Genomic DNA, 144,179 nt, shown 5'->3' with positions numbered 1-144,179 from the left:
TGACTGTTTAAACAATTTTCCACTGTTCCATAAAGCCATCTGTTAAGGATGATACACTTCTAAAGGCCGTGCGATGACATCAGACTCAATATGTCTTCTCTGTACCTCCTCAGATTGGGCATGACCATGGGGGCCAGGCTGTGGGTGTAGCCACTGAGACAGCTGGGGAGAGAGAGGAGGAAAAGCAAGCCAGCACCAGCCAAACACCCTGCACTCCTGCTGGGGAAGATGGGGGAGACAGAGGAGGAAAAGGACCAGGCAGGGAAGCTGTTTGAGAATTTCATCCAGGCCTCTACCTGTAAGGGCACCCTGCAGTCCTTCAACCTCCTGTGCAGGCTGCTGGATCTAGACCCTCAGGACCATGAGACGTTCTACTGTAGTCTGAAGACCAGGCTCACCTCCTGGAGGGCCAAGGCCCTCTGGACCAAACTGGACAAGAGAACCTGCCACAAGGAGTACAAGAAGGGCCAGGCTTGTGTGGGCACCAAAGTAAGCTAACAGCCACTCACCATGACATTCTAAGAACACTTGCTTTGTATCATACAGAGGTGTTGAATATACCGTTGGTATTATTGACACACTGTAGACAGAGCTCTGTTTCATGGAAGTCTTTGGAGACAAAAGAGACAAAGAACTCCAAGACCATCAGCGTGAAAATTGTCTTGACATTGCACAGTGCACACCCTACAGTAGTTTGAAATAAGATCCCAATATATTCATGTGGAAGTAATATTTATGAATGTTATGCATTTCACTTCTCTTTGTGTGGCTGTGAGTTGTATGACTGGTCTGACCCATTGGCTTATGATTAATCTGGATTCAAGTCACAATAGTGAGGTGTGACTGATTCTCTGCATTTTTCCCAGCTGTAATCGGTTTTAGACAATCGGCAGTTTGTCCTTCCTTAGTAGAGAAGTGCTCTGTCATAGGGAGGGTAGTGACTTAGGCAACGTCATGGTCATCACTGTAAACTGTACCTGTCAGGACACATTAAACCAGCTACTATCCTTTACTGCAGCTGGCGCATATAAACAGCTGAGAAAGTGTGTTCTTCTGATCAGACAGAACTCTAAGTTTATCTCAGCACACACACACGCACACACGGACACACGGACACGTACACGCACACACACACGTACACGCACACACACACACGTACACGCACACACACGGACACACACACACGTACACGCACACACACACGTACACGCACACACACACACGTACACGCACACACACACACGTACACGCACACACACACGTACACGCACACACACACACACACACACACACGCACACACGGACACACACACACGTACACGCACACACACACGTACACGCACACACACACACACACACACACACACACACACACACACACACACACACACACACACACACACACACACACACACACACACGCCCACAATCAAACAAACGCAGACACTTAAGGCGTCTGCATGCTTCATTTCGGTTGGTGCCAGTTTGAACTCACCTAGGCGAACCGAACAAGCATGCTCACATAGTCCCTTGAAAAACTAGAAAAAAAGTGGCAAACGTACTGTTTGTACATTTTGAGACCCCATAGCCAGTATATACTTCCTCAAAATAGTCAGAATTTATCTAAAATAACTCAACAAATCTGTCATTAATTTTGACGTTTTTGCAGAGGATAAATTAGTTGGGCAATTTTACATCTAAGATGTTTGGTTGCAGACGCAGTATTTCTCTAAAAGTGCCCGAACAGCGAAAAAACCCTCCAAAACAAACAAAAAAACACCACAAAATGTCATCATAATATATTCACAAACTCTTCCGAACTGTTTCGGCTGGGAAGCATGCCAACGCCTTTACTGTAACTCACTCCCTCCCTCACTTCCGCACTATCCTCATTCCTCCTCATCCACAGCTCTACAGAGTCTTGCCTCTTACAGCACCCTCAATCAGTCACCAGAATGCTTTCATAACACATCCACAGACAGCATCACTCAGCAAGTGTGATTATTTTCCTTGGTTCTACTGAGAGGGCAGTGTTCTTTATTGGGCCCTCCTAAAAGGTTGGAACCATGCCCAGATTGTTATTAAAGTGTGTTTTAAGTTATCCAAAATAAGACAGGTTTTACAAGTTCTCTCTGATACCAGCTATAAACCAGGTTGGAACACCATATACCCCCTTGATCTGAGAGTATGCCATGATTAGGTGCTATACCAGTTCTATTGAACCTTTCATTAAAGTGTCTGATTGTCTTTAGTCCCGTGCCAAAGAGTTTCAGCTAGGTTTCCTCAGTCTGACAAGCCACAGGACAGCGTAGAATGGTCTTATTTTTCAAAGTAATAAAACAGATGTACAGTACAGTCTCTTGGTTCTGGGTAATTAACCATACTGTTGGTACAGTAGGAGAGACTCACGTAAGTATTTGATTTACGCTGGCTGTGTGGATGGAAACAGGAACGACCTTGTAACAAAATTGAGGCTAGAATTCAACTTACCCTCACTTCTTACGTTTCAAGTCTGTTTACAGAATAGGAGATTTAAGGAGTAAAATAATTGACGTACATTTCCCACAGATAGTGGTACAGCATATGGCTCTCCTGTTGTGATTAATTGCAGCCCACCTGCCACAACTTGATAAATTACTTTACTTTACTTTCTTCACAAGGAGTGGATGGCGTAAGCGATGCGTTAGGGTTTGGTGGTGGTTCACAGGGAATAATAATGTTTTAACATTCCTCACCCAGCCTCCAAATGCCTGCTGGAGCTACAATCTGTATAGGATATGAAGTCATCCCCAGTTTGTTACTGCATACAGCTGGCTATAATGCTAATGACACACACGTACTGTTGGTTTCTTATATATACGTTTTTAATGAGGAACACAATGAAGGCCTGTATTTATTTTTTTTAAATACGAAGCAGATACACTGAACAGAATTATCAGAGAACATATGTTACTGTGCTTAGTCTCTTTCACTGATTATGCTGTTAAATGTATGCGCTTTAGGCCTATTGAAGTGGCTTCTTGAGCCCGAGATCTGACAAGCTTATTTTATTAGTATCAGAGTTGCTTTGTGCTCGTGTCATCTGAGAGGTCTGGAGAAGTGAGCTGAAGTGGGAAGAGGCCCAGTGAGAGAGACGGTTAGTTTTCCAGGGCGGTGCCGCTGTCCAGTGCCAGATTCTATGGAAACTATTTGAACCGGCTATGTCCTGAAGGTGAGCTCCTGACCTGCACTTCAGCGCCAGTATACCTCAGCAAAATACAGACACTGTTTTCTATTAAGGGACTGATTTGTCTGTTCTCTGCATTTTTAAGCATTATAATTATCAGGCAATCAAACTCCACATTATGACACATACTATCATTGCAATAATAGCCTAGTTAAATCATATGGCAAGTAGCATGATCATTTGTAGTCTCAGTTGTGCAAACACAAAGCTCCTTGAGCTCGGTAATATGTTTGGAATGGTTTTGCATTCATGAAATGCCTTCAATCATAAGTGCTACATTTAATTTCCTTTTTCTTATGTGAACTGTTATGCCTGTATAATGTTGGCACATACCTCATGTATGAAGCACATGGAAACGTTTTCATTGTATTATTGTTTATTACCTTGTTATTCAGTTCCCCAGTCTCCTGCCCTTTAGACTAAACTACAGTGAAGACATGAACTCTTTACTTCACAACCCACTGAATGCGGGTTAGAATTAAAGACAGAACAACTGTTTTTTAAGGATTATTTCCCCCCTCATTGTAGAGGAGCTTTCCTTTATAACAGGTTGTCTTTGTCATGCTCGTAAATCTCACCCTAGATGGCCCATCATTGAACAGTGTGTCATCAACATTTCCATGCTTGGCATCCTCCCTTGACAATTGTGACATCTTGACAGATGGACCTATTTTCCCTTAATTATATGGTTTGATACTGTGGAAAATTGTGCTTCCACTGAGCAAATAATTCACTGTATGGAACCTTCTACGGTATGATTTGAAAGTTCAGAGACACACTGTGCCCTCCTTGCCTGTTTCTCAGGCCTATTTCATGCCCAGACAGGAGTATTTATCCTTTTCTCCTGTTCTAATTTCCATGAAGTCCCAGATGGCTGTTTGCGACGGTTGCCAGTTCATGTTGTGGCTCTCCCGGTGGTCTCTCTCAGTTGATTGAGTACCTTAAGTCTGACGTTTTGTCCTAAAACAGCGTGAGCCACCACCGTACGCTGGGCCAAGCTAGTGAGGCATCACATCATGTCTGCAGGTGCACAGGCTCCGCTCGCTCACTCACACACACAGTCAGTTTGTTTTACTCCGGTGAAGCCAGAATAAGCATGTGTGTTAAGGAGCTCCACTCAGCCCAGTGTTGGGGGGTGTTCCTGTCAATCTAACCTGGCTGGCCTGTTGAAGTGGCTGGACAGCATGTACACACTAGAGACCACCAGTCAGCTAATGTCTTAGAATACTATACTCCTTAAAGAGATGAGCTGTAGAGTTTAACGAGTCATTTGTACTCATTAAAAAACAGTGCAGTTATGGAGGATAATGTTTTGTTCAGCAGTATCCTATAGTCTTGAGCTCTATAGATTGATCAGGATTCCAGGAGACAATAATTTCCAACTGCCTGACATTGTGTCCACTTTCCATTTTGATAAGCATGTTTGAGTTGGCCTCCAGTGTACATTCTGCATGAAGTGAGTATGATAAACTGTGTACGTGACCAATAAACTTTGATTTGATTTTGATTTGATTGCCAGCTAATAGGGCTCCAGGTGCAGTAATGTAATGAACGGGAGAGAAGTGAAAGGTGAGGCGGGGGGCGGGGTCTTCCACTCCTGGTGAGGGTGAGCGGGTGAGGTCACAGGTGGGGTACAGACAGGAAGTAGCTGTGATCTGACTCACTGGCCCTCAGGAAGCCCTCCCATCTGCGATAACACAGCCCTGCATAGAAACAGGAAAAACAAACCGCTCATCTCTCATAGCACCATAGAGACAGACTAAAACAAAAGTAATGCTTTGATAGTGATTATCTAGTTCATATCAGGTTTGATAATACCCCACATTGTGGGATGTGTGGTTAGGCACATCTGAATAAACTGAGCTGATGTTGTTCTGTGTTTGTGAATAAGGCATTGTTCCACATGTTTTTTTCTTTTTCCTCTGTGGCGGTGGTGCTTAACACACCTGGCACGTCTCAGTGACTGTCTGATTCGTCTGACATTGGTTAAAGAGCCCATTCACTTTAATCACTCCTCGTGATGAAAAGAACTGGGCCAGGCCTGTTCAGACACAGCCACGTGCAGCCACCTGGGTTTGGCTAGTATACCTGATGAGTATTGAATACCTCATACTCTTACCCCTGCTAATGTTATGTTCTCCTTTGCCTTCTGATGACACCCTGCAGCAGACTCACACACGCAGAATGAGAAAACAGAATGACTAAAGCCCAATATTATTTTTATTGCTGGGAGCAGTGGTACCATTTATGGTGTGATCTGGGCAGCTGGCACGTTTAGCTCTGTAAACAGCACCCTGGGAAAGAGCGGGAGAGAGCGGGAGAGAGCGAGAGAGAGAGAGAGAGAGAGAGAGAGAGAGAGAGAGAGAGAGAGAGAGAGAGAAGGGGGTGGGGATAGAGGGGGGAGAGAAAGTGAAGGAGAGAGTGGGAGAGGGAGAATGAGAGACAGAAGGAAGGATAGAGAGCTAGAGAAAAAGAGAGAGAGTACACCCCATTCAGCACAGAGCTACAGTATACAAACATGATAAGGCCCCCGAAGCTGGGGCTGAAACACGACCGTGTCACAATATTGATCGGATTGACACCTCCTGTGAGTTCCTGTGGCTCTTCAGGCAAACACACAGGGTGACAGGAAGTGAGTCCCGCTGTTCAAATATACTGCTGGCCCTCCCTGCACACAGGGGGGATTTAGAGGTCAGGTGTGTGGGTTGACTGGGATGGGGAGGAAATAAGGGATCTAAAATGAAAAGGTCACAGTGGGCTGAGATGGCTGAGCCTGGTTGAGAGAGGCTCTGATTGGTTATAAGGTTAAGGAAACAGGAAGCCGCCCAACTCGTTGGCCACTGCAGGGGCTACTGTCTGACTCAGGAGTGGTTGGATGGTGAGAATATTCCTCCGAAGAACTAACACTCCAAAAATGTTCCTTCTCATCCTTTCTAGAAGGCTGGATGAAGTCATGTTCTCACCACACATTCTCAGAAGGATCCTTTAACCCAAAATAACTGACTTCATGCATATTTGAGTGAGGCAGATGAGTGAGGCAGATGCATGAATCATGTCTTTGATATGGCTAGGCTGTAATAAGGATCTACGGTTGAGGTAATGACACATACTCTCCCAGCGCTGGGTCAGAGTAACACACAACATACTGTCACCATAAACATCCACCCCAGGCACTTTACTTGGCAATATACAGTAAACACTCAACTCATCCCCTCATATTTAATCTGCTATTGAGTATGTCTGCAGGTTTAAACAATGGTTCTATTTTCAGTAAGTATTATTTATGATGGTGATAAGGCAGGTTACAGTATATGATCTCTTTGACAGGCATATGGTTATGATGCACACATGTATTGTATTTTGTGTAACAGAAATGTGACTATGAAATACAATTTTGAGTCCTTTATTTGCACTCATAATGATAATGGTGTCCCTCTGTCATTCTTGTCCCTGCAGTGCCTGATCATCGGGGGAGGCCCATGTGGCTTGCGGACGGCCATCGAGCTGGCTCTGCTGGGGGCCAAGGTGGTGGTGATTGAGAAGAGGGACACCTTCTCCAGGAACAACGTGCTGCACTTGTGGCCCTACACCATCCACGACCTCAAGGGCCTCGGGGCCAAGAAGTTCTACGGCAAATTCTGTGCTGGAGCCATAGACCACATCAGTAAGTACTTTTACATGTGGGGTAGACATCTCATCAGGAAACCTTTCTGCACGTACAGCCATAGCAGTTGTGATTAATAACAGCCATTTCCCATAGCCCGACATGTATTTACTTTTGCAATGGAATATTTTGCTTATTGATATTGTTAGATTCAGCTGATGATTATGCTATTGTATCCTATTCCCCTCCAAAGCAATTTTTTGTCTGGTAACCTTGATGCTGCCAATCCCTTCCATTGCATAATGTCAAGGTTGTTAGCCATAGAAGGTGAAACTTCCATCTGCTCTTAGCTACAGAGATAGATCTCCCGTCTGGATTACTGCAACTCGCTGTTGGCTGGGCTCCCTGCCTGTGCCATTAAACCCCTACAACTCATCCAGAACGCCGCAGCCCGTCTGGTGTTCAACTTTCCCAAGTTCTCTCATGTCACCCCGCTCCTCCGCTCTCTCCACTGGCTTCCAGTTGAAGCTCGCATCCGCTACAAGACCATGGTGCTTGCCTACGGAGCTGTGAGGGGAACGGCACCTCCGTACCTTCAGGCTCTGATCAGGCCCTACACCCAAACAAGGGCACTGCGTTCATCCACCTCTGGCCTGCTCGCCTCCCTACCTCTGAGGAAGTACAGTTCCCGCTCAGCCCAGTCAAAACTGTTCGCTGCTCTGGCACCCCAATGGTGGAACAAACTCCCTCACGACGCCAGGTCAGCGGAGTCAATCACCACCTTCCGGAGACACCTGAAACCCCACCTCTTTAAGGAATACCTAGGATAGGATAAAGTAATCCTTCTAACCCCCCCCCTTAAAAGAGCTAGATGCACTATTGTAAAGTGGTTGTTCCACTGGATATCATAAGGTGAATGCACCAATTTGTAAGTCGCTCTGGATAAGAGCGTCTGCTAAATGACTTAAATGTAAATGTAAAATGTAGATACAAAGCAGAGCTGCCAACTGCTGGTGTTGAAGGCAAATCTTTCTACAGCTCTCAAGTGAGGCCAAAGGCCAAGTTTTGTTGTGTGTATAATGTGTAAATGCATGGATGCCTGTGCAGTGTGCATGCACTAGGTACTGTATTAGATAATGCAGAAAATACAGCTGGGTTTCTTGCATGGTTCTAAGAACTCCTGATTCTTGTCTGTGTTTGCCAGGTATTCGTCAGCTCCAGCTCATGCTGCTGAAGATCGCCCTGCTCATAGCTGTGGAGTTCCATGTCAATGTGGAGTTTGTCAAACTGCTGGAACCTCCAGAGAACCAGGAGAATGACGGTGAGTGACAGCCCACTTACAGGCCGTCACTTACAGTAGCTGTATGTCCATTGAACTCCATCAACATTGGCCTAATACCCATCAACCCATCATCCCTGCTCCTTCCTGCTAACAATTAAGGGTCTTTTGTAGTTCAGGGGTTCAGGCAAGGGCTAGTTTACAGCATTTGGTGCCAGACTTCCAATATCAGACAGGTTAGTTGGGGTTGAAGGGCTTCATGCAATGCATTTGGAGAACATCAACAGTGCACATTAACATGAGCCTTGCAACAGTCAGTAAGATTGTTACAGATGATTTTAATTTGAGCCAGTTTGCTACAGCAGGAAAATAATCATGCAGCAACAGGAAATGTGAATTGTTATGTGGATTATAATTAATGGACATTTTTGTAGAGATTGATACATTTTTCTTAAGGGAAAATCAAGTCTGAAATTTCAAAGTGGAAATGACTTCAGAAGCCTTTTGAAAAACCTCAAATACATTACAAGTTTAAAATTTCCTGTATGTGGCTGCCCAGAGGATCCCAACACAGTATATTCTCTCCCACACCATGCATTCCGTTGCTTTACATCACTGTACCTTGAGCTACAGGGAGTTACTGAAGTCCATAACTAGTACCTTTTGGAGTAGTTCTGCCTCCCCATTCAACAGTGTATCTCCTTGGCAACCAGCAGTAAACAGCAGCACTGTTACAGCAGTGCACTGATCACCCTTTATTTGATATTTGCATTGCCATGGGAATCAAAATGTTTAAACGTCATAATCATTGCTTCGCCATTCCTATTCAGCTGCTAATGGTTAGCAACCTCCCCAGATGCTAATGTTATTTTATGGCTGCTGCTGAGCAAAGCACACAGTAATATCAGTGAGCAGAGCAGACCTAGTGGCTTTGTTTAAGGAGCAGCAGAGCCAAATTACGGCCATGGAAGTTAATTATGAGCTGATTAGCCAGTGTAATTACAACCGTGCCACCTCGGCTAAGTTCTTATAACAGTACAGTACTAGCTGCTTCAAGATGTGAACACTGCGGGGTGTGTGGTGATGTGGCGCCGAGCTGAAAGGCTGGCTATCTGAAATAGCTCTACACTTGACCCCCCTCCCTCCTACAGAGCTTTGTTGATTGGACTCCTGGACTGGAGGTCATTAGCTATCCCATGTGGCCTCGACAGCGACGTCAACCAACTGATAAAAACAAGAGTCTTTACTAAATTTGGATACAGAATGGTCCCCCTACTTTTGCTGTCACAGGGTGCTCGGTGTCCTTGACATGATGGAATGCATTTTTGACATGGTGATATTACACAGTGGATAGACAGCCAACCCAACGCTGCTGGGGTCTCACACTGCCTCTGTGGCTGACATCATTCACCACATTTGATCCACTACGTGCTAAAATGTACTGAATTATATACTGTAGATGGCTAACGCCCTGGTATCAATTATACAGTACAAGTGAGACTGACATTTTTATTTATTTATTTAATTTGTTACTTAACCAGGCAAGTCAGTTAAGAACAAATTCTTATTTACAATGACGTGCTAGGGACAGTGGGTTAACTGCCTTGTTCAGGGGCAGAACGATAGATTTTTACCTTGTCAGCTCGGGGATTCGATCTAGCAACCTTTCAGTTACTGGCCCAACACGCTAACCACTAGGCTACCTGCCGCCCCACATTAATCAACATCTTATATAATTACAGCACGGTATAGTCTGCTGAGCTAAATGACACAATGTGTGTGACCTCTGTGTCACCCTCTTTGTTGAGAGCTGTCAGGATTAGCAAAGCCTTTTCCCCACTGGTGTTGATAGGCATCATAAATATTGTTCCCCAGAAATAACAGGCCAAAAGAGCAACCAAGTAAATATTGTGTCTGTTTCTCTAGCCCATGTCCTCTCATTCTCTCTATCTGGGTTGAACTCTACCCGTTTGTATACTGATAAGTATGTTTGTTTGAGGTGTGTGTCCCTGTGAATGTGGAACTGTACTGACCCTCTCTCCCCTCCTCTCCTCCCTTCCTGCTCTCTCTCCTCTCCTCTGTCTGTGTTTCAGGGCCTGGCTGGAGAGCTGAGATCAGGCCTGCCGATCACCCCGTGGCAAACATTGACTTTGACGTGGTGGTGGGGGCTGATGGGAGGAGAAATACCCTGGAAGGTGAGAACTCTGGAGGGATGGGAGGGTGACAGGTTGTATCCATGCAGAGTATATCTACATTCCGTTAATGACCTGACCCCAGACATAGGATATGGTGATATGGTACTGTATATGATATCATGTGATGACATCCGTGGAATGGCTCTCTCTGAGATTGCTCAATATGTTTACTAAACACTACTTATTCCAAAGCTAAATTTAGCTCCAAGTTAAATTGCAGTTGGATATTATCTGGAGCGCCTTCAAACACAATTTCTATATTGAAAAGTATGTTTATGTAGCTTTGTTGACAGTAGCTTGTTTCAAATAATATCCAGGACACCTTTCTCATATAATTATTTTGTCTGGATAACAGCCTAACAACTGTAACTAAGAAACATACGATTGTTATTGGCTGCGGCTTTTGGCTACACAAAGCATCCATTTAAAAAAGCATAGTCTCATCCAAGAAAGTTAGGAAGCCATAAAATCAAGCTCGCCTCTGTAAAACGATACCCTATGTCATTAATCTCTCCTTCAAAGTGCAAGGTTACACATGAAATCACCATATCTCTGTACCTTAATAAAAAAGATCTGGGACCCTGTTTGTGTAGTCATCTGGATGCTGTTCAACAGTTGATGCATGCATGTTGGACTCTCCCTCACAGATGCCTGTCATCTCCTCACCAATCCACATCAGATGCTTATTCCTAAAAAGGGCATTTTCTGTCTCCAAACAATGAGGCGTTTAGGTCATCGTCTGATGACGAAAAGCCTGAGGAAAACTTTCTTTTTAGAAGTCCTTCTACTTTTGAACTGCCACGCAAGTCCTGTCTGAGAGGAGGGTTAAATATACCGCAATCTGTTCTGTACCCAGCTAATCGTCTGAGAGGAACACAGCTGCATTGGAAAGAGTGATGTGACGGGGGGGAAATGCCCCAGTGAATTAGCAGTGACCGTAATGGAACATTTCTGGCTCATATTAAAATGCTACCTCCTCCTAGAAAAGCATCTCTCAGAAGCTCATACATTATTTTGTAGGAGGAAGAGAGGCTGAACACATTAGAACATTCATCTTCCTTTCCTTCCGGAGTCACAGGTGTAGAGGTAATGTTGATGTGTTTTCTTTCGCTAGAGGGCTTTGGTACAGAACCCTCCTCTTCCCCAGGACAGTTATAAGCATACTAACATGTGGCCTGTGGGACATACATCCTGGAGTGACATATCCCGGGTATTGGCTGTGGTTGGTTGCCTTTTCCAGGCTTTAGGAGCTTTGGTAGAGCTTTGACACCACAAAGAGACTTAAAAAAATTATATCACCATATTCTCTTACACAAAGGCAAGGTTTTGCATGTCATTTAAAAAGTCAGACAGCTTTTTATAAAACTGTAATTGTGAGAATAGCAGCAACAGGAACCCAAGTGAATAGCAGTCTGGCATTAAAAGTCTGAGCCCATGCTTCAGTCTATTTTAAGGCTTGTCTGCAGTTATGTTTGGCCCTGGATAGGACACAGAAAGTTAATGTTAAATGAGCCTCTAAAATGTCTCCATTAAAAAAAAAAAAAAATCAGGATCAGTGAGAGGATGACATTACATTTCCCCAATGTTTCTATCTGAAGAGGAACTGATTCTGTTCTATTGTTGTTGATATCCTAAATAGCAGAAGTGTACGCAGTTGCAGCCAATAATAGTACATATTGCAAAATCTCACCGTGAAAAAACGAGACTGCACCTTTTCTTACGATAGTCCAGTTCATGTAAGGAGTGGCTGCACTCTACTCCACCTGAAGTTGTGAAAGTTAATCAACCTGGAAAACATATTTAGATCATAACATTTTAGTACTGACCCAACTCTCCCGCTGAGGGTTTTGTTCCCCTGGTGATATAAACAGTATCACCTCGGTAACAAGCCTCTCTGATCCTAAAATAACTGGCCTGTGATTACAGCTCAGTGCTAGATTTCCTCTGGATTAGTATGACTCCGCTGGCCTGGCCAGAGAATAGTAACATCCCATCTCTCTCTCTCTTTCTCTATCCCTCTCTCTCTTTCTCTATCTCCCTCTTTCTCTCGCTCTCAGGGTTCAAGAGGAAGGAGTTCCGTGGTAAGCTGGCTATCGCCATCACGGCCAACTTTGTCAACAGGAACACCACGGCCGAGGCCAAGGTGGAGGAGATCAGCGGTGTGGCCTTCATCTTTAACCAGAAGTTCTTCCTGGACCTCAAAGAGGAAACAGGTGGGCCTGAGATCCCCCACAGCCAATGAGTCAGCCAGAGGAGCAGACTGCCCCTAGAATGCACTTAAATCCACACATTGTCAAACAACAGCAATCTTCAACCCTGTCATTATCATGGGGGGTTTTAACCTTCCTGTCTGTGTCTGTCATCTGTTGCAGGTATTGACCTGGAGAACATTGTGTACTACAAGGACAACACACACTACTTTGTCATGACAGCAAAGAAGCAGAGCCTACTGGACAAGGGTGTCATCATTCATGTGAGCAAACATTGTTTAGATCAGGGATCATCAACTAGATTCAGACGCGGGCCGATTTTTCCTGCTGTCCGAGGGTGTTGTATTCAGATGTGTATTCAGATGTGTGTGTGAGAGAGGAAGAGAAATAGAGAGAGGGGGGAGAGAGAAGGAGAGGTGAGGAGTTAATAGAGGAGGGTGCTGGGTCGGAGGAATCTCATCCTTGGTGGTCTGCCAGCTGAACAGCCCATGAGCCGGGCGGGCACCACAATGACATCCATGAAAGCTAAGTGTTATAAACATCCCTAAAGGAGCACATATTTCACTGGCTTATGACTCTCAGTGCTCGCTCTCACTTCAATTCCCAGGGTTCTGCATGAGTCATCCCATGAATTCATTCATAAAGACAATGTGGGACTTTGAGACTGGCGTCACAGTACAATTTAAAGAGCATCCATCTTTAATGGTCCTCTAATATACGAGCTGAATAACTGTTATTACACCTGGGGTATCAATGTTGCATCTCATTTTGCCTCTTTTACTTCATCCTTTTGGTCATGGTCTCTCATAAACACAATTCCCCTGACTTTGTCTCGTAGGACTACATAGACACAGAGATGCTGCTGAGCAGTGAGAATGTGAACCAGGAAGCTCTGCTGGGTTACGCCCGCGAAGCCGCTGACTTTGGCACCAACTACCAGCTTCCCACGCTGGACTTTGCCATAAATGCCTGTGGCCAGCCGGACGTGGCCATGTTTGACTTCACCAGCATGTATGCCTCGGAGAACGCAGCGCTGGTCAGAGAACGCTTCGGACATCAGCTACTTGTGGCACTGGTTGGGGACAGCTTGTTAGAGGTGAGGAGGCTGTGACAACAGGGTTCAATCATGCTTTAAAATGGTTGGACATTAATACTGCATGTTCAGCCAAATGTACTGTTATGCTGATGTTATGTGTCTGTGTGTGCAGCCGTTCTGGCCCATGGGTACAGGGTGTGCGAGAGGCTTCCTGGCTGCTTTTGACTCAGCCTGGATGGTGAAAAGGTGGGCTGAGGGCAGGACCCCTCTGGAGGTGCTAGCTGAGAGGTCAGTGGTCAGCACACATACTGTACACACACACACACACACACACACACACACACACACACACACACACACACACACACACACACACACACACACACACACACACACACACACACACACACACACACACACACACACACACACACACACACACACACACACACACACACACACACACACACACACTAAATATATATATTTCTCCAGGGAGAGTCTTTACAGAATCCTGCCGCAGACAACCACTGAAAACATTGGCAAAAACTTTGAGCAGTACACCATTGACCCTGGGACTCGGTATCCCAACCTCATCTCCACCTGTGTCAGGCAAAACCAGGTACCAAGGCCGTTCTCAAGGATCACATTGCTTACTGCAGTATTCACTTTCTGCTGTCACCAATATCAGATTCACCCTTAACATTAACACAAGAAGGATGGACTGTGCTTGTCTTCTTATCTCTTCTTATCTATTCTTCTGCCTAAATCTCAGCTGTGCCTCTTTGTTATTTCTTCCAGGTGCGTCACCTGTACATCAATGGAGAAATGCCAGTGAAGTCGTGCTCTCTGGAGCGTAATGCTACAATACGTCGCCCTGTGAACCTGGCCAGACGAGGTGAGCCACACACGATACAAGAGAGGCCAGAGAGACTGTGGAGTTGGGAGGCTTTAGTACAGTGTGTTTGGATACCGTTGTCTAGTATGGACTTACCTCTGATCCAGTGCATGGCTCCAACCTACAGAACATGTTGTGATGTCTATTCAACTGGTTCAAGTAACTCATTTGAAAATGATGACGGATGAGTCCCTTGGGTTTCAGGGGCCCAAATATCGGCAGCACTCATTCATTCAGTGGCTATTTACCCAAAGGTAGGAGAAGATATTCCACTGTAGTTCTATTGAGTTCTCTCCCGTTCCCTGTGCTCTGGGAGTGTTCTGAGACAGAGGCCCACAGCAGTCTTTAAGGTGAGGCAGACCTTTTCTCTCGCTAACAGGAGTGTCAGACTGAGGACGGGCCCGCATTAATCTCTGCTTGGGAAATAAGTCGCCGTCTGAGGTTTGTTTTTTCAATGATCCATGGTGAGAGGGGAGTTTTGGTGAAGCCTCTTGACTGTGGACAGGGTCATATAGGGTACAGACCCCCCCCCCCCCCCCATATATTCATCATTTAATTGGAGGTCAAAGCTGGTGGTTCTGTGTATTGTGAAAAGGAAAAACATGACTTGATACACTAGTAGTTAAACGCATCTGTGATATCTTTAGGATGTTCTCAGATACCAGACCTAACAAAGTCTAGCTGGTTACGTTTCAAGATATTTTTGGCCCTATGGATCATGTTAAACATGAGTACTGTCTCCATCATCAGAAAATGTTTCTTCCATGTATACAGTATCTCTTTAAGCACACGCTGGCCTCTACATAATGCACTAAACACAATGTTACACAACCATTGGTCCTATTACACAATGACAGACAGGTTCAACATGTCCTGACAGAGTCATGTGCATACTTCAGCCCCTATTCTAACTTACCTCTTATCAGTCTTACCTCTCATTAACGTCACCTGCTGTCACTGTCCCACATCTATGATCTCACTTCCTGTTAGCTCTGTGTTTGTGTTGCCGAGTGGGTGGGTGGCTGTTAGCTGGGTTGTGGTTAGTATTTTATTTATTTGGATCCCCATCAGCTTTCGCAGCAGAATCAGCTACTCTTCCTGGTTTCCACAAAAACACAACACATGACAAGTGACAAAACACTGATACACTGATAGACAAGGACAGTCACACAAATGGAAAATAGGGCAATGGAAAACAAACATCTATGTTCTTCTTATTGGACCAACTTAGGTAGTGCCTCCCTTTTTCACGCCATTTTCACCCTACTGAACACCTTGTTCCTGTCTGTGTGTGTAGAGTCGGAGATCAGGCCGAGCAGGCTGCTGACGTGGTGTCAGAAACAGACCGAGGGCTACAGGAACGTGAGCGTGACTGACCTGACCACCTCGTGGCAGAGCGGCCTGGCTCTCTGTGCCCTCATCCACCGGTTCAGATCCCACCTCATGTATGTATAGCAAAACACTGCAACACACACCTACCCTGTAAACCACCACAGTAAGACTGGCCTCATGTACCTTACTGTAACTGTAAATGACCTCAGCACTCTCTCTTTTCTCCTCATAAACCATGTGTGAGACTTCTTCATGTCACACCCTGGCATGTAGCACTTTGTCATTGTAGGTCGATAGACTGGCTCCTCATAAAATGCCTCTATGGTATATTGTGTAATGGGGAATTTCCTCATTAGGCTAACATTTACATCAAGACACCAGTAATAGCAAAACTTCTTACACCCACACCGTAATATTGTCTCCTTCTGACGGTGTCTAATGTAAACAATGCCAGGCATGAAAGTATGTCAATGTATGTCCTGGTGTACTATCTACACACAAGCCCCTGCCTCTCACTCACAGCCCGTCTTTGTGTGAGAGTAAATGTAAGTGGTGGGTGTGAAGGACTTTTGAGCTTCATTAAAGAGCCTTTTTCCCGATGTCAGTTCTCTCTCTCTCTCTCTCTCTCTGTTACTGATAGGTGTGATGAAACAGAGCACACAGAAGACACAACCGCTTTTAGAGAAACCCTGTAGTATGTGAAAGGGAGTTTGGAAAGCATAACTATGTATTACATGTCACACTCAGTATGTAGGGCAGTTTGTTATTTATGACTTCTTCTTTGTGGAAAAGTGAGGGCTACACTGCTAGTCTAGAACAGTTTCATAACTTCTATGTTGACACCAGCTTAGTCTTATAAAGCCTTCACCTAGTTACCCACACAACATTACAACAACATCGCGTGATATCATTTCAATCGGTTTCCCTCAGAGAGTTTGATTCGCTGAATGAGGAGGATTCGGCTAACAACCTCCAGCTGGCATGTAACCTGGCTGAGCGGGAGTTTGGGATCCGGCCCTTCACCACTGGGGAGGAGATGGCTGCTGGTCAGGAACCAGACAAGACCAGAATGGTCACCTACCTCTCCAAGTTCTACGAGCTGTTCCGCGGCACCCCCCTCCCCGTCTCAGGTACGCCTCACACCCCTCACCCCATCCCCCCGCAGACACGTCTGTCCTGAAGCCCCAGACTTCAGATTTCACTCCCGCACACACCCACACAGATATGCACCCACACAGACACACACACACACACACACACACACACACACACACACACACACACACACACACACACACACACACACACACACACACACACACACACACACACACACACACACACACACACACACACACACAGTAGCAGCCCTTTATATCATCAGGTCTTTTTTTAAAGGCTCCTTCCCATGTCAAGAGTTATTTTTAAATGCAGCAGAAGCATTTGGCTCTGAACACTTCATTAGGAGGAGCAGACAGGGTGGAGAGGCATATGGTCCTACTGCTCTGCCCTGGCCACAGGCTCCCCCTGTAGACACACACACTCACACACACATTCATGCTACACTTACATCACAACGGCTGCCACCAGACTCTCATTATTATTGCTAAATACTGCACAATTTAAATACTAGCACCCCTATCCCCATTCCCCATAATGAGTGTAAATATTGGACTATAAATTGTGCCTTCCTGTATTATACTTATGGTAAAATGTTTATTCTATTCTACTGAGCAATTTACTTCATGTTCGTATTCTTATCATTTATTATTTATTATTGTTGTTGCATTGTCGAGAAGGAACCTGCAAGTAAGCATTTATTTGGACTGTGTATACCATGTGTAGCCCGTACATACGACTAATAACAAAACCTGAAACTTCATAGTTTAACACCTCGTCATTGTCACCCTCGAAGGCCTTACCACTCCACTGTGTCCACTGTATTAAAATCCCAGCCTCTCACTTTTTTGGCCATTTCTTTACATATCAAGCTGTCTCTGTCCTTAATGTAATTCATCCCTTTGCTTCTGGGCTGACCCCTGCTTTCTTTCAGATAAGTTATGTCTTTCTAGAGACACTTTAGCCGGTGTGTGTGAGGGTATGAGATTTCATCTAGCTTCCTCTGTGTTGCACAACCTTATCAGTCACATTGTCTGGCATGAGAGGACTGCACATCTGCCCAGCACAGTGTAGGTTACCTTACAGATAGTTTCTGAGTCTCGGATGCCTGGAGAGAAAACACTACACCTTACTCCAGTTTCTGGTCTGACATGCCTAAGGTGAACAGAGCATATTATTTCCACAGGGACATCAGTTGTACTAGCTTTATGGTCTCTGAGAGGTCACATGCTATGCCTCTATCCACAGCAAAGCTGGTTTCCCACATGACGGAATGAGGATGTACTATTTAGCAATAATTGTATACATTCTTATGATCTGAAGTGAAGTGTTCCCAGTATTGGTTTCCACAAAAAAGCCCTTTATTTATTAGGTGGCATTTCTCATGAAAAGCAGATGGTCTTGCCCCATCTGGTTCCTTCCAACACTATAATATTAGGTTTCTTTTAGACGTAATGTAAAAAGAAACATTGGCCATTGATTTTATTTGGCATTCATGGCTGAGCTCCGTGGAATATATCATACCTTTTAATATACTCGTGTTTCTTTGCAGATTCTAGAGGGGCCGACGAAAACAGTGAAGACTATCCTTCCAAGGCAGTCAGAAGTATGAACAAAGTTCTGAACTTGGTACCAAGAAAGAGGATACCAAAGGTAATCACACTCCTCTCTCAAAGGTGCCTGTCTGCCTTGATAACTACTGCAACTTGAGAGCCATTTCAGCCTTCCTGTGTTATCATTTCAAAAGTCATTTCATTTGAATAAGTGGACTGTATTGGGGCCTTCCACAAGTTAAATGTATAAATACAGATCATTCTTCTAGAGTTTTTTTGAGATGGGCTCTTTTTAATTAGTTCACTTTCATGTTGAATCTTTTTACCATTGAGTGCAGTCGAAAATATTTAGTCATATACTATGGCCTGTTTGTTTTCTTTCAGGATGAGAAGAAGCTAGAAGATACTGACCCAACGTACAAAAGGAGACGAAAAGTCTGCAGTTACTTGGAAGAGGTAGTTATTATCATCAAACTACCATTTCATAATGACATTCTAAGCGCACCAACGCCAAATACGACAAAATACCATTTATTTTGGACCTGATAACTCAAGTCACTATTTCTCATGACAGGCAACCAACTTCTCCAGTCAGAGTGCATCCTGTGTAGGTGAGGGGAGGGAGGTGAAGGAGAACAAGGTCCGCTCCATGGCCAGCCAGCTCCTGTCCAAGTTTGAGGAGAGCAACCCCAGTTTCACCCTCCGGAGACAGGTCAGAACCACCAAGATATGTCTTCCATCTCCCCTCCTCAGGACTTTGTCAGTGTTGGACAGTGTCCTCCATAGCTTATACAGTACTATAGTATGGTATAGTACCTGGCATGTTTGTTCTCAGAGGCCTTATACCACAGTGTGCTATAGCACAGAGGCGTCACTACAGACACCCTAGTTCGATTCCAGGCTGTATCACAACCGGCTGTGAATGGGAGTCCCATTGGGCGGTGCACAATTGGCCCAGCGTCGTCCGGGTTTGGCCGGTGTAGGCCGTCATTGAAAATAAGAATTTGTTCTTAACTGTTTGGTGAGATACTTAACTTATCTTGCAAGTCACTTTGTCTCTTTTCTTCCTTTTCTGTCTTTCTACTAACCTTTTTCGTTGGCTTTGTTTCTGGCTGACAAACCCCATCAGTCTCAGTGTGATTGGGGTTCTGAGAGGGCCCCTCGGCCACGCTCCATGGACATGACTGAGACCCCACGCTTCACCAACCTCAGGCAGCAGACCCCACTCAACCCTCCCCCCAAGACACAGGTAGAGGACTGGAGCAGGCCTGGTCAACATACTGTAATACACACGCATACCCACGCTAATACACTCTGCAGAACACACACTGTCACTCAGTTTTGGTATACACTCGCTCACAAACCAGTCATCATCTACCTGGAGTGAGAGTGTTAAATGCTCCCTGTGGGCTGGAAATGAAAAATAAGCCCCCCAGTGAAGTAGATTCACACGATAAAGAAAAGCATGGGGCATAAATCTCCCTCCTATTCTCTCCAGCTGTTAAACTACTGGAGCCTGTTAGCTGCAATTGCTTCTTGTTTTCTCATCAAGCTTACCTTGAGTTGACGGAGAGCCATAGAACTGCAGCTCACATGTGCTGTGTGTTTCCAGTTTCCGTCTGCAACCTGTGCCAAATATGCAGCTGAGTGCATCGCTCGGCCCCCACCACAGCCTCCTCCCAAACCCAAGCTCTCTCCCCAGCTTCAAGCCCAGCTTCAGTCTCAGCACCAGCCCCAACCCCAGTTCCAGCCCCAACCTAAGCTCCAACCCCCATCCATCCCACATCCCACCCTCAGGAAGGTCAGACAGGCTGATCAGACATGTGCTCAGATGCAACCTCAGACGCAGCCTCAAAAGCCAGAGAGCCCAGAGTACACTGGCTACTCTCCCTCCTGCCACTCAGCAGTCCTAGCCATGTCTAGAATGCTCCAACGCCTTCAGGAAGTGGAGGAAAAGATCACCCAGGTGACCTATTCCCCTCTCATTTCCTTTCCTTTCCATCTGTCCGTTTCTCTTTGTCTGCTCTGTCTTTTACTATTGTTATTGCCTATTACTGTGTGATCATATAAGACATCCTTTTTAGGAAAAGGCTGAATATGAATGATGAGATAATCATCGTGATTATACATTTAGCATTGTATAGCACATAGTCAGCTGGTGAAGTCAACCCCTAATCATCCACACTGACCACAATGGCAAGAACAGACCCACAGCCCTGGCAGAGACAAAGAGGCACAGAGGCTGCTGACTGGCAAGTTTAGCCAGTGGGCTGCCCTTGTAGCCTTGTTCTGTGCCAGTCCTGTGTGTCTGTCTGTCTCTGTCTGGGTCTCAGTCTGCTGTTCCAGGAGCACATGTATAAGAGTGGAGTCATCTCTGCTGGTGTGTCAAATTAGTATTACAAAAACTGCCACTCTACTCAACACAGCAACACTATTGTTCCCCACCACCTAATAAACGATGTGCCATCTAGCTCCTTCAGTGGGAAAGTAGGACCAAAGTCCACTTATCTTGCTTGATCATTACCTTTGACATTTTAGTCATTTGGCAGACGCTCTTATCCAGAGCGATTTGCAATAGTGAGTGCATACATTTCATACTTTTATTTGTCCGTACGTTATAACTGATTTGGGAGTTAATAATCTGCCTAATTATGTTACTATTCAGACCCATTCATCAGACAGGGAGTATGTGGTACTGTGTTGCGGGTGCAGCTTTCTCTTTCTGATGCCTGTTCTTTGTGTCTGTGTCTCATGGTATGTGTCCTGCAGAAGAAAGCTCAGACCCAGAATGCTAGAGAGTTTCACAATAAAAGTATCAAGGAGAAAGCGGTCCACCTGAGAGCACTGTTCTCTGGGGATGTGAACTCTACGTGCCAGGTGACTATCTGACCCCTGAACTCTGACCCCTCACCTCTCCCGTCCCTCAGTGTGTTTGTCGTGTTGCACGCTCGGTCTTGTTTGGCATTACTGCTGCTGCACGGAGTTCATATAATCCTCCCTGTGTTGAAATTTAACATCCATCATCTCCAGAAGCATGACCTTTTTGGCGATGTCTTCATCAGCTGCTCAGAGTCTGTAGCAACAGAACACAGCTAGCGCAGGTGATTTCAGGTTATTGTAGGACACAGTGTTCTGTTATACAGATGTCGGATCTTAATTTGAGACAGTTTGCTAAAACAGGAAAATAATTCCTGCAGCAACAGGAAATTTGAATTATTATGTGGATTATAATTAATGGCCATTTTTTTGTTTTTTGTGTTGATACATTTTTCGTTAGGGCAAAGAAAGTCTGACATTTTAAAGTGGAAATTACAAACTTTAGAAACCTTTTTAAACTTTGAATATGCTACAAGTTTGCATTTGTGCAAGAAAATTCTCAGCAACAAAATAGTGATCAAATTAAGATCCTACATCTGTAATTTAAATCGCCTTCACTGTCAGTCAATATATGACTGTTTATGTTGTGGGTTTCAACAAGGCTTTTTTAAAACAATATAACGCCCTGTGAAAACACGTCAGGCAATTCGTTGTTTAAGCAGAAATCATCGTGATTCTATATTCCCACTGAGACAGACCTGCAGAAGAGAGCTCAGGCTGAAAGCTAGGTAGCCTCCTCTCTCAGCTCTGTCTGTGATGGTAATTTGCCTACTCTGTGTGCTCAGAGACTCAGAGGGTTTCAGCATGGACACTGTTGAAAGGTTGCACTGGGTTCTCTGTGCTTCACTGGAAGAGGTTGCAGTCATCAAACAAGGTGTTTAGTGCTAGAGTAGTCATCATACTGCAATTTCCATTACAGGAAAAGGTATTTCCATGGTATTTTATCATCAAAAAAGATACTGCTCACCTTCTTTAAATGATTTTCCATCTCAGTGGAAACCAGGGTAAGCTGTTGTGTTGAGGCTCAGCAGGTTGGGGTTTAGTTAATACTATGATAGGATAATGCCACGGAATACCTTTGCTTAAAGCTTATCCCCCTGTGCACGCCAGTTCTCATTGTAACTTATATCTAATTACTAACACTCAAAGTTCTCCTTTAATAATCCTCTCCCTCTCTTTTCATTTGCAAATCTCCCCTGTCCCATTCCTCACCTAGCTTGATTCTGATAAACAGGCCATTCCCTCAGAGTCTGATCCCATCCTCCCTAACCCCAGTCCAGAAGTCACCTCATTATACCTTTACCCAGATATCACCCTTTCTACCTTCTCACCTCCTCATCCCTATTCCTCATCCTCATCCTGTCTACTACAACCTCAGGTAAAAAAGTACCACATCCATGTCTGTCTCACTGTCTTGTATGTGTCCCTATCACTGTGTGTCATGCTACAACCTTTGTGATCATTTAACATTTATCATGAAGAAATACACGTTTTATCTAAATCACTCTGAATTTCCACTTCAATGGAATGCAGTGTCATGGAATACCAGGCGTTTTAGGCTTGAGGCCCAACCCACTAAGCATGCAAACTCTAATTTAACTCCCATCTGATGCTCATAATATCTTCCTCTCTTTGACTTTTCCATTCCCACACTAGTCTGGATCTGCTGGACAGACCATTCCCTCACCTCACATCCTCCCTGCTCCCCGTCCTAAAATCTCTTCATCACTACTTTGTCCAGAAATCACCCTTTCTACATTTTCACCCCCTCATACATATTCTCCATCCTCTTCCTCCTCTTCCTGTCTACTTCAACATCAGGTATAAATAACCACATCCATGTCTGTGTTTCAGCATGTCAAATCCAATCAAATTATATTTGTCACATGCGCCGAATACAACAGGTGTAGACCTTACAGTGAAATGCTTGCTGTGTCCCTATCGTTGTGTGTTATGCTAAAACCTCTGTGATTATTCAATATTGATCACGAAGAGATATTGCACATCTTTAATCTGTAGCACTATAACTGAGTTGACGTCAAAATGGAATGTAGTGTTCTTGAGTTGAGACTACGCAGGTTGGGGCTTGGTCAATAGGACGGTAGAGTGCCATGGAATACCAGGTACTGTAGGCCATCAAACTGAGCATGCCAACTATCATTTAACCTATCTGATTCTCAAAGTCTCTCTTTTAACAATCCTCTCCCTCTTTGACTTTCCATTCCTCTGTTTCCCATTCCCACCCTAGCCTGGATCTGCTGAACAGACCAGTCCCTCTCCTCCCATCCTCCCTGCTCCCACTCCTAAAGTCACTTCCCTCCTTTGTCCAGAAATCACCCTTTCTACCTTCTCACTCCCTCAAACCGTTTCTTCATCCTCATCCATTCTACTCCAACTCAAGGTGAAAACAAGCACATCCATTTCTCACCATCTGTCTGTCATGATGAAACCCATATCCCCTAATGGCAGAGCAAACATTATACTGCTATTTTGATGCACTAATCTATCCCTTATCGGTCACTGAACTGTTCAACTAAGTTTTCTTCTCTGTTTCCTCTAATTCCTTCATTCTTCATGGAAAACCAAAGACCAGTCAATCTGGGGCACTAGATATGCAGCTTTGTAAGAAAGAAATGCAAAGAGATCCCTTGAATGAGTCACATGTGGTGAGTGACTCTCGTGTGCCTCCAAACCATAGCACTATTTTTTGGCCACATCATTTCTATATGCAGAGCCTGCTGCCTCTCAGAGAAACACAAAATGAAGTGCTGTCTGTTTGATTTTAAACATGATGTTTAAATCTGGTTAATTGTATACATTTTAGAAGTATATATTTGTTTAACTTCTAATCTAATTTGAATGTAACTTACAGCTGTAGTTATTAACATCACAGTCATGTTGCTGTTTCAGTGTCACAGCAGTGGCTCCACATATGTATCCCAACAACAACGCACTGCAATACTACAACCAAAGCCAGAACCTGGTTTTAATAACGTCAAACAGGTATTTTGCCCCCAGCGCCACATGCCTGCTAAAGTAACTTGTACTATCCTCTAAATCACAAAGGACACGTGTCGACACAAAGGTCTTGCATGGAAGAAGCATGTGAGCTGTTTTTTAGCTATGCTGGGGCCTCTCATGCTAAGGTTGAATACATTTTTGTGGTGCTGCACTTTGTGGGTTAGACTGCCCCTCCCTGTCCACAGATTTCTGATAATTTTGAGCCAGCGCCGTGCAGTCAGTGCAATCTGAAGCATCCAGACAGGCACACTAGCTAACCATAATGAGAAAACATTCCCTCCTCTTCTGTGGCCATACTTTTGAGCTGAGACTCTTATTTTGATGAAAGAACTTGACTAATTTCCCCAACAGTGGCCTTAGTCAGAGAACAAAGTAGTCAAATCACTATCTATCTATCTATCTATCTATCTATCTATCTATCTATCTATCTATCTATCTATCTACCTATCTATCTATCTATCTATCTATCTATCTATCTATCTATCTATCTATCTATACGATGTGGACTATCACTTTTGCTTTCATCATTCTGACCTTTATTCTTACTCTCTTTCTCCCTTTATTCTTACTCTCTTTCTCTCTTCCTACCTCTCGTCCTCCCTGTCTTCCTCCTGTCTTTTTCTCCTTGCTGCATGTCAGCGGACGGTGGGGAAGGTGTCTCTGGCTATAGCAGCCAGGGCTGAGACGCTGGTCACCCTCTATGAGACTGACCACAGGCCTAAAGCCTCCTCCCCCTGTTCACCCCCAGCCTCTGCGCCTCTGTCTCCGGTAAGCATGTCTGGCTGAGCATGCAACCACTCAGACTGTACCAGCCTTGAACAACAGCCCTTATCTAGGTGAAGAACATAGAGCCAGGGCCTGGGAGATAGTCTGAGTCAGATGAAGAGAGATTGTGTAAAATAAGGATTGGGATGATTATTCTTTGCAGGACTCTATGACTCTTTATGCTTTGTGAACTAAAGGCCAAACTCGGCCATAAGGCCTTTTAGGGTCAAAGTTGTGGAATCTGACACAAGTGCATCACTCCCTCATTATCGTCATTGTCTGGGCTGACAACGTTTGTTGCACTGTCTGCCTCTCTGTTCTGTTTCCCAGGTTTCCTTGCGGAGGGAGTTCCCCGGGTCTGGTGACCAGTGTCACTCCTGTCAGAAGCGCGTGTATGTGGTGGAGAGGATCAGTGCTGAGGGACTTTATTTCCACAGGGAGTGCTTTCGCTGTGACACCTGTGGCTCCGTCCTGCGCCAGGGAGGCCATGCCTTCGACTCTGAGCAGGGTATGTGTTTCCCAACACTAAGGTTTAGATGTTCGCTTACTGTCAATCAATCAATCTATCAAATCAGCAGTTGTGACAAAGTGCTATACAGATACCAAGCCTAAAACCCTAAAGAGCAAGCAATGCAGATGTAGCGGTACGGTGGCTAGGAAAAACACCCTAGAAAGGCAGGAGCCTAGGAAGAAACCTAAAGAGGAACCAGGCTCTGAGGGGTGGCCAGTTCTCTTCTGTCTGCCGGGTAGAGATAATTAACTGTTTATGTGCCAATTTTTCTAAATCCTCCTTTGATCATGTTCAATTAGGCAAGTTATACTGCAAGCTGCACTTCACACAACGTAAAAATGGAATGAATCATCGGAGGACATTCAATTCACATCTGGTAATTGATCTGGATCATTCAATCATCCACTTGCCATTGTCATTTTGATGTTAATTTGTGGGACATCTTTGTGACTAAATGGGTCTCTCCCTCAGGGTCAGAATGGAGCCGGGGTTCAGGAGGGGTCAGGGACACAGACTCCTGACTGTGACACAACAGAAGGCCTGCAGAGCCAGTCACCAGGTACCTTCAGCTCCCGCCTGAGGAAGAGCCTGAGCTGGCCCCTGAGTGTGACCCGGGCTGTGTGTGACTCCCCCCGCCTCCTGTCTCGCTGGGTGTATGGTACGGCCCATGCTGTGGGCCTCCACTTTAGAGCCAATGTGCAGGACTATTTCTTCCTGTATGAGCTGCTGAGCCTGGGAGTGCCTCTGCTGTTCATGCTCCAGGAGGTGCTGCTGCAGATGTACTCTGAAACCGGGCCTGTCTCACAGTCCATCCAGCCCCTACTGCTGTGGCTGGAGGAACACCTAGGTCACAGGCTCATGTAGAGGCCCACCAGGGAGGGAAGCCTAATCCTAACCCTATCCCTAACCCTTGTGCAATAGGGTCTGAAGCCTGGCCGAACATTAACTGGCGTATCTTGCATTTGTTCCATGTCATATGATGGCAAGCTACTGTTTGACCATGTGTACAAGCACCTTGTTAATATTTTCTCACAGAATATGTAGCTGTCAGTGCATTAGATCTAGTCCTACACCAACCAAAGAACAAATAACATTTCCCAAGTGGTAGCTTGGTTTGTGATACGTGTGATGTTTTCATGAACATTACATTTTTCTTTATGATGAGGGGTAATGTGCTGTACATGGTTTCATGGTGGTCTAAATCATTTACGGTATGTGGCTGATATGACTGCTGAAATCATCCAATCTATATTGCTATAGAGTTGAGTCTTTCAACAACTGGCTGTCAAAATCGAGCCAGTTTTTACATGGCTTAGCTCAGCTTATGACAGATTTTTTGTGTGGAAAAAGTAATCTAAATGAAAAGACTGACTTGAGGCACTTTAACTTGGGGAGCTGCCTTAACCTGTGGCTGATGCCTGATGAATGGTGTGGGAGTTAATGGCTGCCTAATGGCTGTCCAGGCCTTGGATAATGACTAGTGCTGACGCTGCACGTTTACTAAACCCTGCTGAACTCACAGGTCAGGGTCGGGGTCGGGGTCGGGGGCCAACGTGGATCTGTGCTCGACAAGGTTTTCTCATCTTTTTTTCAATTTCAATATTATTTTACACAAATTAAAATGTTTATGTTTTTATTATAAGATCTCGTATTACACCATGACCGTAGTGTACTTTCGCTACACATTATGATAACTTTTATTGCTTTATTTTATGGCCCAGTGCCTCCAGTATTTTTGTGCATTGTCCGTTGTTCTTAAAAAGGGGAAGAGCTTTCATGGCCATGGGCTTTGGTTTACTACACCCGTTCATGGACTATTTAATGCTTACTCGTTGCTGCCACCTGTTGGTGAAACAGATGTATGGCCAAATTCAATTTACTGTATGATGAGGTGGAATAAGAGACAATCTTCTAAAGAGTTGTTGTATGTTTGTAATGGAGGAGGTTTTTCTTCATTTTTGTTATTTGTACAGGTCTATTTCACTTCAATATGTTTTTCATAATGTTAAGAATATTGCTGAAAGGAATTGTTCAGAAGGACTGAATCTGACATGATAACACAGGCTATGTTTGAATGCTGTGGTGTGTATGTGCTTGCCACTAATCTCACTGTTAATAAGCATGTTAAGTATGATAGCAGGATCAGTTGGTGCACTTTAAAAATGAGAAGTGTTTTCAGCCCTAACCAGAAGTTACATCATTCATGCAGTACACTGTACAGTGCTAAATTGCATGTTGTTGAATAGCACAATCTCATGTTATCTAACAATTGCAAAGTTTCTATGCATTTTAACTGGATTTGATCCTTCCTCTGATTTTTCTCTGTATTCTAACCTACTATATTTCCTTCCTTTCATTTCTATTCTTGTTCACTTGAAGTCTATTTTCAACTTTCTGATGATGAGCCTCCTGATTGGTTAGGAGACATGCCATTCTGAAGGTGATCACCTGCATGGTCACATGGTTTTGTGAATAATGTTTTGGAGTGGATGCTTTGTTAGATTAGTCCAATTACTGTCAGCATTTCCACACACAAGTAAAAAATGCTTCTAACCCCTGTGTTTGAGCTACACACAGCAGTTTTTAGCATTGGATTTTTCTATTTCGTCTGCATCCGGCGATATTAGATCCCAATAACGGTTCTTCTCACAAAAATGTCTAATCTACAAACTATTATGACCGTACTATGAAAGGCTGAGACTCTCACAAACACGCACATGTAATCTGGTCTGCTCTATGACACCCATAAGCCAATCAAGAGTTGTTAGGAGGTAAGGGGTTCTTCTTCGTAGATCATAGGAAATCTCAGGACATAGTGTCTATAAACTCACATAGTTGCTGTCACAAACTCCATACTCCACACAGTTATCACTGACTAGTTGGATATTCATTTCCCACTAAGCTAACCATTTATGAATTTACAATTGTAATTATTATATATTCATTTTTAATCAGCTTTTTGGGGGCTGGACCTTGTTTTTTTAATTGACATTTGTCAATAAAACTCATGAATGCAACTGTTTATGTCAAATGTTATGTTCTACTTGTAGCCCTGGTTGTCCTGAAAATAAAATGGTAAAACACTTCAATGTGAGGCTAAATATGTGGGAATCCCTGGAACCTATGAAGTTATTAAACTACTAATGTCTGTGTCCTGCACCCCCAGCAGAACCATAACCACAGCACACACTTGTTAGAGGTTGAAACACATCATAATACCATGATATTCAAAGTCACACCTTCTAAGAGACTGTCTTTTCAGTGTTTGCATGCATAACAAGGAAACTGTGGTGTTTGGGCTGCTTTGGTCTTCCCAAGTGCACGTTGAACGATTGACAGACAGATTTCTGTCATGTAAATGCATGCCACTTTTTCTCCCATCTTTCTTTCTCTCTTCCAGAAGCTGTCACCCAGGATAACTTTTTCTTGAGCCACACAAACAAAGGGAATGAATCTCCCAACCGGTTCATAAGTCATGTTGTCTTAAATGAATACATTGAATAATCTTTTATGGGACTTCAAATGCAGCCTGCTTTTCTCATGGAGACTCTGTGTTGCTTTATGTATGACCTAAAGCAACAAATGTAAATAAATTACCTGAGTGATTTGTCATCTTGATCCAGTTTACTGTCATTCTTTCATAATGTTCTCCCCGTGGGTTGATATGGCACATAGAATAGTACAAATAGGGGTAACACGTTTAAGTCAAGCCGTTCATATAGTATACAGGCTCAGTATTCAAAGTAAATCCTAAACATGAACTCCTTTTACAGAGCATGTCTCCTATATTTAGTCTACTTACCATGTCTAGTCTCCTAAATTAAAATGTATTATTGGATGGGTTAAGTTCCTCTGTCCCATTCTCAGTGCTGATAACGCCCCAGACGGACATGTTCCTGGATGGGTTCCTGGAGCTCTTTCTGGATCCGTGAGAGCCAGAAAGGATTCTTTGGTGATGAGGTCAAAGGGGACATGTCAAACCATACAACTCTCTCCCCAGCCAGCCCACTGTGGTCCTGCCAGGCATGGTTCATGGTTCTCACAGGAGGGAGTCAGTTCTCTTTCTCCATATGCACCATCAGTGTCTTGAGTCTTATTCAACAGCTATGAAATCATCTCTCATCATACCTGGTTAAGATGTTTTGTTGTCACATACAGTACACAGGATAGGTGCAGTGAAATATGTTGTGTTACACAGTCAGTCATAGTAGCACAGCACCCCTGGAGCAAATTAGGGTTAAGTGCCTTGCTCAAGGGCACTTCGACAGACTTTTCACCTTGTCGGCTCGGGTATACGAACCAGAGACTTTCGCTTACTGGCCCAACGCTCTAACCTCTACGCTACATGCCACCCCACACCACCAGAATACCTTTTTTTTTCTACTTTAGAATTTGAAGTGTTTTTTAAAATTGTGTGTACTGTTTATAAAGAATACAATTATTTCAAAGGAAACATACAATCAATGTATTATACTAGCTGCCAAAGCATGTGTCCCTGGCTGTATTATCACCAGTATCCAATACCTTCCATTAGCTTTGCTTTTAAGGGGAAAGCTTGATTTAATGTAATCAAAACAGAGGTACATACTATGGAAGCACTCTTTTTTTCGAGTATCATCCACTTGTCCCTTCAACCTATCACCATGGAAACCAAAAAAAACCTTCAGCCAACAATTTTGCAAGCCCTGATGATGCTGCTTGTAAACATGTCTGTTTCCCTGAGTCCTCAGAGCCTCTCACACAAACATTAGAGGGAGATGTTCTAAACCAAACTTCAACTTTAAGCATACTGTTGACCTGGCACATCTGCTAGACCGGGGCTGGATGGGCCTGGACATTTTGTTCAGAAACTTTGCATCACAGTGTGACGGACCAATGGTGTGTGTGCTGTGATGTAATCAAAGCTACTGGGGTCAGCAGGTTATGCCTCACTCCCTCCTCCAGTACAGCAGAGATCAGGGAGAAGCTGAGGAAATGTGACCCCTAAAAACATTGAAAGGTCTACAGAAGGCCACGTGTTTCTTGACAAAATAATAATGGAGGTTTGTAAAAGCAATGTATTCAGTGAGATAAATCATGACACATACAGGTATGTGTCTCTTTGGTGTTGTATAAAAGTAGATGTTTTATTTTATTAATCTGCTGCCTTCAGAGCATTCAACCCTTAGCATAGATTTGAGATTGTCAATTGAGAAATGCCAACCGTTTTACCTCAGCCATTGGAGCTATCAAGTCAAGGGTAAATGTGCATAGCTGACATTATTTAGTAATTGAGTGATCAACAGGACAGAACATAATAAATTATTTGTAAAAAATGAAAAAAACTGTTTATGCAAGCGGGATCCAGGGGCAAGCTACAATTTTTTAAGTGGCATTTGAGCTATTTAATGTCTCCAGAAATTACAGAACAATTACTTGCAAAGGGAAATTACACTCAACTGAAGTGGCACACTCTCTTGACAGTCAATTAGAGTTGACCGCCTTGACATGGCATTTTCTATTCAGCAGCCGTGCTTTGTAAATCACTGCCTTATAGTAATATGCAGCTGGTTAAGGGACTGAGAACTGTTTTTCCTATCTGACCTGGATGAGACTAACTTTGAGTCTCTGATGCCACCCACTGGCGGAATCACTGTTTCCAATAACAGTGTGATATGGCTCCACTTTCTACTCTGACTCACACCTTCCCCTCAGCCTGATCCCTGATCTATGCCACTGTCCCAGGAGCGGGAGGGTGATGAGACATTAATATATAGTGCCTGTATGTATGTTTGCCTGTGTCTCTCACTCTCCCCTACTTTGTCTCTCCTCTGCCACTATACTGCATGTCTGCCTTTTTGTCTGTGAAGGTCTTCCTCTCTTGTCTCCACCTTTTCCTTTTCCTGTTGTACCTCTTGCCCCTTCCTTCCTCCTCTGTCATCACCCGTTGCTGTGCAGCTCTGCTACGTAATAGCAATACCCTCTGGACTCCAGTTCTCACAGTAACTATTGTGATCTCAACTCTGGGAAAATAAACTAAATGGGTCAAATGAGGTTATCTAAGTTATTAACTGACCACTTATGAGTAATTTACGGGTTGGCAACTACCATCTACTACAGCTCATAACAGTGTAATTGAATGATTCTATCCTACTGATTCTATTTCATGTCCTCTAACATGTCATTGGAACAGGTAACCACTAGAAAGCACTGTTGTTTAGAAAGAGGCTCATATCAAGAGATCATGGAAATGACCCAGAAATGCCTCTGTAATTGTCTAATATGTGGGTTCAGGCATTGGCCAGCATAAACATGTTTAAAAGAACCAAGGCCTACAGCATACCAATAGAATCGGAACACTTTCTTTCTCTTTCTCTCTCCAACTTTCTCACTTGTTCAGCTCACTGAACCAGTTAAACCATCAGCTTCAGGCAGGTTTATGTTGGTATCACAATATGCATGGTGGCTGATTTGATATCTCTCCTATCAGACCACACTGGCTGCACCATCCATGCTTAATGTAATTTACAACAGGATGAAATCTTGCCTGAATAATCGTATTGCTCAAGGGAGGGTCTGTTTGATCCCCAGTGTTTGGCTCCCATTATATGGCTCACCTCTCTATTGTAAGATAAGGCAGCTTGGTGACAAACAGGCCAAGTTTTACAGGACAGACTGCATTATCTTCCCAATGGAAAGGTTAAGGTGCTCTGAATACCACGACCATCAGTTACATCTCAGTCTGACAAACAATGTGACCATGTGCCAACCTGTCAGATCCAACATGTGACCAATACTGACACAGATTCTAATGAAATCTATCAGTTGAAGGAAATTAAAAAGTTCTGTTTCTATTTTAGGAACTTGATGAATAGCTAGTTATCAGTTGTGATAACCACTTCTATTAATTTGTTTCATACATTTTGTATAACCACACCTCTTGACGTCAGTTATTTAACATGGAACAGATGCCTGGGCAAGTGGAGGTACCAGATGCTATATAATACAGTACCTAAGGGTTATCTGCCTATTAACTGGCTAGTGATATTAAATTAAATTACCAGCTGAGAACAAATCATGCAAAGTCATTTAGACTCGGCACACACTCCTTGCTTACGTAATTGAAGAGAACAGAGATGCAGTTTAAAAGCATTTAGCCCAACCAAACTGCACAGATGATCTCTTTGGCATTGGATTACTTGTCTGTCACGGACACAGCATTTAATGCCTGGAGATGGAATTGGTGAGAGCTGGGGTTAATTGAGACCAGTTATGGAGGGCAAGTCAAGTATCACAGTGATAACTCAAGTCTGTTTTGATGTGTGCACATGTGTTCGGGTGTGTCACCGCTGCATCTGAGGAGCGCCCTGCCTGTGAACTTGACAGTCCTTAACCTGATCACTGTTCTGAAATAACAGCAGTACATCAGTCAAAATGCATGTTGTTAATTCAGTACGTTATGATCAGCGTGTTCTGGGAGTCCACCTGATAGCCGCACTCATGACCTAAGGGTTCAGATGAGTAATTCATGGTGTAGGGTGACAGGGTGCATGGCCCTGGATGGTGGACAGAGAGGTGGGACTCCAGTGAGAGGAAAGGGAGCGTTTTAGAGTTGTGTTCTTTGTTATTCTTTGTGTCTGTGGAGATGACCACAGCGGGGAGTTTAGGAGGCACAGAGGAGGCCGGATGCTGAGGTCGAGGGGATGTGGAGGTGTAAGGAGGAGGGCTGTGGGCTCAGCGCTCCCACTCCTCTTTAACGTGCTCCTCATGCCTCACACCACAGCAGGATCCTCCAGCACAGGGAAAAATCTAACAGAGCTGACACGGCCATGGGGGGACACATGCACTGACAAATAATCACACAAGCCCTATCACAGATCTCTCTCATTAATTGTATCTAGTCTAAAGAGTTACATTCCCACCTCTGCATGTGATCAACACAACAGAAGCTGCAGGGACATGTTGAATGTGATTTCAGAAACGTATCTCTAACAGCAGAGCAAAGACCGATATGAGGTTTCTGTCATGCAAAACATATGTGAAGGGGCCCTGCTCTTACCCCTCACTGTCTTTCACAGAACTGAGTATGGTACAGCAAGGGGCATTGGTAGAATGCTGGTGTAAAATGGAATCCACTGCAGAGGTCACTGTTCGTTGTTGTATCTGCCTGTCCTCTCTGCTCATCCCCGTGGACTGCAATGTGACTGTGGATTGACCCTGAGAGCATTTCATATTTTCATGTAAATGCCCTTATCTTAAATGGAAAAAAACTGTCGTTCACACAGGTTATATAATAACAATGATTAGCATTAAAAAAGAATAGCAATCTGAGGCTGAAATTGCTATGAAATTACAGAAGCTGTGAGCGGCAATGAAAATAGAACGATGTGGAGAGGATAAATAAAATTCACAATTTCATTTTCTTAGCACTTTCCAAATCATTCCCTTAAATGAAACAAGACAAATGTTCCCATCGGCAAAAACAAACACATTGTTACAGTAAATGTATCTCAGAAGAGTAATATCTACATGTGTTAATTATAAACCATGTTTCAGGAGAAATACTGTATGTAGGACTCTATTCCTTTTGCTGTATGACTCCTGATGGCAGAAGAAAAATCTATAAGTTGGTAAGCATGCTCTTAGTCATATCAGTTGAGTGCTAATATGAGTCAATTTGATTATGTAATTCTTAAAGCCTGCCTTAAAACAAGCTTCTATGAGCATATCTGTCCATCTCTTGTCAAATAACAGAACGTCAGTCTAGTGAGAAATGCATTTGTAAGCTTGGTCAGACGGGTCAAACTCAATGTTAGAGCTCTGGGGTGAAGTGGCCCTAGACGTCCTGACCAGAGGGGCTCCTCACTGTCTGCACCAGGGCCATGGCACAGATAGTCCAACAGTACTGTCTCCTCTAATGACAGCCCAGGGCAAGGCCAGGGCCATTGTGCATTTTGTTTACATGGCTTTGTTCACATAATTGTATCAAAAGAGAGGGCAAAAGGGCTGCACTGGCTGCACAATAGGTCTTTTGTTAACCCACATTTTTTCATAAAACTAGACAGCAAGAGTATGTTACTATTAATGTAAAAACAACACACAAAAAATGTATTTATTATCATCTGCATATTTGATTACATCCCAAGATGTTGGAGGTAAATAATGTGGCATAAATGTGTAGGCCTGTGTTGTCAAGTAGAGGCTTGAATGTCATTGCTTTGCTAACAGCTCCCACTTGCCTGGTCAGCTGTGCTAGCTAGACCAAGTTCACCAGATCATTAGCAGAACGAGGTAACTAAGCAATCATGTATTGATCTGGCTGAACACTGATTGAGTCCGCTGCCTTGTCTTACCCATTCTCCCCCACTAAGGATGGGGGTTCCTTGAACAAGTTTGTTACACTCCATGTTAGGACTGCAGAACAAGTGTGCTGTATATCATTGGTGATATTTCCTATATTGGCCTTGTTCTAGCCCCATGGAAACTCATGTTTAGCAAAAGTAAAAGAAAACTGATGGAGAATTATATTGCTGAAAGTAAATAAATCTGGATAGCGGAAAAATACGTTTGATAATTTCCCTGGACTTAATTTTCCTATGAATAGAATCGAAAACCCTCTGATTCTTTTATATGCTCATGCTTCACTATACCGTTATTCCTCATAGCAGGACATAGGCTGGCTACCTTATTTTTTCCATATCCATAAAAAGTGGGTGGGAACGGGATGTGTACGGGAATCAAATAACAGGGAGAAGTCGGATGGCTGCGCAAATACTTGGAATTCCGGTTCCGTCGTTGTCTATTCCGTAAACTTTGACAAGCAGAAAGTTGTGTTTCTATGATAGGCTACAACAGTCTCAATAGCTTGAAAATCCAGTAATAAACTGGAAATGGCTTCTTCGCCACAGAAATCACCTTCTTCTCCCAAATCTCCGACTCCAAAATCACCACCTTCAAGAAAAAAAGATGACTCTTTCCTCGGAAAACTTGGGGGAACTTTGGCCAGAAGAAAAAAGGCAAAAGAAGGTTCGTTCATTAGGCTATATTTGGATTAATATTAAGGCATCTACATAAAAAGGTTGACATCACGAAAGCTAAAAAAAATATAAATAAAATACGATTCTTGTTGAACAGTAAGCTACATTAGGCTATATGCTATAAATAGCCACATTCCATCGATTTTTTCTTCAGAATTAATCATTTTGTTGAATAGATAAATGACAGTTTTGCGTGAAAACAAGTTAAGAAACGTTGCTATATGGTGCTTTCAAGACAACTGGGAACTAGGTCAAATCATGACGTATGTGATCTTCATGTCGGAAAGTCGGGGCTCTAGAAAGATGCCCGAGTTGCCAACTTTGAATTCTGAGGTGGATGAAAAAAAAAAACATTCTCAGTCGGAGCTCGTTTTTTCCCCTGAGTTCCCAGTTGTCTTGAACACACTGAAGAGTGAATTCGGAGATTTCTAAGTTCACAGTTGTTTTGAACGCGGCAATAGTATAGGCCCACTAGTAATTGCTGAGGTGTGTCTATTTCCATGACATCATTTTGTTATACGTCAACGGGGATGGTGATTGAAAGGCCCTCTTCATGTTTGATGTCTGAATCTATCATCAAATAACTGTGATAATAATTTGGATGATTTTGTTTTTGGTGAGGGGGACGGGATCTATTTGAGTTGTATTACATTGTGTTTGTCCAAGCCATAGCAGAAGAAGGCTGTGTGTGTCTATGTTTACAGTACACATGGCTGAGCTACTGCCTTGTAAGGATAAGAGGCTGCTGATATTCCATCACAGATGTGTTCACCAAGGAATGAGAAAGTCACATGCTCTCTCCAGCACAACCACTGCCTGAGTTCAGACCAGAGGCTGCCAAGGCTTTCATAGGTTTCACATTTATTTAAATCATACCTTCAATTAAGTATTAATTAGACAAGCACTTGAGTTTTCGTTAATATTTTTGGTAAATGAGCAAGCATCAAGTATGATTAAATGTCTGAAGCACTATTATTGTTTATATTGTTTCTTGGAAGACACTTTGACCCATTTTCATGAATTACATTTGAAGCGTATCTTTTGATACAGACATGCCAGATATATATCCTGAGGGGCATGTGAAAGTGAGTGTGCAGCTGAGCCCCATTCACCAAAATACTGAACAAATACCGTCAAACCTGGTCCTGTAGGGGTCTGTTCCATTGAGGGCCTCTCCACTGCCATGACAGCAACATACAGAATTTCAATTATATGAGCGTTATTGTAAACCATGTTGTGTCTGCCTGTGAACTGAGGAGCAGTCCTTTTAGATCAGAGAGACGGAGACAGACAGAGGTTTACATTATCCAGATGATGCTTTTGCGTTGGTTAAACAATTTGTTGAAGAACCAAATGGATGCAGCTCTTTTAGTGTGAGGAAGGAGGAAGGTGTCTCTGTGGGTTAGGCCTGAACAGCAGAGGGAGATCTTGGTGTTGATTACTAACAGGATGTTGACATCTCCAGGGGGCGCTTTCTCTGTTTGGGAGGAAACTGAAAAAAAAACTATCGTAGTTTGTTCTGCAGGCCTTTATCACGTTATGTTATGCAGCTCTGCATCAGTGCTATAGTGATCTTACTGACATATCAACTGGTCCAGATAGGAACTAGCAGTGCTGGCACCATGGCCAGACAGAGTGGTCAGGTTGTCACATCACCTGTGTGAATTCCCCACATGTGCCAATTTGCACGACGCCAGGCGAGGTAAGTGAAATGATCAGGGAAGGAGGCGGATGCTCAGGATAGCAGCGTGAGACCGAGCCTAGATCTATGAACGCCTAGCAACTGGATGGAGAGGATGGCCTTGTCCTGTGTGGGGCGATGTGTCTCAGAGAGAAAGCTTTTTTTCAAAGAGGTAATGGCTATCAGCATGGTCTGAGCTATCAGAGCAACTGACCATGAATGCTTAGTTAATAGACATACACTCTCTTACATCTCCTCCAATTTACGGTAATAGTGTGATTGGCTCATTCTGGGAATCTCCCCATGTAGTATTATCACTGGCTACAATGAGGCGCTTCATCTTATTGATCAAAGCTAGACTGAGCTCTTTCTCTCCTGGCTAACCCGAACGTGACCAAAGATAACCGGTTATAATTAGAGACATGCGTTGTGAGCCAACTCTTCCCGGTAAGACCAATGTGCCATAATACTGACAACCTGGCATGAAGAGCACAGCTTAACCTGAAGAAAAGAGCCCTAAATTGGGTGGAATGAGTGTAGAGGACAACCTTAGGTGAGTGGAGGAAAGACTCACTCTCTCTGTTATTTGTGTACATGTGAGCTTTACTGCTGGGATGATGAGGGCCAATGTTGTGTGTTGCTGATGCTATTTGACTTGCCCTCCGATTTTCTCTGCTGGACACATTTTTTGTGCCTATTAACTCAATGGAGGTCTCAGCACAGTTGTATAATAATTAGCCTGTCACACATCGAGTCAGGCCACTAAAGGTCTCTGCTTCTCTGCTTTTGCAGTGTCTGAGCTCCAGGAGGAGGGCATGAATGCCATCAACCTGCCACTCAGCCCCATCCCCTTTGAGCTGGACCCAGAGGACACCATGCTGGGTAAGGCCTCCATCTTCACTCCTGCAGTGTATCGCATGCCCACACACACAGACACACACACATGCTCTCTCTTTCTCGCTCTCTCAAATCAAATCAAATTATATTTGTCACATGCGCCAAATACAACAAGTGTAGACCTTACCATGAAATGCTTACTTACAAGCCCTTACCCACCATTGCAGTTCAAGAAGAGTTAAGAAAATGTTTACCAAATAAACTCAAGTAAAAAATAAGAAGTAACACAATAACATAACAATAACGAGGCTATTTACAGGAAGTACCGGTACCGAGTCAGTGTGCGAGGGTACAGGTTAGTTGAGGTAATTTTTACAGCAGTCTTATGGATTGAGGGTAGAAGCTGTTAAGGAGGCATTTGGTCCTAGACTTTGCGCTCCGGTACCGCTTGCCGTGCGGTAGCAGAGAAAACAGTCTATGACTTGGGTGACTGGAGTCTCTGACAATTTTATGGGCTTTCCTCTGACACCGCCTATTATATAGGTCCTGGATGGCAGGAAGCTTGGCCCCAGTAATGTACTGGGCCGTACGCACTACCCTCTGTAGCGCCTTACGATCAGATGCCGAGCAGTTGCCATACCAGGTGGTGATGCAACCGGTCAGGATGCTCTCGATGGTGTAGCTGTAGAACTTTTTGAGGATCTGGGGACCCGTGCCAAATGTTTTCAGTCTCCTGAGGGGGAAAAGGTTTTGTTGTGTCTTCTTCACGACTGTCTTGGTGTGCTTGGACCATGATAGATTGTTGGTGATGTGAACACCAAGGAACTTGAAACTCTCGAACCGCTCCACTACAGCCCTGTTGATGTTAATGGGGGCCTGTTTGGCCCGCCTTTTCCTGTAGCCCACGATCAGCTCCTTTGTCTTGCTCACATTGAGGGAGAGGTTGTTGTTCTGGCACCACACTGCCAGTTCTCTGACCTCCTCCCTATAGGCCATCTTCATCGTTGTGTCGTCAGCAAACTCTCGTGCTCTTTCTCATTGTCTATATTCTAATTGTGTGTGTGTGTGTGTGTGTGTGTGTGTGTGTGTGTGTGTGTGTGTGTGTGTGTGTGTGTGTGTGTGTGTGTGTGTGTGTGTGTGTGTGTGTGTGTGTGTGTGTGTGTGTGTGTGTGTGTGTGTGTGTGTGTGTGTGTGTGTGTGTGGTTCTAGAGGAGAATGAGGTCCGCACCATGGTTGACCCTAACTCCAGGAATGATCCCAAACTGCAAGAACTGATGAAGGTGTGAGATATAAAATGACTGCCGTATGTCACAATCAAAGCATTGGAAAGCAATATTGTGTGCCTTATGAATGTACAATTTGTATGTGCCTGTTAAATTCCATATAATATTTTGTATGCAGGTACTCATAGACTGGATCAATGATGTGCTGGTGGGGGAGAGAATCATTGTCAAAGACCTGGCTGAGGACCTCTACGATGGGCAGGTTCTCCAGAAACTATTTGGTAAAGTATTTCATTCCCTCCAAAACGTCCCTTCTATGCTTGCAATGCAGCACATTATCCTCTGGTATTTGTCTGATTCCAATTGGATTTGATGGTCCTCCCTGTGTTCTCGTTGTATGTGACAATAAAACATATTTATTTATTTTTGTGTTACAGAGAAGCTGGAGGGTGAGAGGCTGAATGTGGCTGAGGTGACCCAGTCTGAGATAGCCCAGAAGCAGAAGCTGCAGACAGTTCTGGAGAAGATCAACGACACTCTGAAGGTCTCAATCAGAAACATCAAATGGACCATTGACTGTAGGTGACATGTTTCACAGAGCGCTGTTTCATTCGAATCCCTGGTATTCTATTAATTTGTTAATGTTTTTTTGGAATGTGTTGATCAAAATTATTATTATGCCAATGGTGTGTGTAAAAGACAATGTAAAGGTAATGTAATAAGGTCGTTATTTTTTTTACCCTGCTTGTTTGGTCATTTTGTTGGGTGACAGAGAGGCACAGAGAAAGTTCACATTGGACTAATCTGCACCCTGCTGACCCTCTGACATTATGACCATAGAAGTAATCCCTGTCTCAAGTGGTGGGAGGTCACGGTACTCAGCAGGTCAACGAAAAAACGTCCTTTTTAAATTAGGTTTTTTGCCATGTTTATTTTTTAAGAATATGCTGAAGCCATGTTTTTTCCCCCATTGGTTTATTATTCTTTGGTGTATTGCAACCTTCTAATTCTCTTAAATTGCATTTGAATTGTCTTTTTATCCTTTGTAGATTATCTAAAAGCACTCGAGGAAATCAATAGGATTGTTTCTGACTGTGATCAAAGGACAGCTAATCCCTTTGTTTTTCACTCATATCCTCCCATACAGGTTCTCTAAATAGTAAATGTAATATTTTTGTGGTAAATTATCATATTTGACATGTGTTTTGGAATTCCATCTTTCAAGAAGCTGTCATTTGCAGCTCGTATCAGTCACATGAACCGCTTTGACACGACAGACAACAAGAATGGAATGGGTTGTTACAGTTTTCTAACAAAGACACATTACTTCTACCCCAAAGACACAAGTTCAGTTTGTACCTGACACTGAGATCATCGTTTTGTTTTTGACCTTTGTTTAACCTTCAACTTGGCATTGTGAAAGCTGCGAGTCGCCTATCTTGATAATTGTGAAAAAATAGCATTTCTTATCTAAACCCTGCTCCAGTGCGCCAGCGTGCGCATCATCTGTTTAATGACAATGCCCAGTGGATGTACTATAACATTCCTCTCATTCCCTCCCTCTTTCCTTTCCTATGTTCTCCCCTAGCCGTCCATGCTAAAAGCATCGTGGCCATTCTCCATTTATTGGTGGCGCTGTCTCAGCACTGCCGCGCCCCCATCCGCCTACCTGATCATGTGTCCATTCAAGTTGTGGTTGTACAGGTATAGTCCTTTCCTGATACATTTTGTACTATGAAAAGGGAAACCCTGAAAAAAAGTGACATTTTTGTCAAATGTCATAATTGTCTGTTTTTCCCTACAGAAACGGGAGGGGATCCTGCAGTCTCGCCAGGTTCAGGAAGAGATCACAGGGAACACGGAGTATGTCTTCACTGTCATCCTTTTTAACTAACTATGTACAGATGTCTGGATGAAACTACCCAACTTGTCCTGTCTTCCACAAGGCCTTTATCAGACTCTCAGGGTATGAAGAGAAAATGTTGGAAAATTGTTTACAGAGGCAGCCAAGAAAATGAAGGCCAATGTTGAAGGAAAGAAGGCCTTAGAAACTTGTCAGTGAAGATTATGTTAATTGTATCATTTGCTTTCCATATTCGAAGTTAATGGAGGTATAAGTATGAGGGACGAGAACCGAACACAATCATGTACTTTGCCTTGGAAAGGTCATTCAAAACAAGGTGATTATTGGGCGAATCACATGTCTGTAAATATCTGTTTACAAATTAGTCAGCAAATGAGTCCGCTGGGCATTGAAGCAGTTGGAACAATTGAGGGACTGATGAGGGGAATGGAACGGCTTCTCCCGGTCTCGCGTTAAAGCGGAAAGACAATGCGGACACGCCAACTCCTTGGGGGGTTGATATGGACAGTTGGAGCCCCATGCTGATGGGCAGATTTAGTGAGGGGAGGGGCGTTCGGGGGTTCTGCTCCTGCCAGCCACACCACCGCTTTATGGAGCTGCATCTGATTAATAGTGGTCCAACGGGTGCAAATCAGCTCTGGAGATAAGAGGGAGGGGGCCCTGGGCTGTTGTCCTGCGAGGGGCAGCAGCTGCTGAAGCATGTCTCTGCCGGGGGAGATTGGACCGTGAAGACAAGCCACTGCCTCCCGGGCACATGTCCACCAGGCAGGCCCACCACACAGCGTTTGATCGGACCGCTCCTGGGATAGAACCACAACGCAAATCTCTTTGTTTGTCTTACTGCCTGGCCTTCTTGATTAGACCATCTGCATTCAGTTAATATTTTTTCCAGTTTAAATAAAGTCCTAGTTAATTTTTTCTTCTCATTTGAACTTGTCTGTTTTGTCTAATGTCTTTCTCCAGTGCTGTGATTGCACAGTACGATACCAGTGCTGAAATACTTTGTTCTCTTCTCTTGCAGGGCTCTATCAGGAAGACATGGTAAGCATTTTCAAAATGTGTCATATTACCATGCATTCATTTTAGTTAATTAGCCCTTACATTATTACTATTGTATTACTTTTGTGTTACTAAAATGAACATTCTGTTATTGTAATCATTTAACCTCTATTCAATTTCAGAGCGAGATGCGTTTGACACCTTGTTTGACCATGCACCAGACAAGCTGAATGTGGTGAAAAAGGCAAGTCTCCATCCTAATTCTAAAAATCGAAGGTATTCATTGTTTGTGTAACATTTAAATTGACTGAATACCTGCCCTTCTTGCAGACTCTGATCACCTTTGTGAACAAGCACTTGAACAAGTTGAACCTGGAGGTGTCTGAATTGGACACACAGGTGAGATTACTTTGTTTCCCTTTTAATATACCTGCTTATGAACATGGTCATTATTATTATGTTTTTCTACCTGTCATGCAGTTTGCTGATGGTGTGTACCTGGTGTTACTGATGGGACTGCTTGAGGGCTACTTTGTTCCTCTCTTCAACTTCTTCCTAACGCCAGAGCATTTTGACCAAAAGGTAGGCTACATTGTAAATCGGACTAATTTTCATCTCTTACAAATAGTTTACAGTGAGCTGCTTGATGGCCTGGCATGGCTCATGCTGGATCTCTTTTCCCATATAGGTGCACAATGTGGCTTTCTCCTTTGAACTGATGCAAGATGGCGGCCTGGAGAAACCCAAGCCACGAGCAGAGGGTGGGTGACTTCATTCTGTACACATACATTGTTTCTGAAAGAAAGATATATGACAGCAGATTTTCAACATTTTGTCTTACGGGATATAAAAAAAAAGGGCAATATTTTTCCCTTGTGGCAGTATTCACTCAACACCCTATATATAATCAGAACATGCCTTCTAATCATAACAACCGAGAGAAATATTTCCATTTTAGTCATTCAAGCAGACACTCTTATCCAAAGCGAATTATAGGCACTACTTTGCTCAAGCGCAAATCAACAGAATTTTCACCTAGTCGGTCGGCTTGGGGAATCGAACCAGCAACCTTTCAGTTACTGGCCCAACGCTTTTAACCGCTAGGCTACCTGCCGCCCTATTTGATGTGGGATGACTTTTTCCCCCTGGGTATTACTATGTGACCGTTGTGTTAATTGAACTGAGGCCTGTAATAGTTTTAATGGTACGGTCAAGCACCAGTGAGTGGCACATGACTGCATTGGGCTGTAACATTAAGTGTTCCCCTTTAGCTTTGATTTAAAGGTGGTTGCATGCCAAATTATAGCAATAGGCCTCCTGAAAGCACACTGCAATCAAAACAGCTTCATGGAAGCATCTGTTTTTATAATGCATCTTTTCTCATAGTGTAGATGAAAGAGGCCAGTTTTGCCTCACTGGATGTAATGGGCTAATGCAGATCTTATACAGTGGGGAGAACAAGTATTTGATACACTGCCGATTTTGCAGGTTTTCCTACTTACAAAGCATGTAGAGGTCTGTAATTTGTATCATAGGTACACTTCAACTGTGAGAGACGGAATCTAAAACAAAAATCCAGAAAATCACATTGTATGATTTTTAAATAATTAATTTGCATTTTATTGCATGACATAAGTATTTGATCACCTACCAACCAGTAAGAATTCCGGCTCTCACAGACCTGTTAGTTTTTCTTTAAGAAGCCCTCCTGTTCTCCACTCATTACCTGTATTAACTGCACCTGTTTGAACTCGTTACCTGTATAAAAGACACCTGTCCACACACAATCAAACAGATTCCAACCTCTCCACAATGGCCAAGACCAGAGAGCTGTGTAAGGACATCAGGGATAAAATTGTAGACCTGCACAAGGCTGGGATGGGCTACAGGACAATAGGCAAGCAGCTTGGTGAGAAGGAAACAACTGTTGGCGCAATTATTAGAAAATGGAAGAAGTTGAAGATGACGGTCAATCACCCTCGGTCTGGGGCTCCATGCAAGATTTCACCTCGTGGGGCATCAATGATCATGAGGAAGGTGAGGGATCAGCCCAGAACTACACGGCAGGACCTGGTCAATGACCTGAAGAGAGCTGGGACCACAGTCTCAAAGAAAACCATTAGTAACACACTACGCCGTCATGGATTAAAATCCTGCAGCGCACGCAATGTCCCCCTGCTTAAGCCAGTGCATGTCCAGGCCTGTCTGAAGTTTGCCAATGACCATCTGGATGATCCAGAGGAGGAATGGGAGAAGGTCATGTGGTCTGATGAGACAAAAATAGAGCTTTTTGGTCTAACTCCACTCGCCGTGTTTGGAGGAAGAAGAAGTATGAGTACAACCCCAAGAACACCATCCCAACCGTGAAGCATGGAGGTGGAAACATCATTCTTTGGGGATGCTTTTCTGCAAAGGGGACAGGACGACTGCACCGTATTGAGGGGAGGATGGATGGGGCCATGTATCGCGAGATCTTGGCCAACAACCTCCTTCCCTCAGTAAGAGCATTGAAGATGGGTCGTGGCTGGGTCTTCCAGCATGACAACGACACGAAGCACACAGCCATGGCAACTAAGGAGTGGCTCCGTAAGAAGCATCTCAAGGTCCTGGAGTGGCCTAGCCAGTCTCCAGACCTGAACCCAATAGAAAATCTTTGGAGGGAGCTGAAAGTCCGTATTGCCCAGCGACACCCCCGAAACCTGAAGGATCTGGAGAAGATCTGTAGGGAGGAGTGGGCCAAAATCCCTGCTGCAGTGTGTGCAAACCTAGTCAAGAACTACAGGAAACGTATGATCTCTGTAATTGCAAACAAAGGTTTCTGTACCAAATATTAAGTTCTGCTTTTCTGATGTATCAAATACTTATGTCATGCAATAAAATGCAAATTAATTACTTAAAAATCATACAATGTGATTTTCTGGATTTTTGTTTTAGATTCCGTCTCTCATAGTTGAAGTGTACCTATGATAAAAATTACAGACCTCTACATGCTTTGTAAGTAGGAAAACCTGCAAAATCGGCAGTGTATCAAATACTTGTTCTCCCCACTGTAGGTGTTGTGTCTTAAGTATACAGTAGCTAGCAACAGGAGCTGGTTCCAATTACAGGTAATGTTTGAAGAAGGTAACATATCGCATGTAAATCATAGCTCTGAATCTGGGTCATTTTAGATTCTTTTCTTGTAAATGTTTCCCAGACTAAAGTCTGACTTTGGTTTTTATGATCTTTTGGCAGATATTGTGAACTGTGACCTGAAGTCTACTCTGAGGGTGCTCTACAACCTCTTCACCAAATACAGAAATGTGGAATAAAGATGGGAACTTCACCGTTCATTCAGTTATATCGACGTATCTATCAAGCAAATGCCCTGTTTAGATCTATATTTCAGGGCAAACACGATGCATCTAATAGGGAGAGCACACCTGTGTTAGCTGTGTCCTGCTGAAGGCTCACTAAAACACCAGTACAGCACAGTATGTTGTAAAGTATTTGGATATGAAAAGACAGATATATTTCAGTATTATTGAAGGTTAACTTAATGAATTATTGATTATGCCGTCGTATTGTTGAGTCATTGCCATGTTGAATTGTTCTTGACCATGTCATTCCGGGCCGACACCGTTTGAAGTCTACTTGGATTCACTTGCAACTACATGAAGGATCAGAATACTGATGTATGGAATGTATGACAGCTGGGTTTGTGCTTATCAAAGTATTTACTTCCATCTTTTAAAAGAAGTCAAGTTTTGAATTGGCTCAGAATGTTTTTGATTGTTGTGCTTAAAGCAGTGGGACCACATAGAGTACGCACTATTAATTTATATACTGTCACGCTGCATATCTTTACCTTTGTATGGTTTAGGTCTAATATGATATATTTTAATACTGGTCATTGTGCTTTAAAAATAGTCTACCTTTAGTGACATTGGCTCATCATTTACCAAAGATAGTATTTTAGATAAATTATATGAAGCTGTTAGTCTTAAAAATATTTTGTACTTATCCAAAGCATGATGTATGGCTAATTTTGACTATTTGTTTATAATCTATTCATAAAAAAAGGTTTGCAAAGTAATGTTCCAGAGCAGTGTTTACTAAAACTACAGAACAGCAAAACCTCAGTACAGAGTGCCAGTTTCTTTCTTTTTTTATGTCAAGAGCGGAGTATGAATTCAAACGATAAAACATACACTATATTCAACAGACCTAGCTAGTAGTGCTGAGAATGTAGTGTGGGAGTTTGACCAAAATTGATTCCGTTGTGTACTTTAATTTGAAGGTCGTAATAATTTCTTTCTATGTTGTGGTCTGAGTGTAGGTTTGATTATGAGCCTTGTGCTGTAGCAAACTTGTGGCATTCCTTCGCATGAAAACTTGTATGCTCTGTATTGTTAATATGCTATATCATCAATTGAAATATAGAAGAGCACAAGAAAATGTGGCACCCGAGTGGCGCAGCGGTCTAAGGTACTGCATCTCAGTGCTAGAGGCGTCACTCCAGACACAGCTTGGATTCGAACCAGGGTATCACAACCGGCTGTGATTGGGAGTCCAATAGGGCGGCACGCAATTGGTCCAGTGTCGTCCAGGTTTGGCCGGTGTAGGCCGTCATTGTAAATAAGAATTTGTTCTTAACTGACTTGCCTAGTTAAATACATTTTTTAAATAGCATCAGGATTTGGTGGTTTTAACATATATTGACTTTACCCAACTGTTATTACACCTGACATTGTACCGTTTCATAAACAAATAATACTGTATGGGACTGTGGATGTTGGCGGAAGTGGCTGCTTTACAACGAGAACTTAGCTTACAGTATTCCCAAGAAGTAGAGGTGCTCTACATGCAATTCATGAATGAATTTGCTAACCACACACTGACGGAGTGGCTTTGCTAAGTGCTTGGCTGCGAATAGGAAGGTCACATTTTTCCTTTGAGTAACAACACTACTGAGCACAGCACATAATGCATGACAAGGGTACAATAGAAGTTTCAGTGGAATTTCTTTGTGCCTGATTTGATCTATGTAGCATGTTTCTTTTATTTAATTGCTTCTTTTTAGGAGTTGAAATTCACTTCTTTCAATTTACAGACACTTAAGATTAGTTAAGATGCTTTTAGTGTGTCATGTCAACTGATTTAATTCAGCACAGAAATGAGTGAGAGAAGAAATGAGTGAGTTACCTTATTTGAGTCTTCGAATAAAGTAGAAAATACTCATAGCTCAGTTCTTTGTTTTCTTGATATTTCTGTTTTTACTCTTGGTCATTTCTCTTGTAACTGAGTTGCTATCTTTCTATACATCATACTGTATAACCTCTGACCCTCTGTTGTCTTCATCTAGCTTTTTGTGGTGCGTTTAACAAATACCACTATTTCCATGAATTGAAGCTCAGAACTGAAGGCTTGGACCTTCAGGGGAGAATGTGACAATGTATTTCAGTACTTCATTGTTCTGACACATTTCTGGTCATGCTATTATCAGTCAAGCCCAGGGACTAAGAGCTCTGCGTTTTCATCAGAAAGCTGAAATGACCATCCATAATCAACCATTGTGCGCAAAGGTGTTTTGAACAGGAGCCTTTGCAGCCATTAAAGTAATTACCCTCCCATCGCATCTTCTACATCCCTCCCTCCATTCATTATATAAAATAAGCCTCTACGCATGACTAACAGACATGATACTCTTTTGCCTCCGTAGTATAAGAGCTGTTCTTATGCTGAGAAGACAGACGCACACACAAAGGTGAGGCAAGAAGTGAGTAATACTACTGATAAGTGGTTCATAGTTATTACAGGGTTGGCACTTTATGTTGGCATCTATTGATTGGCACCACGGATTCTGATCTGAAAGAGTGAATTGGTCCTTCATTGAAGTTACTTGAAAGCTCCTATTTTCTATGTAGCATATGGGTGTAAAGGCTTTACCTTGTACTCCTTTTGTATGGATGGTTTGTTAAATTTCTTGCTGAAGATTGCTTAGCCATTTTCCCTGTGTGCAATCAGTTTTTTCCTTTCCATGATTCTTCAAACACATTTCAACAATAGATTGAAAATATTGATTTATGTTTGGTAAGAGTTTTGAGATTTTCTGTAATTAAATCAGGTCAAGGGATTAGCAGATAGACAGCAATACATATCACTTTTAGAGACACATCATTCCTGTTTGTTCCTTAAAAAAAATTCTAAAGGGAGAGATTCTTAATTTGCTTAAGAGATGTGCAGCACTAAAGTGATTTCTAGATGGCAGGACATGAAACTCTGCTTTAAAAACATGCTTTTGTGTGATACTGTAAAACCCTCTGCCTCATACAATCTGCACTCCCATCTGGTTTTAATCACATTTTAGAAATCGGTTATGCCATAATCTCTCTCTAATGGCCGTGGTTTACTGGCAGATACCTTCTGCTGAATAGACAGTGAAGTTTGTAGATGGAAAGTCCTGCTCGGTTTAGATTAATCTACAGTTGAAGTCGGAAGTTTACATACACTTAGGTTGGAGTCATTAAAAGTCGTTTTTCAACCACTCCACAAATTTCTTGTTAACAAACTATAGTTTTGGCAAGTCGGTTAGTACATGTACTTTGTGCATGACACAAGTAATTTTTCCAACAATTGTTTACAGACAGATTATTTCACTTATAATTCACTGTATCACAATTCCAGTGGGTCAGAAGTTACATACACTATGTTGACTGTGCCTTTAAACAGCTTGGAAAATTATAAAAAATGATGTCCTGGCTTTAGACGCTTCTGATAGGCTAATTGACATCATTTGAGTCAATTGGAGGTGTACCTGTGGATGTATTTCAAGGCCTACCTTCAAACGCAGTGCCTCTTTGCTTGACATCATGGGAAAATCAAAAGAAATCAGCCAAGACCATAGAAAAAAATTGTAGACCTCCACAAGTCTGGTTCATCCTTGGGAGCAATTTCCAAACGCCTGTAGGTACCATGTTCATCTGTACAAACAATAGTACGCAAGTATAAACACCATGGGACCACGCAGCCGTCATACCGCTCAGGAAGGAGACGCGTTCTGTCTCCTAGAGATGAACATACTTGGGTGGGAAAAGTGCAAATCAATCCCAAAACAACAGCAAAGGACCTTGTGAAGATGCTGGAGGAAACGGGTACAAAAGTATCTGTATCCACACTAAAACGAGTTCTATATCGACATAACCTGAAAGGCCACTCAGCAAGTAAGAAGCCACTGCTTCAAAACCGCCATAAAAAAGCCAGACTACGGTTTTCAACTGCACATGGGGACAAAGATTTTACTTTTTGGAGAATTGTCCTCTGGTCTGATGAAACACAAATAGAACTGTTTGGCCATAATGACCATTGTTATGTTTGGAGGAAAAAGGGGGATGCTTGCAAGCCGAAGAACACCATCCCAACCGTGAAGCACAGGGGTGGCAGCATCATGTTGTGGGGGTACTTTGCTGCAGGAGGGACTGGTGCACTTCACAAAATAGATGGCATCATGAGGAAGGGAAATTTATGTGGATATATTGACGCAACATCTCAAGACATCCGTCAGGAAGTTAAAGCTTTGTCGCAAATGGGTCTTCCAAATGGACAATGACCCCAAGCATACTTCCAAAGTTGTGGCAAAATGGCTTAAGAACAACAAAGTCAAGGTATTGGAGTGGCCATCACAAAGCCCTGACCTCAATCCTATAGAAAATGTGTGGGCAGAACTGAAAAAGCGTATGCGAGCAAAGAGGCCTACAAACCTGACTCAGTTACACCAGCTCTGTCAGGAGGAATGGGCCAAAATTCACCCAACTTATTGTGGGAAGCTTGTGGAAGGCTACCTGAAATGTTTGACCCAAGTTAAACAATTTCAAGGCAATGCTACCAAATACTAATTGAGTGTATACGATGAAAGAAATAAAAGCTGAAATAAATCATTATCTCTACTATTATTCTGACATTTCACATTCTTAAAATAAAGTGGTGATCGTAACTGACCTAAGACAGGGCATTTTTACTAGGATTAAATGTCAGGAATTGTGAAAAACTGAGTTTAAATGTATTTGGCTAAGATGTATGTAAACTTCCGACTTCAACTATATCTGTTTTACATGCAATCCTGTGAAAGAAAAACACTATTTCAATGAATAATGTGTTGATTAGGACTTATGTGTCTTATTTAATGATTACCAGTTACCTCTTTAAGAAGTTACCTCTTCAAGAAGTTCATATCCTTTGTGGGGGGTAATCAAATTCCAAGACAAACCTATAGCTACCTGTAGCTGTTCTTCGTTCTATTCACATTGTGTCAGGTTACTACAAAACAGACAATTGATTAACTCATCCACTCTCTCCCTTGCTATTTGTATTGATCTGGCAGAGAGTGTAATTATGAAGAGATAAGATATGTGAATAAAGATAGTGCCTGGTCTGTTCTTCTCAATGCAGGCTGTGCAGGGTAGGGTTGGTAGGATTCATGCTTACTGTATAATGGTCTTCCAGTACCTTAGGAGTTGTACTCAAAGTAGAAAATGTTCTCCACATGATTGCACACTTATCCTTCATGTGATGTGATTCAGAAATAGCACATAGTCCTCTATGATGAGACAACAATGAAAGGATCTGCATGGCCACATTGGCTGCATCATGTGATGGGGTCCTTGTTGTTCTCTGTAGTGCAGGATAGGTACATTGACATGCCTCTGACTACCAGGATGACCATCAAAGGCAGCAGGCATTGATCCATATCTTCAAACACTGCATTATGGAATTGAATTAAAGAGAAATTTAGTGCACAAACATTTAGACATCAAAACCACAGCTGTTGCCTGGAGACTAGCGAAACTGGCTAAGTGTCTGCACCCACAGAGAGAGAGAGATATAGAGCGGATGGACGGGCAGACTGAACTGACATACATACAGATAGAGGGTAAGAATGCACAAGGAGTGAAATTGCCCCTCCTTGTGAGAGACCCAAGTGTACCCTGTTATCCACTGTCTGTAATTCAGTCTGCCTGCTGAATTCACTGCTGGTGTATGCAGTAATTCAAGTTTTGCCCTTTGTCACAATTTGGCCTTTTGTCAAGGCACTTCTTTGCTGTCAATTACTATTGAATGTTCATTTATATACACAGATAAATATATTTTCCAACTGAGTTTTCATCATAATATCCCAGCTTAATATTCACCATGAAAAAATTACATCCTCATACTTCACTGTTTTCAACTGTCTTCAATTTATCATTGTTCAATACATCACAATGATTGGTCATGGAAAGTTAATTTGAAGTGGGGGCTGTGTACAGTGTTGAAAGTTTTAACGTCATATGAAGTTGGACCTTAGAGAGAAAACATTTGCAATTATGTGTCAGTCATTGACTGAGCTCTGGCTCTACTAAGGCCAAGTCATACTGTAGTATGTGTTATTGACTGTACGTTTGTTTAACCCATGTGTAACTCTGTGTTGTTTGTGTCGCACTTTCTTTGCTTTATCTTGGCCAGGTCGCAGTTGTAAATGAGAACTTGTTCTCAACTGGCCTACCTGGTTAATTAAAGGTAAAATAGAAAATTAATAAAATAAAAGTAGTCGGCATATGCAGCTCACTCAATGTTCCTTAGTATGTTCACAAAGCACTGTTTCTAAGTGACCACAAGATGGCGTCTGCTAACACAGTTGGTTTGTTTGCATGATGCACTTGAATGTCTATAGTTCTCAAACAAACTCCAACGCATATCCAATTTTGGCCAATGTCAACACCAAAATGGCCACACACTATGATATACTGTTTTGTTATAATCATTTAACCTTCAGGTGTTGAGGAATCATTCTGGTATTTCATTTTCAGAAAAACATTTTACTTTATGTAAGATAAATTGATTTCAAATGAAGTGTAAGTAAACATATTGACCCAGAGCCCAATTTCTCTATATATTTTGATTGAAATTGTGAGCTTTTTCCACCAGAGAGAGTGGTCCTCAGCTCCTTGCTAACCCCTCTCTTATCTTCTAATAAAGCCAATCAGTGTGCCGTCAGAGCAGTGAGCCAGTGATGGTCTGCACCTGCCCTCCCAGGGCCGCCTGATTAGGAGAGGTCGGAGGGCAGGGCAGCCCGGTTCACCTCTCTCCCCAACATCTCCCCATCCTCCCCAACCAGCATCACCCCAGGCCTCCCCTGGAGCAGAGGCTCCAGAAGGCTCCAGTTCAAAGCCCTGCCACACTAGACCTGTAGGGCCTAATCTGCCCAGGTGTCAGGCAGCTATCCCTGGATGCTTCTGTAGTGACAAATGGTACTGTAGAGCGCAAATCCTTATCTGGGGTAAGACCTATGTAATTAACACTGAATGAGAAATGTGTCATATAAAAAAGAGTTCTGTTTGAATTGATATTCTAAACTTTTTTAAGATGTCAATGTTAAAAACAATGATCCGTGAACAAATACATATTTATTACAAATTAGGGCTAAATAGAATCTAACAGGATATTGATGTCCACTGCTCAAATACCAATAGATTTTTTTGATACAATTACAATTATATTAGGCGTATCTGTTTGGTTCCATCAATTGTCCCTGAATTATGGGAATGCCCCCCCCCCCCACTAAAATCCTTGCTGTCTGTGAGGTTTCTGTCCTCCCTTATTCCATCCCCACTCCTATTGCTCTGTGGCCACACCCAGTCATAAAAGAGTTTGAAGGCTGTGTGTGAATAAGGGGGTGCGGACAGAAACCTGCAATGTCTGTTTTGGGGTAAACAGTTCAGCCGTGTTGAGCACTGTCTTCTCCCCTCACCACATACAGTGATCCTTTGTTAAGATGCACACAGATTCAATGATTAGTCTAGGTATAATTTGCCAGCGGAGACGCACGAGAATTTCAGATGTTACGTTTTCACGCGCACTGATAAATAATTCAGGTCATACAGAAATGGATTTCCATGCTGTCAGATAACACTTTTATGGCTTCATTATGACATGTAATATCTATTTAAATGTGTACTATTAACTCAGTTTAACTTGTTCACCTACACATAGGAAGGAATAAGGAATAACAACACATTCTACACTGAAATGAGTGTTGGTTCAATATTGTACCTTGTCAAATGCAGTCCCAACTGGGTACAAACATGCACACAGATAGACATACACACACACACACACACATTTTCATATGGCCACATTTTCTGGATGCAATCTGCCAGGCGACTCATGTGCCCGATAAGGCAATGAGAATGGGCTCTGATGTAAGGCTATGAACCATTTTACAGTTTGCCATTATGCTGGGATCTGTCGGTGGGCTTCCTGGATATGCAGGGCTAATATTTAACAAGGAGCTTGTGAAACACTGTCGACAGATGACCCCATGGCTGTGAATGAATCACCGCTGTGACTGTACTCAGGTGTTGGGGTGGTGTCACATGTGCTGTGCTAGCAGAGTTTGTTCCTCCAGGGCTTGCTGCATTTGCATAGATAAGACTCCCTTTTGATGGTTAATAGGTTGGTATTGGGGGAACAGACCCTGGAGAAGAGAGAAGCTGATAAGATAAGGGGCCCTTGGAAAGCAGACATGCAGTCGGTGGTTAAGAATCACAGCTTAAAGTAGAGCTCCGCTAAGATTATGCAATTGAGACTGCCTGATATAAGGAATATGGAAGTGAACCACAATTTAAATGAAATTTCAAATGAGGATGTTGTTGACTAGCAATCCATGTGTGTGTGATACTATCTATAGTTCAAGAGCAAAACCCCACCTCTCTTCCTCTGTCTCTCTTTTCTAAACATGCACAGACAGGTGTTACAAGTGTTGATGGATGTCTTCAAAAGGCCAGCCGTTCATCTTCATAGATCCCTCTTTATAAGAATTGGTGTCAAAACATTGCCTCCTAATGGATGGCTTGCACGGACACGATCAGACATGTAGCCCAAACTAGGTGTGCTGTAAGCAAACTTGCTTTATGGTCTTTGACATGTCTTATGATTGTCTGCTCTCCCATATTACCAGTTTGTACTTCATAATTCCCCCCGTGTGGTTGTGTGGTGGCACTGGCATGGTTCTCTCCACGGGCTCACAAGGTCTAGCCAACAGTTCTATCCTGTTTGTGTCTCAGATGATACTGTATTGAAGATATAGTTCTGAATATATAAGGCCTACTGATGTTACATTTACCACACATGCAGCTACCGAAGTATGAGAGGCAGGTGACAGATGTTCAACCTGATAAATGTTTCTAAATGTGCTCCATTTCATGTCCCAGCTGTGGAAGTGTCAAATAAAAAATGGCAGTGTTGTATTCACGTCATATATTTATCAAGCAACAACATTTCAAATGACTGACATGGTTGTGATAAAGGTATCATACTTGTACTACTTTTATTCAGCTTTATTGGGGTAGATGATTAAAATAGAATGAACTAACTCCACAAAGAAATCCCATCTTCTTTCTCCCACCAATTTGAATTCGACGTGTCCTGTGAGGTCATTCTTCTTATTTTCCCCCCGCTTGTCCCTCCTATCTACCATAATCTAGGGCTGTTCGGTTCGGGATGACGCCACCTTTGCTCCGCCCCCAATGCAAACTCGCTCTTCGCGTTCATTTCATTCCTGTTCTCATTCCGAGCATTCTTCGCATCTCTGTCCGTGCGTTGTCGATTCACGTACACATATCTGGCTGACCCAGAAACACAACAATAACTTTACACAGTTTACAAAAACTATAATATCCCACATTAGACAAACAAAGGGGGACGAATTTTATTACAAATAACAATAACGGAGGTGTTTGAGGTAAGTTTCAATGTAGTTAATAATATGCAAAATGGTTGCAGACTAACACTGTTATGATGAAGTTGCGCTTTTCATTAGAAATAAGAAGTAATGTATGGTATTAGAATGAGTGGGCATATTTTTATATTACAATAAAAGTGTGTGTCGGTGGAATTTTAGGTTGCCGTTTCTTGTCGCTGTTGCAACAGGGTGCTTTCACTTTGTCCACTCAGTGTTGTATTCGACTGACACGAAAATCTTTGACATTTTTCACATTTTTGTAAAGAAGCCCGACCATACGCCCTATTATATCGCAGTAAGTCCAGTGCATGAACCTCAAACTCCTAACAAGATTCCGGATACGATTGGACGTACATTATTTTATGAATGACAATTTTGGACAAGATGACGGATCAAAATGTTGCTGTTTTCTTCTCCTTAGTTGGCTCAGCCGGGAGTTGGAGATTTCAGTGGAACATTTTCGGAGCAGTGCAAAAACATTCTGCTGAAAGACTTGTTGCTCCAACACCTTTGATCGTGTATTTTATCCATCGCACTTTGAAGTCACTGTAAGTATATTTTTTGTTCTTTTATCAGGTTAGGCTACAAAAATTCCATCAAATTCTTTGCATTCCATTTTCCACATGCGGAATTGATTCAACCGATCATAGGCAAGATCCATCAATGTTGCCGAATTGATTAGATGTGTCTTTTTAAGATAATACTTTTTGATCATCTTTGACAGTAGAAGATTATGGACCACATTTAAACACATATTGCCCATGTGCTCTCACAGTGTAGGATAGTAGGCCGGGCAACATACTTTTAGAGAATATAATCTATAAAACACATCTTTTGCATTTACAAAATAATCAGAAAATGTTATTACATACTTTTGGTGTTCTAGTGATAGTGAATGAAAACATTTGATATCTGTTTGTATTCAATGCTAGGTTTTTCTTGCTTTCGGACACTATTGAAACGTTGCAAAAAAAAAAAAAAAGACGACCATTGATACCCAGTTCTTATTTGCAACTCTCTTTGTCAGTTTAGTTTTTAAACAATTGGTAATTCAATATTGATTTGAACTATTTCAAAAATAAATTCTTACAAGTAGGTTATTGTGGGCTCTGAGCTGTGTTTATGTCTGCTTCATTGCTCTGTTCGATCCTTGTTTTCCATATCCGCCTTTTTTCGGGATACATTGTTGCCTGCTCAGCTAAAATCTGAATAAATCACAGGGATGGGGGTCGCATTATGTAGCCAAGGCCACTTCTATGTGTTATAAAGTTTCATCGCATCTGAAGAAACCGTGTGATCCGATGCCTATTACATGTAGGCCTATAACGTTAATCTCAGGAAAGTCTTGATCAAGATTAATGAAGGTTAAGGAAGATTATGTAGCTTTCTATTGCTTTAGAATTTCGTAATATACATGAATTACCTATAGATTACACAGATGCTCAACTGTTGCTATTTTAAGGATGAATTTGTTGGGGGAAACTTTGCGGGAAACTTTGCACTGCCTTTTATTGTAGGCTGTGTGGATGTAGTGGTTTGCGCTGATGCTATTACAGAGCTTTAAACATATGAATATGAATAGGTTATGTAGCCTGACTGCCCTCACTTGAACCAAATGCTAAACGCCATCAAGGTCACAACATCAGATACAATTCCAATATAGGTTGTCTAATAGTTAAGCAAATATATTTTATAGAGAAGGCTATGCAATTATTGTGTAATTAACTTATAGTGTTTTTTAAATGATCTCAAAGAATGTAAATATTCAAATATAACTATATGCTTGTTGGTGAATATAGAAGGTGAAATGTCTTGGTTATTTTGATGCGTGGTGATATCCACTTCATTAGTAACTAAACAAACCAAACTGCATGAGGGTATTCTTTGGCTGTGCAAGTTCTCTGATATAGAGTGGAATTCACCTTTTAATACTCTTAAATTCCCCTATTGTGGGATTGGGGAAAGACCTCCTTTCTTGCAGTTAATTATAGTCTTATATTTCAGTTGGTCTCTCTTGAAAATAGGGGCCAGCAAGATACAATGTGTTATTTGTTGATTCCTCTTACTAGGCTATTAGAATTTACTACATTAATTAGGTTGACTTCTATCAGACTTAACGCCTGACATGTCATGATGTTGAGAAGTAAAGCTGCTTGCTGTAGGGGGAAATCAGGACCAGCAATAGATGCTTTGTTTTCTGCTTATGCAACAAGTGGACCTGTTGGACACTAGCCTGCATGGCATTTTCAAGTGCAAGAATAGTACATTGTCTTTGCTTGACCCCATCAGTTTTTACTTTTGAAAGTGGGCTTATGAATTCCAATTTTACCAGATGATATCAGTTGAACCCCAAATTTGTGAAATTTAAGAATTATAATAATTATCTAGAATTTCTCTTATTCCAAAGTAATACCATCTAAACTTATGTTAAAACCCAATCACATAAACATATAAGATTTATAAAAAATAACAAGTCAATGTATATTATGGCGATATGTATTGAAGGTATTTTGAACTTGGCATTTAACATAGATAGACTGTAGCCGACTAAGCCCTTCCTCCCCCTTTTCTGAACATAAGCTTTGCATAGTTTTTTGTTATAACATTCATTTAGCCCCAATGACTCATCGGACAGGTATTTGTTAGCACTCAATTTTACATGTGCAGTTTCTATGTGGTGGAAGTGAGCTTCACAAATGCATTACATCGTACAAAAACACATATAAGCTCAATGCTGTTATTTAAACAACAATACAGCGTTTTCCCCGTCCCTGTTTCACAAAAAATCTAAGGGATGGGGCTGGAAAAATGTAACCACTCTCAAATTCATAGACAGAGCTATGGATGCAAGGACTGACCACCCATGATATGAATTATGTAGTTTAACCATGTTTTGAGGCTATACAGTGTTTGTTTACATTTGCATTGTTTACAAACATTGGAGTTAAACAAGCTTATATTTTGGGTTCTGTTGGGGTACGACACTTGACCTAATCTCATGACACATTTATAAGTTATATTCTTCAAGAATCAATGCGCATACAGCGACTTCGGGAAGTATTCAGACCCCTTCACTTTTTCCACATTTTGTTAGGATACAGCCTTATTCTAAAATTGGTTAAATATACTTATTTTCTCAGCAATCTACACACAATGCCCCATAATGACAAAGTGCAAACATGTTTTAGAATTTTTTGCACATGTATTAAAAATACAAAACAAAAATACATTATTTACATAAGTATTCAGACCCTTTGCTATGAGACTCGAAATTGAGCTCAGGTGCATCCTGTTTCCATTGATCATCCTTGAGATGTTTCTACAACTTGAATGGAGTCCACCTGTGGTAAATTCAATTGATTGGACATGATTTGGAAAGGCACACACCTGTGTATATAAGGTCCCGCAGTTGACAGTGCATTTCAGAGCAAAAACCAAGGGTACCAAAACATTTCTGCAGTATTCTTAAATGGAAGATGTTTGGAACAACCAAAACTCTTCTTAGAGCTGGCCGAACTGAGCAATCGGGGGAGAAGGGCTCTTTATTTAACTAGGCAAGTCAGTTAAGAACAAATTCTAATTTACAATGACGGCCTACCGGGGAACAGCCTTAACCTTGTTCAGGGGCAGAACGACAGATTTTTACCTTGTAAGCTCGGGGCAACCTTTCGGTTACTGGCCCACTGCTCTAACCACTAGGCTACCTGCCGCCCCAAAACCTTACCACCATCTCTGCAGCACTCCAACAATCAGGCCTTTATGGTAGAGTGACTAGGCGGAAGCCACTCCTCAGTAAAAAGCACATGACAGCCCGTTTGGAGTTTGCCAAAAGACACCTAAAGACTCTCAGACCATGAGAAACAAGATTCTCTGGTCTAATGAAACCAAAATTGAACTCTTTGGCCTGAATGCCAAGCATCACATCTGGAGGAAACCTGGTACCATCTCTACAGTGAAGCATGGTGGTGGCAGCATCATGCTGTGGGGATGTTTGTCTGCAGAAGGAACTGGGAGACTAGTCAGGGTCGAGGTAAAGATGAACGGTGCAAAGTACAGAGCGATCCTTGATGAAAACCTGCTCCAGAGTGCTCAGGACCTCAGACTGGGTCGAAGGTTCACCTTCCAACAGGACAACAAGCCTAAGCACACAGCCAAGACAACGCAGGAGTGGCTTCGGGACAGGTCTTTGAATGTCCTTGAGTGGCCCAGACAGAGCTTGGACATAAACCTGATCGAACACCTCTGGAGAGACCTGAAAATAGCTGTGCAGCAATGCTCCCCATCCAACCTGACAGAGCTTGAGAGGATCTGCAGAGAGGAATGGGAGAAACTCCCCTAATACAGGTGTGCCAAGCTTGTAGTGTCATACCCAAGAAGACTCAAAGCTGTAATCGCTGCCAAAGGTGCTTCAGCAAGTACTGAGTAAATGGTCTGAATACTTATGTAAATTTGATATTTCAGTTTTTTGGTTTGAATAAATTAGCAAAAAATTATAAAAACCTGTTTTTGCTTTGTCATTATGGGATATTGTGTGTAGATTGATGAGGGAGAAAACCAATTTAATCAATTTTAGAATAAGGCTGTAATATAACAAGATGTGTAAAAAGTCAAGGGGTCTGAATATTATCCGAATGCACGGTATATCATTAATTTATAATTTAAAAAATGGATGTAGCAACTAAGGATTCTAGCTTTAAAACATGCTCAGAAATGTGAGTTTTTGAACCTCAACATTCAGTAGTTGTACGCAGACCACCTCTCTCTGAACACACATGCCTTTTTATAGATCCCACCGCTGTACTGTTTTGGCTAGGAATGTGGAAGTCTCAGGGCTGGGAAAATAAGAATATAGTCTTTCACTTGTGAAATGTGGAGAGAATATGTGCATTGCTGAGGCATTGAGTGGATTGGATTACTTCTGGGAGCAGAGAGAGACCCATTGTCTTTCCTGTTGTCAAGACTGAGTGTGTGCGAGGCTGTTGAGCTGCTGAGCGCAAACAAGCCCGTTCTCATTGACATCTGCTTGGGTCATTTTCTGCACCTGTATGAAAAAATGCAAATATCAACATTTACTCTAGCTTGTACTGCTCTGAGATTTCATGCCAACGACCATTAGTCAACTTGTGGTTCTACGTCTTGGCCAGGCCATTGTTATGTCAAAAACAGGCTGTACTGACTATGACACCATATGGCTCTTGTATGCTTCCGATAAGCTATCTGTTCCCTTACCTTATCAATAGAATTTAATATGCTTCATATTTGAGTCACCATCTGTTGTAGGACAGTGTGTGTGTGAGTTATTGCAGGTGAGCTCATGTGTATGTGTATTTGTGCACATACGTGATTTCTTCTTACCTTGAAATTCCTGGCCTTGAATTGCACTTCAAGGTTTACGAAGCGAACAAATACATTCATAGTTTTCTAAACAAGTTCACCTAGACAAGGCATCAGTAGGTATGAATGAACCACACATGGGCATCACCACATCATTTACAATCAGCAAGCTGGTTTTTCCCTCTGTGGTCATGGGTCATTGTGAACATGTAAACTGTAGTGGGATTACAGCCCAAAGCAAACAGGCACGTCCTGTCGTTTTAATATACTACTAAGTCATCATTTCCTATTAAAATCCATCTGCGGTCAAAACTAATTAAGAGTTATCATAGGAGAAAAGAATGCCATGGAAACTGTTGGATCTTTGAGTGTGTTGTTTTTGTGCAGGGGGATTGTACTTGGGCTGGTGCTACATATCAAGTTTTCCTTCACAACGTCATTTTATGTATTTATTTAGTAGTATAGGTTGGCATGGAAGACATTTATTTTCTTCAGAAAATCTATTTTTTCAATCCTCTTACATTTGTTGCATTCTTTAAGAAATGGAAACAGCTGTTAGGAATAAAGGCCTAAACTGATCAAAAGCACAATTACGCATACCCAACAAATATTTTCTATTTCCTGTATGATAACAGTCTGAGAAATGCCTTATGGGAATCAGAATGGCACAAAGCATTCCTTTATCTAATCAAGGGAAGAATTGATGAAATGAAAGGATGCTGCTTTTGTTATAGCTACACAAAACAAGAGGAGTAGGGCGAGTAAAAGAGATGTGATCTGTAATTTAATCTGGACACAGGGTCGTTAATTGTGTAATTACATGCAGACATTTAGCAGGGGAGGGACTCATCGTCACATCATTGTGTCTGTGATCGGATAGCATGCTTCGCTAAAACACACTACCGTACTGCTGGGTTCCAGTCACTCTGTACCCTGAGGTAAACCCTGTTCTAGAAAGAGAATTTTGCAGTATGGTCTGCTGCTCAACAGTTTCAGTAAGGCCTCAGAGAGGCTGATGTTGAGTGCCACCAAAAAGGAAAAGCTGGCTCAAAGCCACTGACGTCATCTAAGTAAATCTGCTTCAGGACTGCAGTCATAAAATGACTGCCAGCTAGAGTGCACTTTGGCCTTGTCAACTGCCTTTGCAAGTGTAATTCACTTTTTCTACATATGTATAATTATGGCAAACAGCTTTTGTATTAATTTGTTTGTCCCGCTTTGTCTTTTGGTATATTGACCTTTACCTCATCATATGTTAATTTTCAAAAGGTCCAAAGCACTTTCTCTCTAGATAAGTCAAAGAGTCAAAGAAACCTTAAAAAGCTAAGTTGTAGAGCATTATACTGCCATACTGTTGCAGGAAATCTGGGGGAAATGAGAAGGAAAGAGAAAAATAAAATGTAAGAGCTTTTCTCATCTTTAGAAGTCATACAGTAAAGAAACCACTGTTTCAGCACTTTACAATTATAGCCTCATAAGTCATACCATATGTCAGCCTCAGTCAGTTTCTCAGGGAAGTCGTCTTCATCACGTCTTATTAAACTGTAATGATTTGGAAGTTATTGGGAAATTGTTATAAGTACCTTCCCTACTTTCACACTCTCCTAACTCTTCTTTTTTGGATGGGAAAAAGTCATTTAAACGAGCTACCACATGACCAGACACACATGAGAAGCAATATCTAATCCATGAATCATTAGATGAGTCAGTTCCTGAAACCACTATAAACCTTCAAGTTGTTGGCCACAGCTGAAAGCAGGAAATCCAGGCTTCAATAACTTCCTTTCCCAGTGCAGGCCATGCTAGTGGTTTAGTGCCCACTAGCAATAGGAAGATGTACGCCCGTAGAACAAAGGCCCTCAGTCACTTCATTTACTGAAACTGTTTATAATTTGTGGTCTGTATTCAAATGTGGGCTGTCCAGGCTCTCTGGCACCGTATTCCCCAGTCCTCTCTTGTAATAAATCCCTACAAGGCCTTTCATTAATGGCTGCTGTATTGTTATCATGGCCGACAGAGATCAGGCAGGCTCGCTCTGCCCTGAAGCTGCCCTGGATTCAGCCGAGGCTCAGATAGACTTTGGGTGAGCTCCCAACATTAGTATGCACTCTGTGCCCAGTGAATGAGTTTGAACTCTACCCCGAAGCACAGCATTCGTAGGTTTCTTTACGGCTTAGATCTGTGTATGTAAATACTACTGTAAGCATGTTTGGCTTGGAAAGCTGGGATACATTGGCCTAATATGATTACACCTCATAAACAGTTTAATTGCTCCGTCTGAGGACCATACAGTACATATGGCTTTGGTCCATTTTTGCGTTGATGCTGGATGTGGCTATGGACTACAGCATGTTGAGACATTCCTTGCATTTATTAAAAATGTTGTCTCAAAATGTTCTGACAAAGTTGTGTGTTTCGGTATCGTTTTGCCCTGACAAATAAATTATATTACAAGGTAAGCACTTCAATAGAGTTCACCTCTTTACATTTTGGGCTTCAAATAGGGAAATTATCATTGTCAATGTAAAACTCAGTTTCTTTCAATAACTGTTCAATGGTGTTTTGTTTGTGTATACTGCAAGCTTAATTGAAAAAGCTCATGAAATGAATTAAAGCTTTGTGCTGGCTGAAGTTGGTGAAAAATTCAGTTGAGTAAATCAGAGTTTGAGAACCTTGAGTGAGGTTTGAGCTTTTGTTTGACACTGGCACTGGCAGATTTATATGCTATTTGTTTCGTACAGTGACTCAATATGTACTTAACCAAGCCGGGTCAACAAGGAATTTTCTCCATCAAATTACCTTGGAGCTTCATGGGGATGATGTGTCTCATCTGGCCAAGCTTTCCTTTAAGTACCAATAAACTGGACAGCATCCGCCACACAATGAACAGCAAACAAAATAGTTTCTAGAAAATTCAATTTGACCTTTCTACCGGTAGCACCTTGGTAGTAGGGGCTGGTTTATGGCAGATGGAGGCCCAAACAGACGTCCTTCCTGAGATGGAGGGATCTGTGATGGTGAGTGTGGCGTGGAGGAGCAAGGATGCAGATGGTGGTCTTCATGCTCATCACTGATTAGTTTTTTCATGCTTATCCACAGTGTCCTGACTGAGCCCGCGCCCAGCCTGAAGCCTCCAGACTGCTCTGCTCTCATAACTGTCAGGGGATCCTTTATCTGCCGGACGTTTATTTACAGCTTTAATTTCCTGCGCTTTATGCGCTCCCCCTTCTCTCCTCACTAGTGTGACGCGACCATGTGCAGACGTTGGAATGCCCTGCATATTTTTTACAAACAGATGTTTATTGTGTCGAATGCATTGATTTCCAACATTGTTGCGGTCGGATGGCATTTTTACGTCATGAATTTGTAGTTCGTAATTTCTGACGTGAAGAATTTATCATGGGCACATTTTTTAGCAGATCATTTGCTAATTTTCTGAATAGACATCTACAGTAAAAGACTGATGGAAATTGGTCCCCTGTACTCCCACTGTATCTGATGTGATGCCCAGGTCTAGAAGGTGCTACTTGATTCTGATATGTTGTGAGGCAGGTGGGGACTGGGAGAGCTTCTTTGACAGTGCCTGTAAATCAATCCCATTCTCTACCGAGTAGAGATTGATCCCCGAGCGGGCGGCCCGTTGGTCGGGCGCTGGGTGGCGGGCTCCAGGCCTCACATTTGAGTGGGATATTATCAGACAGATTCACTGCACCCAAGCCTGCTGGTTTAAAGAGGCATGAAATAAACGCTTGGCCATTGCCAATAACAGAGGGAGTATTAGCGAGCTACTCTACTGAACCTTTTGCTCCCTGCATTGGGAGATTGGTATTGAAAACCTTGTTCATTCGTTTATCAGCACTCCATACCCAGCAGATTTATTCATGAAACCTGGAGAAAAATCCAATACTACGTAGATCAATCGGTTTGTCCCTGTGTACGGCTAGACATTCTTGTGTTCCCCTGCACACCTTGTCATTTTCCCCTCCTTAAAGAGGCTACAGCAGAACAAAAATTGTGCCAATTGGACATTTTTGCAATACTGGTGCGCTGGGTTCGGTCAGTCAAAACTTGCGTCCATAGTCATAGAGGGGGTAAAGCTTTTAATAAGCCTATTTCAGAAAGAATAGATGTCTAACAGAAGAAACGTCAAATTTCAATGTTGCTAGGTGTGTTCATCTAAGAAATGAAAAGCTTTCTGGATGTTTGAATTGTATCATTTCATGAATGTTCTATAACTTTATATCTCAAGGTCCATACCGTACAGAAAGGGTTTCTGCTCGTCATTCTTGATACATGCCATTCCAGTTATAATGAACATGTTTTGATGAAGCAAACTGTAAATGGAATCTCAGTAATGTCCCATCATCGCAATATGCATAATTGGATACTTTTTGTTCCAAACATGAGGGCTTTGGCATACATTCAACATTACTGAAATAATTAGCCGAAGCCCATGGTACGCCTTTAAAACTCACAGCGAACATTGAGTTTTGTAATCACATGGTAATTATAGTTCTCCACAGTGCAGGCTTAACTACTATGGGTCATTATGGGGTGCGCAAAAGCCATTCACAGGATCATTATTGCACCCTCTGAGATAACAGTACAAAAGGACTCCACATGGAAAATTACATTTGAGACCTCTCATCTGCTATTTCATTACCCAGGTCTGTATGATCGGTGAAATGGGTTCTTTTAATTTAAGGAGCTGGATTCCATTTTAGTGTGAACGAGAGTGGTTTATGTAATCTGCCGATAAGTGTCATCTCCCATAATGCCATGTCACAACTATGGCCCAACCCTTGCCAATGCATTCACTTGTTGCCCGCTTTTGTCCTTATCTTGCTAATAAGACCATTTCCATGGTTCCGACCTTGGTGTGATAGGAGTATGCAATTATCTGTTAAGGCCCCAAGTGTTTCTACAGGTGACATTCCTACCTCTCTCTTTGGCCGGGATAATTAGTGTTCAGATTCTCAGACACTAGGAGACCAGCTCAATAGGAAACCTCACAGTCCCCATGTACCTCTCACATCTCAGGACTATCTGATTGATGCCACATGGTGTTGAAGACCTGGCATCTGGGGACAGGGATGGAGATGGAATCTGGGCGTACATAGTTTTGAGCATGAGTTCTGTGACGCACTCTCTCAATCCATGTTTCAGAGGTATTTTTCACAAAAATGATGTATTTACCTATTCCTAACATCTTTTAGTTCTCTATCTATCACATTTGACTGTCGACAGCATTATAGGCTTCAAATCAAATTTGAATGGTCACATGCGCCGAATACAACCGGTATAGTAGACTTTACATTGAAGCGCTTACTTTCGAGCCCATTCCCAACAATGCAGTTAAAAAGTACCTTCTAACAGCATCAGTAATGGCTGTTCTTCCTTGTGGGCCTGGTGGCTACTGGACGTTTTGTGATAAACAAGGTGTAACATGGTGTCCTGGGGATATGTGGAGTCTATGAACACCAGTAACAGGAATAAACAAGGAGATGGGTCTGTTCCATGACAGCCTGTGTGATGAGGTGATAATGATTCTCACTGCCACAGAGTCTTCTGCAGGAATAAAAGAACCCGGACCCACTCAGCAGAGAGTGAGCAGACACAACAAAATATGCACACTCTCACACAGATGTGTGCCATATAAATGTGAAAGGTCGGTGGAGATTATGGGGTTATTAAGGGGTTATTTTTAGGTTAGCTTAATTGAATAGACATCTTATGATTGTAGTTTGTAGAAATCCTTTTGAATTGATGCAATAACCTTATTCACGAGAAGCTTGTTTTAAAACATATGGGTTGGAATGTACTCAACATAGTTGTACCGTAAATTAAAATGTCAAACCAAGCCATGGAGTTTACTAGGGTTACAAAGACAATGGAATCAGAATATATAATATTAGGAACACCTGCTTTTTCCATGACAAACTGACCAGGTGAAAGCTATGATCCCTTATTGATATCACTTGTTAAATCCACTTTAATCAGTGTAGATGAAGGGGAGGAGACAGGCTAAAGAAGGATTTTTAAATCTTGAGACATTTGAGACATGGACTGTGCATGTGTGCCATTCAGAGGGTGAATGGGCAAGACAAAATATTTAAGTTCCTTTGAATGGGGAATGGTAGTAGGTACCAGGCGCACCGGTTTGTGTCAAGAAATGCAGCACTGCTGGGTTTTTCCACGCTCAACAGTTTCCCGTGTGTATCAAGAATGGTCCACCACCAGAAGGATATCCAACCAACTTGACACAACTGTGGGAAGCATTGGAGTCAACATGGGCCAGCATCTCTATGGAACGCGTTCGACACCTTTTCGAGTCCACGCCCTGACAACTCAATATTAGGAAGGTGTTCCTAATGTTTTGTATACTCAGTGTAGATGCTTATTATCTGTCCAAAAGTAATCTTGTTGTATTGTCATTGCTAAGGAAAAGCAGGACACAGAAAACATTCAATTATGGGAAGAATGTCTCCCCCCTGAATATTGTACATTTGACAATCTCAAACTTTGTTCCGTAGTGGTTTCCTTTGTTAGCGAAATCTCTTTCCTCCATCTTTTCCAATGACCTTGAGAGAGCGTGACACGTAAAATTGGCCCAAAGTGAAATTCTATGATTGTCAACATCTTTTGAATTGTCCATCCTATATTACTAGTGCAGTGAGCCGAGTCTTTGCATCTTTGGATAGCGCTATCGCCTTTGGAGTTCCAGTAAGCGGGTTTTTGGCAAGCACCCAGATTAGACAGTTCACTTCTCTAGGGACTAAACATATCAGTCATGATATAGTTTGTGTCATGTTTTATTACAGAATAGGGCTGAATTTTTTCCCCCTGGTATTTTACAAATGCTTACAAAACCCGGTATTTCCTGCCAAAACCGGAAGTGTCATTCGAAAGCATTATAAAGCATGTCTGGATTTGATTGGAGCTTTGATCAGCATGAAAATTCAAACCTGATGCTACCTGAGCCTGATGAGACATATATTAAATACCTTTTATGAGCCACACATTAAAGACATTTACCGAGCCCAAGCCTAAAAATGCCCAAATGCCGTTATCCAATACATACAGTGTCTTTGGAAAGTATTCAGACTCCTTGACATTTTCCACATTTTGTTACGTTACAGCCTTATTCTAAAATGGAATAGATGGTGAGAGACAGAATGCGAGCGAGTGCTTGCGTGTGCACTGATTTTAAAGCAACGATATTCGAGTGATAGGCTTTTTTAAAACTCTGCAGCTGTAATTAAAAAATTATAATCTTTACAAATAAAAAACAAGCTGACCCCCGAAAGCCAGATGGAGATGTGTAAATTAGACGCGCATTCGGTCTTTATATTACTGTAGCATAGACTATTCTGCAGCAAATGTAGGCCTTCCTGTCACAAGAATAAAAGTGGTAAGTCTACATGCATTGTGAACTGCGCTCCATACTGAGATGGACTGTCTGTCCCCACCCTCAGCGTTAATTCATCATGCAGAGGCCGTAGAGAAGCCAGATTTAGGCATCGCATTTAATTTAACAGTTGCATTTCACACCGTTGTCACGTGTGCTCCCTCTCCGGCCTCTAGGTTACCAGGCTGCTAGTAATGGGTCACACCTGTCACCATCGTTACTCGCACCTGCGCGTCTTCAGATTCACCTGGACTCACCTCCCTGATTACCTTCCCTATATACAGTGGGGAGAACAAGTATTTGATACACTGCCGATTTTGCAGGTTTTCCTACTTACAAAGCATGTAGAGGTCTGTAATTTTTATCATAGATACACTTCAACTGTGAGAGACGGAATCTAAAACAAAAATCCAGAAAATCACATTGTATGATTTTTAAGTAAATAATTTGCATTTTATTGCATGACATAAGTATTTGATACATCAGAAAAGCAGAACTTAATATTTGGTACAGAAACCTTTGTTTGCAATTACAGAGATCATACGTTTCCTGTAGTTCTTGACCAGGTTTGCACACACTGCAGCAGGGATTTTGGCCCACTCCTCCATACAGACCTTCTCCAGATCCTTCAGGTTTCGGGGCTGTCGCTGGGCAATACGGACTTTCAGCTCCCTCCAAAGATTTTCTATTGGGTTCAGGTCTGGAGACTGGCTAGGCCACTCCAGGACCTTGAGATGCTTCTTACGGAGCCACTCCTTAGTTGCCCTGGCTGTGTGTTTCGGGTCGTTGTCATGCTGGAAGAACCAGCCACGACCCATCTTCAATGCTCTTACTGAGGGAAGGAGGTTGTTGGCCAAGATCTCGCGATACATGGCCCCATCCATCCTCCCCTCAATACGGTGCAGTCGTCCTGTCCCCTTTGCAGAAAAACATCCCCAAAGAATGATGTTTCCACCTCCATGCTTCACGGTTGGGATGGTGTTCTTGGGGTTGTACTCATCCTTCTTCTTCCTCCAAACACGGCGAGTGGAGTTTAGACCAAAAAGCTCTATTTTTGTCTCATCAGACCACATGACCTTCTCCCATTCCTCCTCTGGATCATCCAGATGGTCATTGGCAAACTTCAGATGGGCCTGGACATGCGCTGGCTTGAGCAGGGGGACCTTGCGTGCGCTGCAGGATTTTAATCCATGACGGCATGGTGTGTTACTAATGGTTTTCTTTGAGACTGTGGTCCCAGCTCTCTTCAGGTCATTGACCAGGTCCTGCCGTGTAGTTCTGGGCTGATCCCTCACCTTCCTCATGATCATTGATGCCCCACGAGGTGAGATCTTGCATGGAGCCCCAGACCGAGGGTGATTGACCGTCATCTTGAACTTCTTCCATTTTCTAATAATTGCGCCAACAGTTGTTGCCTTCTCACCAAGCTGCTTGCCTATTGTCCTGTAGCCCATCCCAGCCTTGTGCAGGTCTACAATTGTATCCCTGATGTCCTTACACAGCTTTCTGGTCTTGGCCATTGTGGAGAGGTTGGAGTCTGTTTGATTGAGTGTGTGGACAGGTGTCTTTCATACAGGTAACGAGTTCAAACAGGTGCAGTTAATACAGGTAATGAGTGAAGAACAGGAGGGCTTCTTAAAGAAAAACGAACAGGTCTGTGAGAGCCGGAATTCTTACTGATTGGTAGGTGATCAAATACTTATGTCATGCAATAAAATGCAAATTATTTACTTAAAAATCATACAATGTGATTTTCTGGATTTTTGTTTTAGATTCCGTCTCTCACAGTTGAAGTGTACCTATGATAAAAATGACAGACCTCTACATGCTTTGTAAGTAGGAAAACTTGCAAAATCGGCAGTGTATCAAATACTTGTTCTCCCCACTGTATATGTCACTCCCTTTGGTTCCTTCCCCAGGCGTCATTGTTTCTGTTTCATGTCTGTGCGTTGTTCGTGTTTCTTATTTTGTATTATGTTTTGTTTATTGATTAAATCACTCACTCCCTGAACTTGCTTCCTCACTCTCAGCGCACCCGTTACAACCATGCTGTTCATATAAATAAATTATTGTAACTTACCAGTTTCTCATACTTATCTATCCCGGGAAAAGGGAGTGGTTTTGGGCGGTAAATCCTGGAAAATCTCAGTAACCAGGTTCCCGCCATTCAACCGTATCACAGAACTCTCTGAGGTATAAGTTGTAATTTTCTTTGTTTATGCATGTTGATAAATAGATTTTTGCCCTGATTCGCTCTATCACTCTCTTGCTTTCTCACTTTCTTTTTTCTATCATTCTCTCTCTTCCTCTTTCTCTCGCCCTCTCTCTCTGTCTCCCTCCTCTCTCTCACTCTCTTTCTCTCCCTGTCTCTCTCTCTCTCCCTCTTTATCTCTCTTGTGTAATAATGGATGAGACACATCAGTGCCTTATCATCCAACCAGAACAGATACCAGAAAACCTGCCATCAAACAACAGCCACGTGGTGTATCCTGTTAAGCTTCCATCATTTTGTTTTACAGATCCAAATCCCCAATCCTTGAACTGTTGGTGTGTGTGTGTGCGTATGTGCCTGTGTGTGTGTGTGTGTGTGTGTGTAGATGTCTGTGAGTTGTGAAAGAGGCGTGTAGGGGCACATCCTGGCTGCAATGATTGGGGAGACTTTTCAGAGAGGGGTACAGCCTCAGGAGAACCTGTGAACACACACACAGATACAATGAAAGCTATTGAACTCCACTATGATATTAAAGGCACATCAATACAAAATTATATAAACATAGGCCTGGCTTATGACCGTGCCACTGAGATTTAAAAGCATAGAATTTGCCATCCACAGTGTTAGGCTCTTAGAGAAGGGAAATTCTCATTTCCAATTTTATGTTAGAGTAGACACGATGCAAGAAATCATCCATTGTATGTGAAGAGGGTTATAGGAATATGTGTGAGGAGAAAAGTACACGCTTTGAGTACACGCTGTTGTTTCATCATTGATTTGATTTTTGGGAATTAAATTAATCAAATGAATTTAAAGTGGTCGCATTATAGTCATCACATACTTTTCATGTGGGGTTTTGTTGATGTCTGTATTCTTGTCCATTAGTCTTGTCATTATGATGACTTGAACAGTTGGGTTTAGTTGAGTTAGGAATTTGATTAGTTTTACAGAAATATTTCCAGACATTCAATTAACTGTAATGACTCACAAAAGCCACAATGCTCTTTACCTGCTGAAGGTTGCAGGTGTTCGTATTGTTTCATCATTTTTGTACTATTACGCAGAAATATATGAATGGAGCCAGATTGAGAAGCTCCCATCTACCATACAGTTCCATTATTACAGCCAAATGCATTTTAATTAAGCATCTTTCTACTTTGTAGACATGCTGTAGGGCAGCTAATGCAATGTTGCTCTACCAGTCTAGCTCCATAATTGTATTGAAAGGTGTACAGCAAACACCTGCTTATAGTTATACGTTAGTGCACACCAGATGAAATTATCATGTTTGTTGGTGGGCTATTTTGTTTTGAGTGATGTACGATCGAGAGAAAGCGCCTCTCCCTGGGTGGGAATGGGATTTGTCTGTAGCCTATGGTGTCCTTGTTCTGGGTATGTCTGAAATGCTTTCCCTGCTTTGAGAGCGAGGTGTAGCGACAGCAGCCCAGCCACAGTATATTGTTGCATGACTAATCTCTGTCTCCCATCTGCCACTGGGGCCTGGACAAACATCACCACTTCAGCATCATCTAGAGACGTATTGCACTAATCACAACACTCGTCTCTCTCCCGGTCCAAACACACAGCCAGCTCAGCATAGCATACCTGTTATGGCTAAAGCACCCAGGCACATTCTCCTCTGTGCGTATTTATACATAAGGCTGTGTAACATAGACTAAATATTAGAGACACACTTGTTTGATGGCTGTAAAAAGTTCTTAACAACACTGTAACTCTGTTAGGTTACTATGCACTTGGCATGGTTTGCATTTGGATTTGGCTCAGTTCATCTACATCGTGTTCTATTGGTGAATTTCTTTCCCTTGCCTTTCATTACTCAAGTCTATAGGGGACAGCAATGATTTATGTTCGTCATGTAAGTGTTTTAGGGATGAAAAGTTAAGGTCTTGCGAGTCAGCAACTCCTCCATTCTCTCCTATCAAGAAAGAGAAGTGTTTTATTTTCTGTTTGCAAACATGCCCCTGCGTTTGTTTCTCCATTAAGACAGCTGAGTGACCATAGTTTAGAGGACCTTCATTTGAAGAATATTCAAGGTGTTCTATGATATTTGTCTTGTGTTTAAAAACATGTTTTAGTAGTAAAAAAAAAAAGTGCAAACAATGTCTACTGCTATGCTCTAATGATGATATCCCTCTGTTCAAAACATCAAGAATGACTCACTTGTCAATGTCGAGAGATCAATGAAACAAAGGGTTATCAGTAATTGAAAGATAAAGACATACACATCAAACTCTGGCTAATTGAGTGAACCTGGCCTCATATTTCCTCAGCATGCTCAAGGAGGTGATCATCCGCTTGGACCCAGAACTCATCTGGTTGTCGAGGTGCTCTCCTGATAGATGCTCCTTATGGAATAGTGACAGAGGTCAATTATTTAGGGTGATTTATTACTAAGCCAAATGACTGCAGAGTCACTTCAGCCATGCCCAGTGATTAAGCTGTTTTAACTCAATAGATTTATCTGATGTTCTCTAACACTTGTTCAGGTTAATAGACTACAGCGTGCTAATGACAGTGTTAGGTTAAAGTCATTCATTCAGGGGACATACTGTAGAGTGCTTCTGGCTGTGGTATCTTGGTGGGAAATAAACTTCTTAAGGTCCTTGACAATGTATTATTCCATTGAATTGACTTTGGCGAATGGTGGCAATAAACGTACCAATAACAAGAGAAATGTGTATTCTATGACACCAATATGTCCTAGAATTATGCGGACATTGATTATATCACAATGTAACTGCCACTAAGTAAATGCATTTGTAAATAGCATTGACTTACTGTAGATCTGCCAGCTGTACGATGTGGATGCTTCTACTGGCCAAGAGAGGTACTCTTGAGCCCCTTTGCTGCCCCAGTCTTTTAAACTCTTTGTGATTACATGGCATGGAGTGTGTACCGCTGTTTCCCCCCTCAGAGTAATCCTGCAGCAGATGCGGCTGCACACCATCCTCAGCAATGGATGGAGGAGAGAGAAAAGGTTTATTTATAGTGGTTATATTAACAAAATTAATTTAGAGTACCACTTAAAATGAATGAATTAGCCTACCAACTTGTATTATACCATTTCAATGTTATGTATTACCCCTCCACCCCTACCCCCTCGATCTTTATACCCCAGATTCAAATATATACTGCTCTATTCTTTTCATGTAGCAATATGATAGGCCAAGGCTCTCTGCTGCCCTTCCCTAGCGGTAAATGCTAGTTGTGGTTGAGAGCTCAGCTTTTTTGGGGGGGACGGGGGTGGGGTGGTGGATTCAATAATTCATTGCACGCTTCAGTGTAACAGTATTCATTTCCTGGTGTGGCGCGTCAGGGGAAACAACCTGTAGAAGAGCGGGGAAACATCAGCCCATTGTGGGATGAACATGGCCATGAGCTCACTAAACACCCCTCCAAATATCAGTGTTTCCCTCTTTTGGAGGGAAATCATGAGCTAGCATGGAAACCAGACGTGTCCAGACACTCACGTTAGCTCTCGCTCTCTTTCTCTCTCTCGCTCTCTCTTTTCTTTCTCTCTCTCTTTTCTCTCTCCTCTCTCTCTCTCTCTCTCTATATATATATATACACTGCTCAAAAAAATAAAGGGAACACTTAAACAACACAATGTAACTCCAAGTCAATCACACTTCTATGAAATCAAACTGTCCACTTAGGAAGCAACATTGATTGACAATAAATTTCACATGCTGTTGTGCAAATGGAATAGACAAAAGGTGGAAATTATAGGCAATTAGCAAGACACCCCCAAAAAAGGAGTGATTCTGCAGGTGGTGACCACAGACCACTTCTCAGTTCCTATGCTTCCTGGCTGATGTTTTGGTCACTTTTGAATGCTGGCGGTGCTCTCACTCTAGTGGTAGCATGAGACGGAGTCTACAACCCACACAAGTGGCTCAGGTAGTGCAGTTCATCCAGGATGGCACATCAATGCGAGCTGTGGCAAAAAGGTTTGCTGTGTCTGTCAGCGTAGTGTCCAGAGCATGGAGGCGCTACCAGGAGACAGGCCAGTACATCAGGAGACGTGGAGGAGGCCGTAGGAGGGCAACAACCCAGCAGCAGGACCGCTACCTCCGCCTTTGTGCAAGGAGGTGCACTGCCAGAGCCCTGCAAAATGACCTCCAGCAGGCCACAAATGTGCATGTGTCAGCATATGGTCTCACAAGGGGTCTGAGGATCTCATCTCGGTACCTAATGGCAGTCAGGCTACCTCTGGCGAGCACATGGAGGGCTGTGCGGCCCCACAAAGAAATGCCACCCCACACCATGACTGACCCACCGCCAAACCGGTCATGCTAGAGGATGTTGCAGGCAGCAGAACATTCTCCACGGCGTCTCCAGACTCTGTCACGTCTGTCACATGTGCTCATGTGCTCAGTGTGAACCTGCTTTCATCTGTGAAGAGCACAGGGCGCCAGTGGCGAATTTGCCAATCTTGGTGTTCTCTGGCAAATGCCAAACGTCCTGCACGGTGCTGGGCTGTAAGCACAACCCCCACCTGTGGACGTCGGGCCCTCATACCACCCTCATGGAGTCTGTTTCTGACCGTTTGAGCAGACACATGCACATTTGTGGCCTACTGGAGGTCATTTTGCAGGGCTCTGGCAGTGCACCTCCTTGCACAAAGGCGGAGGTAGCGGTCCTGCTGCTGGGTTGTTGCCCTCCTACGGCCTCCTCCACGTCTCCTGATGTACTGGCCTGTCTCCTGGTAGCGCCTCCATGCTCTGGACACTACGCTGACAGACACAGCAAACCTTTTTGCCACAGCTCGCATTGATGTGCCATCCTGGATGAACTGCACTACCTGAGCCACTTGTGTGGGTTGTAGACTCCGTCTCATGCTACCACTAGAGTGAGAGCACCGCCAGCATTCAAAAGTGACCAAAACATCAGCCAGGAAGCATAGGAACTGAGAAGTTGTCTGTGGTCACCACCTGCAGAATCACTCCTTTTTTGGGGGTGTCTTGCTAATTGCCTATAATTTCCACCTTTTGTCTATTCCATTTGCACAACAGCATGTGAAATTTATTGTCAATCAGTGTTGCTTCCTAAGTGGACAGTTTGATTTCACAGAAGTGTGATTGACTTGGAGTTACATTGTGTTGTTTAAGTGTTCCCTTTATTTTTTTGAGCAGTGTATATATATATATATATATATATATATATATATATATATACAGTGGGGAGAACAAGTATTTGATACACTGCCGATTTTGCAGGTTTTCCTACTTACAAAGCATGTAGAGGTCTGTAATTTTTATCATAGATACACTTCAACTGTGAGAGACGGAATCTAAAACAAAAATCCAGAAAATCACATTGTATGATTTTTAAGTAATTAATTTGCATTTTATTGCATGACATAAGTATTTGATCACCTACCAACCAGTAAGAATTCCGGCTCTCACAGACCTGTTCGTTTTTCTTTAAGAAGCCCTCCTGTTCTCCACTCATTACCTGTATTAACTGCACCTGTTTGAACTCGTTACCTGTATGAAAGACACCTGTCCACACACTCAATCAAACAGACTCCAACCTCTCCACAATGGCCAAGACCAGAGAGCTGTGTAAGGACATCAGGGATACAATTGTAGACCTGCACAAGGCTGGGATGGGCTACAGGACAATAGGCAAGCAGCTTGGTGAGAAGGCAACAACTGTTGGCGCAATTATTAGAAAATGGAAGAAGTTCAAGATGACGGTCAATCACCCTCGGTCTGGGGCTCCATGCAAGATCTCACCTCGTGGGGCATCAATGATCATGAGGAAGGTGAGGGATCAGCCCAGAACTACACGGCAGGACCTGGTCAATGACCTGAAGAGAGCTGGGACCACAGTCTCAAAGAAAACCATTAGTAACACACCATGCCGTCATGGATTAAAATCCTGCAGCGCACGCAAGGTCCCCCTGCTCAAGCCAGCGCATGTCCAGGCCCATCTGAAGTTTGCCAATGACCATCTGGATGATCCAGAGGAGGAATGGGAGAAGGTCATGTGGTCTGATGAGACAAAAATAGAGCTTTTTGGTCTAAACTCCACTCGCCGTGTTTGGAGGAAGAAGAAGGATGAGTACAACCCCAAGAACACCATCCCAACCGTGAAGCATGGAGGTGGAAACATCATTCTTTGGGGATGTTTTTCTGCAAAGGGGACAGGACGACTGCACCGTATTGAGGGGAGGATGGATGGGGCCATGTATCGCGAGATCTTGGCCAACAACCTCCTTCCCTCAGTAAGAGCATTGAAGATGGGTCGTGGCTGGTTCTTCCAGCATGACAACGACCCGAAACACACAGCCAGGGCAACTAAGGAGTGGCTCCGTAAGAAGCATCTCAAGGTCCTGGAGTGGCCTAGCCAGTCTCCAGACCTGAACCCAATAGAAAATCTTTGGAGGGAGCTGAAAGTCCGTATTGCCCAGCGACAGCCCCGAAACCTGAAGGATCTGGAGAAGGTCTGTATGGAGGAGTGGGCCAAAATCCCTGCTGCAGTGTGTGCAAACCTGGTCAAGAACTACAGGAAACGTATGATCTCTGTAATTGCAAACAAAGGTTTCTGTACCAAATATTAAGTTCTGCTTTTCTGATGTATCAAATACTTATGTCATGCAATAAAATGCAAATTATTTACTTAAAAATCATACAATGTGATTTTCTGGATTTTTGTTTTAGATTCCGTCTCTCACAGTTGAAGTGTACCTATGATAAAAATGACAGACCTCTACATGCTTTGTAAGTAGGAAAACTTGCAAAATCGGCAGTGTATCAAATACTTGTTCTCCCCACTGTATATATATACAGTGGGGAGAACAAGTATTTGATACACTGCAATGACAAATGCAAAGGCGTGTTTTTAAAAGGTCCTCTCAAAAATACCACTGTTACAACTTGACTGGGTTTGACTTGTTGAAGAAGTAAAGAAAAAATCTTGCTTGAGATCAGGTATTACAATCATGACCGTGCTGGATGTGATTACTGGTGTAGTTTATTATTCAGTCTGGGTGGGGGGAGCAAGGCTGGAGAAAAAGCCCAAGCCATTTAGTGGTCGAAATGGACGTTTTTTCCCCTCCCTCATCAGTCTGTGAGTAAGTTCTGCAGTGTCAGCAGTCAGCTCACAAAAACGGAATTCAGTAAACGCTCCCTCCGCTCTCTGGGAGTTTTTTTCCCTCCCAAACAGCTTGCTCCGATCCCCCCTCTCCCCCCTCACGAACCGACATTCTAGAAGAAACATATGCTGCTAGTCCCACTTCACAACAGCTTGTGCTGCTTGAATAGGATCTTGCCTAGAGAGGAAGCGGTCGTCTGGAAGGGGAGAGGAGGATAAGGAGGGAGAGGGGAAGATATGGAGGGAGACTGGGAAGTGGGGGGGTGCTAGAGTGAAGGGCTACAAAAACATCCACCAAATGAACTCCCCAGTTGTGATTTTCACCGTTAAAATTCAACTCAGCATGATTGTCTACAGCAATACATAAGAACCTACATTGTTTTCATGAGTCACTTTGTGGACAATAGTTTTGATTGAGGAGAGATGGACACTTTCAGTTTAGGTACTTTTCTGCCTCGAATTTAAATGTGATTTCCTTCTCCTTCGCTTACAGTTTAGCAGTTTGAATGAGTTTTTAATGGGGATCTAATTCAGAGCAGGTTGTTTACACAGCATAAATGCAAAGAAAATTGAGGAATCTCACAGTGGAATTTTCTGTCAAGGGAATTCACAATGTGGAAAACAGACTCTTTCCTTGAACAAAGAGGACAGGGGATATTTTTTTCCGTTTGAAATTTAAAGTGGTACAGGTATGGTTGTGTCCTTTCTTGAGTGGGCTTCTCTATTTCTTTTTGCCTCATAAACATTCCACAGTTATCCTACATGAATTTCATCCAGATTTAAGAGTCTATTTGACAGTCCTGACAGCTGGTATAAAAAGGCTTCAACTGCTCCTGTGCAGGAGATACCAGGTGCGCTGGATGTGTTTTAGGGTTATGTTCTCATTAGATATTTTATGTCTGCAGTCTTGTATTTTTTATTTGCCTGCTTATCTATTTTGGAAAGTCAAGGAGGTGATTCTACTACAACAAGCTAAAAATATATCCTGTGATGAAGTCGCTGCACGTGACCTCCATCACATCATTTGTTTTAAATGGGAGACGACATTAAGTATTTTCAATAGTACCATTTAAAATGTCGGACAAAAACTAGCATAAAGGAACGTTTCAGTCCTTTACATGGCATCTAGTAAAACTGTACCGCAGTCATCCTAATCCTAACATCATAGGTAGACAGCCAGGCCAAGAATCCTCTCCTGTTTGGCTCACCACACTATTGACCAGTGGCCATGAGCAGTGTGTTGTCGTCTTGGAGGCAGATGTCTGTGCTGTGGAGAGTGACGGATGGTTTGTGTTTGTTTATTTGGGAATTCCAGATCTCTCCCTACTGTGCTCCAGGCTTCGGCTTGGAGATCCCAAGCACCACCATGGACCCCAGCAGCTGGAGCGGCAGCGAGAGCCCTGCCGAGGACATGGAGCGGATGAGCGATTCGGCAGACAAGCCCCTTGACAATGACGCCGAGGGGGTGTGGAGCCCCGACATCGAGCAGAGCTTTCAGGAGGCGCTGGCCATCTATCCCCCCTGTGGGCGCAGGAAGATCATTCTATCTGACGAGGGAAAGATGTACGGTGAGTACATGGGGTCAGGGATGTGGGTTGGTACATGGGAGGAAGAGCGAGGATACCCTCCTTTGTAATTATATATTACAATTCTTTTTTACGTACATTTTTTTAGATGGTAGTCACAACATTTCACTTTTAAAACCAATTGCATATCATCCTTTCGCACTCAAATAATCTTGTTATGGGACCATAAAAAGTGCCCAAAGTGACTGAGGAAGATTTTCAGAGAGATTCAGTGTTGATAAAGGGACCGCACAAGTGAAACAATAGACTGGGAGTGAAAATGTCAATCAGGAATTCATTTGTGGGACTTGCAGGCTGTTAAGGGCTCCTTGGCGGTAGCCATACATTCATGTTCCTTCTCTGCAGAAGTAGGAGTCTATAAGTAAAGCAGCATTAACTATTAGGCAGGGGCAGATGGCACTGTGGCTGCCACCAGCTGTGGCTGCCACCAACCCCCCCTCCCCCATTCCTGGCTGGGTGATGTCATGGAAAGAGGGAATATTTTCTTTCTGCAGTGTTGGACTCTCTCACAGCCTGTCAGTGTCAAGTGAAAGCAGAAAGCCCCTCGGGGTGTTAGTTTGCAGCTGTCATGTGATCCCTCTGGCCAAACCAAATGTAAAGTCTAGGAGTCGCAGTGAAGCCCCCTCAGCTGCCGGTACAAAGAGGCTTCAGACCCCACGACCAAGCAGCTCACCACCCCAGCACCACCTCTCTCCTACAAGCAGAATGGGAGTGCCAAAGAAACTCACTCACACTCCCCCTGCTCAGGATTAGAGCATAACAAATAGGTTTGCCTAGGAAGTTTTAAATGATTAACGCTAAGGACAAGACTCACTAGTGCAGACTGGACACGCCAGTCTCGTTTTTGGTTGGACGCATTCTTCTCTCTGATAAGAGATCAAATGGCCACCATCAGACAGTTATATTTTAGCTCAGGCACTTCTACCATTTCAAATTCCACAAAACAGCATTTAACATAAAACAGCACGTTTTGTGTCAAATGCAAACCTTCGGAGAATTGATAGGTCTTTGCTGGCTCTGCTGATGCATAAAGAATATGATAATAACCGATTCAAGGTTATTCATTTTCATAAAAATCCATTGTCTTCTGCTCTGTTTGTTTCCTGTGCTGTGTAAAGGGATGTGCCATGCAGAGTGGTGTTTACAGCTATTCCGTCAGTGGTTGTGTTATTGGTGGTATTGAATGTACCTTGACCTGCCTGAGATCAGGGGGATTGAGCAGAGGTCAACCATGCCAAATGTGCTGGGTATCCGGTTGCATATATACTCACCAGCATAATCCACTGTGTCCCCGGACTGGCCTTTCACTGTGCCCTGAGCCAGAGATGTCAGCCCCTCACAGTGAAATATTGACTGAAATATACACTCAGTGGCCAGTTTATTAGATTCACGGAAATGGTTCGCTCCTACAGACAGTGAGTCACTTGGCCGTGGCTTGCTATATAAAGCAGGCAGACCGGCATCAAGGCATTCAGTTACTGTTCGATTGAACATTAGAATGGGCAAAACAAGTGACCTAAGCAAATTTGCCTTGTGTCAACAGTACAGGCTGGTGGTAGTGGTGTACTGGTGTGGGGAATGTTTTCCTGGCACACGTCAGGTCCCTTGATAACAATTGAGCAACAATTGAACACCACAGCATATCATGCCCCAAAGAAGTCAGGCTGTTCTGGAGGCAACATGCGTAGGTGTGTAAATCGAGTGGGATGATCCTTGTATTGAAATAATGCTTCAAGTACCACTGAATTCTATCAAGGGATGTGTTAATGGACAATTTATTATGTGAGTAACACTCTCTCTTAATTTTCATGCTGCACAATTCAATTGCTTTTCTGTAGCACAATGGCCAACGGATCCAAAGATGTGAAGACAACAAGCTTACATGCTGCACATGAAAGCTCTATACAAGGTTGTTTGTTGTGCCTTGGAAACAGACTGGGTCGAGTGCCAGTGTTCAGCTGTGTGAAAGAGCTTTTGAAAGACAGTGTGTAGAGGAAGATTTGTTTTTGTTTTTTTCAGGGGGCTGGGGAGGAGGGGGGATGTGGTCTTCTTTCAGTGCCTAACTAACACAAAGTTTGGTGGGACTTTGAGGCGGGAGGGCGGGGAGGGAAACAGATTGGAACTGGTCTCAGTGTGTTTGTGGGCTTTTTCTGGGGGCAAGGCTAGCTGTTCTGTTCAGCCCTGCAGCTGTTGCTGGGTCCTAGTGCCAAACCCATCATAGCGTGAACTGTGACCCCACTCATACTCACTGAGCCATTAAGAGGACTGTAGCACTGCCCAGTATGGAAAATAGGCTGCCTTTTTACTGGGACTGTTTTGATTTAAAAAAAAACATGGGTATAGTGTTTGTTTACATATTATGACTGTGTAATTAAGGAAATGGTAAGAAATATCAAACATCTTACCTTCAAGCAATTTCACCAAAATAATTTCACTCAAATGTTATTGTTTTATTAAGAAACACTATTTGCACAAAAATGTAATAATTATCAAACATTGAAATTGTATTATTATTATTAGAAGAATGCCCATTTTTAGAGTGTAGTCTGCTATGGATGTAGTCAGTGGTGTTGTAAACTGTGGAAAGATGCAGCTCTCAATGAGGCAATGTTGTCTCACAGGAGACACTGTGTCTGACTGGAGAGCCCAGAGGAATCTCACAACCCAACCTCTTCATCTCCCTCAGGAATCTCACACCTTCCTTCTTTTCTCACCAATCATGAATTGTTGGGATATCTGTATGATGCCGGTGTCATTCTTTAAAAAACAGAGAACAAAGGGGATATCACTAGAGGTACCCCCCGTGAAAGCAGATTTACCAGCAAGAGCCTCATCTTTAGACATACCGACCTGTTGCATTTCCCCGAGAAAAACTGAAGCGTTTTGTTTATGATGTTAGATATGTGTCTGTTTCTCCCTGCATGCTACAGATTTCCATTAGTGAGGTGCAGGGCATCACTTCAGAATGCCACCAGAGATGATGAGAAAGCCATGAAGTGGTCCTCAGTGCTGATGGAGGGCATTGATTGGTCTGAAACGCCACAGTGATTTGTGTTTTAAGAGGGCGAGCCGGGCCCTGCCACCTTAGAGCATCTCCCCTCACAGAGCCTTGTAATCCTGGTCCACAGGGTTTGGTCCTGATGGACAGACAGACAGACCACCACCTCCCCTCTCATGGCATCTGTGACAGGTGGGGGGGTGGAGACGCAGGTATTTTGGTGATGAGAGACCCTGGGGATAGTACTGGGTACCGTGCATAAAGCTCATCACAAGAGGAACCGTCCTGAGTGCCCTTAAGCCCTTTGGTACCCCTGGGCCGAGTGCAGTTAATTAGCAACAGTCTCTATAGCAACTGCCTCATGGTTCAAAACAATGTCTAATTTCGGCTTTTTAGCCTATCGTGGCGGTGTTTACCTGAAGAGCTTTCTGGTGCCCTGAGTCTCATCGGGGCTGGCGCCGTGCCCAGTCTCAGAGGTTAATTGTGACTGGGGTGAACAACAGCACAGCTGCATGGTAGGCAGAGCCTGGCCCTGGCCCTGGGCTGGCTGATGAGAGGATCATGAAAAGCACAGTGAGAAAGTGGCTGTGGCCCCAAGCCCCCAACACTGCTGCTTACTTACATAATTCACCTGCTGTGCAAGCTTCTATTTAACTCAGCCCAGAAATGGGGTTGACGCATGAAATGACATGCCCCACGTTATGAATGTATTCACTGTGTATTTGCATTTACACGCTAGCCTTGCAATACAAGTGAGTGAATCTTTCCCATTTTACTGCTGCCAAAGAAAATCTGAATTCATTCAATTTTCCCAGGTGTTGCCTATAGTCACATTTCTTGTATTTTACGCCCATCACTTTCAGAGGATGGCTGTATCTAATTCATGTGTTCCATTGCAGAGCTGTTTAACTCTGGTGTGTGTGTTACATACCGCAGCAAATGATTCCACTTTAAATCAATGTAGATAAAGCACTGGCACAGCTATCATAAACCAGTCTAAATATCACAATATGTTTGTGTTGGAGCAGTGAAGCCGTGGCAACAGTAATGATTATGATGTGTCAAACGACCATCTGTGCTCTGCTCTTGGAGGCTGTCTGATTGGGCCCTATCTGTGCCTGGCCAATCACTACACTGTATCTGTTGAGTTTAGAGGTGGAAAATGTTTACTGCTTTCTGTCATTTCAGCTTGATGACTAAGGTACTGGTAAGACAGGGCTTTACATACGATTCTGGAGATTGGTGACACTATCAGTCCACATACAGTCCACGTATGTCTTGGTCCTTCTTGTCTTTTGAAACAAAGCTTTCCCATTACTGCTATGCTGTGTGCTCTGTCATCTCATCAGTGGGCCGACCCATGCCCCTCCTACGGGCACTAAGTGGCACTTGGTTTGCAGGGATGCCAAGGATGAGTTAGGCATAATGAGCAGACCTGGCTCACCCCCGATGGCCCAGCTCTGTGCTTCTCTGGGGCCCGCCTCGCCGGCCCTGCAGTGCTTCCAGAGACAGCGAGCGGACCTGAGATCCCCCGCTGGGCGGATAATGAGGAATTCTGGGATCAGCTCAGGCTCCCTGAGTCACCTGCATTCACACAGATTGGAGTGTGCGGAACTTCAGGCCGGAGAGGCATCAGACACCTCCACAATAATCCCCTCTTTGTTCCTGAGCCATTGTGGCAATGGAGCACTGCTGTGTTTTTACACACATAAAGGAAAAATTCCAATTATATTATATTTTTCTCCTGATAAGAGGAACCCTTGAAGTGCAATCTGAGTTCAGTCTGGACGGGCTGGATGTTGGCATTGTGAGACTAGCAGGGGGTTGTGTTGAATAATGTAAAGGATTTAAAGGTCACGAGTTCATAGGTTGACACACCAAAGTTATGTAGTCATTCTGGGTCAGTCAGTGAAGATGTTTCTGCTTCTATCTGCCCTCTGTTTGTTTGTCATCCGCCCTGCCCCACTCACTACAGTATATTTAGTTTATTCTCAGGGACAATGCTTCCAATTGTCTGCTCCTTAAAATTCTGTCGGATTTTCAAAGGGAGACTGTTGCAGTATAACGAGACTCACATGACATTTCAGCCTCTAAAATTCGAGGAGGGTACCTTTTATATGTGCTCTTTGTGCTGTCACTTTAAACCAAGCTCAACGCTGACAATCCTGCTGCTGCTTGCCTGCACCTGTTGTTGTTTTCTGCCCGTGGCAATGAAGAGAGAGACGTGTGTGTGTGTGTTCGTTTAATACGCCCAGCTCGAAAAGTATGAGGACAGGTGATAGAAACAGGTCGGGTTATATTTAAAACTGGATTTCATATCACTTATGTAATTGTAATGTAATCAATTTACATTAGAAGGGATTTTAATCTAGATTCTCAGCTTTTTTGATGATCAGTACTGTTATTTTTAGTAGGGGTCTCCCCAGCATGTAGACCACAGTGTTGACCTGTGTTGATATTGAAGTGACCCTGTGTGTGAGGTGTGACCAGGCATGGCATGTTGGCACTTGTCTTAGATTCCTGTCTCCTGCCTGCCTGCCTGCTGCATTAACCAGCCCCAGGCTGTTGGGGGATTGCACCACGCTTGGCTGCTCAGCCAGAACAATGGGCCCTGGACTCTTGTTGTTGTTATTTGTTGACCAGTGGTTGACGGGATGCTATTGGCAGGTGCTTAAATAGTGCTAAAGAGACGGCTTGCTCGCAGCCGGTGCAATAGGAACGGAGATTTGATTTGGATTTGATTTGATTTGAGATTGCGTGCAACGTTTTTGAATATTGAGGATGCTTTTGGTGTATCCATATGTCAGGGTTGGATGAAGGAAAATCCTTGTAAATCTCTTTCCGCTGGATTTGTTTAGTGGCATTTAGGGACTTTTCGGTATATTATGTAAATCCATCAGCATACAGTAGCTGGTATGTCTGTTATGAACAGCAGTCTCATCTGCCGCTGATGCAGCCCGGTTTGTCTTTTGTAGGTCAGGACCTCAGTTGGTTTATCAATGTCCAGACACAGGCTCCTCATCAGAATGGAATGTACCATGGAATCTCAGATGGCTTAGAGACTGTGAGAACCCAGACCAATTTATACACAGACAAAGCAGACACACATACATGCATGTAGGCTAAACACACACACACACACACACACACACACACACACACATTCACGCACAAGCGTACACACATAAGCACGGACCTCTGTGTCCTAAAATGATCAACACTGAGGCTGTTTTTATCATTAAATGATTGTAGAAAATACAATGTTTGTTTTTCCCATGTAAAGGACACAATCGGGTTTTCAAGTTCCATCCTGTTCTAACAAGAGACGAAAGAGCGCTTTCTTAAGGTGCAATGTAATTCCTGACCTGCAGGGAAGAGAGAGGGTTACAGTGTGCTCAGTTGTGATTTGACCATAGTGAGGTTTGCTCAATGTTTTATCAGGAAAGGTTTGTATGTGAGAGCAGGGTTAGGTTAGTAGGGAATATTCTGCTGCCTGTGTGTGTCAGGGACTTTATGGGGTGTGTCCCAGCAGGGAAGCCTGTGTGAGTCTCTTTAGAGCTGGGCTGGTTTCAGGTTGCACGCTCCCAATTGGCTGCTTTTGTTTGAGTAAAATGCTGGAACTCTGGGCTTCTTAAAGATGCAGTGTCTTATGCTCTCCATTCATGTAGAGCATCAGTTTAACACTGATGATGGTACCATTTTATATTTATGAAACCCATTCTACTGATGAGACCAACCATTCTACAATGATAAAACCATTCTGTGTAATCAATGTTTTAATTTTTTTTAATTTCACCTCTATTTGACCAGGTAGGCCAGTTGAGAACAAGTTCTCATTTACAACTGCGACCTGGCCAAGATAAAGCAAAGCAGTGCGACAAAAACAACACAGTTACACATGGGATGAACAAATGTACAGTCAATAATACAATAGAAAAATCTGTATACAGTGTGTGCAAATGAAGTAAGGAGGTAAGGCAACTAATAGGCCGATAGTGGCGAAGGAATTACAATTTAGGTATTTACACTGGAGTGATATATCTGCAGATGAGGATGTGCAAGTAGAAATACTGGTGTGCAAAAGAGCAGAAAAACTAAAACAAATATGGGGATGAGGTAGGTAGGTAGTTGGTTGGATGGGCTATTTACAGATGGGCTGTGTACAGCTGCAGTGAACGGTAAGCTGCTCTGACAGCTGACGCTTAAAGTTAGTGAGGGAGTTATAAGTCGTTCCAGTCATTGGCAGCAGAGAACTGGAAGGAAAGGCGGCCAAAGGAGGTGTTGGCTTTGGGGATGACCAGTGAAATATACCTGCTGGAGCGCGTGCTACGGGTGGGTGTTGCTATGGTGACCAGTGAGCTGAGATAAAGTGGAGCTTTACCTAGCATAGACTTATAGATGACCTGGAGCCAGTGGGTTTGGCGACGAATATGTAGCGAGGACCAGCCAACGAGAGCATACAGGTCGCAGTGGTGGGTAGTATATGGGGCTTTGGTGACAAAACGGATGGCACTGTGATAGACTGCATCCAATTGGCTGAGTAGAGTGTTGGATGCTATTTTGTAAATGACTTCACCGAAGTCAAGGATCGGTAGGATAGTCAGTTTTACGAGGGTATGTTTGGCAGCATGAGTGAAATGGGCTTTGTTGCGAAATAGGAAGTCGATTCTAGATTTAATTTTAGATTGGAGATGCTTAATATGAGTCTGGAAGGAGAGTTTACAGTCTAGCCAGACACCTAGGTATTTATAGTTGTCCACATATTCTAAGTCAGAACCGTCCAGAGTAGTGATGCTAGTCGGGCGGGCGGGTGCGGGCAGAGTTCGGTTGAAGAGCATGCATTTCATTTTACTAGCATTTAAGAGCAGTTGGAGGCCATGGAAGGAGTGTTGTGTGGCATTGAACCTCTTACCACAATAGAAGGTTTGGAGGTTTGTTAAAACAGTGTTAAAAGAAGGGCCAGATGTATACAGAATGCTGTCGTCTGCGTGGAGGTGGATCAAAGAATCACCCGCAGCAAGAGCGAAATCATTGATATATACAGAGAAAAGAGTCGGCCCGAGAATTGAACCCTGTGGCACCCCAATAGAGACTGCCAGAGGTCCGGACAACAGGCCCTCTGATTTGACACACTGAACTCTATCTGAGAAGTAGTTAGTGAACCAGGCGAGACAGTCATTAGAGAAACCAAGGCTGTTGTCTGCCGATAAGAATATGGTGATTGACAGAGTCGAAAGCTTTGGCCAGGTCAATGAAGACGGCTGCACAGTACTGTCTTTTATCGATGGCAGTTATGATATCGTTTAGGACCTTGAGCGTGGCTAAGGTGTAACCGTGACCAGCTCTGAAACCAGACTGCATAGCGGAGAAGGTACGGTGGGATTCGAAATGGTCGGTGATCTGTTTGTTCACTTGGCTTTCGAAGACTTTAGAAAGGCAGGGCAGGATGGATATAGGTCTGTAACAGTTTGGGTCTAGAGTGTCTCCCCTTTGAAGAGGGGGATGACCGTGGCCGCTTTCCAATCTTTAGGAATTTCAGACGATACGAAAGAGAGGTTGAACAGACTAGAAATAGGGGTTGCAGCAATGGATAATTTTAGGAAGAGAGGGTCCAGATTGTCTAGAATGGAATCCGTAAGAATGGAATCTGTACTGTACCTCTATATTTTTCAACCAGTGCTCCTAAAGCCTGTCATTTAATGTTGGCAGCAGAGGTTGAAGCCTGTGATTGTATGACTAAGGTAAAGCCCATAGGATTCTCAAATGTACAAACTGTAAGTCTGTTTGTGAAGAGGATCATGAAGAACAGGTAGGAGATATACTAGCCTTGCCAATACTGCAGTGTTTATCGCAGAGAAGCAGACAAAGGAGCTGCTCTTAGAAGACTTCTATATTCATATCTCAACAGCAGAGAAATGATCACATTGGGCACGTTTACTATCATTTACTATCATTTACTATCGTGTTTGGTCTGTATCACAGGCAGCTATCTCTTCCAGACTGATTGGAGCTGTCAGACTGTTACAGCCTTGACAGAGAGGATTGTGTGCGATTTCTCTGTTGGAAAAGGATAGAATTCCCTCACAACTTTGAGAGATAAGGTTTTTACTTTCGGCCTGTGTGAGTTAAAGAGAAGCTCACAGGAGAAGGAGAGGCAGACCACATCAGGGCCACAAAGTTGGGCTTTTCATTTACACATATTGGTCGCCGCTAACAGGTTTTTCTTTGTGTTCAGATGCCGGATTGATCCTGAGAGATTGAAAATATTGATTTAACCCTGTGAGGAGGCGGGTGGGGGTGCCTCCCTGCCTGCCAGCCAGCGTCATGTTCACACATCGGCCGCGCTCCGCTACAAGTTCCTCAGGGGACTCCTAATTACCGCCGCCCTTACAGATTAGTCCAGCAGCCAGTCCGACTGTAGCCTGACTCCCTGGTTGTTTATTTAATCCCTCCCTCCCTTCTTCTCTCTCTCCTCCTCCCCCACTACTCCTGAAAGACACACCCCGACCCAACGGCCAGGCCTGCCTCTGCAGTAATGTATGTGATGATATACTCATCACATACATGTGATCCTGGCTCCTAATTGATAGAGTGATTCAGACGAGTGCTGGCTGCGTTAATTGTTCCCCGGTGAGCGCATGTATTGCTCTGAGGGGGGAGTAGGCCTCAGCCACAGGCTCGCCTGAGCAGGACAGGCCAGGTAGAGAGGACGTAGAGCCGGCAGGGCCACTGAGTGATGGGTGGCGCCCCTAACTCCTCGCCCCTGTCCGAAACACAGTCAACATTTAGCAGAGGTTAGCTGGTGTAATCCTCTCTGTGTCTCCATGAAGTCCCGGGTCAGTAACCTGTTGATATCTGATGTCCTGTTAGCTGGAAAAAAATACCCCACCTTTAATCTCTCACGATTAACCTGACTCATTACCTCAACCACTCACTGGGCTTTTACCCCACTTTAAGGTCAGTTAAAGTGAAGTATTGATTTCTTTTTGGTGTTGGCAGAAATAAATAGATTTTTAAAGAGGTATTAATTACATACAAAGACATTATACGGAGAAATTAATTGATCCGCAGTCAGATTTCCAGCCACCGAATGAGACTTTTTATCCATTAATCAGGCCGGAAGACTAAACACAGTGCCTTTGAGTGTCTGTGAGCACCGACCTCCACTGGGTTGAATTATGGATGTGTATCAGGAGTCGCAAGAACTTGGCAAAAGCCAATTCAGCTGGCCACTTTCTGCGGGTGAAAACCACTGAATGCTTGTAGATCCTGGTTGCATACCATGCTGTTACTCACTGTGGAACAACAGTTATATCACACGACAATGATTAAGTAGTGGATATTGTTGGACGGCTCGACGACTGAATGAGAAACATTACTCAGGTTTGGGGTCTGCTGCTCTGTTTGTTCTTTGTTTGCTTAAGACCACAAATATAGCCTAGCCGTTCCATAGAAGAGCTCACCCTTTGTAGCCCTAATCATCAGAAGGAACTGCTTCTATTTTCTCAACCAATCAGCAAAGTCCTCACATTAGAAACCACAAATGAACAAACTGCAGAAATGGGATAGATGAATCACTTGAAATCAGTGTATCTAAGAGAAAATGTGATTATACTTCAATAAATATAAGATCTTATCTTCTCATAAGAACTTATATCATCTCATATCTTCTCATAGATAAATACATTTTAGACAGAAGTATTAAAAATATAGGTTTATGGTGGTTTTGCAACGTATTCGTCTGCAACAGATTACTAGCACATCGTTTTTAGAGAATTACTGTAAATGTATTTGAGTAATAGGTTTGAGTAATAGTAGGCCTGTTTCTAAAATGACAATCATGTCATTACATTTGAATGTTACTTTCTATCATTTCACATTGTATGCTAAAGGTTGTTATGTAGGAGATTGGGAACATCATTATATCTGTCTTTGAAAGTGGACTGGATTTTGCCTTTTTGTTTGTGGAGCTCATTTTATACATCATTTTTAATATTAAACATGATATTATGTAAACATCATCTTAAAACATAATGTGTTCGTGTAAAACCATATGTGAGTTTAGTGAGTTATTCGAGGGCATTCCTGTTTTGTAAATGGGTGATATGAATCTCTGTGGTTTCTGTCTGCCCTACCGGCCTGTTTGAGAAGTCCTGAAGAGGGGACACATTACTTAATGACTTTTTAAACCAAATTCATTAGCTCTTCACATTTCTTCTTCAGTGTTACATAAGTGCCCTCGTGGATTGGGTTCATTTGTTCATTTTTCTGTTTCAAATGAGCACAGAATTGTTGTGGTCTGTGGCTGTATGAATGAGAAATACCCATGTTGAGTGTTGGGGCCGAGGTCAGAGCCGAAAGCAAACAGCCGCTGATGTTCTATTTCTTTCTCCCAGAGACATGAAGGAGCCTGCCCTACATTTACACAGGCACACAGCAGGCTCTACAAATCAAATAGTCAAATCGTGGATTGTGGAATTTTGGGTGGAAGCTACAATGGATGTACAGACTGCAGATGACAAATCAGAATCCCTCAGTACGTTTCACTTAAAATAATTCTTAACAACATTCTTGAAAACGATTTGCACAACATAAACGAACATATGGTCTTTATTAATCCTTGTTTCCTCTAACTCAGCAGCATGGCACCATGCGATGGATTATCAAAGCAAGCTGAGTGAGTAGGATGTAGAGGATGTGTATACGTGTGTTTGCGTGTGACCGTGCCCTCTCAGCAGGAGGCAGATGGACGCACACACAGACGACCTCTGGAAGATATCAAGGCTTAGATATATAAACGTTCAGTTTCTAAAAGCTAGGAGGGATGGGTGGGACGTGTGTGTGTCATCGTGGGGGGTGGGGTAAACTATTGTGACCCTAAAAATGTCCCGAGTGTGTGTGATCGTCGACATGCCGACTTTGGCCTTGAAGTCTTTCTTAGGGCACCACGCTTTAAATAGGGGGTGGGGTTAAGGAGGAGGAAGAGGGGAGGGAGTTTCTTTGAGCCACACCTTCACGGGGAAACACCTGCAGGATCTTAGCAACTTCAATCCTTTATTTTTAGAAGCACTGGAATTGTTTCAGCTAGCCTCTCGCTCAAAGGGCAGACCTATTGTTTTGTTCACCTTGGCAGCTCAGCAATAATTGTTTTTGTACAATTAACACCAATACAAACAACATACTTTTGCAGTGTGGTTATGTTTAATGATTATAAAATCTGGGCTATCGTTACGTAAAAATATTTGTTTTATTATTTTGTACATATTCAAATGTAGGTTACTTGAAACTGACAGCCAAATATAGGATACCATTGTCTGTCACCTGTTCAACTTCCAGGCCACAAGTCTCCTTTATTGTTAGTGACAGGTTCTCCTCTTGGCAAGCGCTATTTCCCAGTGTGCCGCTGTTCTTGTCAAGTTAAAGGCTCTCTGCCTCCTCTACCCACACCCTGATCCAGCCTGGGACCCTCCTGCTGAATGCCTCCAGATTGTTAGTTTAGTCTATTGTGATGCTAATGTCAGCCTGAGACCCCTGAGTCATCTATCAGGGATGACAAGGAAGTCAGGCCTATTGTCTGAACCTGCTACTCCATCCACATAGAGAGAGAGGCTTGCCTCTGGCCCAAACTGCATTTTGGGACAGGAAACCCAATGGAAAAGGATCAATGCCGCTCTTACTCTACCCAGACAGGAAAACTGTCTAGCCATTTACATTGACAAGCATTCATGTAATCAACACTTACATAGATGTCTGTGTTTGTAGAGGGAGGGTGGGAGATATATATATATATATAGAGAGAGATATAGAGATAGAGATATATAGAGAGAGAGAAGGAAGCACTTTCTCTGGTTTGAGAAAGTCCCCTAGTGCTCCTTGACTTACAAATGAATGTTTTGAGACAGGAGAAGGTAATAGGTACTTTACCCAGTAGTTTCATACAGCACGATGTTCTAAATATTGGGTTGAGATAATGACTGAGCAGTGCCCTAACATCTTACAGCGTGTTAAGCTTTCACAAGTCTAATTCAGATTAAGCCTGGGCGAAATCACATTGGTGGTTCATTTTGGCCTTTGACAAGTGACACTTGAGAAAATGACATTGTAATGAGGATAAATGATAGATATGTTTGGCGGGGCGGGGCGTGTGGGCGAGAGGTTGCCCCCTGTGCTGTTCAAGGCGTGTCCCGTGCCCCTACTAAGAGGAGAGAGTTAAAACCACATGAGTGAGCGCACCGCTGGCTGACATGGAGCCAGGCCCAGCACGGTCTCAACATCCATTGACATCATCGCCCACCGCAGGGCCAGATGTGACTGTGGTTGTGCCTGCATTAAACAAAAGTGCTGCTACAGGAAATGATCGCCTTTAAAAGGAGGGAAAAAACCTTCAGCAAAGCGTTGTTATTACCACTCAAAGGACGTAACCAAGGCAGTTAAAACGTTTAATACACCATAACCTAAATTAGCCCAATGTTTATCATATGTGGGTGTATTGCTTTGGGGCCTTTTCAGATTTAATAATCTTTTCATTGATATGCCAGTGGAGATGCTTTGTTTACAATGGCCTCTGGGTGCATGATCAATGGCTAATGTATGCACATCAAGCTCACTAATTGACCAGCTCACCCTCTGGAGAAATGTATCTCATCACTGCCATGGCTGGACTGAGTTCACGTTCTGAAGGGTCAGCATCATTTTTTAGCAAAATGAAGCTCTCATACCATATATATTTAGTGGATATTATGGCCACATGACCCAGATCTATCTCATTCCCTTCTTCAGATGAGGCTCTAGCACTGATGTTTTTTAAAATGTATTTTATTTAACTAGGCAAGTTAGTTAAGAACAAATTCTTATTTACAGTGACGGCCTAGGAACAGTAGGTTAACTGCCTTGTTCAGGGGCAGAACAACAGATTTTTACCTTGTCAGCTCAGGGATTCGATCTAGCAACCTTTCGGTTACTGGCACAACGCTCTAATCACTAGGCTACCTGCCGCCCCCATGTTCTCCTGGCAGGTGACAAAAGTCAGGCCACAGCACCACCTGTCTTCCTCCGGTGTCACTCACCACTCATAAGTACTTTAGAATATGGGCTGAAGCAGAAGGACATGTGGCCTACACATGTGGTATGAACTAACTTCAACTCAAACGTCAATATACTGTCTCCTGCAAGATTCAGCTTCTCTCCTTTCCATAGAGCAGCTAATGATGGAAGTTGTGTTTGCAGTGATTAGTTTGAATACAGAGACAGTAATGTGATGAGGACGGAAGAGGAGAGAGAGTCAAGACATATAAATGATGAGAAGGGCTTACCAAGAAAAACATCCAAAAGGACTCATTCAAGCTAGAAAGGAGTTGGAGCGCACAACAGAAAATGACACAGTGGGGATTTTTGAAACGTTGAGAAAGACTATGAATTTCAGAGGAAATTATTACTAAAGAGCGAGTTCAACTCTGAGTAATGCTAATGTTACTCAAAGTAGTGTGATGGAACATTGTCAGAATACGCACAGGGAAAGTGGAGGAGTTGTAAATAAACTGTGAGTCTGTTCTTTTTTGGGCGGCAGCAAGCTCCAGCAGCACCAGAGGGGGTATGAGTGGGGTGGGGAGGGGTAGAGGCAGTGTGGGGGCTGGCGGTAGGGGGGTGTTGGATGGGGGCTAGGAGCAAGCAGACACAGCAGCTGTGTGAACCCCAACAGTCCAGGGGGGGATAGAGCGGGGGGGGGGGGGGGGACTTTCCAGCTAGGCCAGTTAACCTCATTGACTACTGCAGTCTCACTGAAAAAACATGGTCTTCTTTTTACAGTTTTAATGGTGGAACGTGTTATGTGCTACAATAACTACATACCTTAGATGTTTCAAACCATGAAAGAAGTGGTGCTGCTGTACGAACCATGACAGCTAATAGGCCTAAGCAGCAGGTCATCCATCACATGTTGAATTGAAACATTATCCTATTAAAAGTGTGTTTAGGCACCCTTACCGTCCGGCAAATGTTTCCGGAGCATCGGCTCTCGGACCAACAGGCTCCGAGACAGCTTTTACCCCCAAGCCATTAGAATGCTAAATAGCCATAAGACTGCTAAATAGTTAATGAATGGTTACCCGGACTTTCTGCACTGACCCTATCTTGCACTGACTCTATGCACACTCACAAGACTTTATATACACACTCACTCACACACACAGTACACTGACACTCACACAAATCCCACAAGCATTCACACACACACACACACACACACACACACACACACACACACACACACACACACACACACACACACACACACACACACAAACTCTTTTACAGTCATCATGTGCTGCTGCTGCTACTCTGTTCTTTATTTTACTCTTATTATTATCTATCCTGATACCTAGTCATTTTACCCTGCCTTCATGTACATATCTACCTCAAATACCTCATGTGGTACTGGTACTCCCTGTATATAGCTCCATTCTTGTGTATTTTATTCCTCTTGTGTTCCATTTTTTTAATGATTATTTTTTAACTCTGCATCGTTGGGAAGGGCTCGGCTCGGCTCGTAAACGAGTATTTCACGGTTAAGTCTACACCCGTTGTATTCAGCTCATGTGACAAATAAAATTTGATTTGATTTTTGATTGCAGGGGCAGAAAAAGTGCATTCCTGTGGTCAGGCTTGAGTGGACTGTGACTTTATTCTCTACTACTATTGTAACACACCCAGCAGGGCTAGGGACCAGGGTGAGGCTGTCCCAGGATCCTCCCAGGGAGGAAGGATGCTCAGGGCCAAATTAGATTTCTGTCTGAATGAAGAATCAGCTGCTGGGGGACAATCCCAGGAAGAGTGGACCGACTGGCTTTTTGTGGTGCTGTGGTTTGAGTGCCATTGATATGGCCCAGGACCTTCAGGGTCATTGAGAGTCAGAGGAGACCATTCTTACCGGGGGGGAGGAATCCACAGAGCATGCCTATCAGCATGACTCTACTCTGGGGGTCACACCATAAATATCTAATCCTTTTCCTGCTGCTTTGAGTGACAACAAGAACCCTCCTTCAAGAGTTAACTCCCTCAGTCAACCCCCATCCCCTCGTCATGACTTTCCCCGTTTTTCTCCAGTGGGGAACAACTATCCACCCGTCAACCTGAGTGAAAATGAAATCACGTGTCCTTACGATGGTCCCAACTCCCAAAGATTGAGAGCTTCCCCTTCAGCAATTCCCTTCCAGCGCTCTGTAACTCAGGCGGATGCCCAGGGCATCATCGGTTACGATACAGGGTTACTTTTGCCCAGCAGGAAACCTCTGGAGGAGAGATGCAGAGAAGCCAGGCCAATGTAAAAGTCTGGTCTTGCGTTGGGAGAAGGTGTTAGCCAACATGTTGACAGACAGTGGAGTAGAACAGGCTGCTGCAGCGTCTTTAGGGGTAATAATTCATCCCAGTCGTATACCTCACTAAATAAGATGAACAGCTCATGTCAGCTCCGACTCTTACCTCCCACAGAGTTGAAATAAGCATGTGTGATGAAGCAGAGATGGGAGCCTTATGTTCATGTGGAGGAAAGGGTCTATGTTGATTCACAACAACTTTCAACTCCCAAATGCTATTGGTTCTCACTGTTCAGGGCATAAAAATCTGTTGATTCTTATTTGAATTGATTGTTCTCATTTGTATGAATGTAATTACTACTTTCACTTTAGTTAAGTCAAAACGTTCATGGCATCGAAAAGCTTGTTTGATCCAATGGCAATTGTTTCCAATTACGTTATGGGCTTTTAAAAGAAGAAATTAAAAACCCAAAGATTTACTTGAAACCAACTGTACTTGAAAAGGGTGAATGAAAAGTAAAGAGAGAGAGGGAGAAATAAAGTCATGTGGCACTGCTTAGGTTCCAGTGACATGAAAAGGCCTGACTTTAAAATGTTGAATTATTTTTATTTATTTATTTTATTTATTTAACCTTTATTTAGCTAGGCAATTCAGTTAAGAACAAATTCTTATTTACAATGACGGCCTACCCCGGCCAAACCGGGAATTAGAACTCTCAACAGGGATAACTTCTCTACCGTGCGACTCCAGGCACTGCGCCACATCTCCCAGAGTAAAACACAAGTGTTGATTAGTTTATGGGAGACACAGTATTGCCCCTTAGAAACTTTTTGTGTAGGGGGAGGGCGGTTGAATAAAGTGGATTCAGAGTGCTGAATGTGGCCAGTTGCTGTTTTAGCAAATGTTGTTTTGCAGTGGAAACACAGGAAAGAAAGCAGGCTCGCCAAGACCCGCTGAGCAGTCTTTTTTCAGCCTGGTGAAGAAAAAAAGATTCAGCAGTAAGCATTTGTATGCTTTGATCTAGGAATCAGGCGTCTGCGTGAATGCCCTTATTGTCATGTTATGTGTACACAGTATGTGAATTATTGAAAATAGCTCGGCCCCCAGGTTCATCTGGGAGAGATTACAGTGCAGGCACGCTGGGAGGCCCGGGCCGGGATTGAAATCTCCCAGATGCTGTTTATTTTTCCAGGGGAAGGAGACCAGATTCAGTCACCCTGGCCTTGTCTAAATGCTCCTTGTGAGGAGGCGAGACTTGGGTCATGACTCTCGCCACACCCCTCCTCCTGGTGCCTCGCCCACAACAATCCCCAGCCCCCGTCACGCAGCAGAGCAACACCTGTCTGGGTGTGCCAGACACATGGAGCAAGGTGTTGAGCTACACAACATGTGTTTACTTAACTTCTTCAGGTTTTTCAGTGCGTTGATTTAAATGTGCTATTTTGAAAAGGCACTGGTTAAATCTGCTACATCTTTCAAAAGAAACTGAACATTTGAAATGCTTATATGTAGAGCCAGTAGTGAAACTAGGGGCTAATACATTTGATAAAATAGTGAAAGCAAAGATCTTGGCATCCAAACCCCTCTGGCATCCAAGAATAAGACTGGGAGAGACAGCCAGAGAGAGGGGGTGAGATAGAGAGAGACTCCCTCTCCCTTGACAGGTGTTGTTAATGGCAGTAACTCAAGGGGCAATACCCAGACTGAACGTCCTTTCATCTGGCACACCTGAACAGAGCACGCTCCCTGGGTTCACAGCAGGTGGAGGCTTCTGCCTGGCTGCCTCGGTGTGACATTACACAAACAACAGGCAGCACATACAGCCCCAGCCTAACAACCCAGACCTGCCTGCCACCATCTCCACTACGCTTGTTCTATACTTCACTTTAGTCACCATCCTCATGTGCAGCATCTGCATTAGGCGGTCCATCCACTGCCTTTCACAGGAAATGTTGTAGCTTTTCCATTCTGAGAACACAGTCACTGCTCCGTAGCCAATGTACCGTTCGTTGTATATTGATGATGCTAAGTGAAATATCAAGACAAGGCCTTTACATTTAACATTTACATTTAAGTCATTTAGCAGACGCTCTTATCCAGAGCGACTTACAAATTGGGCTGGAGAAAAAAAGCCTGTTTGGTTGTTTAAAGGACGTGTTGCATTACATGGGAGGGAGAAGTAGGTCCATGGCATTGGTTGCCTTCAGCTGGACACATAATTAGAGTGGCTCCTTACCTATAATTTGCGTATTAGTTTTGGGGTGGCGGTATGTTATTACCATATGAAAAGGCTAAGCAGGGGTCATTGTGCATCGCTGCAGCAATTAGAGGCGAGCTGAGGGCAGAAGAATGTTTGGAGCTGCCATTAATTGCAAATCACTACAAAGCCCATGCTTTAATTATCATTTAGTGAGAACAGCACTGCTTAAATTAATATATTTCCATTGCCATTATTTACAGTAACAGTATGAATGTCTGGATCAGTTTCCTTTCATAGCGTGAGGCTTTGAAGAGAATGGAATTCAATTAGATGAATTTGAAAGGCTGTATGCTTGTTGTAAGGCTTTCGCATGCTAATGCAACATGCCCCTTTTACATTTAAATGATATTTTTGTTTGTTTGTTTGTCGTGATGTATATAGTGAGATGTAAATGTCTGATGATTATACAGTATGATGCATATTTGACTATTGTGTGCTTCATTTGTGTCATTGTAAATTGAAAGGACACATGAAGTCCAGGATCTCAATGATGGCTTATTTTGTGCTAACCTTTCTCACTCCTTGCTTTGTGCTTTCTGCAGGTCGGAATGAGCTGATAGCGCGATACATCAAGCTTCGGACTGGGAAGACGAGGACGAGGAAGCAGGTAAGAGGGGAGCGGAAATGTTTGCATGGCATGTTAAAACTGAAGAAGGTCATCACACCTGAATGTGCCTGCTGCCTGTGTCTCTGCTGGAGAGAACACAGGGCACACACACACACACACACACACACACACACACACACACACACACACACACACACACACACACACACACACACACACACACACACACACACACACACACACACACACACACAGTTGCATGGAGCTTTGCTGCATGCTTGGTCTGATGGGAGGCTGTCTTACCAGACCCTGGATGTGTTTAGTCTTCTTACAGTTATCCTGCATGAGAGGATGCCTCTTCAAAAGCTTTCTCTCACACACACACACACATTACATTACAGTAACGCAACTATAACACACTCGTTCCGTCTGGAAGAGTGTTATAAGATGGATACATTATTCAATATTTGTTGTGAAAAATGTATTTGGTGTTTTAAAATAATCACAACAGAAACTGGATTAGGACATAGATGATAGGACATTGATTAATAACAACATTATTTTTGTCTGTTATACGTTTCCAGTTGATGTAAGCAACAGACTGTAGATATAAATAGATGTTACCCATAAGCTCCCATAATATCAGTTGGTGAGAAGGTGTCTGGCCATGAGGTCCATCAGTCTGTTTGAGCAGGAAGTCATGCTTATGGCCACTGGCTCGTAAGTCCATGATAAACACCCCTGTGTCCAGACTGACACTATAGCTGGGTGGGAATTGATCAGCCAGCTAGAGAAAGTGTGCTACGTCTCTGTAATTCACTCTCAATGGGGAATCACACAAGATAGAAGGTTGTTTGCCTGCTGTAATATAATTTATGATACAACCAAAAAACACAAATATTTGATATTTAATTATTGAAGTGTTGAGGTGTTAAGAAATCGGTCTCAATCAGAAATCATGGTAATTTATTTGAGTTCATTAACATAATTTGAAATATTATGATTACTTCCACATTCACTGTTCTAACTAAAGAGCCCTGTTCTGTATGAGACTAGAGAAAACAATATCAGGACGTAGGTTGATTAAAATAAGGAATGTCAGATTGAATTGTAATTGTAATCTTATTTTGGCGAGCTGGAACGGAGTACTTCCCCATCACCCTGCTCCCCCTATTAACAGACATGCTTTTAGGCGTTGATCATTCCCCGGTGAACTGCCTCAACAGCCACTTGTGTGTGATTGGCCTGATTAAGACCGAGAGCAGAGAAAGGAAATCCCCCTCAGACCAAGCGTTTGTCCCTCCCCCCGTCAGAAATACAGACTGACCACACATTATCTTACTATAGCCAACCACTTACATACTGAATATTTTATACAAAAGCATGACATATTTCCAAGTCTGTGTGAATGTTGAAAGCAGCATGGGCCTCTGAAACGACTTATCCGGCTCCCTTAAGAATACAAGACTGGCCGATTCTCATTCAGTACACAGTCGATCACATCTGCGCCCTGTTAATGTGTGCTAAAGAGGCCTGCATCCTTCTTAATCAGCTCACTTAAGTGACAACAACAGGCAACACAATGCTTTGTGGCTGTGAGCTTGGTGTGTGGCTTGGAGATGCTTCTATTATCCTATTGGGCAGCTCAAATCCCCCTGAAGTGTTCTCAACAAAGAGATGTGTAATCCTTTTTGTATTTTTGGTTTTCTTGTTTTTTCTCTCTTCTTTTGTTTAAAAAATGGAGGTGTCTAGTCACATACAGGTCTTAGCAAGAAAGAAAGTTCGAGAAATCTCAGCTGCCATCAAGGTACGTCTGGCTTTGCCCAGTTGCAGGGGGGCTTTTCATCGCCATGGTTACAGGCTGTTCCTTTGTTTTCCTCCCCTCCCCTACCCCGCAGGTGTCTAGTCACATTCAGGTTCTTGCCAGAAGGAAATCTCGTGAATTTCATTCCAAGCTAAAGGTATGCGCTTTTCTGCTTTTGGGCTTGTGGTTGCTGTGCGTCGTCTTACTTCCTGTTTCCCGTGGTGACAGAGTGAATGCCTGACGCTCTGATTCCCGTAGCCTAGATCCCCTGCTTATGATTAGAATTCATAATATAACTCCCCCTCTCTCTGACACACACACACACACACACACACACACACACACACACACACACACACACACACACACCTCCATAAGTGTTTTATTTATATTTTCTTTATTGTCATTGAACAATAAGTGCATTTGCTTTGAAAACAATTGTAAGGATCTGTTTAAATACTTTAGGTTTTTTAATAATATTTTAGGTTTGTGAAAATATAAGATATAGTTATTACTAGTGTCCATAATGCAAGTCTGAAAATACATGTAGATATCATGTGAATGAGAAATTCAATATTCTCATGAGAGCAAGGCTTGCTAAATATTTTAAATCTGTTCCACAGAGCTGAGTGGACACTCTCAAAAAGAGCTCAAAGAATTTCACTTTTTTTCTGTAATTTTTGCCAAGAAAAATATGTTAATGTTAGCCCAGACATCCGAAAGGCAAAGTCATCATTTTCTACAGTTAAATGAAAATGAGCCCAACCGCGTTGGATCCTTATAAAACCCTCAAAGCAAATGGCGCTCACAGTTTGTAAACTTTGTTGCTCCTTTCTTTCTGTTTGGCATGACAATGTGAACCCAGAATCAGAGGTTGGTACTGGTGTTATCTGTACTGTATGTGGGAAAGCATGTTGGCAAGATGCATTGGCTGTTGGTGAGTGGCTGAGAGCTGAGAGCTGGAGTTCAGAGGTCATCAGCAGAAGTCTGTTTACATGCCATAAGCAGACACACTATCAGCCACTGATGTGCTGCATGTTAAAAGGGTTTAAGTTCAAAGACTAAGGGTGGTCTATGAAAAAACCTTTGCCTCTTTTCTTGTTGCTGTTTTAACCTAATCATCTTCCCCTGTCAATGCTGAGTTAAGACCATGAGGAAGCAGCATCTCACCTGCCCTCTGCTGTTGTGCCAACCCTCCATATTGATAACTCTAGGCTATCACATTGACATTGCTATCAGTTGCCTTCTTTTCTCTGTGTACATGTGTAGCTGTCCTATTACATTCTTCCTCTGTGACTCATTTTTACCAATGTGTTGAAAATCATGTGCTAGCACCAAATATACCCTTTCAAAAATGTCTTGTGAAAAGAAATATATTGTGAAAGGTTTAATCTTGTAATAAATGTACCTGTAATTCAATTTTTTTTTACAGGGGTCATTTGGCAATGTATGTGTGTTTAAGGACCTTAAAGTTTTGCCAGATTTCTTTCTCTCTCGTCTTTATGAAGGGATGACTACATCTTTTGACTTTCACACTTTTCCCCTGTTCCCAGTGTTCAGATGGATTAATGACCCCTCATTAGTGTGTGTGTTGTGTGTGTGTGTGTGTGAGTATCAGCCAGCTGTAAATGCCTGGTCTTTCAGGCACAGTTTGGCTGTCTGAGTTAAAACAGCCATCTTTTGTACGGGTCTCTGTCTACTCTCATCTAAAGCAAATTAGAGCTCAGCAGCAAAGAGAAAGGCACGCGTCCCCCTCCATTTTACAGGGAACATCTCTGTATATCTGCTCTGTCTCTTTTCTTATCTGAGACATGTTGAGTGAAATGACAGTCATTATGGTGCCATTCTTTGTGCTACTTCTCTCAAACCATAGCTGACCATAATGATCAAATCCTCAGACATTCCAAGTCCACCACATTCTCCAAAATGTCCCACCCCACATTATTATTATCCACGTTTCACAGCAGTGCTAGTTGATTAATGAGTCTGAGGTTCCTGTACCGATACATTATTTCAGTGTAATGTTTTGACAGAGGACATGGCATGAATACTTCAAAGTGCAGTTTGATTTGAATATACATTTGAATATTTTATACCATTTAACAATGGTATTTTGTCCTTCAGGGTTTTCTTAAATTTTTGTTATGACCAAAGGATATCATGTCCTAAAAGACGATTCAATAGAATTCATATAATTTTACAAGCATTATTATAATCAAATCTGATTAACTGAAATCTGATTAATTGAATGAAATTATACGACTTTCACCTACATTGTCAAATTGATTGAAGTGATTTCTAGAAATGCTCTTTGTTATCAAGGTATTGTGTGTTGGATCATTGAAATCAAAAAATGCTGATTGTTAAAACATAAATTGTTACATCTTGCTAATGCAGGATTGTTGTCCAGAGGGATTGTAAAATTACAATAAAACCTTGTTTGTTTGCATTTAGGTTACAAGCATGGTAAGTATCAATTATCTGTCCAAGCTCCTGGCTCTGCTCTTGCCAGACCTGTCAGCTGGTTGAGTGTCTTTGCTTCTGCTATTGTACCATAGCTGCTGCTGCAGCCCAGTGACTGTCTAGTCTGTGGGCCTCTGTCATAGCTTCACACCACTCCATCTACAGATACTGTACAGCTCTTGCCAGCATGCTCGCCCTCAGCTTCTGCATGTGTTCTCATGGGGATCCTAGTTCTGTAGGGATGGGTCAGAAGTCATACTGTATACTGCTCTACTTGTGTTGGGATAAGAAACTACATTTCTGTTTGTTTGTGCTGCTGGGTTAACACACAGTAGAAACGGAATGCCATAGATAGGGTTTAGCTGGATGGTATACAGCAGACAACTGAGTGGAACTGATGCTAGCGAGTATTTCTTCACCGTTCCCTCAGCCACTAACTCACTAACTCACTACTCCACTACTATCAATGAATTAACCTTTCTTGATATCAACATTAAATTAAATGTGATTACATTTTTTCTGATACACAAAGGCTGAGAGTAGTCCTCATGTACTGTATTGAGCTGAAGCCTTTCTCACAAGGAGAAGAGTGGGGGGGACGTGGTGAGAGGAGCCATGAAAGGAACTCTTAACCAAAGCTTTCGTCCTTCGGACTTACTTTAGTCATTCTCTTTGTATGGTTAACTGTTCTGTCAGGCAGACAAATCCAACCTTGACATAAGAACTATTGAATTATGTTATATTCAAGGAATAGCGGAGAAAGGAGTTATTATTACTCACTCTATTACCTATTCTATATGGTAGGAAGTGTGTTAGAGATAGATTAGTCAACAAGGAAACGTGCTTTTATTAAGTGCATACCCGCACGTACCATTAATACAGGAATTCAGTTTTCACCTTACTCTGTGGCGCATTCCTTTGAAACAATCCACTTCTTTAATGGCTGCCGCAATATGTTTGCTTTTAACGTGCATGCTGTCCGTCATTGTTGGAGGCGAGTGTGTGTGCTTGTGTGTTTAGAAGTGTGGCTGTTGTTATCACTGTTCTATGTCCCCCATCTTGCCCTCTGTGAGTGCTAAGCCTTTTGTGACTGCTGTTGAAGGATCAGACCGTGAAGGACAAAGCCCTCCAAAGCATGGCCTCCATGTCATCGGCTCAGATTGTTTCTGCCACCGCCATCCACAACAAGCTGGGCCTGCCAGGCATCCCGCGCCCAGCCTTCCCTGGAGCGGCAGGGGTAAGAGGCCCGCCGGCAACCCACTATCGGTCCACTCAGACCAACACACCACAGAGGGCAGCCACCAGGCCCCCTGCTCCCCAGCCAACACAGCTGACGTCCCATCCAAATCACATTACACACACCAGGGTTTTATGGAAACTGACCACATCTGATAAGCACAAAATCAAAACGAATGCTATTCGAGATAACTACATGTATTAATTGTGCTGCTTGGAAGTATTTTTCGGGGATGTGTGTTTGGATGTTTTGTTGTGTATTGATTTATCTAATTCTCTAGTTTTGGCAGGGCATGATATCAACAGCCCAACCTGGATCATCACAAGAGTGAGTATCATGTTCTCTTCTCAGAAAACATGCAACGTGACAGTTTTCTATTTCTCTCCCCCTCTCTGTTTCTCTCTGTCACCCTCTTGCTGTTCCGCTCACTTTCTCGATCTCTGTCGCTCTCTATTTCCCGTATTCGCCAATATGTTCTTTGTGGGTGCAGCGGTTGAGGGGTCCATATAGAAATGAAAGATAGAAATGGATGGGGTCTCTTACAAATACTTCAGTCAGTCTTCTTTCTTCTTTGCTGTTTGTCAGTGATATGTTCAATATGTTGCTCTGTAGAAGTTCCAGACCATTGCATTTTTCCCTCTGTTTTAGCATCAAGCCGTTCACCCAACAAGCATATCCCATCCAGCCGGGAGTAACAACAACGATTTCCAGTAAGGCTTTCACTCATGCAAATTTACTTTTTTCTTAATAAGTAGACCTATAGCATTGTTTAAAATCTGACATTATAATGAGCTATGGAGATAAAATTCAGTTTGATATGTCAGAGAGATAGTGTTACTCATGGTGGTTGTGATGCAGGCTATGAGCCCACATCAGCCCCAGCCCCAACAGTCCCAGCGTGGCATGGCCGCTCCATTGGGACATCCAAGCTCCGGCTGGTGGAGTTCTCTGCCTTCCTGGAGCAGCAGAGAGACCAAGACTCAGTGAGTATCCTGAGTATCCTTTTATCCAGAGCGACTTACAGGAGCAATCAGGGCTAAGTGCCTTGCTCAAGGGCACATCAACATATTTTTCACCTACACGGCTCTGGGATTCAAACCAGCAAGCTTTTGGTTACTGGCCCAACACTCTTAACCACTAGGCTACCTGCCGCTACTCGTCACCACTCTGCATATGTATTATATGTATCTTGCATGTACCACACTACCAGGCTACTCATCACCACTCTACACCACTACACACTGCCACTGACCTATTCACTGTATCCAGACTGCCACTACCTCAGGGTTTTTTATGTGGTTTTAATGTTGAGGGAAAAAATACCCGCACGCTCTTATAGCTCTCCTTTTTCATGAAAGCATGTAAAAGCATGTCAAGATAGGGAGGGTATTGTCCGTATTCATGGCCGCTCTCATGAGACATAGCTGTCAGTCATTTCCAGCTCTTATCAGCCAGTTCTGGCCCCCTCTCAACACACAGAGGGTCTAGCTGCACACTGTCGAGGATCAAAAAGACGAGAATGAATGCACACACTAGATTGAGTTCCCTTCGCTAGTTCTGACCGACCATACACACACAGAACACTGGGATTAGGGAAAGTAAGATGGACCACAGACCCATGTCCACATCATGTGAAAAGGCACACAGACCAGCAGCACTAAGCTCATGCCTCACATTCTTTATTGTTTGGTTTGGACGTGAGCGATCTGTCTTGGTTTGTCTGCATTCCCCCGAGAATTTTATTTTGTTATTGATATCGCAGGACAACAGCCATTAATCTTGTATTTAGCTGAATATTTGAGATGGTTACATGGCCTTAAAGCTAGGCTGGAGAGGCCATGCAGCACTCTGGTACTGAAGTAAAGGGCAACAGTGACTTTGAAATAACCCTCATGATAAGATTTGACTCACTCACAACCAGAGCATTAGGACAATAGTACAGATTTAATTGTGAAGATATTCCCGGATTTGCTGGCATTCCTCTTTTTTGTCTTATGACTATATATCTTATTTATATTTTTATATCTCATAAACCATGGAGAACAGACTAACTGGTACTGTAAATTAGAATTGTTTTTCTGAGGATCTCAGCCAGCTAGATGTTCTACAGTTATTGAAAACAGAACAGTAATAAACTGCAACTTCTGCATGAGAGATCAATACTCCAAAGCATTTGTTTTAATGATTTACAAATGCGTCTTTTTTGATATTAGTTGTGTAAGATTCTCCTGTTTCCTGTCTTTCAGTACAACAAGCACCTCTTTGTGCACATCGGACAGACGAACCACTCCTACAGCGATGCCTTGCTGGAGTCAGTGGACATTCGTCAGATTTATGACAAATTCCCTGAAAAGAAAGGAGGACTGAAGGAGCTCTTTGGCAAGGGTCCCCAGAATTCCTTCTTCCTCATAAAATTTTGGGTGAGTGTCATGTTGCTAAGTATCTGCACTGGTCTGGTGACTGAATAGCACTTTAGTGTGTACAGTAGCCATGTGTGTTTGTATGAAGAAAGAGGTAAAGAAAAGATATGGAGAAACCAGTATTGGGGAAAGAAAAATAAACTCACAGATATTTAAACAAATATGTTCACAGAATTACTTACTATTAATTAGCCTGTGAAATTAAACTGGTGAGATTTAATGCATTTTGTTCTACCTTAGTATCCCCATAAAGATATATTTAATATAATTTCTCATGTTGTTTCTATAGTATAAAGCATTTCCTGTTTTACAACCCAGAGAAAACAGGATTTGGTTTCATCTCCAGTGAATGGGTTTAATCAGAGGCTAAACACTGAATATGGCTGCAGAATGCATGTTGCTATATTTGGCCTCGCATAGCAGGAGAGCTTGTGATCAAAGCACTCGCTAATTCAGTGTAATATCTCAAAACAATGGAGTGACCTGGTTGCACTCTTAATGGCTGTTTAAACATTGCATGTATTTTAGCCCAATGGAAAATGCTAACTAGCGGCAGCCAACAAAGTGGGGCTCGCCGTCGCAGCCAGAACAGCCCGCTCAAATTCCGTTTGAAGTGACCGGCCAATCTGAATTTCAAATGAAAGGCACAATCTGCACAATAATTAAAGTGTAACTGTTTTGACTAATGAAGGAGGAGGATGCTATAGAAGGAGATGTGCTCTTTTTGTCCCCGTAATGAACATGATGTCCTGGACCTGGAGAGCTGCCCTCAGAGCACTGCTCCTTTTCACCTACATGAATCAGCCTCTTAACATAACTTCATTTAATCTCCCTTAAAATCTAGTTCCAAATATGGATTACATTTACATAGTCATTCAGAAGTGGCTAAGAAGTGTGTTATTTATTTAAGACGGTCCATTCACTTGATCACTGATGCCCCGCTAGATGGTAATACATTCACAGGTGTAGGTCATTATTTATTTAAAATAAATGACGACTTTCAATCTACACTAACATTTTTCCATTGCATGGTGCGTTTACATACAATTCTGTTCTGCATGCCATTAAATTGTCATCTCATTGCCCTCTCAATAGAGGGCAGTATTGTGATGGCCATTTTTTGCTAAAACACATTTCTCGCTAAAACACATTTCTCTCACCTCATATGGATGAATAAATGAGACACATTTCTGACTAATAATGTGTTATTTGTGGTTCCCAGGCTGACTTGAACTGCAACATCCAGGATGAAGCGGGGGCTTTCTATGGAGTGACCAGTCAGTATGAGAGCTCTGAGAACATGACAATCACCTGCTCAACTAAGGTGTGCTCCTTTGGCAAGCAGGTGGTCGAGAAGGTGGAGGTGGGTAAAAAAATACATTCTGTAAATTACATATTCAGTCACCTGTTGATATCAGTATATGTGGAGGCCGAAGAAGCTCACACCTGGTTAGGTGAGGTGCTGGCAAGCAAAGTAGCACACTTCAAAAAGAAAAGCGTCACACACTAGGAGTTCAGATGCAATAATTTACGGCCAAGCTTCATCAGGGTTTAATGACAAACACTGCGAGTCACTAGTTTATATAGTTTGGAAGGACACACACAGGTGTCTGTAATCATGGCCAGCTGTGGCATGATTTCATTGGTCGATTTACAAATATCAATAGAACATGTAAAAAAGCATGAATGGATTACATACGATCATAGATACAATTAGGCTACATCATATAGGCCTACAAACACTTTATTTACAATGGATAACAAAAACACAATCATCACAGGAATGGCTTCAGATCAAACTCTACGATGAGATCTTTAAATTAAAGATCCAGACGGTCTCTAGTTTTATCAATAAATTGTCAAGGTCACCCCCTCTCTTAGGGAGGGTGACGTGTTCGATGCCGATATAGGGAAGGTATAGATATGATAGATATGACATATCTATCAGTATGTGCGTCACACATTTCTGGATGTTGGTTTTCTCTCTCCCCAGACGGAGTATGCCCGGTTTGAGAACGGACGCTTTGTGTACAGGATAAGCCGGTCTCCCATGTGTGAATACATGATCAACTTTATCCACAAGCTCAAACACCTGCCTGAAAAATACATGATGAACAGTGTCCTGGAGAACTTCACCATTCTATTGGTAAGGATTACTTCCTGTCCATCCTACTACTGCTTCCTAAAGCAGCCAATTACAAAAGCCTCTCTCACTACTCTAACCTGTGGCTAGGACCCTCCCTCTCCTTTATCCTAGCTTTCTGCTGGGCTCCTTTGGCTCCAGCGAACCTGAAAAGAGGAGCTCTGACTGGGATCTGAGATGTGCCTCGCTCCATTCACCTGCATTCCTCACATTCCACAGGGGATGTAACGCAGTGTGAGGAGCCTTATCATCTGCAGGGGAGAGGAAGGGAGGAGGGGAGGGGAGCGATCAGAGGGGGTGGGGACCCCTGTTTTAGCCATCACATGGGGGCTTAAAGTCCTATTCTCCACTGCAGAGAGAGCTCTTTTTAATGGATGTGTGGGTGTGCACTCTCAACCCTGCCCCGGTTTTGTTTGTTTCATTTTTTTCACCCACTCCTTTAAATTCCTTAGATTTACAAATTGACTAGTTTTTGTCTCACTGTTTGCTGATTGACATCTGTCCGTGGGCCTTTTAACATCGGAAAGTCCTTTTCCTGAGACCCATATTCCTCTCCAGAGACTGCTCATTGCATTACATGGAGTGGGATTGCGTTAGGTCTGAATGACTAATATGACATCTCCGTCTCTTCCAGGTGGTGACGAACAGGGACACACAGGAGACTCTGCTGTGTATGGCGTGTGTGTTTGAGGTGTCGAACAGCGAGCACGGTGCGCAGCATCATATCTACCGACTGGTGAAGGAATGAGACTCCTGAACCCCCTGGATCCTCCCTTTACATAGACTAAAGAACCTCAAAACAAAGTGACAGTGCCTCTAGCTGAAAATCACACATGCACTGCTTTTCGGTCACATTTTGTGAGTCATTGTTAGTCATTTCTTTGTATATTAATGTATGTATTTGATGTTTGACTGCAGCTGTGAATTGCGGTACAGTTGTTCTATGTTTTGATACAGGAGAAATTCTTCATTTTAAGGATGGCGAGTCAATCTTTGTTTGTAGGATGTACATATATAAGAGGCAGTATGTAAGGAATCTGTTGGTTGGGTTTAATTTGGTCAGCAGACATTATGTGTATGTTGTCTTCTTTCGCTTTGATCTTGTAATGTACACTTAGAAAACACTAGAAAGATGTTGTCTTTTCCCCATTGGTTCTGTAAACTACATGTATATCCGTAGTTGATTTGTGAGCGTATAGGTCACAGGAGGTTGGTGGCACCTTAATCGGGGAGGACGGGCTCGTGGTAATGACTGGAGTGGAATCAGTGGAATGGTATGAAATACATCAAACACATAGTTTCCAGGTGTTTGATGCCATTCAATCTGCTCCGTTCCAGACATTATTATGAGCCGTTCTCCACTCAGCCGCCTCCTGTGGTAAAGATATACAAACCGTACATACACACTTGACCAATAGGTTTTCCAAAGAAAAGCATTTTAAAAAACATTTTGGGGATAATGAAATTGCTTCACGAAAGTTAGTCGAAGGCAAGTGATTGTGGGCATCATAATAGTGAAGTTATTGCTTTACAAAAGCATCTGTTTCTTTCAGGGAAATAAGATACCGATCCCTGTGGACAATCCACGTCTTAGACACTAACAGCAGAATGAATGCACTGTGATTACACTACAGAGGCCTAGTTCAACCTGTGTCTGCCTCAGACAGGGCTTACAAGTCTTACATTGCAATAAGGAAACCATACATCTATCCTGTTCCAATGTCCTACGCTACAAACGAGTCCCTCTCTTCTGAGAAGACAGTCATTAAAATGGATTTGATTCTAAAAACATGAAAGCACTACTTTAGCTACTCTGAGTGGAATGTCACCTTGTCCTAAGCACTTGGTTCCCCTTCTAGGACATGCCGATTTTAACTTTTACGTTTTTCTTTTAGGTGTGTGGTTTAAGGATTTAGGATATCCTGAAATAACCGTGAGAAAATGGATCACTTCTTAGACAGTGGGCTGTGTTCAGTATGCAGTTACATTGCCTCTGAACAGATTATGCATTTTTTCTGGTCATTGCAGTGTAATTTCTACAAAGTCCTAGCCAGTGTCGCTGCCTTTACGTTCACACCACCCCATGAATCTGTGGCCTACACCAATTCCGAGCCTTAAACATGTTACGGACGTGTGAATTCCAAAAGATGCCACTAAAGCTGTGATCTCTTTCCTAAGCTGGGTGACTAATTTTCACATTTTGTAGGAATTCTATTACAGTACAATCTGCCAAAGTGTAACAGTGTACAGTGCCTTATTGTATGGTGTCAAACTGGCTTTGGTTTACTTTTAAGAATGTATTTTGTTTTTAACACGCACAAAAAAATATATAAAATCACTCACCAATATACATATTGGCACAAAATTTTACCACAAACACGAGTTAAACTGAGTTACTTTTTAACATAAATAAGAACTGACTTTGCCTTTCCTGTTTTGAAAGACCAAAAATACAGAGATACATACGATCTCTAGTCATGTCCTGCACTGTAGCATGGAAGTGCCTTTGGTTTAGAATCTCCAGCAATGAAAATACTAAATAATTACGAATTAAGCATTGCTAAACCAAAAAGAGATGTAATGAAACCAATCACCACATTGCCTTGCTGAAGGTTTGTACTAGATGACAAGGGACAGTGAGTGAGTCGATCCATGGTGAAATAAAATATATATTAATATAATTTGGTTTTAATAAATGATCTGTTAAGAAGAGTACCTGTACTATTCATGTGTGTAAAGTTATAGTCTGTGAAAGGCCTGTTTGACCAGACAGCAACTGATAGAATGGATGATGGTGACTCGTTCCAGCAGCTGTGAAGTCACATAGGCTTACAACTTTACCTTAAGAAGAGATACATGTATCCTGATTCTTACTAAATTATTTATGGGAACGTCTTATTCTGAATCATTGCAGAAAATGTTTCTGGTGGATACAGACAAAGTTGGTTCAATTGCTCAGTATTTTTTTGCTACAGCTCTCTGGAGACTGGAGTTCAGTAGGCATATATATTTTTTCTTTGTTGACTGTTTTATCTCCCTTTTTGCCCTGTGTACTAGTTCACGTTTATGAATTACTTACTGAGGTGTTCCTGTTTTATTGTTCTACATGTATATGATGGTTTGTGATTACATTTTGGGTATATTCCAAGCCCCAAGAGGGTGGTGATGCTGTTACTGCTACACTGCTGGTACATTTGACATGTCAGTTCCAGGCTGGAACAGAACTGTACCTCCCACGTCTCTGGGGACCAGAAGACTGTTGCCTTTGATCAGATGAATTGTCTGGAGGACACTCTGGATAAATGGACATAAAGCATGGATGTGTAACGGAATCTCGACACAAACATATCAGCAGTTTAGCTCTTGTTGTTATTTGTTTGTAATTTTGTCTAAATGTAGGTACTGGTACCTTTTTTGTTGGTTATTACCATTTTAAGATGTTGGCTTTAAAGTGAACTTTTCCATAGTTCAGATAGTATCAGAAAAACAACTATTGGGTTTGTGTGCAGAGATTTTCTTTGTAAAAAGGTGCTTTGTATAAAATGATATATCCTGGCTTTTCTTGGTACAGAAGTGTGATATCTTTTCATATCCATGACAGTAAAGCGTTGGAGCAAGGGACAGAAAATAAAACCTGCTATGTGTATGTGTTCTCTACTGCATATGGTCTTGTCTTTGCTCCGTAACATGTTGATGCCTTCTTGATAAAGTGGTAGATATTTTGTAGCTTTCTAGATACTTTGTATGTATACAATATTGAAGTTAAATAAATCAGGAAAAATATGGTCTCCCTTTTTTTTCTGTGAACAACTGACAGTGAGAATACACAAAAAATACAGACCATCTCCACATTAATACATTAAATTCGAACTTAACCTTTAGATAAATAAACATAATATGTAAGAACACATCCGCTGTACTAACCACAAATACACAACAGAGGGAGCCATTCCCTGCCTTTGGTATTGGTGCCAGCCTTGTTATAGTATCTCCATTATGTTACAGTATGTCATGTGGCAGTATTTTCAGTTATGAAACTAGATTTCATAATCTGGGACAACAATTTACAAGAAGCCCTTATAAAAACAATAATGAAGCCCAGTGAAGTCACTTACACAGGCTGCACTCTTTGATAAAGATTGTTTACATTTAACAGACACTCCTATCTAGAGCAACTTACATGGGGAATTAGGGTTAAGTGCCTTGCTCAAGGGCACATCAACAGATTTTTCATGTAGTAGTCTTGGGGACTCGAATCAATGACCTTTCAGTTACTGGCCCAAAGCTCTTAAGGTTCCTCTAGGCTACCTACCGCCCAATGTTATCATCCCTAAAGCACAGCCCTCTCTCAGCTAAAGTTCTGTGCTTCGTTCATTTTGAATAAGATGACTATTGCACTTAATTATATATATATTGTGAATGATTTATGAAGCATTTGTGTCATTATAAAATGTATCACTTTCCTTTTTGCGTAACAGTTATCATGGGTAATACTGAACGCTAACACCAGATGGAGCCATTATCAAATGAAAGACTTGTCCATTGGACCAACTTAAAAAAGACTGAAGGCCACAGTGCTGCTGTTTAGCTGTTGCACTGACATGGTCATTCTGTAACACTGTTGTAAATAGTGCTAGCATATTTTAACCTGGAGCCTTGGTATGTCTAGTGCTCTCTCATTCACTCACTCAGACATCGATTACACCTTGTAACGGTTTTATGTTGTAATGATTGTAACGCCAGTAGTTTAGTGTGCTTAATAATCAGAGACAGAACAACTCGTCCGTCTACAGAATGCCCTCTCCCTATCCTCTCTCTCCACTGACACTGTCCACATAATATCTAACAGATGTGTGTCTGTCTGTCTGTCTGGCTCATGTGTGTGAGAGGATCTGATTATGGAGTCATTTTTAAATCCATGCACAGTGCACCAGTGTAATCTTCCCAGGGGTCAGAGCTCTACCAGATTTGGACTACTACACTTCCTGTGTTTCTAGGGAGTCCTTTACACAGCTGTATCTGAGTACAAGAGGAAGAATACTGGACACTCATAATGGGTGTGACATGTTCCCTACTATGGTCTTGATTCATGGTGTAGCTGTCCTCACTTGACGGGTACCAGCAGGGGGTCAGGATTTCTCTCTTAATTCCAGATAAATCCTCGAGATCAAGGTTAGAACGCTGCCTTCTGAATCAGGAAGTGGTCGTCTAAGTGTCAGACAGTGTCTTCCCATTCGGGACAGACGTCATTTCAACGTCTAGTTTTGGTTTACATTTAGTTGATTTGTCATCTAACAAGAATTCAATGTGAAATCAACAAAGAATGTCACCATGTAATTGGATTTAGATGAAAAGTTAGGTGAAAAAAATACGAAATTCCCTTACGTTTCCCACGTTGATTCAGTGTCATCACAATTCATTATTTTTGTTGAAATTACGTGGAAACAACATTGGTTCAACCAGTTTTTTCCCCACTGGGTTGTTAAGCTGATGTTGATGATCAGCATGTATGAATAGAAAAGTGAGATGAGGCAATATATTGTGGAACCCCGCGAAGCTGGCTCAATACAATCGCTTTTCTTTTACCATCTGTTTGTTGGAGTGTTTGTCAGTCAAGTGAAATATGTGTGTCACCCAGAGAAGATGCATGGTGCAATGTATTAGGCTATAGCCTTCTACTTTGTACACTGCATGCTAATGCATTTGGTTTAAAAAAGTATATATGCTCAGCAGTAAGATAACATCTTCTGATTTAGGAATGTCAGTACCTTATTTCACTCCTCCCATTGTCACTATTTGAAGTGTTGCACAACCCCCAGGACTGTCTGCGTTTATGTCGGCATCAGCCAAGGTACATCAGCCAAGGTACATCAGCCAAGGCACCAGCCAAGGTACATCAGCCAAGGTACATCAGCCAAGGCACCAGCCAAGGTACATCAGCCAATGTACATCAGCCAAGGCACCAGCCAAGGTACATCAGCCAATGCACCAGCCAAGGCACCAGCCAAGGTACATCAGCCAAGGTACATCAGCCAAGGTACATCAGCCAAGGTACATCAGCCAAGGCACCAGCCAAGGTACATCAGCCAAGGTACCAGCCAAGGTACATCAGCCAAGGTACATCAGCCAAGGCATCAGCCAAGGCACCAGCCAAGGTACATCAGCCAAGGCACATCAGCCAAGGCACCAGCCAAGGTACATCAGCCAAGGTACATCAGCCAAGGCACCAGCCAAGGTACATCAGCCAAGGCACCAGCCAAGGTACATCAGCCAAGGTACCAGCCAAGGTACATCAGCCAAGGTACATCAGCCAAGGCACCAGCCAAGGTACATCAGCCAAGGTACATCAGCCAATGTACATCAGCCAAGGCACCAGCCAAGGTACATCAGCCAAGGTACATCAGCCAAGGTACATCAGCCAAGGCACCAGCCAAGGTACATCAGCCAAGGCACCAGCCAAGGTACATCAGCCAAGGTACATCAGCCAAGGCATCAGCCAAGGCACCAGCCAAGGTACATCAGCCAAGGTACAGCAGCCAAGGCACCAGCCAAGGTACATCAGCCAAGGCACCAGCCAAGGCACCAGCCAAGGTATATCAGCCAAGGTACATCAGCCAAGGCACCAGCCAAGGTACATCAGCCAATGTACATCAGCCAAGGCACCAGCCAAGGTACATCAGCCAATGCACCAGCCAAGGCACCAGCCAAGGTACATCAGCCAAGGTACATCAGCCAAGGTACATCAGCCAAGGTACATCAGCCAAGGCACCAGCCAAGGTACATCAGCCAAGGTACCAGCCAAGGTACATCAGCCAAGGTACATCAGCCAAGGCATCAGCCAAGGCACCAGCCAAGGTACATCAGCCAAGGCACATCAGCCAAGGCACCAGCCAAGGTACATCAGCCAAGGTACATCAGCCAAGGCACCAGCCAAGGTACATCAGCCAAGGCACCAGCCAAGGTACATCAGCCAAGGTACCAGCCAAGGTACATCAGCCAAGGTACATCAGCCAAGGCACCAGCCAAGGTACATCAGCCAAGGTACATCAGCCAATGTACATCAGCCAAGGCACCAGCCAAGGTACATCAGCCAAGGTACATCAGCCAAGGTACATCAGCCAAGGCACCAGCCAAGGTACATCAGCCAAGGCACCAGCCAAGGTACATCAGCCAAGGTACATCAGCCAAGGCATCAGCCAAGGCACCAGCCAAGGTACATCAGCCAAGGTACATCAGTCAAGGCACCAGCCAAGGTACATCAGCCAAGGTACATCGGCCAAGGCACATCAGCCAAGGCACCAGCCAAGGTACATCAGCCAAGGCACCAGCCAAGGTACATCAGCCAAGGTACATCAGCCAAGGCACCAGCCAAGGCACCAGCCAAGGTACATCAGCCAAGGCACCAGCCAAGGCACCAGCCAAGTTACATCAGCCAATGCACCAGCCAAGGCACCAGCCAAGGTACATCAGGCAAGGCACCAGCCAAGGTACATCAGCCAAGGCACCAGCCAAGGTACATCAGTCAAGGTACATCAATTATTATAAATTAATATTAGTAATAATACTACATGCGCATGTATACAATTATTATTACAAATGTTGTTATAATTTAGCATATCACTACTATTGTTATTGATGTGGTAGTTGTTGTAATTATTGTTATCAGTATTAGTTGTAATATTAGTCGTTTGTTGTTGTTATTCATTGATAATAGGGTTGTTGTTGCTGTTATCATGTTTTATCAAAATACGCAATCAGGTTCTCTGGGAGAGTAACAAACTTTATGGGCGGTGTTACTTGTTGTGTTTAGGAACTGTAAAGTTGTCATGTGATCAAAGCAGAGCGAGTCTCCGGTTGTACGCACAGCGCGCAAAGGGCGCAGTTGAGTGTGCTTACTTGGACACAGAGCAAACAGCGACAGCGGCTACATGGACTTCCCATCCGCTACCAACTACTTGAGGGAACGCGTAAAATGAACAATTTATCTCAGAATGTTGGATGTTGGATGTTATTCTAACGTATGTGGATGTACAATTAATTTAGCACTTACATGACAAAACTCTGTTCTAATCCGTTTCCCTCCTCAAAAAAACGGAATTTGAATGGTATTCTAAAGGGGAATAACGTTTCGTTTTAGTTTATGATGGAGTCCAAGGAAAGTAAGATATCTGTGTGGGTTTGCCGAGAGGAGAAGCTTGTCTCCGGACTGTCAAAGCGCACAACCTGTGCAGATGTGGTCAATGTGCTCCTAGAGGATCAAAACTTGAAACAATGTGTCTCTGCAGCCATGCTCTCGGGATCACCCCAGTCCTATTGCATCGTAGAAAAATGGAGAGGATCTGAAAGAATTTTGCCGAATAAAACAAAGATCCTTCGACTTTGGGGCGCGTGGGGAGAGGAGCAGGAGAACGTGCGGTTTGTGTTGGTCAAAAATGAGGCTTCTTTGGCTAACCATGGACCCCGGAGCGCAGAGGCGCGTGTGGTGCTCAGTAAGGAGAGCCCGTGCATTTACAAGGGGACAGCAAGAGCCACCATGGGCTTCTCACCTGAGAAACAACGTCGGATTGTCAGGAAAGCTTTCAGAAAGTTGGATAAAATAAATATCAAGAGGGCGCAAACCGTGTCCAAGGATGCGCCCACTGGGGAGAAAATGGAAACTTTGGTTCACCTGGTCATATCCCAGGACCACACAATCCGCCAACAGATCCAGAGAATTAAAGAACTGGACAGAGAGATAGAAAGGTATGAAGCTAAAGTTCATTTTGACAGAATGAAAATGCATGGGATCAATTACGTGCAGGACACATACTTAGTGGATGCGCATTCTGACGGTCTCTCCAAGCAGGAGGGCGAGAAGCCGTGCTCGGCGGAGGCTGTTGTCCAGTTTGAGGAGTATGCCCGACGGTGTGAGGAGGTGATTAGACTTCAGGATGAATTGGCTGAGCACGAAGCGCTCATGGACAGCATTACTGTGGAGATCCAAGAGGAACTTAACCAGAGGTGGATGGAGCGAAGGCAAGAGGAGCTGTCAAGTAAAAAGGTGGAACTCAGCGCGGGAGAGACCGCTATGTGGGTATCAACAGCCCATGCGACACACACTGACACTTTAGCCCTCGAGGCTGATACATCATTCGAGAACGATTTGCTTCTGGAGGAGGAGAGGATCAAAACGCAGCTGGATACTAGTTTATACATTGGACTGCGCTTGAACACGGATTTGGAGGCTATTAGGAGTGATTTGAATCTAACCCAGGATATTTGGGGGGTGAAAGAAAAGGAGATACGGGATTTGCTGGAGAAAGTGAACTCATTGTATATAGAGGATGACGAGACACAAGGCGAGGACAATGACCGCAACTCTGCGGTTACTGAGGCAGCAATGATGCGTCCCCTGGAGACGAAAAGCGAGTGGGTGGAGCAAGCCAGGGGGCTTTCAAAGACTTGCAATGCCAACGATGACGACTCAGACACTGGCCTGAGCTCCATGCACAGTCAGGACTCGGATAACCCACCTGTGTGCGAGTCATTGGTATGAATTGCCAGGATGCTTCAAATTCTATTGACAATTATGGGACATAATTACTGTATGTCTAAAAACTCAGGGATCTGACATAGAGTTTATCCCCACAATGAACAACACAATATAATGTATTCAAAAATGTCCCAACATGTATTGACTATTAGGTAGCTTACCCCAATACATAGTCAACATACTTGGTCACTTAAATATATGCAATTATAGCTATTCACATATTTTGCTGCCTTTTTTCAATATAAAACCCTTTGACCTGTGCCAGGATATGACAGACCTCAGTGTGATCGGTCAGATTATTATTGGTTAAGGAATGGAAATCTTTGTATTTGCAAGACTAAACAGACTTAAAATAGACCATGCTAAATGTAACACTGATCAAGTGCTAATTCTAGTTGGAAGTGAAGTAGGGCTCTGCACTTATCCAATGTGATTTTGTGGACACGCTGATGAGTCTTAAATATGAAGGGTGTATGACATACTAAAATAAAGATCATTTAAAAATCTTATGTGCAATTGCTTCATTGAAATGTGTAGAAAATGACTTTGCCTTGCCTAATCAATACTAAGTCTGCAAATTGTATGCATCAGGAAAGAGTTTGGGAAGAGTAAAAAGTATAGGATGATGTTCAATAATGCATGTGTGTGTGTGTGTGTGTGTGTGTGTGTGTGTGTGTGTGTGTGTGTGTGTGTGTGTGTGTGTGTGTGTGTGTGTGTGTGTGTGTGTGTGTGTGTGTGTGTGTGTGTGTGTGTGTGTGTGTGTGTGTGTGTGTGTGTGTGTGTGTGTGTGTGTGTGTGTGTGTGTGTGTGTGTGTGTGTGTGTGACGTGTGTGTGTGTGACGTGTGCGTGCATGCATGTGCGTATGTGTGAGAGTGTGTGGATGCATGCATCACTGTTTGTGTGTGTGTGTGTGTGTGTTCATACCCTTGCGGCCATGTTTGCTTGAGAGAGACGGTAAGTAGGGTAAGGGGTGGCATTTGTACTTTAGAGAGACGGTGGGTAGGTTAAGGGGTGGCATGCAGCATTACGCAATGGGATGAAAACTCCAAGCAGATGCTGGGCTCACACAGTGCAAACCAGAGCATGTACAGTACATAACGGATCAGGGATACATACAGGACGTTTGTGCCACAGTGTGAGTGAGAAAGGCCAGGGAGGGCACGAAGGATTTGGGCTCATATCCATGGGCGTCAGGAGATTCCAGGGGTGAAAACTTCCTCTGACATAAAACACACAGGGAGAAGCAGCAGAGATGCCTTTGACAGAGAGACATACAGTAGTATGGCATTACATTATATTTCCCCACAATAGCGAGTGTGAGGCTTGCTGTCTGACCCAGGTGGGGTATCACAGGATGCTACTGTATTTCACTGTTGACTGGCCTTCAGTCAGGCTTCAGATCCAGTCCCTCTCAGCCAGGGTCTCATAAGAGGATCCCCTCCTTCTCCTCCCCTCTGCCCACCCCTACTGTACCCCAGCTATAGTGCATTCTTAACACATCCCTGAACACTAGATCAAACCAGCATCAGCTGTAATCAGAGGCCTGCTGTTGGCGTTAATCTGGTTGGTCTGTTGAGCAGTGTGAGGATTGTAGCTATAAAACCAGAGCTGCAGATGCATTCAGACTGTCACAAATAACATCATCAGGGTTGTTTGCAAAGCTAATGTCAGAGCATTACCTCTGGCTCTACTTCACATTCACCACTGCAGAACATTTAACAGATATTAACATTTTATTCGTTCCGATAATATTGTTTTACATATGTATAAAACACACAATTTCATAACAAAAAACTGTGAATAAGAGTAATATTGTAATATGCTCCAATGGCCCGAATAGTTTTTCTGTCTGTCTATCACAGCCAGTGAACATCTGGACTAAAGTATTACCACACCTCGGATTGGGCAGGGCAATCATGGATTAAAGCAACATACTGTACGTTTGGCCAATAGCCTTTCCAGATGACAAAATTATAAAAGATCATAATAGGGCTGGATTATAATGTGCGTCGAAGACCAGTCATAATGAAAACCTCCAGTCTCAGTGGTAGGGTTACTTTACTCTATAACCATGCTATTTCAGAAATTATTTTATAATTCCAATCACTCTCAATTACATTAAATATATTCAGAAATTGATATTAGCATGTCACCAGCACAACACTGAATGAACTAGTATGTGATCTGGATGCATTAGTGGATGCACTCAGAGGTCACAACAGGTAGAGAATGCTAATCCCTTTTTAATGTCAATCCAGAAACACTGGCTTGAGTTTATGGGAACCTCTCGTATCCTCCTCAGTAATAAAGTCAAGGATCCATGACGCACCAGTGAGGAGGAATGCTGTAAAACTCCCTTCTTGGGTGTACAGGCTCAGGAACACATAGTGTATGTCTTCCACTGACATACACTACAGGGGCTAGGTTAGATTTTTACTCACACAAGAATGGCCACCCAACTAGTATGACATTTTACTGTTGTTGTAGCTTATGTCACTATTTTCATGAGGCTCTCTTCACACACACACACACACACACACACACACACACACACACACACACACACACACACACACACACACACACACACACACACACACACACACACACACACACACACACACACACACACACACACACACACACACACACACACACACACACACACACACACACACACACACACACACACACACACAGAGAGAACTACCACACTATCAGAACTCTAATATTTGAAGGTTCGGTGACTTCAGAGTAGATGAACCCAAAATAGGGCGCAGGTGTCAATCAAGTCATGGTCATGGGACACTGCATTGCTCGCGGGGATGTTTGTTTGTGTTTTAAACAAGAGAGAGAAAAAAATGTCAGCGCCAAACTGACTTTCCAGACCAATAAGCAAGGCTCCAAGCATCCTGACACTCACTACAATCATCCATTTCTCTGATTTGGCTGCTTTACAGTAGGATAGAATTTATATTTGGCATTCAGAGCCATTGGACATTGTATACAGGAACCATGACAACAACATACAAGCCAAGCACAGCAAGCACGCAGCCACTAATGCACCCCCATCCATAAGCATACACGGCATACTGAGCGCACTAACTCAAAAGGAGAAGCTACTTGAGGTGTTTCCACATTTTCTTTTGTTTCTAACATCCTGGAGTAGGAGTCCAGATTGACCAGGTTCTTATGACGCTCTGATTTTCCACCATATACAGTCGGCTACTTTGGTGGTTCCAGCAGTTTTCCTACAAAGACGGATTATAGCTAAACTAAACTCCTTACTGTATGGATTCCTAGATACCACACACACTGTAAACCAACCAGTGTTTAGTATACACACTGTACCTGTATACAGTAGGTATCCAGTGTCAGGTGTTGGATCTGAGACATAGCAGCAGTATACATTACTGCCTCCATCCTGGATGCCTGGCAGGAGGTTCTCTGTTTTATGTGTTTGATTATGATTCGAAAAATCAAAAGCAGAGGACTAACAATGGCTATTCAATATTTTGTCGCAGAGAACATCATTTACCAGAGCCTGGAACACAGCAGGGGCGTTGGTGAGGCCAACTGGCATGACCAAATACTCGTAGTGGCCACTGGCCATGTTGAAGGCGGTCCTCCACTCCATTCCGTAGATCCAACTTGGAAAACACGGTAGCCCCCTGGAGCGGCTCGAAGGCCGAGGAGATGAGTGGTAGCGGGTAGCGGTTCTTCACCATTATGTCATTGAGTCCCCGGTAGTCGATGCACGGGCACAGGTTCTTCTTCTCCACAAAGAAGAACCCTGTGCCGGCGGGAGAGGATGAAGGACGTATAAATCCTGCAGCTAGGGAGTCCCCAATGTAGGTGTCCATAGCCTTGGTCTCCGGTCCCGACAGTGAGTACAGTTGTCCCCAGGGCGGAGTGGTGCTAGGGAGAAGGTCAATCCCACAGTCATGTGGTCGGTGGGGCCGAATTGAAGTAGCCAGGGCCTTGTTGAACACCTTCTGAAGGTCCTGGTACTCCGCTGGAGTGGCGGAGAGGTCCGGGGCACCTTCTGAGTCCCCAGGAAGACGTCCCGGGGCAGGTTGCACTAACTTCAGACACTGGGTGTGGCAGAACGGACTCCAGCACATGATGGCACCGGTAGACCAGTTGATGAGGGGATTGTGTTGCCTGAGCCACTCCACCCCGAGAAGGTGGAGTGGCTGATGAGATGGAGCTGCTAGCAGCTGAGTTACTGAGGGGCTGTGGGGTTACCACCGTGATAGGCTACCTCCCAGACAACCCGCGGAATTTCTCCAGCAAACTGTCTAATGCCCGGTCATGGCGTTCAGCCAACGTTTGGAACCCCTCCATGAGACCACTAAGCAGTTCGTCGTGCCTCCCGATGGTGGCTCCTTGGGAGGAGATGGCGTTGCGCAGCTGGCCGGGGTCTGCTGGGTCAGTCATGGCCAGTTCGTACTATCAGGGTAAAGGTAAGACCCAGATGCAGACTGTGTCGAAGTAACAATGTTTATTATAGCAACAGGGGCAAAGGTAGAGGACGGCAGGCAGGCTCAGGGTCAGGTGAGGCAGAGGTCGGTAATCCAGAGGTGGGGCAAAGGTACAGCACGGCAGGGTCAGGCAGAGTGGTCAGGCGGGCGGGCTCAGGGTCAGGACAGGCAAGGGTCAAAACCAGGAGGACAAGAAAGAAAGACTGGGGAAAAGCAGGAGATGATACAAAAAACGCTGGTTGACTTGACAAACAAGACGAACTGGCAACAGACAAACAGAGAACACAGGTATAAATACACAGGGGATAATGGGGAAGTTGGGCGACACCGGGAGGGGGGTGGAGACAATCACAAGGACAGGTGAAACATATCAGGGTGTGACAGTATAAATGCACAGAGGTGCTATGAGGAAGTTCTGTAAATATTTTGGGATGTCTAATGAGAACCTCAAGGTTATAATGCAGACAAAGTTTGTTATGGCACAATGCACTTCTTATTTATTGTATGAAGAGTGTACGAGAGCATTAAAAGTATTCTTTCTAAGTCTCACACTAGCATGTTGGTATGTACGTTTATGGTGCAGAACATAAGACCAAAGGGGTGTTATGTTCAGATCATGCACAATACTTCCATAGAGTTTTAGTTAGAAAACTTTTATCCAACATCAAAGATACTTGATAACCATAAAATGGGATCTGATACTTTGAAAGCAATTAGCGTTGAGACAAGACACTATCCATGTGGAACCTATTCATGTGTGTTATTCACCCACAGGTACATCACCCATCCACCTCTCTATTGTTACCTGCTCTGATATCTCTCACCTTACACTACTAGTACAGACCTGGGATGGAATGGTGATACTGTAACAAATTGACCAGAGAACCAGAGAGAGAACTGACTTCTATCTGTAAGATCTAGACAGCCACCCTGACGTTCCCAGTCTAAACAAATGTATTGGAAAATACTATATTTCATAATTTGATTCCTTTGTGTTTGCATATTTGACAAAGTGTGACACTCCAGCAAACTTATGAACATGTCAGAGGGAGATTAGTCTGAAGCCAAAACTCTAAATGGAGCAAGGACTCCTCTTCCCTTTTTATACAATCGGTGTCTTTCACAGTTCTCTGCTCATCTGCCATTTCTCATAACGTACTATGCTGTTTGGCTTTTGCATTTTGAAAGAACACACAGGCCCTGAGGTAATGCTGACATTTTAATACCTTTGGCTCAGAAAACAATGAATCAGTTTCAGAGTGGTCCAACAGACTGGGACACACCTCAAACAGGTTGAACGTTTTTATGCTCAGTATATGGGCTGTATTAGAAGAGAGGACAACCATCCACTGTGCTTATCAAATCCACCAAATGCAATATTTCCCCAAACCCATAAAGCCAGAATTCATACACTAGACAGCACAACCTCTTCTGCCAACTGAGCCACGGCCTGCTCTCCCCGCTTCCATCACTCAGACTCAGGCTGCATGGGAGAATCATGGCAAAAACTATCAGACACGCCAATAGCTTCTACCCCCAGACCATCAGGCTGCTGAATAGCCACTAGGCAGCTATCTGATATCCCTGTCCCCCTTATTATTGTCTCATCCACTTCTCACTTTCCCCCCTGCTGCTCCCCCTATGGACATTCTACACCCCCCCCCCCCCCCCCCCAACGGACACTTATCCTGCCACCACCCACCAATGGACACTTATCCTGCCACCACCCACCAATGGACACTTATCCTGCCCCCATCCCCCAATGGACATTTATCATTGCTACATTTGTAAATGTGTATATATTTGTATTGTATTTTTATTTGATTTATTACTGTCTCATTCACTTCTCTTTTTTTAACCTGCCCTGTCGGAGCATAAGAATTTCACTGTACCCTGCGATTAAATCTGCGACTGTGCATGTGACTAATAAACAAATCAAATCTATCTAATCCTATCAGTGGTTTACACTAACAAGCTACAGTAATTCCATCCCGGATCCTACATAAGGGGTTACAAAGTCATGGCATAACATCCATTCCATCTGGCTTCCATGTTAATGATCTTCTGACATGGCTACAGTGGCCGTCTGCACAACATCCTACACACAGAAACAACAACCAGAGACCCTATGGACCTGACCAGGCATGGGAGGGGCCCCTCACTTTATGGAGCTCATTAGGACCTGAGTGTAAGGAGCTGCCAGAGGTGCCATACACCATGAGGTCTACTGAGAAAAAGACATGAGGCGGTGCAGGGTTCATCTCCCCTCTTTTCATCACGTCTCTGCACCATTTATCAGTGTATGAAAACACCCGGGCCTGGCCACTCAGTCAGTTGTGTAAATAGCTGGCTGGCTGGATGGGAGGTTTACAGTGTTCGCATGGCCTGTCATGAGGCCTGGTGGGCCTCTCACTCTGGAGAAGTTTGGAGCTGTATGGGGGACAACAACATCTCTTGTTTATCTCGGCATTGGAATGCTAACTGCAGTAAATAGCCTCCAACACTCTACTCAACAAATTGGATGCAGTCTATCACAGTGCCATCCATTTTGTCACCAAAGCCCCATATACTACCCACCACTGCGACCTGTACGCTCTCGTTGGCTGGCCCTCACTTCATACTCGTCGCCAAACCCACTGGCTCCAGGTCATCTACAAGTCTCGCCTTATCTCAGCTCACTGGTCACCATAGCAGCACCCAGCATGCGCTCCAGCAGGTATATCTCACTGGTCACCGCCAAAGCCAATTCTTCAATTGGCCGCCTCTCCTTCCAGTTCTCATCTGCCAATGACTAGAATGAACGGCAAAAATCACTAAAGCTGGATACTCTTATCTCCCTCACTAGCTTTAAGCACCAGCTGTCAGAGCAGCTCACAGATCACTGCACCTGTACATAGCCCATCTGTAAATAGCCCATCCAACTACCTCATCCCCATACTGTATTTATTTATTTATCTTGCTCCTTTGCACCCCAGTATATCATCTTCTGCACATTCTACCATTCCAGTGTTTAATTGCTATATTGTAATTACTTCGCCACCATGGACTATTTATTGCCTGTATATAGACTTTTTCTACTGTATTATTGAATGTATGTTTGTTTATTCCATGTGTAACTCTGTGTTGTTGTATGTGTCGAACTGCTTTGCTTTATCTTGGTCAGGTCGCAGTTGCAAATGAGAACTTGTTCTCAACTAACCTACCTGGTTAAATAAAGGTGAAATAAAAAAATAAATGATTGGTATGTTAATCTTAATCGCTTTGTGACAGAATAAAATGTGATATTATGTCCCATACTACATTCTATTGCAAACATTCCAATACCGTAACATTATATACTGTTACATGTGCTATTATCAATAATCATATTACCATACATCCAGACGATGCACTAGAATTCGTTTTTTTTCCATACTGACAACTGTGTGGCATAGGGAGTGAACTTGTAAAGTTTATGACCTGTCTTCTGTCTTGACTTAAACAGTAAAAGTAAGGTTTCTTCCCACACAAAGCACAAGAACACCATCACAGCTAGCCATCTTCAAAAAAGAAGGGAGCGTGCAGGATTGAGAATAGGCCTGATTTGCATTTTGATTTAGGGGGATTACATTACTGGAACCTCACAATGCAGCTTCACTGTGTGGTATAATTGAAGAGAGTTTGGGGAGTGTGCAATGGCCAGCTCATACTGAACAATGTGTCTTGAACCCCTCACGTCTCAGAGCCTGTGACTTCTGGGGGATTCTGGGATGTGTTGTTTGTCTCGCTTAGCAGTTGACATCTCGGTGACAGCTCTGTATAAAAGGGACAAAAAAGGAAGTGGTTGCAGTGCATGCAAACAGGGTCTTTCTAAACATGTGCTAAAGGCAGAGCAAGTAGGAGAAGGAGAGGGGCAACAGGCAAACAGGGATGAAAGGATGTGGCTTTCAGTGGCGCCAGAGAGATACTGTGTGTGCCTCTCAGTGAAAAAGGAATGCACATGAAGCAGGGCTGAGTCAGAGCTTAGGATCCCACACTGGCAGAGTCAATACCAGAACAGAAGAGAAAACTATAAATGAATGTTAGGCAACAGGTACATCCACCTTATGCAATCAATTCATTCCATTTCCTTTTCTATTTTAAGTGGTTCTAAGTACAGACAATATAATAAAATTACATGTTGGAGTATCATGGATCTTTTGTCCATGTCATGGCCGTCAAAAGAAGTGGACCAAAGTGCAGCGTGGTGAGCGTACATTTATTTTTTATTTTAGTAAATGTCGCCAACAAAAAAACAAACGAAAAAACAACCGTGAAGCTTACAGGGCTATAGTGCCACTAACAAAGATAACTACCCACCCCGAAAGGAGGGAAAAAGGGCTACCTAAGTATGATTCCCAATCAGAGACAACGATAGACAGCTGTCCCTGATTGAGAACCATACCCGGCCAAAACATAGAAATAAAGAAACATAGAAAACAAAGCATAGAATGCCCACCCCAAATCACACCCTGACCAAACCAAAATAGAGACATAAAAAGGCTCTCTAAGGTCAGGGCGTGACAGTACCCCCCCCCCAAAGGTGCGGACTCCGGCCGCAAAACCGAACCTATAGGGGAGGATCTGGGTGGGCATCTATCCACGGTGGCGGCTCTGGTGCGGGACGTAGACCCCGCTCCACCTCTGGCTCACCCCACTTTGGTGGCGCCTCTGGTGCGGGGACCCTCGTCGTGACCCCGGACTGGGGACCCTCGTTGCGGGCCCCGGACTGGGGACCATCGCTGCGGGCCCCGGACTGGGGACCCTCGTTGCAGGCCCCGGACTGGGGACCCTCGTTGCGGGCCCCGGACTGGGGACCGTCACTGGAGGCTCCAGACTGGAGACCGTTGCTGGAGGCTCCAGACTGGAGACCGTCGCTGGAGACTCCGGACTGGGGACCCTCGTTGCGGGCCCTGGACTGGGGACCGTCGCTGGAGGCTCCGGACTGGAGACCGTCGTTAGAGGCTCCGGACTGGAGACCGTCGCTGGAGACTCCGGACTGGGGACCATCGTTGCGGGCCCTGGACTGGGGACCATCGCTGGAGGCTCCGGACTGGAGACCGTCGTTAGAGGCTCCGGACTGGAGACCGTCGCTGGAGTCTCCGGACTGGAGACCGTCGCTGGAGGCTCCCTGCCATGGATCATCACTGGAGGCTTCGTGCCATGGATCATCACTGGAGGCTTCGTGCCATGGATCATCACTGGAGGCTTCGTGTCATGGATCATCACTGGAGGCTTCGTGCCATGGATCATCACTGGAGGCTTGGTGCCATGGATCATCACTGGAGGCTTCGTGCCATGTATCATCACTGGAGGCTTGGAGAGCAGAGCTGGCACAACCCGTCCTGGCTGGATGCTCACCCTAGCCCGGCAACTGCGGGGTGCTGGCACAGGATGTACTGGGCTGTGGACACGCACCGGAGACACTGTGCGTAGAGCCGGCGCAGGATATACTGGGCCGAGGAGGCTCACTGGAGGTCTGGAGAGCAGGGCTGGCACAAGCCGTCCTGGCTGGAAGCTCACCCTAGCCCGGCAACTGCGGGGTGCTGGCACAGGACGTACTGGGCTGTGGACACGCACCGGAGACACATTGCGCAGAGCCGGCGCAGGATATCCTGGACCGAAGAGACGCACTGGAGGCCAGATGCGCTGAGCCGGCACCATCCGTCCTGGCTGGATGCCCATTCTAGCACAGCCGATGCGGGGAGCTGGAATATAGCGCACCGGGCTATGAGAGCGCACTGGAGACACCGTGCGCTTTACCGCATAACATGGTGCCTGACCAGTACCACGCTCCTTATGGTAAGCACGAGGAGTTGGCTCAGGTCTCCAATCTGACTCTGCCAATCTCCCCGTGTGCCTCCCCCATTTTTGGGGGGGCTGCCTCTCAGGCTTGCTCCGTTGCCGTGACTCCTGGTAGCGACGTCTTTCCTCCCTCGCTACTTCAGCCTGTTTCCGTGGCAGGGTCTTGTCCCCTGCCATAACCTCCTCCCATGTCCAATATGTCCTCCATTCTCTCTTCTCCCTGGCCCAGGATCCCTGCTCCTCCTGGCCACGCTGCTTGGTCCTTTGGTGGTGGGTAGTTCTGTCAAGGCCGTCAAAAGAAGTGGACCAAAGTGCAGCGTGGTGAGCGTACATTTTTATTTTATTTTAGTAAATGTCGCCAACAAAACAACAAACGAAAAAACAACCGTGAAGCTTACAGGGCTATAGTGCCACTAACAAAGATAACTATCCACCCCGAAAGGAGGGAAAAAGGGCTACCTAAGTATGATTCCCAATCAGAGACAACGATAGACAGCTGTCCCTGATTGAGAACCATACCCGGCCAAAACATAGAAATAAAGAAACATAGAAAACAAAGCATAGAATGCCCACCCCAAATCACACCCTGACCAAACCAAAATAGAGACATAAAAAGGCTCTCTAAGGTCAGGGCATGACAGTCCAGTATTTTGTACTTCTTGATAGTGAATGCACCTGATGTTTGAAGTAAAGAGTTATTTTAGTTCAGAGATAAAGACAATTAAAAGTCTTAGTGTTGCTTGAAATTAAGGGTTGCATTACCACCCTGAATAAAAGAAGACGCATTGCACATAGAACTGAAGTCCCGAGGTGTCCTATCCCTTCAGGCACTAACAGCACTTCAACATAATGCAGAATGCAGTTGAAAGACACTGAATATGAAATGCAGCTCAGAAATACAACAGGAAATAGCATTTTATTTTCAGGGAGGCGACAGGAAATAAAGAACCAAATGATGAGTAAAAGGCAGGATTTCATCATGTGTGGTTTATTTGGGGATTTGGGGTACACTCCACTACTCCTCTTTGATCTTAGTTTAATCATAATAATACTGCCTATATCTAGAATCTAGATGGACTGTCACATGGGATGTTTTTCACCTGATTTCTACTTGTGTAATAATAATCAATAAAACTTGCACTAATGTCTGTGAGAGTGTTGAGAGAACAAGATGGTGGAACTTGACATTATATACATCTTATACACCAACTTTCCTGTTTAGTATAACACGTTTCAACAGTTCACAGTTACAGTAGGCTATGCATGTTCTCCCTCATTTATGGCCCTGTGTTATGAAGGAAGTGGTTTGGTGACATACAGGACATGCACATAAAAGCTGGGTTAAAAACAACCCATGTGCAGTGGAAACATGTCACAGGCACTGCACATAGAGCTCAGTTTGTCTACATTTTCCAATATCCCCTCTGCCTGCTGAGACCTGACTGCTTCCTCTGCTGCATCTCATGAATAATTGGCCTCGGGGGAAAAACACTATTTTGCCCCAACTCTCTGACTTGATAATGTGTTTTGTTAAGCAGCTGCTGCAGCCTTGTGTCGTGTTAAGCAGCTGCTGCAGCCTGCCTGCCCTTTGTCTGGCAGTCCATGGTATGTGAAGAGAAATGACCATGCAGACCTGAGCTGCTCCTCAGCTGCAGGCTGTGCAGGCCCACTGCGGGTAGATAAGCAGGACAGGCCAATGACCAAGCACATGGATCATACACACAGCCTCTAATACCACTACAAACTCTAAGGTCCAGACACACCTCAGGCTGACGCTGATGGACTAAGTGCAAAGCTCCACATCTGCTCCTGTTGAATGGACCACAAGAGCTCAGCTCAACTTGCTAGCCAATCCAATTGTTCTGTGAAGAGAGAAATGGAAAGGGAATTAGAATAAGAAAAGTAAAAGGTGGAAATGAGAGAACAGAAAACCGAATGCCTTCTGACCGCCAAAAAACTTATTTAGTCACAGAGACAGACCTGGTCGTACCGCTTACTAGGAAGAGGGGAGAGAAGCCAGTCCTACTCTACCCAAACACATTGCCCTGGCCGTATGGGATCTGACTGGGACAGGCAGTGCAGACAGGGTGGGCTGTCTGTTTGGATCTTCATGTCGCTGAGAATGTCCCAGAGAATTATAACCTCGTCAATAAACCAATATACTGTGTGCAAACTCACGTCACAATATATTGAATCTGGCAGTTAAGCCGGGGCAGTAGAGGAACATTACCGCTATCTTTGTTGACCCTCGACGGACCAGACCAGAGAGAGGAGTAACCATAAATAATGATCCTGCAGGATTACAAGAAATGCCTCAATCCGTTAATCATCATGATCTTTATAGCAATTTCTGTTTTGCTTTGTGATCAGGACAGAATTCACCTTGAAAAGAAGCTGCATTTGTTTAGGTTCAGTCAAGGTTACATCCGGTGGATAAGGAGACGTAGTCATAAGATATACATTTCCAATGCCTCAAACATCCTATAGCCAGGTAGGCATGCAGTCTACAGGACTAAACCTAGAGAACAAGGACTACGCCTCTTTTTAGAGCAAACATCTCAGCTCGGTGGTGACAGGGAAGCTTTTATGTGGACTGTGGGGAAAGCTTTCACCCTAAAAGTGTAGGGCTGGGCAATATGGCCAAAATATCATATGACAATCTTTTCCCCTCGTTTTTGACAGTATGGCGGTATTTGACAGTATTTTAATGCTTCTGAATAACACAAGTTACAAATATGTGTTATGAGTAGTGCATAACCCTAGAATGGCAACAAATTAATTCTAAGTGATGTTAATAGGCTTTCTCCATTCTGATGGTTTTATTCTCAACCAATCTAGGCCAAAACTGACAGTGAAGTAGTCCAATTTGTTGAACTTTCATATTGTAAAAATCCATACCGGTATACCAGTATTCACAATATATTTCCCAACCCTGTGAGAGTGTTACCCTGGCCTGAAGAGGGAATGTGGTGAAACAGCCTTGTGGCTTTTAGAGGTCTAAAACATGCACGATAGGCCCAGAGTGGAACTTATAACTCCTCTTATAGAAATATATATATATATATATATATATATATATATATATATATATATATATATATATATATATATATATATATATATATATATATATATATATAGAAATATATATATATACATACAGTAGCATTCAAAAGTTTGGACGCACCTACTCATTCAAGGGTTTTTATTTATTTGTACTATTTTCTACATTGTAGAATAATAGTGAAAACATCAAAACTATGAAATAACACATATGGAATCACGTAGTAACCAAAAAAGTGTTAAACAAATCAAAATATATTTCATATTTGAGATTCTTCGAAGTAGCCACCCTTTGCCTTGATGTCAGCTTTGCACACTCTTGGTATTCTCTCAACCAGCTTCATGAGGTAGCCACCTGGAATGCATTTCAAATAACAGGTGTGCCTTGTTAAAAGTTAATTTGTGGAATTTCTTTCCTTCTTAATGCGTTTGAGCCAAAAATTTGTGTTGTGACAAGGTAGGGGTGGTATACAGAAGAAGTCCATGTTATGGCAAGAACAGATCAAATAAGCAAAGAGAAACAACAGTCCATCATTACTTTCGGTCATGGAGGTCAGTCAATGCGGAACATTTCAAGAACTTTTAAAGTTTCTTCAAGTGCAGTCACAAACACCATCAAGCGCTATGATGAAACTGGCTCTCATGAGGACCGCCACAGTAAAGGAAGACCCAGAGTTCATTAGAGTTAACTGCACCTCAGATTGCAGCCCAAATAAATGCTTCACAGAGTTCAAGTAACAGACACATATCAACATCAACTGTTCAGAGGACACTATGTGAATCAGGCCTCCATGGTCGAATTGCTGCAAAGAAATCACTACTAAAGGACACCAATAATAAGAAGAGACTTGCTTGGACCAAGAAACACGAGCAATGGACATTAGACCGGTGGAAATCTGTCCTTTGGTCTGATGAGTCCAAATTTGAGATTGTTGGTTCCAACCGCCGTGTCTTTGTGAGACGCAGAGTAGGTGAACGGATGATCTCCGCGTGTGTGGTTCCCACCGTGAAGCATAGAGGAGGAGGTGTGATGGTGTGGGCTTTGCTGGTGACACTGTCAGTGATTTTTTTTTTAATTCAAAGCACACTTTACCAACATGGCTACCACAGCATTCTGCAGCGATGCGTCATCCCATCTGGTTTGCGCTTAGTGGGACTATCATTTGTTTTTCAACAGGACAATGACCCAACACACCTCCAGGCTGTGTAAGGGCTATTTGACCAAGGAGAGCGATGGAGTGCTGCATCAGATGACCTTGTGTCCACAATCACCCGACCTCAACCCAATTGGGATGCTTTTGGATGAGTTGGACCACAGAGTGAAGGAAAAGCAGCCAACAAGTGCTCAGCATATGTGTAAACTCCTTCAAGACCTTTGGAAAAGCATTCCAGGTGAAGCTGGTTGAGAGAATGCCAAGAGTAGGCAAAGCTGTCATCAAGGCAAAATATGGCTACTTAATTTTTTGGGGGGGCTACTACATGATTACATATGTCTTATTTCATAGTTTTGATGTCTTCACTATTATTCTACAACGTAGAATAAAGAAAAACCCTTAAATGAGTAGGTGTGTCCTAACTTTTGACAGGTACTGTATATATACACACTATATAAACAAAAGTATGTGGACACCCGTTCAAATTTGTGGATTCAGCTATTTCCTTACTGATGAGCTCAGTGACTTTCAATGTGGCACTGTCATAGGATGCCAGTTTGTAAAATTTCTGCCCTGCTAGAGCTGCCCTGGTTAACTGTAAGTGCTGTTATTGTGAAGTGGAAAGTCTAGGAGCAATAAAGGCTCAGCCACGAAGTGCTAGGCCATACAAGCTCACAGAAGAGACCGAATAGTGGTCTGGGGCTGTTTTTCATGGTTTGGGCTAGGCCCCTTAGTTCCAGTGAAGGGAAATCTTAACGCTACATCTTACAATGACATTCTAGATGATTCTGTGCTTCCAACTTTGTGGCAACAGTTTGGCTAAGGCCCTTTCCTGTTTCAGCACGACAATGCCCCTGTGCACAAAGCGAGGTCCGTACATGAAATAGTTTGTTGAGATTTGTGTGTAAGAACTTGACTGGCCTGCACAGAGCCCGGACCTCAACCCCATCGAACACCTTTGGGATGAATTGGAATGCCGACTGCGAGCCAGGCCTAATTGCCCAACATCAGTGCCCAACCTCACTAATGCTCTTGTGGCTGAATGGAAGCAAGTCCCCATAGCAATGTTCCAACATTTAGTGGGAAGCCTTCCCTGAAAGTGGAGTCTATTATAGAAGCAGAGGGGGGACCAATTCCACATTAATGCCCATGATTTTGGAGTGAGATATTCGACGAGCAGGTGTCCACATATTTTTTGTGTTTACTGTATATATATTGCAATGGTTGCAGTTTGATTGTTCTCCCAAGCACTTATAAAGAGAACAAAGTAAGTACATGTTCCCAGGTTTTTATCTTGAAGAGAACTCCTCAGCCCTGTGAGTTATTGCATTACATAACCAAGGCTTCTCATTTCCTTTCTCAGCCTCCTCAGAGAAACCTGAGCCATCTAAAATGCATGGTAATGGTGGAGAATCTGGAGCACCATCATTATCAGACAAGAGGAAGTACTGTATCACATGGCATGTGAATGGTAGTCTTCCTGCTTCTTAAAACCATATCCAAATGCTTTTCACTGTGCTGAACTCTCTCAGGTGGCTCTGTTTCCATTGCACGCATTGTTACACATAGGAACATAATTTTGCCACAGGACTTGACAAGGAAACATTTTCTATGTGTCAAGTCAGATTAGGATGCATTATTTTACCCATGCGAAAAATTGGCGTATTCTTTTCCTTTTGTTTTACAGGTGTGACTCTTCTGGTGTTTGTTTCCCACGCTACTGGAGAGGGTGGTCCTATCTGGCAGGGGTTGAAGACCACTACAGCCACCTGAGAGGCAGTGGAGGAATCTTGAGGGTCCTGGTCCTCTTCTCTCAGACATTCCTCTATACTGGGCTGCTTTAATGAGGTTGGGGTTCCCAGCAGCCTCAAACCGAATCATATTCAACAGTGTTTCCCCCAGTGGGCTCTCTGATAACCCTCTCCACCTCCCTTCGTCTGCCGGCATTATACTCTAACTCTACCCACACAGGCATAAGCTCAGACTTTTGCACTCACGTACGAACACACATGCACACACTCACGCGAGTTTCCACACACACGGACACATGGGTGGCGCACACAATGGTACAGGACATGGCTTTGTTCTGGGATCTGGTCTGAGAGGCAGAGGTCAGCCCCGAGCCTCTATTTGCTCCAGGGTCATTGGGGGTAACAGTTGGGAAATGGGGGTGTATAATGGCAGCATGCTCTGAGGGCCAGGATCCCTCTGACTTTGGCCCATCAGAGCCAGGCCGTCCACATGGTCACTAATTCATCATGCCAGTTTATCAGCTCTTTAAAAGAGAGATAGGAACTTATTACGCACCACTCTGTCTCATTAGGATGACAGCCAGAGAGAAAACGTCATAAAATAATGCTTTTAAAAGGCCAGTATCTATGGTAATCATTGTGCCAGTCATGGTGCTTGTAGGATGAGGTCACCTTTGGTTCTAAATTGAGAATCCAAGTCCATTTAGTATCTAATGGAAGTGTAACTTAAAAGGAAATCAGTGCATGGGAAGAGGGGGTGATGTCATTTTCCAGGGTTGGTTCGACCACACCAAACTCCCACAGCTTTCCTGTCCCAGCCACAGGACAGCGATGCAGATACAGGCCTTCTGAGACCCATGTCCCCTACATATTGTCCTATTCCTCCATAGCTATTTTAACTACACTTTAAAGGCTATTCCCGTGTTGAGGCCCATTCAGAGGTAGAAAATAAACCACAGGGCTATAACAACTCTCTCAGATAGGCTAGAGATGGCTTTCTCCTGCTGCGTATACACTACATGACCAAAAGTATGTGGACACCTGCTTGTCGAAAATCTCATTGCAAAATCATGGCCATTAATATGGAGTTGGTCCCCTCTTTTTGTTATAACACTCTTCTGGGAAGGCTTTCCACTAGATGTTGGAACATTGTGTTGGTGACTTGCTTCCATTTAGACACAAGAGCATTAGTGAGGTCAGGCACTGATGTTGGGCGATTAGGCCTGACTCGCTGTTGGCATTCCAATTCATCCCAAATGAGTTTGATGGGGTTGATGTCACTTCACAATAACAGCACTTACAGTTGACCGAGGCATCTCTAGCAGCGCAGAAATTTGACGAACTGACTTGTTGGAAAGGTGGCATCCTATGACGGTGCCACGTTGAATGTCACTCAGCTCATCAGTAAGGCCAATCTACTGCCAATGCTTGTCTATGGAGATTGCATGGCTGTGTGCTCGATTTTATATACCTGTCAGCAACGGGTGTGGCTGAAATAGCCGAATCCACTCATTTGAAGGGGTGTCCACATACTTTTGTATATATAGTGTATATCTTGAAATTACAGTAGATTGGAGAAAAAACGATGTGGCCCCTTAAACTGAGGTAAATTGAACAACCTATGAAAAAAATTGCCTCTCACGTCAGGAAATATTGTGTCTCTTTTAACGGCACAATCCTTCAACGCTCCTTAATCCCTGGAATGTGTCACTTTGTGTTGCTAGGTCCCTTTGTTCCCCTGCAGAAAGAGCCCCGCAGTGGAGTCACTAATGAAGGAAGGGACTTGAGAGCCAAGCTTTCCATTAAGGTTCCACCAAACGCCACTCAGCTCCAGCGCTCTGGGCTGAGGCACTCAGGAGCCCACTGGTATCAGACTGGGACCAGCGGTACTATGCTCATTAAGACTAGTTATTCCAGCGACAGGTGTGTTAAGGCCTGTGATGTGACCTCTGACCTCTAGCACAGTGTGGTGCTATACGGCACCTCCCACTCACACCGGGGTTGTCACATCCGTTAAGAGCAGACGTGTCCCAGGCCTGCCACCGACACAGCCAGGCCCACTGGCCCACGCCTCACTGGGTTTTATAGGTACAGGGTGTATGGACAGTGCAGTATTGACCTCACACACTGTCGAACTGTTCTGTACTGTTCTATACCTTGATTAAACGTTCCTTAGAAGCTCTCAGGACATGAGGGCCCAGTAATGCTGTTGTACGGACCCAGATTTCATTGTTACTGTAGTGATGTATCTTTTTTAAATGACTCATATCACTTTGAACCGATAAGCAATTAAAGATGTTTCATCAGTGTGATTCATGTCTACAAAACTGGAGGGACGAAAACCCTATTGCTTTGACTGACAGCATCACAACCACGCTGGTTCCACCAGTCATTCATTCTCTGGTCTACAGTAAACAATTGACATCTCAACAAACTCATCAACAAAGGCTATTTATTGTCATCCTAGAGGGGAGAGATGCTGTGAAACTCTGTTGCAGTGTGTGATGCCTGCCATGAGAGGACAGTTGGAGATTAAAAGCCACATGTTAGGATGACTAAGACTTTCACATCTCTAATGTGCTGTTACATATTAATCAGCTTAACACAGTCTCGTACCTGGGGCAATTAGCACAGCTCCTATTTAGAATGCAACACTCCCCATTTACAATGACTGAATGTCAACTGCAGCAGATTCACTTGACTGCTCCGCTGCAGGGAAACTAGAGTCATTCGAGTGCCAAGTGGTGCTCACCTGATGTAACCTGCACTTACAAGTTTGAACGCTCCCGATAACCAATGCTTGATTTAATGAATCAACTGCACATGCTGCTGACAGATGACAGCTAAAACACAGGCCACAACAAGGTGAGGGCCAACCAAAACACAGACGCCGCTTGGTTTCACGGCCGTGACTCATTCTCACCATTGTCTTGACTGACACCCTCCCCTTGCTGCCTCAGAGGTCTCATTGTGGCGCCGTATTTAGTATTGGAGCGCTGACTTACAATGTAGGGCCCCCGGGCGGAAGGGAGGAGCAGCACCTGCAACGCTGGAGGTCATGCCCCAGGCTGTGGCCTCGTTCACTGGGCAGCTCTGGTCAGGGCAGTGGGTGCAGACCCAGAGTTCAGGCTACTGAATTAAATGGAGAGGAGAGTTTATGGGGGTATTTTAGAGCTCACTATAAACCAGCCTCCAAGCTTGTGAGCAACCCAGAGTTTACCTCAAATGCTAAACACAGAGGACCTCTTTCAAATGAGCATCATTGAAGGCAGGTTAAGGAAATAATGTTTTCTCCACAAACTCTCTCTGTGGTCACTCTCCATTCTCCTGTTAATGTAATCTGTGATTAGTACACTAGGCCCTACTAAATCACTGTGTGGTCGCCCAGCCCTCCATGGCAGTGGGCAGCATGCTCTGAAGCGGTTAAGACCCTTAAGATTATTAGTGTTTGTGTGACTGCCACTGTGCTGAAAAACAAATAAGGCTTTACTGCCATGAGCCGAGAGAGGAGCTAAATCTTTGTTTCCCCCAATTGAAATAATCCTCAACATGACCCCTAGCGACCCGCTCCTCATTTAGGACATTTCCGCCACTCATCGACTCTGGCATGGGAACGAGCGGGAATGTCAGGTATGTGCCCTGTTTCGGAAGCGGCCAACTCTGGATGTTTTGTCTGTGCTCACAGACGTGTGTCTGCTATGGTGAGAGATTGTTACTGCCTGTGCCAAAAGAAAAAAATACACCTGCATGCATAAGGTTCAATCATGCAGAAGGAAGGGTAGTACTGATCTCAGTTGAGAAGTATTTGATCATTTTTAACGCCACAAGTCTTTCCTGACCTTGTGACCTAACAAGGAAATACTCCAGGCCCTATTCATGTTTCATCATTATTGTGTTACCATATTCACTGGGGTTGTCAAACTGCCCAAGCTTTGAATGTTGAGAATATTACAGGTCAGAGTTACAGATCAGATTTAAATACTGAAACACAGCCAGTATGTTTTTGTATGCACGCCTGAGGCAGCTTGTAGGCTTTTGCTCCAGCTCACCCATTGACACTAGCTAGCTTCTTTGATGTGTGCAACAAGGTTAAAGGGCTCATCTGCTATGGCCATTCTCTGCTAGCAGGATCTCAAGAAAAGAACAAACCTATGGAAAAGGAATTCTGCTGCAGAAGCTTCTTTAGAGACTAACGAGTTCAGCGTTCAGCTGCAACATGGATTCTCTTTGATAGACTGTTGTCTGATTAAAGACTTCATACACTGACAGCCCATAGGAGGAAGATACATTTGTAACAGACTGGTAACCACACCCATGGGTGAAGAAAGGTTGATTGTAGCCATTTTACAGCTGGACATTTGGTTGAATTATCTCCTCCAATAACATACAGGTGTACACTTATCATGCATAACAGAGGATTAACACATTAACATTTCTGGGTGTTTCTCAACCTCACAGAATGATCTTCCTCTCCATAATAAAAGTGTATGGATTTTGTCCGGGGGCAAAACTCACAAGATCTTGCACCTGAACAATTGCTGTGGCCCCCATGATTATCACTTGGGAACGTTTGGTTTCACTCACAATGACATTGTATCATGTTACAAAGATTTTTGTGGAGCACATTCTTTTAGCGTTCAGGGACATTGACAATGTGCAGACAGGGTTGAAATAGGATCCCAAAATGGTGGATGTAGTACCTTTTTAATGATGTTAAAGTTAAACACTAATGCGGCAATACAAATGTATTTACCTTTGATGGGTTCCAGTGAAAATGTTCTTGTTGCTTTTGTATTTTGGCTGCAGATGCTGGGGACACTCATCCCCCAAAGGTGTATTTTAGAAAGACCAAGAGCAAGGGACAGGCTTACAATGGATAGGTTGAGAGTTTCAACAATATAAAACACTTTGTATGCACAGTGTACAATAGATGTTAGCTAACACATCACTTCTCACTTTTGAGACTTATGTTTTGTTGTACATTGTCTCTGTTTCAAATAAGTGTAATAATATTTTTCTTTAAAACAGACTTCCAAATTTCTGAAGGTTACTTGGATTTGCTTGAGGCAAGTTTCCACAGATGGGGAAAGCATAATCAAGCAAAGAAATCCTAACTGCACTTGGGTGGAAAAGCATTTGTTAAGACACTACTTAAGTGTCCTACTTACAGACTAGGGTTGCAAAGTTACCGGTCATTTACCAAAGTTACCAGAATCTTCAGTAATCTATGGTAACTTGGGTAATTTATATAGTATACATTTTTTATATTTGTCCATGAGCTTCTAGTGGATAGACCATATGGTTCAAGAGAAAATAGCCGAATTAATGACAAAACATTTACAACAAAGACATATGGGCATAGAAAAATAAATAAATTGTGTAAAAAAATAAATACAGGATATCTTATGCTGAAAGCCTAATATTAAACACCAATGGCATTCACTAACTTGATGCTTTATATTTAGGATCATGTTTTACAGCTTTGCCATTCAATGTTGTATTTTAAAATCGTCTTATTTTATTAGTGTATATATTGTACATGTGATAAGGCCACACACACAGAGGGCCAGCAATAATTACAGACACCTGTGATAATCTGAAGTACCCAAAAAGGCCACTACATGCATTTTTATAAAATTACCCAAAAACCTTGAAGCTACCAAAGTTCTGGTAGTTTACTGGTATACTTTGAACATTTCCAGTAATATACACTCATTTTGCAACCCTATTACACCTGTTTCTCTAATCAGGTGAGAGAACTAAGCCATGAATAGTTGAACAAATCCTTGCGTGTGTAGGTGATTAGCGTTATTATAGAGAGGTCAAAATCAAATCAAATCAAATCAAATGTATTTGTCACATACACATGGTTAGCAGGTGTTAATGCAAGTGTAGCGAAATGCTTGTGCTTCTAGTTCCGACCATGCAGTAATATCTAACAAGTAATATAACCTAACAATTTCACAACACCTACCTTATACACACAAGTGTAAAGGAATGAATACGAATATGTACATAAAAATATATAAATGAGTGATGGCCGAACGGCACAGGCAGGATGCAGTAGATGGTATAGAGTACAGTATATACATATGAGATGAGTAATGTAGGGTATGAGAACATATAAAGCGTCAGTGTTTAAAGTGGCTAGTGATACATTACATCAAGATGGCAAGATGCAGTAGATTTGATAGCGTACAGTATATACATATGCGATGAGTAATGTAGGGTAAGTAAACATTATATAATATAAAGTGGCTAGTGATAAATTGATTACATCAATTTTTCCATTATTAAAGTGGCTGGAGTTGAGTCAGTATGTTGGCAGCAGCCACTCAATGTTAGTAATGGCTGTTTAACATTCTGATGGCCTTGAGATAGAAGCTGATTTTCAGTCTCTCGGTCCCCGCTTTGATGCACCTGTACTGACCTCGCCTTCTGGATGATAGCGGGGTGAACAGGCAGTGGCTCGGGTGGTTGTTGTCCTTGATTATCTTTTTGGCCTTCCTGTGACATCGGGTGGTGTAGGTGTCCTGGAGGGCAGGTAGTTTGCACCCGGTGATGCGTTGTGCAGACCTCACTACCCTCTGGAGAGCCTTCCGGTTATGGGCGGAGCAGCTGGCGTACCAGGCGGTGATACAGCCCGACAGGATGCTCTCGATTGTGCATCTGTAAAAGTTTGTGAGTGTTTTTGGTGACAAGCCGAATTTCTTCAGCCTCCTGAGGTTGAAGAGGCGCTGCTGCGCCTTCTTCATCACGCTGTCTGTGTGGGTGGACCCTTTCAGTTTGTCCGTGATGTGTACGCCGAGGAACTTAAAACTCTCCACCCTCTCCACTACTGTCACAGGTCCAAGTCAAACCCCTGGAGCGACACACACTCTCCTGTACCTTTTCTAACCAGGTGCAGACCTCACCAGGTCTCTTGTGGAGGAGCATGGGGACATGGGAAATATCAGTCATTAGCATGAATATACCCTCTTATTACAGGAGAAAATCATATCCCTTCAGCTGCTTGAAAATATTAGCTATGCATTTTGGATATATTATCTCCTGACACCTGTGGATTGATCGATAATTTTTTGTTTCAGAATGAGGCAGGACTAGCTGGGTATTGTGCATGCAACAAGAAAGCAAATGTAAACAAGTGCATATAGATACAGAAACAGTTGTTCTACAATTCAGACCTAAGTTGTAAAGCAGTGCTCAATAATCATAATCCTGGGTGTTAAGAGACCTACACGGCTGAATTCCTTAGAGTTGAAGGATGGGTACGGCCAACCAGAGAGCACCTGTTATTACTGGAGGAATATGCTAAAGCATCACATGACAATAAAGGAATAGCAGAACATAAAAACGTTTACAGTAATGGTTATATGGCTAAATGCACACTTCAGTAATGACAGTCAGTACACAGTGCAGCAGTAACACCACCACCGGCTACTGGTCTTCAGTGACCCCTTCATGACCCCTTCCTAAGCAGCTCCATGGCCTCTCTTATGGTCCTGTTATTGGTGGCTTAACTGAAGCTCTGCCCTGGTCTGTGGATATTCTTTCAGGATCTTATCTGGCCCAAACAACCATGTCTGTTGGTACGTGGGGAAACCGCGGAGACACAATAACACGTCCTTGTGGTATCAAACATGAGTCAAATCCACTTGTTGGGACATAGAGTGTGAGGCTGCAGCTGCCAATGAGGGACAGACTTAACAGACACATGGTCACCTGAGGCAGTGCTCTCGCTGATATATACAAAATCATTGTAGGGTGTGAGTTCCTCCAGTGTCAGCTACCCCAGCTATGATGGTAGCTAGTTGCATATCCTTCCTGCCAACAGTGAGTGGTGAACATAGCAGACAGACACATGCATCAGCCCTGACAGATCTGAGATGTGTGATAGTGGTGAAGCATCTCTACAAGCAGAACCCACAGCGTGTTGTTCACATAAACAACATAGACATGGCATTAAACCTGTAGTGAACATTGTAATGTGATTTACTCTGGCATGTTCTCACCTCCTTAACACCACCACCTCATACCCACCTCATACCTGGATCATGTTTTTTCATCCTCATACCTGGAGGGAAGCTAAAGTAATTCCGCTTTACTGGTTCTAACAGCCGACCAATCAGTCTACTGCCGACTACTGCCGACTCTTGGCAAACTGTTGGACTTTTGTTTGTCTGACCAGCAGATACAATGTTATTTCTCTTTGAACAAATTAACAACAGACTTTCAGCATGCCTATCGAGAAAGCCACTCAACATGTACTGCACTGACACAAATGACTGATGACTGGATGAAAAAAATCGATAATAAGAAGATTGTGGGAGCTGTAATGTTAGTCTTCAGTGCAGCCTTATGTATTATGGCTTTACAATCTCTGCCATATCGTGGATCGAAAGCTATCTAACAGAACACAGAGTTTTTGATTTTTATGGAAGCGTCTCTAAAGTTAAACATGCTGATTGTGCTATTCCGCAAGGAAGCTGTCTTGGCCCGTTACTGTTTTTTTATTTTTACTAATGATCTACCACTAGACTAAAACAAAGCCTGTGTGTCTATGTATGCTGATGATTCAACCCTATACACATCAGCGGCCACATCTAGTGAAATGACTGCAACGCCAAACAGAGAGTTGCAGCTAGTTTCAGAATGGGTGGTCAGTAATAATTAGTCCTGAGACTAGATTAGTCCTAGATTAGTCAGTAGACTAAGAGCATAGTATTTGGAACAAGTCATTCCCTAAGGGCTAGACCTCAGCTGGATCTGATAATGGAAAATGTAGCTATTAAGCTAGTTGAGGAGACTCAATTACTTGGTGCTACCTTAGATTGTAAACTGTCACGGTCAAAGCATATTGATTCAATGGTTGTAGAGATGGGAATAGGTCTGTCTGTGATAAAGAAATGCTCAGCATTCTTAAAACCACACTCAATCAAACAAGTCCTACAGGCTCTAGTTTTATCCTATCTAGACTACTGCCCGGTAATAGGGAAAGACATAATAAAGCTACAGATGGCCCAAAACAGAACAGCACGTCTTGCCCTGCATTGTTCACATAGAGCTAATGTCAACAAAATGCATGTTGATCTTTCTTGGCTCAAAGTAGGGGAGAGATTGTCTGCATCACTTTCGTTTTGTAAGAAATATTATTGTGTTAAAACCCCCAACTGTTAATTCAATCAACTAACATACAGCTCTGAAAGACAGCTCCACAAGACATGCAATCAGAATTCTCTTCACAGTCCCTATAGCCAAAACGAATTCAAGGCAACGCACAGTAATATATAGAGCCGTGATAGCATGGAACTCCCTGCCATCTCAAATCACTCAAGGAGTTGCAAAAGCAGCTTTAAAAAACGAAAACTAAAACAGCACATCACAGTACAATGCCTCTGACCTAATTAGCTTGTAGCATCTCCCTCCCGAGCAGATCTGGTGTTTGGGTTAAAATTAAAGATAAAATGTGCCCTTGGCATTAGGATATCAGGGCCTGCTTAGAGAAAACATGTAAGCAAAAACCTCAGTAGGGTAAGGACTTCAGTCATGCTCTGTATGATATGAGAGCTCAGCTCAATGACTAACTAGTGTTATGAGAATCTCTCAGATTGTTTAAAGAACATGGTGCAGTGACATTAAGATATCAGTGCCTGCCTCAATAGAGCAAAGTATTATTGATGTATGGAATGTTTGGTTTAAAGCTACAATATGTAACTTTTTGGACAACCCGACTAAATTCACATAGAAATGTGAGTCACAGATATGTCATTCTCATTGATAGCAAGTCTAAGAATTGGTAGATCTGTTCTATGTTAGTTATTTCTATGCTTTACCTTCTAAAGTTTCGCTTTTACTTTCAGTTTTGTACACCAGCTTTAAACAGCTGAAAATACAATATCTTTGGCTATGAAAAATATATTTTGCAGCGGTTTAACTGGTACAATGATTCTCTATACTATACTTGCTTGTTTTGTCACTTAAACTGAAACTAGTTGAACAATTCACATTTTTTCAACCAGGAAATGGCGGAGCATTTCTGCATAGTGCATCTTTAAGTGTATAAAGTGGGTATTCTTATTTTAAATGTATGTAGTTCTGTCCTTGAGTTGATACCTAAGTGTGTACTGATATGTGTGTATGTGTGTGACTGGAGGATGCTGCTGGGTGTGAATGTGGTGTAGGGGAATGAGGGTGGAAATGTAAGACAAGTTGCTGAGGTGAAAACCATTAAGTAGAAACTTTAGAAGGAGGAAACTACACATGATTCAAGGTTGCTGCGTTCACGTCTGTTAACTCTGATCACGGTAGCTGAGGTGAAAGCCTCATCGAGAGCCAATGACCTTAGGTGAAACTCCAATCTGATTCTGGTTCATTTTATCTAGAGTTGGAGCGTAACAATTCCATCTGATTCACAGGGACATTGTTAATATTATGAGCAGGTCCAAAGCCTAGCACAATATCTCAGGCTTAAGATTCAAGGCCTGGTTATTTAATGTTCATGA

The 144,179-nt window shown here is 43.3% G+C and overlaps 4 protein-coding genes across 20 annotated transcripts in view; all 4 read left to right on the top strand.

Moving 5' to 3' along the window:
* The window catches only part of LOC139576124 (F-actin-monooxygenase mical2b-like), a 47,995-nt gene extending 18,751 nt beyond the window's left edge, over positions 1-29,244 (top strand). The window contains exons 2-30 of one of the 14 annotated variants that reach the window (XM_071401813.1): positions 114-489; positions 6,683-6,890; positions 8,035-8,151; positions 10,203-10,304; positions 12,362-12,517; positions 12,677-12,777; positions 13,353-13,610; positions 13,723-13,838; positions 14,046-14,172; positions 14,352-14,448; positions 15,746-15,893; positions 16,711-16,910; positions 18,452-18,552; positions 18,837-18,908; positions 19,027-19,164; positions 19,582-19,701; positions 20,065-20,418; positions 21,222-21,329; positions 22,546-22,707; positions 22,986-23,150; positions 23,578-23,730; positions 23,918-23,995; positions 24,240-24,332; positions 24,990-25,118; positions 25,446-25,623; positions 25,926-26,002; positions 26,098-26,185; positions 28,006-28,066; positions 29,027-29,244. In XM_071401813.1, coding sequence (XP_071257914.1) covers positions 229-489; positions 6,683-6,890; positions 8,035-8,151; positions 10,203-10,304; positions 12,362-12,517; positions 12,677-12,777; positions 13,353-13,610; positions 13,723-13,838; positions 14,046-14,172; positions 14,352-14,448; positions 15,746-15,893; positions 16,711-16,910; positions 18,452-18,552; positions 18,837-18,908; positions 19,027-19,164; positions 19,582-19,701; positions 20,065-20,418; positions 21,222-21,329; positions 22,546-22,707; positions 22,986-23,150; positions 23,578-23,730; positions 23,918-23,995; positions 24,240-24,332; positions 24,990-25,118; positions 25,446-25,623; positions 25,926-26,002; positions 26,098-26,185; positions 28,006-28,064 — 3,966 coding nt within the window. In that variant the 5' untranslated portion in view covers positions 114-228 and the 3' untranslated portion in view covers positions 28,065-28,066; positions 29,027-29,244. Of the gene's footprint in view, positions 1-113; positions 490-6,682; positions 6,891-8,034; positions 8,152-10,202; positions 10,305-12,361; positions 12,518-12,676; positions 12,778-13,352; positions 13,611-13,722; positions 13,839-14,045; positions 14,173-14,351; positions 14,449-15,745; positions 15,894-16,710; positions 16,911-18,451; positions 18,553-18,836; positions 18,909-19,026; positions 19,165-19,581; positions 19,702-20,064; positions 20,419-21,221; positions 21,330-22,545; positions 22,708-22,985; positions 23,151-23,577; positions 23,731-23,917; positions 23,996-24,239; positions 24,333-24,989; positions 25,119-25,445; positions 25,624-25,925; positions 26,003-26,097 lie in introns of all 14 variants that reach the window. The other 13 variants (XM_071401812.1, XM_071401808.1, XM_071401807.1 and 10 more) reach the window with 13 other exon arrangements.
* A 6,054-nt stretch (positions 29,245-35,298) lies between these two features.
* LOC139576133 (alpha-parvin) lies at positions 35,299-47,468 on the top strand. Of its 2 annotated transcripts, XM_071401841.1 has the most exons (14): positions 35,299-35,631; positions 38,116-38,205; positions 39,370-39,440; positions 39,562-39,664; positions 39,821-39,961; positions 40,972-41,087; positions 41,188-41,246; positions 42,269-42,288; positions 42,429-42,490; positions 42,577-42,645; positions 42,727-42,828; positions 42,935-43,007; positions 45,300-45,353; positions 45,481-47,468. In XM_071401841.1, the coding sequence occupies exons 1-13, from the start codon at positions 35,496-35,498 to the stop codon at positions 45,311-45,313; spliced, it is 1,056 nt and encodes a 351-aa protein (XP_071257942.1). In that variant the 5' UTR covers positions 35,299-35,495; the 3' UTR covers positions 45,314-45,353; positions 45,481-47,468. The 2 variants fall into 2 exon arrangements, with proteins under 2 accessions (XP_071257942.1, XP_071257941.1); XM_071401840.1 differs by lacking the exon at positions 45,300-45,353.
* A 7,342-nt stretch (positions 47,469-54,810) lies between these two features.
* Positions 54,811-111,657, top strand: LOC139576132 (transcriptional enhancer factor TEF-1). 3 transcript variants are annotated; one of them, XM_071401836.1, is made up of 15 exons: positions 54,811-55,003; positions 55,425-55,551; positions 78,395-78,647; positions 97,777-97,841; positions 99,547-99,609; positions 99,701-99,763; positions 102,061-102,072; positions 103,172-103,306; positions 103,587-103,633; positions 103,955-104,016; positions 104,165-104,289; positions 105,553-105,726; positions 106,949-107,089; positions 107,720-107,872; positions 108,504-111,657. In XM_071401836.1, the coding sequence occupies exons 3-15, from the start codon at positions 78,446-78,448 to the stop codon at positions 108,615-108,617; spliced, it is 1,356 nt and encodes a 451-aa protein (XP_071257937.1). In that variant the 5' UTR covers positions 54,811-55,003; positions 55,425-55,551; positions 78,395-78,445; the 3' UTR covers positions 108,618-111,657. The 3 variants fall into 3 exon arrangements, with proteins under 3 accessions (XP_071257937.1, XP_071257939.1, XP_071257940.1); XM_071401838.1 differs by lacking the exon at positions 102,061-102,072; XM_071401839.1 differs by lacking the exons at positions 99,547-99,609; positions 102,061-102,072 and having other exon boundaries at positions 54,812-55,003.
* Positions 111,658-115,721: 4,064 nt separating this feature from the next.
* On the top strand, positions 115,722-117,910 carry LOC139576131 (ras association domain-containing protein 10-like). Its single transcript, XM_071401835.1, has one exon. The coding sequence runs from the start codon at positions 116,010-116,012 to the stop codon at positions 117,402-117,404; it is 1,395 nt and encodes a 464-aa protein (XP_071257936.1). The 5' UTR covers positions 115,722-116,009; the 3' UTR covers positions 117,405-117,910.
* The last annotated feature ends 26,269 nt before the right edge of the window (positions 117,911-144,179 follow it).

This window comes from Salvelinus alpinus, chromosome 5, assembly GCF_045679555.1.
Source record: "Salvelinus alpinus chromosome 5, SLU_Salpinus.1, whole genome shotgun sequence".
Classification (NCBI taxonomy): Eukaryota; Metazoa; Chordata; class Actinopteri; order Salmoniformes; family Salmonidae; genus Salvelinus; species Salvelinus alpinus.
Note: the sequence above shows the minus strand (reverse complement) of the source record. Positions and strands in the feature narration are given on the sequence as shown.

Coding starts and splice junctions, on each gene's coding strand:
- LOC139576133 (XM_071401840.1), top strand. CDS start 35,496: ATGGCTTCTTCGCCACAGAAATCACCTTCTTCTCCCAAATCTCCGACT. Junction 42,289..42,428: donor GGCTCTATCAGGAAGACATG/GTAAGCATTTTC, acceptor ATTCAATTTCAG/AGCGAGATGCGTTTGACACC. Junction 42,646..42,726: donor TGTCTGAATTGGACACACAG/GTGAGATTACTT, acceptor CCTGTCATGCAG/TTTGCTGATGGTGTGTACCT.
- LOC139576132 (XM_071401836.1), top strand. CDS start 78,446: ATGGACCCCAGCAGCTGGAGCGGCAGCGAGAGCCCTGCCGAGGACATG. Junction 97,842..99,546: donor AGACGAGGACGAGGAAGCAG/GTAAGAGGGGAG, acceptor TAAAAAATGGAG/GTGTCTAGTCACATACAGGT. Junction 103,307..103,586: donor CCTTCCCTGGAGCGGCAGGG/GTAAGAGGCCCG, acceptor CTAATTCTCTAG/TTTTGGCAGGGCATGATATC.
- LOC139576131 (XM_071401835.1), top strand. CDS start 116,010: ATGATGGAGTCCAAGGAAAGTAAGATATCTGTGTGGGTTTGCCGAGAG.